This window comes from Cervus elaphus, chromosome 5 (assembly GCF_910594005.1).
Source record: "Cervus elaphus chromosome 5, mCerEla1.1, whole genome shotgun sequence".
NCBI lineage: Eukaryota > Metazoa > Chordata > Mammalia > Artiodactyla > Cervidae > Cervus > Cervus elaphus.
The window spans coordinates 31,075,587-31,209,767 of record NC_057819.1 but is presented as its reverse complement, the minus strand read 5'-3'; the positions used below and the strand labels follow the sequence as shown (position 1 = coordinate 31,209,767).

At 39.9% G+C, this 134,181-nt stretch overlaps 1 protein-coding gene and 1 non-coding gene across 3 annotated transcripts; both read left to right on the top strand.

The window, feature by feature from the left end:
- The first annotated feature begins 11,007 nt into the window (after positions 1 to 11,007).
- On the top strand, positions 11,008 to 11,114 carry LOC122695736. Its single transcript, XR_006341493.1, has one exon. It is a non-coding gene; the product is annotated as a U6 spliceosomal RNA (small nuclear RNA).
- A 30,264-nt stretch (positions 11,115 to 41,378) lies between these two features.
- On the top strand, positions 41,379 to 107,346 carry GASK1B (golgi associated kinase 1B). 2 transcript variants are annotated; one of them, XM_043902291.1, is made up of 5 exons: positions 41,379 to 41,421; positions 42,617 to 43,760; positions 65,538 to 65,752; positions 101,263 to 101,489; positions 104,669 to 107,346. In XM_043902291.1, exons 2-5 carry the CDS (start codon positions 42,851 to 42,853, stop codon positions 104,874 to 104,876), a joined length of 1,560 nt encoding a protein of 519 aa, XP_043758226.1. In that variant the 5' UTR covers positions 41,379 to 41,421; positions 42,617 to 42,850; the 3' UTR covers positions 104,877 to 107,346. The 2 variants fall into 2 exon arrangements, with proteins under 2 accessions (XP_043758226.1, XP_043758225.1); XM_043902290.1 differs by lacking the exon at positions 41,379 to 41,421 and adding an exon at positions 41,730 to 41,916.
- The last annotated feature ends 26,835 nt before the right edge of the window (positions 107,347 to 134,181 follow it).

Sequence of the window (134,181 nt, the reverse complement as noted above, 5' to 3'; positions counted from 1 at the left end):
CAAGAAGAACTCCTGGAACAAGTAAGCAATTATAGCAAGGTTGCCAGATACAAGATTAGTATATATGTCAATTGTTTTCTATATGCCAGCAACAGTCAGTATAATTTGAAGTTAAAAGTACTATACCATTTACATTATCACTAAAACAAATACTTAGTATAAATATAACAATATATATATACATAAGCCCTATATGAGGAGAAGTAAAAAATAATTTTGAACAAAATTGAAGAACTAAAGAAATGGAGAAATATTCCATGTTCATGGATAGAGAAAGTATTATTACGATGTCACTCTTCTCAAGTGGATCTGTAGGTTGAAAGCTATCCAAATAAACATCCTAAAAACTTATTCTGTGAATATTGATGAATTGATTCTAAAGTTTATACAGAAAGAGGAAAGACCCAGAATTGCCAACAAAGTACTGAAGATAGCAAAGAAAAATGATAATACCAAGTTTCAAGACTTACTGGAAAGTACAATAATCAAGATAATGTGGTATTAGTGAAAGAATAGACACATAGATCCATGGAACAGAATAACGAGCCCCAAACAGACCCATATGTAGAGAGTCAATTATTTTTTATAAAGAAACTGGTAGAGAAAGAATAGTCCTTTCAAGAAATGGTGCTGAAACAGCTAGACATCCATGTGCAAAACTAAGTTAGCTGCAGACCTTATAATTTTTACAAAATTTTAAGACAAATCATATACCTAAATGTAAAATATGAAACTTAAAAACTTGTAAAAGATAGCATAGGAGAAAATCTAACTGACACTAAGTCTAGTGATGAGCTTTTATGTGCAATGCTAAAACCACAATGAATAAAAGAAACAATTAATTGAACTTATTAAAATTAAAAATAGTGCTCTGTGAAAGATGTTAAGAGAATGAAAAGACAGTCCTAATATGGGAGAAAATATCTGTGAAATACATGTCAGACAAAAAACTTGTATCCAAAAATATACAAAAAAACTCTTAAAATTCAATAGTAAGAAAGTCAGCAACACGTTAAAAAGTGGACTCAAGATCTGAACAGATAGTTCATTAAAGATTTTAAAATAGCAAATAATTATATAAAATGATGCTTAATATCATATGTTACTAGGAAGTTGCAAGTTAAAATATTTGAAAGTTACATCACACTTTTAATCACTATACACCTACTAAGATGGTTCAAATCCAAAAATCTGACAGTAGCAAATTATGAAAATGTCTTAGAACAAGAAGAACTCTCATTCATTACAAGTAGGACTGCAGAATGGTGTGGTTACTCTGAAAGACAGGTAGGTGGTTTCTTACAAAGAAAAGCAGTCTTACCATAAAATTTGGTAAACATTCTTCTAGGTATTCATACAAAAGTATTGATACTTATACTTAATCTTTCTAGCAGCCTTATTCATAATTGCTAAAAATTGTTAAGCAACCAAGATGTCTATCAATAGGTGAGTGGGTAAGCAAACTGTGGTACATCCATACAGTAGAATGTTATTTACTAATATAAAGAAAGAAACTATCAAGCCACAACAAAAACATGGAGAAACTTTAAATGCATATTTTTAAGTCAAAGAAGCCAATCTGAAAGGGCTCCACACTATATGATTCTAACTATACGATGTTCTTGACAAAACAAAACTATGGAGATATTAATACTAAAAAGACCAGTAGTTGTGAGACGTTCAAGGGGAGGAGGGGAGTGATGGTGGGGGATTAAGGAGAGTGAAACTGTCTGAATGATAATGTAATGGTGGGTACTTGATATAATACATTTGTTGGAATCCATAAAACTGAACAGTGTAAAATGTAACCTCTAACCAAACAACAGACTTTATTTCATAAAAATGTTTCAATATTGGTTCATCAATTATATCAAAGGTACCAAACTAATGCAAGATGTTATTAACAGGGGAACTGTAATAGAGGAGGGGTGAGGTATATGGGAACTCTATCCTGTATGCTTAAATTTTTCTGTAAATCTAGAGCTGTTCTAAAAATAAATTTGGAGGGGGAAGGATAAATAGGAGTTTGGGACTAACATGCTCAGTTCAGTTCAGCCAGTTCAGTCACTCAGTCCTGTTCAACTCTTTGCGATCCCATGGACTGCAGCATTCCAGACCTCCCTGTCCATCACCAACTCCCAGAGTTTACTCAAACTCATGTCCATTGAGTTGGTGATGCCATCCAACCACCTCATTCTCTGTCATCCCTTTCTCCTCCTGCCCTCAATCTTTCCCAACATCAGAGTCTTTTCAAATGAGTCAGTTCTTCGCATCAGGTGGCCAGAGTATTAGAGCTTCAACCTTAACATCAGTCCTTCCAATGAGTATTCAGGACTGATTTCCTTTAGGATTGACTGGTTGGATCTCCTTTCTGTCCAAAGGACACTCAAGAGTCTTCTCCAACACCACAGTTCAAAAGCACCAATTCTTCAGTGCTAAGCTTTCTTTATAGTCCAACTCTCACACCCATACATGACTACTGGAAAAACCATAGCCTTGATTAGATGGACTTTTGTTGGCAAAGTAATGTCGCTGCTTTTTAATAAGCTGTCTAGGTTGGTCATAACTTTTCTTCCAAGGAGTAAGCATCTTTTAATTTCATGGCTGAAGTCACCATCTGCTGTGATTTTGGAGCCCAAAAAAAAAGTTTCTCAGTTTCCCCATCTATTTGCCATGAAGCAATGGGATCAGATGCCATGATCTTAGTTTTCTGAATGTTGAGCTTTAAGCCAACTTTTAAACTCTCTTCTTTCACCTTCATCAAGAGGCTCTTTGGTTCTTCTTCACTTTCTGCCATAAGGGTGGTGTCATTTGCATATCTGGGGTTATTGATATTTCTCCCAGCAATCTTGATTCCAGATTGTGCTTCATCCAGCCCAGTGTTTCTCATGATGTACTCTGCATATAAGTTAAATAAACAGGGTGACAATATACAGCCTTGACATACTCCTTTCCTGTTTGCAGCCAGTTTGTTATTCCATGTCCAGTTCTAACTGTTGCTTCCTGACCTGCATACAGATTTCTCAAGAGGCATACCAGGTGGTCTGATATTCCCTTCTCTTGAAGAATTTTCCACAGTTTGTTGTGATCCACACAGTCAAAGGATTTGGCATAGTCAATAAAGCAGAAGTAGATGCTTTTTTGAAACTCTCTTGCCATTTTGATGTTGGCAATTTGATCTCTGGTTCCTCTGCCTTTGCTAAATCCAGCTTGAACATCTGGAAGTTCACAGTTAACGTACTGTTGAAGCCTGGCTTGGAGAATTTTGAACATTACTTTACTAGTGTGTGAGATGAGTGCAATTGTGTGGTTGTTTGAGCATTCTTTGGCATTGCCTTTTTTGGGATTGAAGTTAAAACTGACCTTTTCCAGTCCTGTGTCCACTGCTGAGTTTTCCAAATTTGCTGGCATATTGAGTGCAGCACTTTTGAAGCATGATTTTTTAGGATTTGAAACAGCTCAACTGAAATTCCATCACCCCCACTAGCTTTGTTCATAGCGATGCTTCCTAAGGCCCACTTGCCTTCACATTCCAGGATGTCTGGCTCTAGGTGAGTGATCACACCATTGTGATTATCTGGGTCATGAAGATCTTTTTTGTACAGTTCTTCTGTGTATTCTTGCCACCTCTTCTTAATATCTTCTGCTTCTGTTAGGTCCATACCATTTTTGTCCTTTATCGAACCCATCTTTGCATGAAATGTTCCCCTGGTAGTTCTAATTTTCTTGAAGAGATCTCTAGTCTTTCCCATTCAACTGTTTCCCTCCACTTCTTTGCACTGATCACTGAGGAAGCCTTTCTTATCTCTCCTTGCTATTCTTTGGAACTCTGCATTCAAATGGGTGGATCTTTCCTTTTCTCCTTTGCTTTTTGCTTCTCTTCTTTTTATAGCTATTTGTAAGGCCTCCTCAGACAGCCATTTTGCTGTTTTGCAATTCTTTTTCTTGGGGATGGTCTTGATCCCTGTCTCCTATACAATGTCATGAACCTCTGTCCATAGTTCATCAGGCACTCTGTCTATCAGATCTAATCCCTCGAATCTATTTCTCATTTCCACTGTATAACCGTAAGGGATTTGATTTAGATCATACCTGAATGGCCTAGTGGTTTTCCCTACTTCCTTCAATTTAAGTCTGAATTTGACAATAAGGAGTTCATAATCTGAGCCACAGCCAGCTCCCAGTCTTGTTTTTGCTGACTGTATAGAGCTTTTTCAACATGTACACACTACTATATATAAGATAGATAAACAACAAGGACCTACTGTATAGCTCAGGAAACTATTTTAAGTACCTTGTAAAAATCTATAACAAAATAATCTATACATGTATGTATGTGTATGTGTGTGTATAACTGATTCATTTTGCTGTGTACTTGAAACACTGTAAATCAACTATTTACAATGATTGAAGGCAGAAAGAGAAGAGGGGGACAGAGGATGAGATGATTGCATGGCATCACCGATTCAACTGACATGAACTTGGGCAAACTCTGGAAGATGGTGAGGGACAGGGAAGCCTGGCATGCTGCAGTCCGTAGCATCACAAAGGGTTGGACATGGCTTGGCAACTGAACAACAAAATCAACTATATTTCAGTAACAAAGTAAATAAAAAGTAAAACCTACGGAAGTATTAAGTCTGTGATTATTTTGTGAAAGTTAACACTATTTCGTATGCTAGTTAAAGTATATCAACTACATACATATGAGAAGATATAGATAGATAGATATGCTTTTTAATTTGATTATCTTTTTAGACCATTCACTGAATATAAGAAACAAGTTTATAAAGTGAAACATATACTGAGAAGTACCACTTTATCCTTTCCCTTAGAATAAAAACCAATTACTTCCCATTTTGATCTCTGAACACCTGTTTATTATTTGATGGCTCTTCTGGATAAGTACGGATGTAAGACCTAGGCTTCCTTTCTCTTTCCCATAGTTGCTAAATGATCTTCTCGGATATAATATGTGCTATCCTTATCCCAAATTTAGATTCTAGACAGAATGAAGAACTGTGAATTGCAGAAAAATCCTGTTTATTCACTAGATAGTGAAATAATTCACTTCAGTGTTGAAAAGAACTCTTCCTGGGTTCTTTGCAAAGGAAGACATCAATTTAAAACAAATAATTTTCAAGAAGAGTTTTGTTATATCATGAAAGCAAACAAAAATTTCCAAGAATAATGTGACACTAGAAAAATATGCTGTGGGCATTGATGATGCAAAATGTTAAAAATAAATGTTCCTTCCCCAATCCAAAGCTTATTTATCATGTAAACAATTTCACAATAAAGTTTAGTTCAAAGAAAAATAATTACATTTTATTGAGTTTTTAAATTGGGTTCACAAAAGAGTTAGATCTTTATTCTTGAAAAAGTTCACTATAATAAACTGAACCAGTTAGTTTTAATCACCTATTTTGAGTTTAGGAGAGAACTAACACTATTTATTTGCTTTTATTTATTTATATTAATTTTATGAAGTCTTGGAGGCAGTGTAGAATGAGAACATAATAGGAATGAAATATAAAAAACAGAGAACTTGTAAATGAGAGAAGAAAATCAAGATGAAATGAAACAAAAGGTACAGATTCTAAGAACCCATATATTTGTTATGCAAACTAGTAGTAAATTTTAGAGGCATCTTTATAAAGTGGAAGCCAATCACAAAAGCCTATATTTGAGGCATTTTTAAAGTATTATTTTTTTAAATCTTTTGACCATGCTGAGAGGAACATGTCATCTTAGTTCCCTGACCAGGCATCAGGTTGACTCCATGACCCAGAGTCTTAACCACTGGACCACCAGAGACATCTCCTTAAGTTAATGTTGATTGGATATCCATGCATCCTTGACACTCATGTATTCATCTGAGAAATCTTTATGGAGGACCCACAATAAACTGGAGTGTGTATCCGAATTGGGAAGAGACAACAATCCATGCACCAACTCAGCTCTCAGCTACCCAGTGCAGAGGTATCATCTATAACAAAAGTGAAAGTGAAGTCGCTCAGTTGTGTCCGACTCTTTGTGACCCCATAGACTGTAGCCTACCAGGCTCCTGCATCCATCGAATTTTCCAGGCAAGAGTACTGGAGTGGGTTGCCATTTCCTTCTCCAGGGGATCTACCTGACCCAGGGATCGAACCCAGGTCTCCTGCATTGCAGGCAGACGCTTTACCATCTGAGCCACCAGGGAAGCCCGTCGTACATAATATATGAGGTCTATTAAACAGTAATGTGTGTGAAGGAAAAACTAAAGGAAAGAGAAAGAAGAATGTTTGTGGGTGTAGGTATATGTGGGGAGCTGGGTTTCTGGAAAGGTCGTCAGGGAAGGCCTCCCTGGGAGTGGAACACTGAGGGATGGCCTAGCAGGGGGAGAGGGGAGGGAACAGTGATGCCCTGATGCTCCTGAGGAAGGCAACGGGGTCCCTGTGGGTGGGCCTGGGGTGGTGAGAAGAGGGTGGGGCCAGGTAGGAAATAGGAGGCAAGCAGGATAGGAAGGGGGCTTCCCAGGTGGCACTAGTGGTAAAGAACCTGCCTGCCAGTGAAAGAGATGTAAGAGATGTGGGTTAAATCCCTGAGTAGAGAAGATCCCCTGGAAGAGGGCATGAACCCCTCTCCAGTATTCTTGCCTGGAGAATCCTATGGACAGAGAAGCCTGGCAGGCTATGGTCCATAAGGTTGAAAAGAGTTGGATTCAGTGAAGTGACTTGGCACACAGGCAGGAGAGGAGGGTCCTTGTGGGGTCTCCAGAGGACTCTGCTTTTCCTCTGGGGAAGGTGGGGAGAAGTTCAAGTCCTGTGATCACAGAAGATGTATTAGTTATTTATTGCTGCATAACAAATTGTCCCAAATACATTATCTTGGGGAATATTAGACAATTTGTCCTCTCTCACAGTTTCTGTGGGCCAGGAATTCAGGAACATCTTGGGTAGGGTTCTCACTCAGAGTCTCTCCTGAAGCTGCATGGAGACACTGGCTATGGTTCCTGGCATCTGAAGATGTGGATGGGCCCCGAGACTCCACCTCCGAGGAGGCTTGCTCATGGGATGGGCACACTGGCTGTCTCTCGGGGGAGACCTCAGTTTCTCTTCATGGGCCTCATCAGAGGACTGCTTGAGTGTCCTCATGGCAGTGTGGCATCCCCAGGGTGAGAACTCCAAGAGGGTGGAAGACCCACTGTCCTCTATGACCTCGCATCTGAGGTCACACAACGGGGCATCTGCAGAATTCTGTTGATCACATACTTCAGCCCTGACTCCGTGTGAGAAGGAACTGCTTCATAGTGTGGGTACCAAGGGCTGAGGTTCATCAGGGGCTGTCTTGGAGGTGGATGACCAGGGAAAAGAAAGGAGGGAATTCCTGGAACAATATCCTCCCAAGCAATGGAATCTAGTGCAAAGGAGAGAATAGGAACATCCCGACCAGCGACAGCATACAGGTGCAGCTGCAAGAGGTTGGGAAGACGTGCTATTTTTGTTGTTATTGTTGTTGTTCTACTTCTGATTTTTTCCTACTTTTCAGTGAAGTAGAAAACAAGGTCATACGTCAAGAATGAGGACTGGGAAGGAGGTTTTGGAAATTCATCAGTATTTCAAGTTTTCCAGTATCTCTCAAGCAATGCAGTGGTTGTTGTCACTAAGCATTGCCTGGTCATATTGCTAAGCAGGAAAGAAAAACACCTTTTTGGATCATTGTTGTATTATATGAGGCGCGGCCTGGGTTTGGGGAAAGTAAAAGAAAAACCAAGAAGTTTAGTCATTGGTTTTTGTTTTTCATTTTAAGTACAGTGATTTTCTTCCTTTGATCTCAAGAATTTTCTGTTATATAGCATGGAAACTTTTAAGTTATAAACATCCTTTGGTTTGCAATTAGATTATTTTGTTACTCCTGCTTACAGAATGGAATAAAACACAGATAATTAAAAGTAGATATTTGAAATATAAGACACATTCTTTTCCTTACCTGTTCAGCCTAAGACCACCAGAGATAAACCTGTGGACTACCAAAGTCAGGTACACTGACTCATTGCCATGTGGGGACATTTCACGAGAGAAAAAGAGAGAGTAATGATGGGATTTTGCAAGAATGGCATTTAGGTGTAATGTAAATGAAGCAGTATCTTTTTTTTTTTTCCTTTGACCGTGCTGTGTAGCATATGGGATCTTAGTTCCCCAAACAGGAATCAAATCTGAGACCCATTCAATGGAAGCATAGAGTGGCTTCCAGGGAATTCCTGAAGCACTGTTTTGATAGTCTCCAAGCAAAGTCGGACGGTGCGTAAAGGGGTCACCATCAGTTATGGCCTGTGAAATGGACCTGTGGTTCTGTTCCTTGGAAACGAAGTTAAGAGAGATGTCAAATGCTATGTCCAAGATTGCCGTGCAAAACTCTGCATATGGACCACAAGTCAAGGCTACTACCCCGTGATGCAATGACTAAACTCCTTCAGACCAGACTTGGATATTTCATCTTACTGAAATAATTTCAAAAAGAAATGTTCCTGATAGTCCATGATTTCAGAAAGTAAGATTTTTCAGTATTAAATTCATGGCCACTCCAAGAATTGCATTGCTATGACACTTTATGGCTGTAGTGTGTATTTGGAAGAATTACCATTTTCTGATAAATTTGCACCTGGCTTTACCTGAAGTTCAGAACCCAGATTGGTGAATTGTAAGGAAGATGCTTATTCTTAGTCAAAGTAAATTTTTACTTTTCTCCAGAGGATCTTTCTGTCCCAGGGATCGAACCCAGGTCTCCTGCATTGCAGGCAGATTCTTTACTGTCTGAGCAGCCAGGGGAGCCCTATATTCTGTATTATTATAATTTACTAAATCTAAAAATCTTTTTTTTGATGGTTAAATGTAGTTTAATGATGTAAAAAAATGGCAGTAACCTATATGTTCAGCAATAGAAAAAGGTTAAGTAATTTTATATCTATGTTATGAAATATTACACAGCCATTAAAACTTTATGTGCCTCACTTCTACTATATATAAAGAGGTTATCTCATTAGGTTGTTGCACAGATTAAATGAATTATTATGTGTAAAGTAAAGCTCAAAATCTTGGTGCAAATGTCATTCTCCCTTCCTGGGTACTCTTGGTCAAGACACTTAAAGAGTTTGTACCTCATATTTTTAATCTGAAATATAAGGAGGTTGAAGAAATTCCTTGCCAGTGGTTTATGAAATTAGACCCCTTTTATGTTTAATACTGATGTTACGATGCCTCCAGCAGTGTGTTTATAAGACCTCAGCATCTGAGTTCCCACACCATCGCTCAGCACCTGCCAGTCCCTCAAAGGAGGCCTCCCAGGTGATCACAGTGCCCATGTGACACTTTCATCTTCTTTTCTTGTTCAGTTTCCCCAGGCTAACAGCTACCAGCATCCAGTTGTCTGGGGAAGACCTGCAGTGTCTGTGACGGATGGGATGGGCACCACACCCCTGCTCCCATAGCTGCAGCTCCCCAGGCATGGGACACTGTTGGTTCAAGAAGCTCAGAGGAAGCCCCTCCTCTCAGGACGTCCCCTGGGCCTTGAAGCAGTTCTGCTCCACCTCATTCACCTGGCTGAGCCGCTTCTGCCTTCTGGGCCTCATCACCTGCCAACAATCCTCAATGCTTTGAACAAGTAAGCAAATGAAACAAAATCAAAGAAACAAATCAACCGATAATAACAATAATGATAAAGAAAGGATGTCTATATTCTCAGAGATCCAGCTCATTCTACCTTGCGTGGTGACTGATCAAACCTCAACATCTAACTTCAGCCTACAGATCACCTCATCTTTGTCAGAAGAAAAGGACTTGCCTTAAGTGTGTGTAGTCAAAGGGCTGGTCTGCTGATCTTTCTAAACACATGGTAATAGCATGGTCCAGGTAATTTAAACTCTCTGTGTTTGGAGATCAAAGTCTTCTCCTAGTATCACATTTAATTAAAAGTTTTATTTTATTTATTTATTTATTTAACTATTTTTTATTGAATATAATTGGCATACAACATTATGCTGGTTTTAGGTGTATAACATAATGATTTGACATTTGCATACCTTATAAAATGAGCATCATGATAAATCTAGTAACAGTCTGCCCACATAAAAAATATATTACAATATTGTTGACCATAATCCTTATGCTTTATATTGCATTCTTGTGACTTATTTCTTATATAAGTGGAGGTCACATTTAATTAAAAGTTTTAAATTGATTTTACTCATCAAAAATATAAAGTTTGCTGAGTCCAATCTTATCTGGGATAAAGTAATCTTTTACTGCCTGCCGGTGAACCCACATGGGCTCTTTTTGCTTGCTTGTCAGGGTGAATGTATTTTTTTTTATGTTTATTTATTTATTTGGCTGTATCAGGTCTTAGTTGCAGCACTCAGGATCTTCGCTGGGTCATGCAGGATCTTTTGTTGTGGAGTACGAGCTTTCTAGTTGTGACTTGCAGGCTTTAGTTGCCCCTCGGGATGTTGGTTCCCAGACCAAGGATCAAACCTGGTTCCCCTGCATTGCAAGGTAAATTCTTAACCACTGGACCACCAGCAAAGTCCTGTGTGACTGTAATTTTTCCTCAACACTGTTTCCAGTTGATGAATTCACAGGATGAGAGGGAGGTAACACAATACCTGTGGTGGAAAGACATGGGAGCAAGGTCATAGGGCAGCTGATGAGAACTGGTAGTGGGGTGGGGGAGGCAGAAATGGAGTCAGATACGGAGGCAGGAGAGAAGGTCACTAAAGGGGCCCTAAAAGGAAACCTTCTGGATGGTGGATAATTACATTAATGCTAACTAATAATTACTGAGCGTTTACTATAGGTGTTTACAATAGACCCTTCTCTTCATTATCGTGTTCAATTCTTAGACCAACTGGGTGATGCCATTACTACCTCCGTTTGATGGTGAGGACGCTGAGCAAAGTTTGAAAAGTGACCTCAGATTCACACAGAGCATCAGTAGCAGTGCTAGTTCTCAAGTCAAAATCTCTCTGATGTGCTTGCTTTGGCAGCACATATACTAAAATTGGAACGATACAGAGAAGATTAGCATGGCCCCTGCACAAGGATGACACACAAATTTGTGAAGCGTTCCATATTTTTAAAAATATACAAGCAACTCCTGAAGCTCAATTCCAGAAAAATAAATGACGCAATCAAAAAATGGGCCAACGAACTAAACAGACATTTCTCCAAAGAAGACATACAGATGGTTAACAAGCACATGAAAAGATGCTCAACATCACTCATTATTAGAGAAATGCAAATCAAAACCACAATGAGGTACCATTACACGCCAGTCAGGATGGCTGCTATCTAAAAGTCTACGAGCAATAAATGCTGGAGAGGGTGGGGAGAAAAGGGAACCCTCTTACACTCTTGGTGGGAATGCAAACCAGTACAGCCGCTATGGAAAACAGTGTGGAGATTTCTTAAAAAACTGGAAATAGAACTGCCATATGACCCAGCAATCCCACTTCTGGACATACACACAGAGGAAACCAGATCTGAAAGAGACATGTGCACCCCAATGTTCATCGCAGCACTGTTTATAATAGCCAGGACATGGAAGCAACCTAGATGCCCATCAGCAGACGAATGGATAAGGAAGCTGTGGTACATATACACCATGGAATATTACTCAGCTGTTAAAAAGAATTCATTTGAATCAGTTCTAATGAGATGGAGGAAACTGGAGCCCATTATACAGAGTGAAGTAAGCCAGAAAGATAAAGAACATTATAGCATACTAACACATATATATGGAATTTAGAAAGATGGTAATGATAACCCTATATGCAAAACAGAAAAAGAGACACAGAAATACAGAACAGGCTTTTGAACTCTGTGGGAGAATGTGAGGGTGGGATATTTCAAAAGAACAGCATGTATACTATCTATGGTGAAACAGATCACCAGCCCAGGTGGGATGCATGAGACAAGTGCTCCGGCCTGGTGCACTGGGAAGACCCAGAGGAATCGGGTGGAGAGGGAGGTGGGAGGGGGGATCGGAAGGGGGGATACATCTAACTCCATGGCTGATTAATGTCAATATATGACAAAACCCACCGAAATGTTGTGACGTAATTAGCCTCCAACTAATAAAAGAAAAAAAAAAATCTCTCTGATATCATTGCTTGGGTTATTCATTCTTAATATGCTTTCTAAAATATTATAACATGGATGCCTCATTCTGACCTCTAAAGAGACCTGAAACATGCATCTGAGTATCTGAGCAAGTAAAAAACTGTAATGCATCTATACAGCCTGACATGTATGTTCAAAAATTCTCTAAGCTGGCTTCATCCACCGCTGATCAACTACAGCTTTACTCACTTTGTTCCTGACCTCAGGGCTCTGCTAATCTGACTCTGTTCCCAATGTCTTTATACTTTTCAGGTGGATGTCCCATTTTCAAACTTATCAATTTCTCCCTGTAGGATCTCATCTGGGTTCTCATTTGGGAACCAAAACCAAGAGTAAGAGGCAGCTCTACAGCTCACATTATCACAAGAAAAAGACCAGATGTATTTGAAAAGAACTGTCGACAATAAGCTATGGGTCCGGTAACTCAGACGGTAAAGAATCCACCTGCTGTGCAGAAGACCTGGGTTTGATCCCTGGGTCAGGAAGATCTCCCGGAGAAGGGAATGGCAACCCACTCAAGTATTCTTGCCTGGAGATTTCCATGGACAGAGGATCCTGGCAGGCTACAGTCCATGGGGTCACAAAGAGTCTCACATGACTGAGCAACTAACACTTTCACTGATATGGGAAGCTTATGAAAAGAAATTTATAGTGGATATAGCAAACCCATTTCTGGATATGCATTAGAAGATTAAATCTATATCTCAAAGAGATATCTGCCCACTGTGTTCACTTCAATGTTGTTCACTTCAGACAACCTACATGCCCATCAACAGATAAATAGGGAAAGAAAATGTGATATAACAACATTACTATACATATATTATAATGGAATATTATCATTCATGAACAAGAAGGAAATCTTGCAATATGAGGCAACAGGGTGAATCTGGAGGACATTATGCATACTGAAATAAGCCAGTCACAGCAGGAAATAAAGGGCATAATCTCACTTTTATGTGAAATCTAAAAAAGTCAAAACAGAGAGTAACGTGGTAGTTGCCAGGGTCTGGAGGTTGGTGGGGGAAATGAGGAGATGCTGGTCAAAGGGTTGGAAGTGTCAGTTTGAAGATGAATAAGTTCTGAGATCTGATGTATGGCCGAGTGACTATCTTTCATATAATATTGTATATCTGAAAGATGCTGAAAGAGTAGATCTTAATCATTCTCACCACACAGAAATGTAACTGTGTGTGATGATGGGGTGGGAGGTGATGGAGTGTTAACTAGCTTGATTGTGGATCATTTCATAATGTATGTATATCAACTCACCACATTGTGAACTTTAAATATGTATGATTTTCTCTATAACACCATAAAGTTGAAAAAAGTTATCATGAAACTTTACTCCAACTAGAGTAAAAACTTATTATTAACACAGGTGGCAAATCCAATACAAGGACACCACGTAGATCCCTTAGTGTTGTCTGTCTCTGACTTGGTCTTTCTCCCCACCTGCTGGTAAGAAGGGAGAACATGAACTTTGATTTAGGGTTTAGTGGGATCTGCTCTTTTAAGTAAAAGCTTTATTTAGTGCTCAGGTTCTCTTAATAACATAAGAAAACAGTGCTCAGTTGATCAAAGAGCCTCCCAGCCCCTGTTCTTCCAATGCAGGTGTTGGGGGGAAGGTGTGGCTTATGAGACGTTAGGGGTCTGGAGGAATCATAGCCTTAAGGGGTTGTGTTTTAGGAGATTATTTAAAGTCTACAATGTGGTCCAGGTTAGGGACTTGGAGGAATCAGAGCCTTAAGGAGTTGTGTCTTAGGGTCCTCTGTTTCCAGGACAGTGTCCCACTTAATCTCTGTTTCCTGTGCTGGCATTCCCAGCTCAGATGTGACTTTTGCCTTGAGTGCCATCACTTCGTGGAAACTGTCAACATCACCGATGTCAGCCACATTGCTAAATCGGATGACTAATTCTTAGTCACTTTTCCTGTGACCCTTCAGCGGTACTGTCACAGTGATCTTCTCTTTGATGTTTTTCATTGACATGTCTTCAGAACATCACTCTTCCTGGTTTTCCTCCCATAATCTGAAGGCTTCCTCAATCTGCTTGGATGGTTCCTCATTTACTCCTGAACTCTTAATATCAGACCCACTGAATAACACAGGGAACTATACTGAACACTAAGTAATAACCTACAAGGGAAAAGAATCTGAAAAAGAACAGCCATAAATATATGCATAACTAAATCATTTTGCTGTACACCTTAAACAAACACAACCTTGTAAACAAAGACACTTCAATTAAAAAAAAAATGACCAAAAACAGAGAGTCATCAAAATGTAAATAGGATATGTAAGTTGAAATCATGAAATCCACCCACCCTGAAAGTCAATATTAAAAACAAAGAGGAAATCACAAAAAATAAAACCAGTAATTCAATCAAAAATTGCAGCAGTGACCAGACTGCTCTTCTGATATCCAGTCCCACATTTCTAACAGTTTCCTTTCTTTTTAAGATTTTTTTTTTAATGTGGACCCTTTTTTAAAAAGTCTTTATTAAATTTCTTACAATATTGCTCCTGTTTTATGTTTTGCTTTTGGGGCCAGGAGGCATGTGGGATTAAGATCCCTGGCCAGGGATAGAACCCACACCTCCTGCATCGGAAGGCAATGTCTTAACCAGTTAACCAGGGAAGACCCTCTAATAGCTCCCTTGACCTCTCCTTGTGAACATCTGAGAGAAAACTCAAACTTACCCTAGCCCTGCCCTGCTCATAAACTCCCCCTTCTCCATCAGCTAGCCCCATTGTTCACGTTGCTCAGATCAAAAATCTTGGGGTTCTGAGACTCTGTTAGCTCATGACCTTGTCTCCTGCCCCAGAAGGGAGAAACACATCAGGATGTTTTGCTCTTGAGCTCTTGCCTTTTTGTGACTTATGACCCATTCTTTGCTCTTATAACACCCACTCTACTATAGCCCATACCCATCTTAAAGTGAACAAAAATTCCTCTGAAAACTAAAGTTCTAGATAGTCTCATGGTAAAATTACACACACTTTATAGTTTGAAGTTTCGGCTGAGATGACCTGTTTCATTAGAATCAATAACATGCATAAATTGTCTCTTATAGATGTTGAGCAATAATGTTAACTGTTCACATTTCCATGGCCTCATTTGCATCATCCATGGGGCTTCAGATAGGCTACCCTCTCCGGTATTCTTGGGCTTCCCTTGTGACTCAGCTGGTAAATAATCCACCTGCAATGCAGGAGACCTGGGTTCGATGCCTGGGTTGGGAAGGTCCCCTAGAGAAGGGAAAGGATACCCACTCCAGTATTCTGGCCTAGAGAATTCCATGGACTATACCCATGGGGTCTCAAAGAGTCGTACACAATTGAGTGACTTTCATTTTCACTTTTTTTTGGGGGGGGTGCTTCAGATTCAGCATATTTGAAACATTATCCTTTCAGTAAGGGACACCTCTGCTGTTTGCCCTTCTTCCAGGAGTAGTACGCCTGTCCTTCTTGGAATTATTCCTCTCCCTTCTCTGACTTTGTGGTTTCCCTGAGCATGGCTGTTCTCTTACACAAGTCTGCCCCACTGACCTCATTTCGTTGGTTCAGGGGTATCATCCTGGCCCAACCTAAGCGAGGGGTAGGGCTGCAAAACCCGTGTGACGATCGCTTGATCTTTTGTATGGCACAGGGCAGTTGATCAGATTCCTCTCTTAGAATTTCTGAACTTAAAAGCACAGAGAATAAAAGGTAGAAAGTAAAACTGCCTGCCTTTTACTCTCTGCACTTTCAAGTTCAAAGATAGAGACAGAACCTGGTTCAGAAATAGAGACAGAACCAATGAAGAGTGAACCCAGGGAGCTGCATGGTGGCCACGTTGCCAACGATGGAACGTAGTCTGTAGTGAGAGGAAAGGAGGCCAGCATCCACAGAGACGCACAGAGGAAAGGCGGGCCAGGTTCTGCTGACAATCTGACAGGCCAGTCCCCGGACTGAGCTTTCCCTGAGGCCCAGCTGTAGCTCTGGCCTCTCAGCAGGTATTCATAGAGAATCCCATGCTTTGTATTTCAGAGTCCCATTGCTAGCTAAAGGGAGAAAAGGGCCTTTATTTCCTCATATGATTGGGAGGGATGTTGAAAAAGCTAATATGATCAAAGAAATACCTGCATTACCCAGGCCTCTGCTTACGCCTGGAACTCACACTGTCCATTTGTCACCTCTGCTTCTCTCAGCAATTGAGTTGGTCTCAACTGAACTTCATACAATTACACTTTTTTCTAGGTTGTTGCGGAAGAGGGTTGCTTGCTGCTGTAGTTGTTCATTCTTCCTAGACATTTCCCCAAAGACAACAACTCCAGGAGAAAGTCCCTGCTGGCTGTCCTGGAGAAGTCTCCAGAAGCCCTGATTGGCACGCTCAGGTCTTCAGACCACCTCTGAGCCGGTCGCTCTGGAAAAAGTGTGGGCACACATGACTGGCCAGCCCTGGCTCCTTCACCTCTCCTATGTCTGTGAGTAGGTCAGAGTTGCTGTACTTAAAAACTGGAGACTTATTAAAAGGGTTATGAAAATGCATTCTGAGAAGACAATTGTAGCTACCACTGTCCACTACTCCATTGCTGGGTCAAGGCTTTCTTTGATTTCATGCAACAGAAAAAGCTTTTTTTTTTGGTCTTAGTCAGTTTACTTGTTTTATCTCGTTTGCCATCAAGAGTCTGATCTCCTCTCTGTTTTTCATTTTATGTGCCTCTCTCCCAGCAGGATGCTATTTACCAAGCCACCCTAGAAGGAGATGTGGGAATCTGCTTCTATTTCTTCTTATCCCTCCCTCCCTCTATCCAAAAATGTGGGAATTAGCCTCCATTTCTGCTTATCCTTCCCTCTCCATAGTCAATCAAATATCCTACATTAGCTCTAGCTCTGAAATGTCTCTAAAAATTTCTAGTTCTGATACGTCTCTAAAACTAACTTCACAGTTCCATCCCTATGGTCTCAGCTACTGTTCATGCCTTCATCATCTTTCAGTAGATTTGCCCCTTCATTGGTTTCCTTACTGCTAGTCTTTTTAATAAAAAATATAGTGACTTTATTATTTATGTATTTGGCTGCACTGGGTCTTACTTGCATCACTGGGCTCTTTTAGTTGCGGCAGTGGAATCTAGCTCCCTGACCCAGGGTCTAACCCGGGCCCCCTGAACCGGGAGTGTGGAGTCTTAACCACTGGACCACCTGGGAAGTTCCTTACTTCTAATCTTGTTTCTTTGCCTTCCATCATCCATCTTACTGTGAAAGTAAAATGATCATGTCACTTCCTGAATAGAGTTTTCTCTTGGGCCCATTGCCAAGAAGATAAAAACTCCCTGGTGACGCATTCAGGACCCCTGTAAGCCTGTGCTGAGGATACCTCACAGGGGCCTGGTGTTCGAGTCTCAGCATCAGCTCCTAGCTATACATCCTGTACCTTGGCGGGTGTGTTATCCTGTTATCTTGGGTCCTATTCCTTTCAGGCATCGCTGCCTTGGCCCTGAACTCTAATGTCATAACTCAGTGTCTCTTTTTGGCTCTGGGGATTCCTCAATATCCTGACTCCTTCTGTCTTTGATATCTACCATGTTTCCAAGCATGATATTCTCTATAAATAGCTTAGAAAGATTTTAAAAGTCACATAATTCCTTGACTCAACCCAGATACTCTATATTGGAAATATTTTTTGAAATGAACTCCTGGAGAGTCTGAAGCAGATGGTTTGCAGAAGCAGGACTTTGGCAAATACCATGCTTTGGTGTCTGCTTTTGCCTACTATCCGGTTCTCTGATGCCTCTTCTTCCCATTGACTGGCTTTCCTCCTCTACTTACTCCTGAGACCTCTGACTGGTTGACTTGACTTTGGAATCTCTTCAGATTTACATTCTAGTCATCTCTGCTCTGGACTCTGGAGCCATCAGCCAAGGATCAGTTATTTCAACCACTGAGCTCTCCTTTGGCTATGTAGCCCATCATAATTCTACAACCTTGGATTTATTCTATTTTTCCTTTATCATCCATCCTTCAACCTATAGTTCAAGTCCAAATTACTTTTCCCATCTACTTTGGCCGTGTCTCCAGCTATAAATTCTCCTGACTTAGGGTCCCAAATGGGCTTCCCTCGTAGCTCAGCTAGTAAAGAATTCACTTGCAAGTCAGGAGATCCCGGTTTGACTACTGGGTCAGGAAGTTCCCCGAAAGAAGGGATAGGCTACCCACTCCAGTATTCTTGGGCTATCCTGGTGGGTCAGATAGTAAAGAATCCACCTGTAATGCGGGAGACCTGTTCGATCTCTGGGTCAGGAAGATACCCTGGAGGAGGGCGTGACAACCCACTCTAGTATTCTTCCCTGGAAAATCCCATGGACAGAGAAGCCTGGAGGGCTACAGTCCAAGGGGTCACAAAAAGTCAGACGTGACCAAGCGACTAAGCACAGCTCAGGGGCGCAAATACTAGATAGATAGGCAGATTGTCACTAACCCTTTAAAATTATCATAAAGGCTCAAGTTAGTGGTAAACTTCAGCTGACAGGAGACTGTACTTCTCTTCCAAACTCCATATTCAGTAAAATCATGTTGTTTGAGATTGAATTTGAATATTTACACCAACTGCAGAAATCAGCAAATACTCAGAAAATGCTACTCTCCCCAACCCCAAGGGACTGGGAAACATTTTCCAGCATACCCCTGTTTTCAGAGCAAGACCCAGCGGTGGGAGTCTGGGTGCCAACCTGGACTATCTGATGTAACCCTTGCAGGAAGAAGTGTGCACCATGAGTGCACAGGTGTACTGAGCCTAGACATGTGGGCAGTTAGTGGTCTCTGAGCCTTGGGAAGTAGAAAAGTAAACCCCTCATATTGCTTCAGATTTGTTCACCTCCTAGATGGGTCCCTCTCAGCTAATGGCAACTACGTTTACACATCATGTAAGCGATCTGTACAGCAAGTTCCTCATTCATAAAAAGGGAATGCTAATAACATTTATCTTGCAGATAAAAACAAAACAACCCCCAGAGTGATCCTTTTCCATCATTTTTAGATTAAGTCCACTTCTCAGCTGAAAACTCTCCAGTGGCTATTTCCCTAGAGTAAAAGCCAGCGTTCTTATAGTGGCCTTGGCCTTGCTCTGAGCTCTCCTGGGACATAAAACCCTCTCAGTCAATCCAGACTGGACATCCAAGCCATCCTAGAATGGAGTGACTGTGGGGAATACAGTGGAATTGTTAAAACAAGAATAGGTGGGAATGAAGATGGAGATACTGAACGCATGTGGGGCAGGTTTAAGTGGTAAGGAGCAGAGGAGGAGCAGGTCAGGAATTCTGTCCAAAGCAAATCAAGTAAAAGCATGATCTGTAATGGGTACCTTGGAAATGGGCCTGCTATGAAGAAGGCAAGAAAATATCCCCAACTAGTACCTGCAGAAAACCTGGCAACCTTCAATACTCCTTAGTCCTAGGTAGACGTGGGCGAACTGTGGTCTGGCTTTGTTGTGGAGTATTCAAAGTTAGGAAGTCTGTGCAGGTCTGGACGAAAAGTATTTCCAAATCGTGTGGTATGTAGAACATGCTCCACTAATAACATTGACCTGCTTCTCTCCTAGAAAAGCGAGTAGGAACTGAATGTTCCTTGGGAGCAGCTGGGATGGGTTTAGGGTTAGGGCGAGGGTTAACACAGCAAAGAACAAAACAAGGGCACTTGGGAGAATCAGTCTCAGTCCAGCTCGTGGATAATCTTCTTTTTCTTGACGCAGAAAAAACATAGGCCAAGAACAAATATCCTGGTGTTATCTTTAAAGTCTCATCTCGATAAGGTCGGGATTATAAACCAAACACGCAGATAATCAAAGAGAAAACAAACATAAAAACTGATATTTAGCTTGTTCAGTTTAAAAACATTGCACTTGGTACTTCCCTGGTGTTCTAGTGGTCAAGACTTTGCCTTCCAGTGCAGAGGGTACATGTTCAGTCCCTGGTAGGGGAGCTAAAATCCTGAATGCCTTGGGGCCAGAGAGTCAAAACATAAAGCAAAAGCAATGCTGTAACAAATTCAATAAAGACTTTAAAAAAAAAAAAAAACTTAAAAAAATCCCTCAAACCAAAAAAATCATTGTATTAAGTAAAAGATCCTACAACAAAATCTACCAGATTTGTCAGAAGAATCAGTGTGAGATCCTGTCTGTTGTCTTCAGCCTGGCTTCATCTATCTTTTCTCCTTTTCTGGTACTGGTCTATTGATTCTGTTCTGGTCTGGACACGCACCTTTTGGGCTGGTGTCTGATCCCTGAGCTGCTTGTTAGCCTGTATCTCAACACTCTTTTTTTTTTTTTCAACACTCTTATTATAACTTGGCTGTGGTTTGTCTGCTGGCTAGATCCTATGCTTTGGTACCCAGTGGTACAGGAGACTCTCACACTATCATCCTTCTGAAACCGTTTACCACAGATTGGGACTTGAAACCAGCCCAAACCCACAGTACCTGGTTTCAGGACCTAGTGAAGCTCAGGTTCTTGATGTCTGATCACAGAAAGAATTCAGTGAGAGACAAAGTGGTAGCTATAAAGTGGGTTTATTCAGACTCAGAGAGAAGCGCACTCCATAGACAGTGTGGGCCATCACAGAGGGGGAGTGCATAGCAGTCTCGGAAGGTGGCTTGGTTAGTCTTTAGAGGCTGGGTAATTTCATATGCTAATGAGTGGGAGGACTATTCCACCTATTGTGGGGAAGGGGTGGAGATTTCCAGGATTTGGGCCACCACCCACTCCTTGGTCTTTAAACAGTGCCTTGGAGCTGTCAGGGCGCCTCTGGGTGTGTCATTTCACTTGCTGACTGAGGATCAAGGTCCATCTTGGTCCCATTTGATTCTAATCTGTTTATGTTGTGCCCTTGGGCTATGTGATTCTTTCAGAAGCTGTGCCCTGCCTCGTTCCCTCCTGTTACATTTCCCCCGCTCCCCTTTGTCCCCTGCATCCACTCCATCCTGGTTTCTTCTAGATCACATCCTTGGGTTAATCCAGGTTCTCTCAGAGATAAATTCACAGAGATAGACTCTGTGCAAATGTCTCACTGCAGGATAGAAAATTCCATCACAGCACATCCAGCTAGCAAATAAAAGATTCTGGAGTGCTGACAAGGTCAAAGCTTTGTCTTGGAAAATTTGTTCCTGCTGAGAGTTGAGGACTTGGTGAAGAATCGTTTCTGCTTGTATGCAGTTGAGGCTGTTGGTTCCCACAGAGTTCCTGTAGCTGGTGTGTCCTCCCCCAGCTGCTTTGAGTAGAGGAGCTCAAGCTAGACTACAGTTTCCTCCCGAGAATGGCCCTCACCCTTCCTTGGCTAGTGGAACCTGGCCCTCCCAGAGAGGCTTAGGACTTACTCCTCCCTCCCCTAGCAGCCCACTTGGATCAGATTTCAAATCTCATTCCACTCGTAGGTGGAGTTGGGAAGAAAGATGCTTCTGCCGTATAATCACCACACGTAGTCCTCTGCAAAGGTTGTGGGTCTGTGACTTTGTGACTTTGTGCTGACTGCGTGCTGTCAATTAAAATGATCCTCCTCCCATCTTTATATAAAATCTACCTCATGACTTGGATTTTTTTTTTTTCCCGTCAAGTCAAGCATTCAAACCTTTCTCTAACTCTGATTAGGGAATTATTTCCAGATGAGAGCTCTGATACATCTTCTGGGACAAGCTGTCAAACCCACACTTCATCAAGGGTGCCTCACCCCAGTAATGATTTGCATCTTTGGGAGGTAATATATCTTCAGACTTATAAAAAAAAAAAAAAAAAAAAAAAGAGGTAGGAGGTGGTGTGTGAGTCTCTCTCATCAAATTGCATTGATGTGAAGCTCGAGACAGAGGTATTGGATTCTGTTTCCATAGCAACTGCTTCACTGCTCAAGGGGAAAAACAGGACAGCAATTGAAGTCTGTGTTAATAGCAGCTCTAAAAATAATCGGTAATGTGTTGAAATCAAGTGAAAGACCCAGAAAGCAATAGGTAAAAATTACAGCCATGCAGGATGGGGTTGAAAATGAGGTGTTGTGCAAATACTGTCACAACTACAATATGCTTTAAGAATTACAGGAATAGTTGGTAACAAATACATGTTTGAGGCAATCAACTATTATTTTATTTGCTCATTCATTCAGGCAACTATCCAATCTTGATTTTATGCCAGCCACTAGATAGCATCTGAAGGCACAGAGGTATGTCAGGACTGTCTCTCTTATAGGCTCTCACGGTTTTATGGGGGCAATAGATGGTGGTTAGAATGGATGTTTTGTTTGTCTCCCAATACCAGTCTGTTTCCCACCGTGTCGCAGCCAGAAGATTAAGGATTTGTATGGGATTGCTATCACATGCGGCTCCAGGGACAATTGAAAGTCATTTGCTTCAGTTATTGGTTCAGCAGTGAGGGTATAACCCTACATGGCACCATTTTAACTATGCTGATTGCCTTCTGCGTGAGGCTCAGGAATCTTATTTGGTGCCGTGCTTATAATTATTTTTTTCACCTAGGGGTAAAAGAGGGGTCATGGAGGGTCTATTGCTCCAGGAAGCCACCCACTTGGTGATCAGCCTGAGGATGTCAGCTGTTGACAGAGGCAAGGCCAGGATAAGAACACAGAAACATGGCCAGACGTGACCCAACAGACCAATGGCCGGCTCTACCCTAGCTGTTCTGGCGATGGCAGCCAAGACAATTTCTCTTTTGTAGATGGATTTTTTGTAGAATTTTGTAGCTTGAATTGAGTTTTTAGGTTTCTCGCTGCCTGCAAACAAAAACAGCACCGCACTAGTGACAAATGACAATATCATGGAATCAGTAAAATATTGGAAACAGGTGGAGGGAATGAGAGACATAAAGAGGAAGAATAAATCAGGAGGAGGTGACAACTAGCTCCATCTTGGAGAAAGGAGTACAGGAAAGATCCAAAAGTGTCCTCTGTAATGAGGTAGAGAGTTTCTGATGGTTGCTAGAGAGACAGGCCTCTCTTAACCCAGGCTGAGTGCCCAGGGGGGGTGCACTATGATCCCCAGGGAGCCCGAGCCCAGGCACCCTTCACCTTCACTGCCCGTTGTGGGGATGAACATCACAGCCCCCGTTCACAGCAGCAACTTGACCCCAGGATGGAGGTCCCCCTCCAAAACCCAGGGGTGTTTCTAGGCTGCGGGTGGGGAAGGGGGTGCCAGTAGCATTATTTTTCCACTTTTCCGGACTTCAAGTTCATAGCCCTGGTGGACTAGTGGCTAGGATTCCTGGCTTTCATCCATGCTGTGTGTGGTGCATGCGAAATCGTTTCAGTTGTGTCTGACTCTTTTCAGCCCTATGGACTATAGGCCACCAGGCTCCTCTCTCCATGGGATTCTCCACGAAGAATACTGGAGTGGGTAGCCGCCTTCCTCTAGGTGATCTTCCCCACCCAGGATCTAACCCGTGTCTCTTGTGACTCCTGAATTGGCAGACAGGTTCTTTACGACTAGCGCCACCTGGGAAGCCCCTTTCATCCAGGCTACACAGGTTCAGTTCTTGGGCAGAGAACTAAGATCTTACTTCGAGCCACCACTCACTGCTGTCTCCCTCAGATCAGATGGAGGTCACCCTCCAAAGCCCGGTGGTGTGTCCGGGCTGCTGCGGTGGTGGGGCCGGGGGCGGGGTTGGGGTGGGGGTGGGGGCGTTGTTGCCAGCAGCACTGTTTTTGTACTTTTTCTGACCTCCGGTTCACAGCCCCCTAGACTCCATTGAGCACCAGGCCTTTATCTTTGACCCGGACATCCTGCTTTCCTTCAGGTCTGCCCTGCACCTCCACAGTGGAAAGTTGACCAATAATCTGAGGGAAGTGTGAATGTAGATTTAAGAGCAACCTGTCTGAGGACCCCTATCCTCAAAGCCCAGCTCCTTTGGCATTGCTGACTCCATGTCTCTCTGAGCCTGGAAGACTTGTGCCTTCTTCTGGAGCCCTCGTCACCCCGGCCACAATCTGGAAGATGCCCACAGGAGATGTCTGAGGTCACTGGGGTACCCCATGTACTTCCCTTTCCAAGGATTCCCACTGCTCCAATTCACTTGTGCTAACTCTCCAAGGCCTTCAATTTACCACTAGCGCCACCTGCCGCATCCTCCAAGGATTGCTTATATGTTTCTCCAACTTTCAAAGTTATTTTTTGGTAGATGATTTTATTCAGTATAAACTACATTGTTGGGCCCAGGGTTCAAAATTGTATCCATTGAATTTTAATTTCTATGATTTCTTTAATCATCTCTAAATGTCACTTTAAAATTTCTTTTAAATATGTGCTCAATCATTTTTAATCTTTTCTTATTGCCTACTCACTTTGCTGTCTTTTAAACACTATTTGTATAGTGCATACTAAATATATGTTTGGATTCTAATTCTAAAATTTCTCTCTTTTTCTTTTTAATATTGGTGATTTCTTATATTCACCTCATATAAACTTATATCCATTTGTGGAAACTTTAAATTTGAGAGATGTTTCATTTTAGAGAAGTTGCAAACAGTGGATCCTCTGCTTTTCCTTATTTATTTTGGGTCTAGATTTAAAACACAAAGGCCTGTGAGAGTATCTAGCTTGACATAATGCTGAAGCAGAAATTATACAATTTAATCTTGAATTGTGTTCTCTGTGGAAAACTTATAAAAGTGATGGAAATGTTTAGTGATGAACTTAGATTCACTCAGCTTCTCAGGCAGTTAAAACCTTTAGCTGCTGAAATCCCATGCTCATCTTTTAAATGTTTTATTTATTTAAAAATTAATATTTTAGAGGGAAGGTTATTTACATGTTGGTTAAAATTAAACTCATTTTAAAAGATTTTTTTTTTTTTCCTTAAGGAAAAGGACAATGTCTTTTCCCCAAGGTCCAATAAGTGAATACATAAAAATAAGCCCCTGTTTGGTTTGAAATTTATGACAGATTGGCAGTTGAATTATTCATCAAACTAAAATGAATAATCTATAAAACTAATCAAAGCAGTCTAGCTCAGTCACTTGGCAGATGACAAATTTGGCCTGATTAGGATTGTCGTGTTTGAGGCTGTGTGTAGGCGGGATCAGTTTGACTGTGTTGGGACAAGACAGGATGGGAAGAATTTAGATCTGAAGCCAGATGTGTCTGTTAGGTTCGGGCAGGTCCTGAGGTGGTGGCTGGGGAAGAGGAGGAGAACCGATAGGGTGAAAGCTCCAAAATAGAGTCTGGCCTGGACAGTGGGATCCCATACTCCTCTTGATGGGGGCACCATTGACTCTCCTTCATGACTACGTCCAAAGAGACTTGACAGCGACTGCCGCAGAGTAGCTACTCCAAAAATATTTTAAATAAAAAAACAAAAGACTAAAACAGGAGCCTAAAAACATGGCAACAGGCACTTCAGGCTCTCATAACCCCTTACAGGTGTCTCTATAATAGGGAGATACCTGCCTGGAGAAGAGACATGTAAAACCGTCCAACAACTGGTGACCCCTCCCCTGAGTTCTGAGCAGATGGGTGTGATCAACTTGAACCTCTTTCTGGCCATGATAAGTAAACATTCCTAAGGTCTTCTTTTTTTCCCCTCACTATAGTGTCCTAGTAAAGACCAAGCTAACTCCTTTTTGGTATGCTAAGGGCTTTTATGTATTAATTCATCTAACCCTAAGGAAAGCAACCCTAAGGAAAGCTATTATTAAGAAGAGTAAAATGAACCTTAAACTATTATATGTCTACTGACATCATTCATTATTGTTCTGGTAATGTTGCCAGGGGTCTAAGCAGCCTGAAGATGTCAATTTACCTGAGGAGAAGTCTGTCCATGTGTGATCTACACACAAGACCGTCTATGACAAGTGCCCCCTGCCCATGGCCATCACATTGCTAAAGAACCTTGACTATAGCCTCATGTGGTTACCACAGACTAATTTTGAATAAAGGCAAAAATTACCAAAGATTTGAATCCAAAATAAACCAGCAGGATGTACCTGATTATCTTTAAGTCCTTTGCTAAGTGTAGAAGGAGATAGTGAATCAAATTCCGAATAATTTGCTGTGTTAATAACTCAGTAAGGCTAATGACTGTTGAATCTGAAACTAAGTGCTGATCAGCGTTTTACCCACCGCTGTTTTCTTGCAGCCTCCTTAGAGAATGCTCAGTCATCGGCATCATCCTTGCTAGAAAAAGGGAGCAGGTGACTAAGCCATGACTTCTTCTGGGTATTAAGCACTGTGCTAAGTGCTTTACATACATGTAATATGTAATTTGACTGTTGGCATAACCCTTGAACTAGATACAATAATCCCAGTTTTTCAAATGAGGAAATTGAGCAAAATGAACTTTCTTGGTGTCTTAGTCTAGGCTACTATCACAAATTATCATAGACTGGGCGATTAAAACAACACACATTTCTTTGTCACAGTGCTGCAGGCTGGGAAGTCTGGGATCAGGGTGCCCGCATGGTGGGACTCTGAGAGCACTGTTCCTGGTTGGCAGGGGGCCGTCTTCTTGCTGTGTCCTCACATAACACAGAGCAGAGGCAGGAAGCAAATTCTTCTGTCTCTTCTTTTTATTTTGTTTATTTGGCTGTGTCAGATCTTAGTTGTAGCATGTTCCCTGACCAGGGATTGAACCCCTGCATTGGGAGTGCGGAGTCTTAGCCACTGGACCACCAGGGAAGCCCTGTCTCTTCTTCCAAGGGCACTAATTCCACCAAGGCGGCTTCACTTTTACGATCTCATGACCTCCCGAAGGCCTGGACACCATCACAGTGGTCATCAGAGTTTCAACATGTGAATTTTGAGGGGACACAAACATCCACAGCACTTGCCAAAAGCACCTCACTGAGATAAGAGTATTTTGTTTACAGATTCCTCAGCTCAACTGAATTCAAGTGCAGATTTCCTGTCATCAGCTCTATTGTCTGGTTATTTCTATATCCTAAGCAATTAGTGCAAAGATAAAGCAAAGAACCTTGCCTTTGAGCTGGTGATGACCTCAATCAAGGTTGTTTTCATCCCCCAGAGAACTGCAAAATGATGTGCCTGCTTCACCAAAGATTTCCTGAGGGGAAATAATTGGGGTGTGTTATATTTAGAGAAAAAATATGTTCGTTCTTAGAAAAATATTTGATTTTCTTCTATGTGTTATAGCGCTTTGTATCTGTTCATCTTTTTAGTTTCAGAATCCATTCCAGGCTTCTCACCAAAGTTTTCTGGCTTATAATTTTTGGCTGCGATACACATTATGTGGCCATGGGAACCTGAGGACTGCTTTTTGGAAACCAGAGTGATTTTACCATAAAAGGTGTCTTTATGGGCACAGAACTGGTGCTGGCCTGAGGAAGTTTTGATTCTTCCTGCAATTTTCCTCAGTCCCTCCACACCCAGCCACGAGGGCTCCTGGTTTTCATTTCATGGACTGTGAATTGCAGTCTCTCTCAAATTTTTCCTTTCCCCAGTGTTTATACAGCATGACCTTACTTTGAGAAAGGGGCTTGGATCCAGAGGGCTGGGTGACTGGCTGGGCAGATATGTGTATTAACCTGTTCTGTCTGTTCTAACCCAACAGATTAAATGTCGAGAAGGAAAAAGAACACTCATAAAGGGAGAAAAGGTACAGAATGACTTTGCATAATGTGGTTTTGAGTCTTCACACAAGTTTTTTGTTTCCTTTCCTTCCTCTCTTGGCATTTTTCCTCTCTTCCGGGACTGCCTAGTTCTTTTGAGGGTTTGTCCATCAGGGCAATGGTTCTCAAACATAAGTATGCATCAGATTATCTGGAGGGAGGGCTGGGTTGAAGTGCAGTTGAAGAACTGTGCTTCTAATAAATTCCCAAGTGAAGCGGTAGCTGCTGGTCCAGGGCCAGAGTCTGAGAACCACTGGTCTAGGGACTGTGCTTTATTATCTGAATCTTTTCATTCATTCATTCATTCAGTGTTTAGTGAGACATTACTGAGTCTTGGACACACCATTCCCCTGACAGAACCCAGTTTTAGGGACTGGTATTGTAACTGAAAGTGGGGTCTGGCTCAAAAGCCAATAAAGAGGCCAGGTTGGTAGAAAGGAAAGTTTGCTTTACTTTGGAAGCCAGCAATGAGTGGGAAGGGTAGTGTGCGTGCTCAGTCACTCATTCATGTCCGATTCTTTGCGACCTCACGGATTGTACCCTGCCGGACTCCTCTGTCCATGGGACTCTCCAAGCAAGAATACTATAGTGGGCTGCCATGTCCTCCTCCAGGGGAATCTTCCCAACCCAGGGATTGAACCTGCATCTCCTGCACTGCAGGAGGATTCTTTGCTATCTGAGCCCTGGGAAGGGTGGACACCTGTTCAAAGGCTGACTACACCCCACATCCACCTACTGACAATCGGGGGCAAGAGCTTTATAGCTGGGGGTGGGGGAGTCTACATGCAGAAACAGCACAGTCATCTCTAACAGTCATCTTGAAATTGGTCATCGGTGGTCCGATCAGTGTCATCTTGGTTGTTTTAGGTACAGTTAACCTTCAGTTCCAGGGTCTGTTCCCACTTCCTTGAGGCCACTTCTTGGAACTGTGGCAGCTCATGTCATGGCCACAGTCTGGTCAAAATGTAGTTCACTTTTTCTACCTGGTGGGTGTTTCAGTACCTGCAAAAGAGCTCACAGGATATGACTCTGAATATTATCTATAGCCCCTGAGAAGAGCTGAAAGTCCTTGATTTTGCTTACTGACTACATTATTATTATTTGGTCTCCTTTGACTGTTCTTCTTTGCTTCTGACTGCTTTTCTCACTTCTCTGATTACGCTTATTCTTTGGCTAAAGATTTTTTCAAAGACAGAAGGTGGGCAGAGGACATGGGGGGCAAGGGCCATAAAGTCCTGCTCCATTTCGTTACTTAGTGAGTCTTTAACAAATGTTAATTTGTTGTGCAACCTACAATTTCCTCCAGTCTCGGCAGTCTCTGGGAACCAAGCATTCTTTGGTGGGACTGACTCCAACTGCACTGATGCTCCCCATCTCCTGCATGAAAGCAGACCTCCAGCAGCTCTCAAAAAGCACTATTTGTGCCACAGGGACTTGTCACTTGTGTGTTTATAAACCCAGTCAGTTCTGATCACCACACGCCAGTCTCTCTCCGGGATGTTTTCTCTGAGGAGCTGCTTACAAGGGACTCACTGCCCAGCCTCCTCCTGCCACTGCCGCCGCCTTCTATGGTGTCCACACCAGGAGCGCCAGCCCTCTGTGTCCCAAACTGCCAATGTCTGGAAGTGGGAGCGGGAGGAGAGCAGCTCCCTGCCCCTGCACTCTATCTCTTACCTGGAAACCAACCTGTACGGCCAGAGCCTCAATGTCTCAGAATAAAACATGTAAATCCCTCCATCAGAGTTTGCCTGTAGTTCTTTCCTGGGGCTTGAACTCATAGGGTCAATGGGTCGGATACATGACACTCACACCTTCTGTCTTTTCTCATCCAGCTTTTCTATCTGTTCATAACCACGTGTGTGTGGTGTGCCACATGTGTCTGAGCCATCATCGGGAGCACAACTGAGTCTCAAAACTACTAGATAGAAATGCAAAAAGGGACCTCAATTCCTCCTGGTCTTATTTTCCTGTACTTTTAATGTGTTCATTTATAGCTCCATTTCTAATGTGGCAAATTTAATCTAGGATTGCCAGGGCCTTCCTTCCTTTAAGTGTACTCTGCCTGCAGCTTATTTCTCTTACAGCAACTTGCCGTAGGGTAGGAGAGAAGTGATGCTTTGTCCACACTAGGCTCCTGCAAGGAGTCTAAGGATAGAGACACAGACCGAAAACCACTGCTGCCCAGGACGTTTGGTCCTAAGCCACGAAGGACCCAGGGCCAGTGTGTCTGTCTGTCCTGGCTTTCTTCTGTGTGGCCTGGGAGTGTGGGCGGGAAGCAGAGAATTAAGGCTTTCAGCATCCACAGCTGAAACAAAGAAGCTTAGTTGTCTAGACTGGGGCTTTTAAACGGAAGTTACCTCCAACTTACCTACTTTTTCTGTTCCTCCACGATGACTCTGGGTGTCGTTGGGTTTTAAAACTATAAAACAGATGCTGATTATTATAACATGCATGGTTATAATGGTGGCGGTTTAGTCTCTAAATCATGTCCGACTCTTGTGACCCTATGGGCTGTAGCCTGCCAGACTCCTCTGTCCATGGGATTTCCCAGGCAAGGATACTGGAGTGGGTTGCCATTTCCTTCTCCAGGGGATCTCCCCAACCCAGGGACTAAACTCCCATCTCCTTCATTGTAGACGGATTCTTTACCACTGAGCCACCAGGGAAGCCTATTTCATGCGTAAATCCTCTAATTATTCAGAAGTGAGATGACAACCCTATGAACATCTGTTATTGCAAACAGATGTCAAATTGGTCGAAGTACATTTCATCTGCTTCCTGGAAACACTGCTCAGTTTCTGATCATCCTAACACAGTTCAGTTCAGTTCAGTCGCTCAGTCATGTCCGACTCTTTGCAACCCCATGAATCGCAGCACGCCAGGCCTCCCTGTCCATCACAAACTCCCGGAGTTTACTCAAACAAATGCCCATCGAGTCGGTGATGCCATCCAGCCATCTCATCCTCTGTCGTCCCCTTCTCCTCCTGCCCCCAATCCCTCCCAGCATCAGGGTCTTTTCCAATGAGTCAACTTTTCGCATGAGGTGGCCAAAGTATTGGAGTTTCATCTTCAGCATCAGTCCTTCCGATGAACACCGAGGATTTATCTCAGAGACATTACTTTGCCAACAAAGGTCCCTCTAGTCAAGGCTATAGTTTTTCCAGTGGTCATGTATGGATGTGAGAGTTGGACTGTGAGGAAAGCCGAGTGCCGAAAAATTGATGCTTTTGAACTATGGTGTTGGAGAAGACTTTTGAGAGTCCCTTGGGCTGCAAGGAGATCCAACCAGTCCATCCTAACACAAACACACTCTAAATAAATGGAACCAACATTCGTAGGGAGATGAGGGCAAAGGGACTGTTGTGGGGGATTCCTACACTGGGAAATGGCAGGGTAACTCTTCACCAGGTGTAACAGCGGACCGAGGGGAGGAGGTCCAGTGGGTGAAAGACTGGGTAGTTTGTTCCCTGGAAATAGGCCTACTGGGGGCTCTCCTGGCCGCATACGAGAGATGAATCTAGGACACTCAGCACCACTTCATAGATCTGTAAGGCTAGCTCTGAGGCGACACTGGGTTTTCTTTCACAGGGCTCCCCAGGAGGCTCAGTGGTAAAGAATTTGCCTGCCCATGCAGGAGACTCAGGTTCGATCCCTGAGTTAGAAGGATCCCCTGGAGAAGAAAAGAGCAACCCACTCCTGTATTCTTGCCTGGGAAGTTCTACGGACAGCAGAGCCTGGCAGGCTACCATCCGTGGGGTCTCCAAGAGTTGCACATGACTTAGTGACTATACAACAACAACTCCTACTGAGACTAGATGCGATGACCTGAGTCAACAGGAAAGATGTCCTTAACCGTGAGTCATCAAGTGTCAGATAAAAGTGCACATATTTCTAGAACATACAACACGAACCCTGTAAATTCTTTATAAGGGTTTACAGACAGATCTAGGACTTCCCTGATGGCTCAGATGGTAAAGAATCTGCCTGCAATGCAGGAGACCTGAGTTCAATCTCTGAGTCAGGAAGTTCCCCTGGAGAAGGGAATGGCTATATACTTCACTATTCCTGCCTAGAAGATCTCATGGACAGAGGAGCCTGGTGGGCTACAGTCCATGGGGTTACAAAGAGTCGGACATGACTGAGTGACTAACACACAGAGACAGAACTAATATAGATCACTATTGAAGGAACCATCAATTTCTTGGTACCAATTAAACCCGTCTATAAAAAAAATTTCAAAGCTTATCAGGCTAAGGGTGTTTCAGTAACAGGCCAGGCCAGCTTGGTGCTGCCCAGGCCTGATGTTAAGATGGGTGACAAGAGTACTAGCAAATTCCCCATGACAAGCAGGACAGAGGTCGGACCCAAGAACTGAGACTCAAGTCAGGATTATAGTTCTAGAAGAGCTGTGGATCCTAGAGATCAGGAGGGCAGCAGGCAAAGTTCAGGACTCAGTGGACAGGTCTGCTCATCACAAATTGATTTCACAGAGGAAGCAGTGAGTGAGATCTTAGTTCCCTGCCCAGGAATTGAAACTGAATAGTCTGGTTCAACTGCGTAGAAGCGCGCCGGCTGCGACGGACCACGCAGAAGCGTGGTGGTGAGGAGCTACCCCTCGCCCAAGGTAAGGGATAGCGACCGAGAGCACCAGGCTGCGACAGCGCAGGAGCGGCAGCCGAGAGGAGCTTCCCCACATCCAGGTCAGGGGCGGCAGCCGAGAGGAGCTACCCCACCTCCAAAGAGCGGCTGCTGCGGGCGCAGGAGGGCTGAGAGGAGCTACTCCACGTTCAAGGTCAGGAGGGCAGCTGTGAGAAGGTACCCCTCGTCCAAAGTAAGGAGCAGCGGCTGCGCTTTGCTAGAGCAGCCGTAAAGAGATACCCCACATCTGAGGTAACAGAAACCCAAGTAAGACGGTAGGTGTTGTGAGAGGGCATCATAGGGCAGACACACTAAAACCATAATCACAGAAAACTAGCCAATCTGATCACAGGACCACAGTCGTGTCTAACTCAATGAAACTAAGCCATGGCGTGTGGGGCCACCCAAGACGGACAGGTCATGGTGGAGAGGTCTGACAGAATGTGGTCCACTGCAGAAGGGAATGGCAAACCACTTCAGTATTCTTGCCTTGAGAACCCCATGAACAGTATGAGAAGGCAAAATGATAGGATACTGAAAGAGGAACTACCCAGGTCGGTAGGTGCCCACTATGCTACTGGAGATCAGTGGAGAAATAACTCCAGAAAGAATGAAGGGATGGAGCCAAAGCAAAAACAATACCCAGTTGTGGATGTGACTGGTGATAGAAGCAAGGTCCGATGCTGTAAAGAGCAGTATTGCATAGGAACCTGGAATGTTAGGTCCATGAATCAAGGCAAATTGGAAGTGGTCAAACAGGAGATGGCAAGAGTGAATGTCAACATTCTAGGAATCAGCAAACTAAAATGGACTGGAATGGGTGAATTTAACTCAGATGACCATTATATCTACTACTGTGGGCAGGAATCCCTTAGAAGAAATGGAGTAGCCATCATGGTCAACAAAAGAGTCCAAAATGCAGTACTTGGATGCAATCTCAAAAATGACAGAATGATCTCTGTTTGTTTCCAAGGCAAACCATTCAATATCACGGTAATCCAAGCCTATGCCCCAAACAGTAATGCTGAAGTTGAACGGTTCTATGAAGACCTACAAGACCTATTAGAACTAACACCCAAAAAAGATGTCCTTTTCATTATAGGGGACTGGAATGCAAAAGTAGGAAGTCAAGAAATACCTGGAGTAACAGGCAAATTTGGCCTTGGAGTACAGAATGAAGCAGGGCAAAGGCTAATAGAGTTTTGCCAAGAGAACGCACTGGTCATAGCAAACACCTTCTTCCAACAACACAAGAGAAGACTCTATACATGGACATCACCAGATGGTCAACACCAAAATCAAATTGATTATAATCTTTTCAGCCAAAGATGGAGAAGCTCTATACAGTCAGCAAAAATAAGACCAGGATCTGACTGTGGCTCAGATCATGAACTCCTTATTGCCAAATTCAGACTTAAACTGAAGAAAGCAGGGAAAACCACTAGACCATTCAGGTATGACCTAAATCAAATCCCTTATGACTATACTATACAGTGGAAGTGAGAAATAGATTTAAGGGACTAGACCTGATAGACAGAGAGCCTGAAGAACTATGGACGGAGGTTCGTGACATTGTACAGGAGACAGGGATCAAGACCATCCCCATGGAAAAGACATGCAAAAAGGCAAAATGGTTGTCTGAGGAGGCCTTAAAAATAGCTGTGAAAAGAGAGAAGTGAAAAGCAAAGGAGAAAAGGAAAGATATTCCCATTTGAATGCACAGTTCCAAAGAATAGCAAGGAGAGATAAGAAAGCCTTCCTCAGCAATCAAGGCAAAGAAATAGAGGAAAACAACAGAATGGGAAAGACTAGAAATCTCTTCAAGAAAATTAGAGATATCAAGGGAACATTTCAGGCAAAGATGGGTTCGATAAAGGACAGAAATGGTATGGACCTAACAGAAGCAGAAGATATTAAGAAGAAGTGGCAAGAATACACAGAAGAACTGTACAAAAAAGATCTTCACCACCCAGATAATTACAATGGTGTGATCACTCACCTAGAGTCAGACATCCTGGAGTGTGAAGTCAAGTGGGCCTTAGAAAGCATCACTACGAACAAAGCTAGTGGAGGTGATGGAATTCCAGTTGAGCTATTTCAAATCCTGAAAGATGATGCTGTGAAAGTGCCAAACTCAGTATGCCAGCAAATTTGGAAAACTCAGCAGTGGCCACAGGACTGGAAAAGGTCCGTTTTCATTCCAATCCCTAAGAAAGGCAATCCCAAAGAATGCTCAAACTACTGCACAATTGCACTCATCTCACACGCTAGTAAAGTAATGCTCAAAATTCTCCAAGCCAGGCTTCAGCAGTACATGAACCGAGAACTTCCAGATGTTCAAGCTGGTTTTAGAAAAGGCAGAGGAACCAGAGATCAAATTGCCAATATCCGCTGGATCATCAAAAAAGCAAGAGAGTTCCAGAAAAACATCTATTTCTGCTTTATTGACTATGCCAAAGCCTTCCTGTGTGGATCACAATAAACTGTGGAAAATTCTGAAAGAGATGGGAATACCAGACCACCTGACCTGCCTCTTGAGAAACCTGTGTGCAGGTCAGGAAGCAACAGTTAGAACTGGACATGGGCCAACAGACTGGTTCCAAATAGGAAAAGGAGTACGTCAAGGCTGTATATTGTCACCCTGCTTACTTAACTTATACCCAGAGTACATCATGAGAAACGCTGGACTGGAAGAAGCACAAGCTGGAATCAAGATTGCCGGGAGAAATATCAATAACCTCAGATATGCAGATGACACCACCGTTATGACAGAGTGAAGAGGAACTAAAAAGCCTCTTGATGAAAGTGAAAGAGGAGAGTGAAAAAGTTGGCTTAAAGCTTAACATTCAGAAAACTAAGATCATGGCATCTGGTCCCATCACTTCATGGGAAATAGATGGGGAGACAGTGGAAACAGTGTCAGACTTTATTTTGGGGGGCTCCAAAATCACTGCAGATGGTGACTGTAGCCATGAAATTAAAAGGTGCTTACTCCTTGGAAGGAAAGTTATGACCAACCTAGATAGCTTATTAAAAAGCAGAGACATTACTTTGCCAACAAAGGTCCGTCTGGTTAAGGCTATGGATTTTCCAGTGGTCATGTATGTGAGAGTTGGACTGTGAAGAAAGCTGAGTGCAGAAAAATTGATGCTTTTGAACTGTGGTGTTAGAGAAGACTCTTGAGAGTCCCTTGGACTGACAGGAGATCCAACCAGTCCATCCTAAAGGAGATCAGTCCTGGGTGTTCATTGGAAGGACTGATGCTGAAGCTGAAACTCTAGTACTTTGGCCACCTCATGTGAAGAGCTGACTCACTGGAAAAGACCCTGATGCTGGAAGGGATTGGGGGCAGGAGGAGAAGGGGAAGACAGAGGATGAGATGGCTGGATGGCATCACCGACTTGATGGACGAGTTTGAGTAAACTCTGGGAGTGTGCTGGCGTGCTGCGATTCATGGGGTCTCAAAGAGTTGGACACGACTGAGCGACTGAACTGAACTGAACTGAACTGAGTCTGGATGAAAACCAGAAATCCTAGCCATCAGAACAGCAAGGGCTAGTGGCTAGAAGCTAGAAGTTATTTTTCCCTGGATCTTTGCTCCCATTGAAAAATGCATGTCTTGGAAAGGCAAAACTGTAAATGCAGGTACAAAGTTTATTATTACTGACACAGCACCACAAGTGAGGAAGCACACAGAAAAACAGTTTTAGTTAAGACAGAACTAAGGTAGAGATGCAGGAAGAGAAAGGGTGTGGGAATCCCCTCCTAGTGAGGAGGCAGTTAAGTCATTTTTATATAGGGCGGTTCTTCCGGGTCTTTGTTTACCTTTAGCCAATTATCTTTTTTTCCCCCCCACACCTGACGTGCCCTATGACCCTCCCCAGTGTTTTTTCCAAGATAGATTCCAGCCCAGAGGCCTATGGGATATTAGCATCACCTATTATGGGGTGGTGCCCCCTCCTTTTTGACCCCCAAGGAGCCTTTCTGCGCATGTACCGTGTCTCTGTTGCTCCAAGGATGGCAAATATGTGACCTCTTGATCCTTGACTCAAACAAGATCTAGCCCCTTTCCGTTCCTGCCATGATTATTACCTTAAGGTATCCACAGGAAGCAAAGCCTGGCTATTTATCCTGTTTCAGTCATCATTGCCATTTCGGAGAGCAAACAGGAGGCTGGTTGTAAGTATCTTAACCTGGAGCCCACTTATCCCCTGTTTCAGGAAATTCAAACAGGTTGTAAGTGTCTGGCCCGAAGTCCATCTTTTTCTTGCCCCAAGAAATGTAAACAGGAGGCCAGTTGTAAATATCTAGCCTGGGGCCCATCTATCTCCTGCCTCAGACCAGAAACAAGTATCCATCTGTGGGTCTGTACCTTATGTATCAAGTCTGGGTCAAGCACAGCAAGAAGTTTACCACTAAGCTTTTCAGTGACTGGGGCCCTTAGGCATCCGTCTGGTGGGTGAGCTTGTGCCCACGTCAGCAGCAAATAGCACATCTGACAGATGTGGGGAAAGGAGAGCCCTCCTCACCATCTGCTCTGGTCCTGGATTTCTCCCAGGTAAAGGACAAACAGTCTTTCCACATGTCTATCTTTTCCTGGGAAGCCTTGGAAGATTTAAAGATTATTTCATGGCCAGTAAAACCTAAGATGTTTCACTTGACTGTAGATAAGTGTTAATTTGCTTCTGAAACTAGTCATTTAACTTTTAGAAGCCTGAATTATAACCTTTCTCACTAGACTTTTTCAAACTGTGAATTTCTGGGCTCCTCACAGAAATTAAGGGGAATCTCTGGGGAGCTGGATGGAATATAGGCATCTATTTTTTTTTTTTTTCCCCAAATTTTCAGTGATTTCATTGTTCTTTAACTTTTTAATTTAATTTTGAAATAATGAATACATCAGGCTTCCCTGGTGGCTTAGCTGGCAAAGAATCTGCCTGCAATGCAGGAGACCTGAGTTTGATCCGGGAAGATCCCCTGGAGAAGGGAAGGGCTACCCACTCCAGTGTTCTGGCCTGGAGAATTCCAACGTCTGTATAGTCTGTGGGATCGCAAAGAGTCGGACACAACTGAGCAACTTTCATTTCATTTCACTTCACTTCAATGAATTCATCATTGTAAATCACAAATTCTTCACTGTAATTACAAAAAGATGTAAAAAAGTATGACTCTGAGCAACTTTCATTTCATTTCACTTCACTTCAATGAATTCATCATTGTAAATCACAAATTCTTCACTGTAATTACAAAAAGATGTAAAAAAGTATGACTCTCTTACTCCTTTTCTATATAAGGGTATAGTGTCTATGATCATGATATAAAGAATATAAATGAGTATTTGTTTACCCACCATCCTTTTCAGTTTTATTAAAGGATAAGATATGTATGGGAAATGCACAAATAATAAATGGATAGCCAAGAAGCTATCCCCAAATAAACACCACCTAGGTGAAGAAATAGAATATTAGGGAATTCCGTGGTGATCCAGTAGTTAAGACTCAGCTCTTTAACTGCAGGGATCCAGGTTCAATCCCTGGTCAGGGAACGAAGATCCTGCAAACTGTGTGGCACAGCCAAAAAAAAAAAAAAGTGTACAATATGATTAAAAAAAAAAAAAGAAGTGGAACATTAGCACACACCACAGTGCCTGCTCACATTACTTCTCCATGAAGGTATAAAAAATTAGCTGGTTATTTATTTATTTTTTTTAGTGGGTTATTTCAATGGGCCACACCATTGTCTCATTGTCTACTTTTCCACTTTGTTCTTCTGATAGATTTATTTTTCAACGGAGAGAGAATGCTTTAGGTGTGAGGACTATCCTATCAGTCTCTCTGAGCTAATAATATTCATAGCAATCACAAATATTTTGAGTGTTCTATGTGTCTTTATGTGGCATATGTGGATAGTAGAGTGTGGCAGCAAATTTTCAAGCCATGAATTCAAAGAATTCAGTCTTGTTTTTCTAAAAGTAAATGAAACTTCTCTTTGGAGCCCATGATACCTGATGGGGAAAAATACTTTTGTGTTCAGTTTCAATTGTGACCTTGAACAAAAGGTGGCAAAGGTTACACATTTCCGTGTGGGTTCACCAGGCCTGGGAATGCAACAGCTGCCCTGGGGAGCCTGAGGTCTCTGGGGCAGAGGATGTGACTATGTCTGTTGGACCACTTGTGGGCAATGCACACAGGCCCAAAAGAGAAAGTCAGCCTGCTGGTCATCTTGAGTACTGCCCAAGAGGACAGCCTGAAGAAATAAGGAGCTCTCCATGGAACAGTGGGCTGTCAGATTCCAAAGGGCTGAGCAGACATCAACAGCCAGCCAGAGAGGCCATAATCTTCAAAGTGAGGGCCCCATCCCCCTCCCCGGTCAAGGGTCAGCTTTAAGCACATGCCCAGTCCAGAGAGACAGCACGCAATTCACAGTATCAGAGGGGAGCAAGGCCATTTCTGCTCTTAGCTTTATATCCCCATCACCCTTCACCTCTGGGACAGCCAGAGCCACTCACGGCAGAGTGAGTGGGCGGGAGGATCAGGTACAGGAGGTCTAGACAGAGAAAACAACCCCGTGTGGATTTCCTTTCTCCTTTTTCTATAGATTTTGGCCACACTTTCTGAGGAATAGCAAGCTTCCAGAGAGGGCAAATGCTGTAAACATAAATGTGAACATCTTGACTATTACACAGAATCTAACTTTTGATTAGTTTATGTCTGTGTATATGTGTATATCTGTGACTAAAATACAGACATTGGAAATAAAATCTAAGTCTAACTGCAGAAGTTATGTCTGAATTTTTATCCAAAGGAGTTGACAAGCGCTATACTAGTCCAAAGAGCAGGTTTGAACAGGCAGTGAGAAGAATGATTCAAATTGCTTTCTGGGGCTTCTTGGCTCAGTGGTAAATAATCTGCCTGCCAATGCAGGGGACATAGGTTCGATCCCTGATCCAGGAAGATCCCACATACTGTGGGGCAACTTAGCCCACTTGCAGCAACTCCTGAAGCTTATGCACCCAAAGCCTGTGCTGCACAACGAGAAGCCACTGCAACGAGAAGCCCATGAACCGCAATGAAGAGTAGCCCCCGCTCTCCGCAACTACAGAAAAGCCTATGCAGAAACAAAGCCCCGACGCAGCCAAAAACTCAAACAAACAAAAAAAAAGTTTTCTGATTTTCACTGCTGAGCATTGCTTATCCAGTGTATTTTTCATATCAGCATGTTAGCTACTATGAGCTGGTTCCTAGCTCTACCAGAGATCTTTGCCTTGGGGCAATGATGACTCCCTGTCTAGAGGCCAAGGCTGGGAAGGGGCTCTGAGAGGATCTGTGAGGCGTCAGGGACAAAAATGTGGGGAGAAGAGGGACAGTCAACCAAACTCACTAGCTCAGACATTTCTTATCTACTTCCTATACATTTCTCCACTCAAAAAACAAGCTTTGGAAACAGTGGAGCTTTCTCCTTAGTATAACCTGGCCTCTGCCAAACACTAACTTTTACTTTTTAAAGAGTTCAGGTCAGTTATTCTAAATACAAGAAAATAACAAGATAGTTTTACAAACCAGCTTTGTTAGAGCTTTCTTTCAAGAAGTTAATATTTAGTATCTAGAAAGTAATTCTGTGCTCATGGAGGTGTGCTTTAAAGAGTATTGCTCCCATATAATCCAGCAATCTCACTCCTGGGCACATATCTGGAGAAAAATATGGTTTGAAAGACTACGTGCACCCTAGAGTTCACTGTAGAGGTGTTTACAATATCCAGGACATGGAAGCAACCTAAATGTCCATCAACAGAGGAACAGATAAAGATGATGTGGTACATATATGTGGTGGACTATTATCAGCTATTAAAAAGAATGAGATAATGCCATTTGCAGGAATATAAATGAACCTAGAGATTATCATACTGAGTGAAGTAAATCAGACAGAGAAAGATAGATATCATATGATATTGCTTATATGCAGAATCTAAAAATGATACAAATGAACTTATTTATGAAACAGAAACAGACTCATCGATTTAGAGAATAAATTTATGATAACCAGTAGGGGATGGGTAGGGAGGAGGGCTAGAATGGGAGACTGGGATTGGTATGTACACACTGCTATATATAAAGCAGATAACCAACAGGGACCTACTGCATAGTACAGGGAACTCTACTCAATACTCTGTAATAACCTAAATGGGAAAAGAATCTGAAATAGAATAGATGCATGTATATGTATAACTAAATCACCATGTTGTACACCTGAAACTAACATAACATTGTCAATCAACTATACCCCAATAAAAATTTAAGAAAGAGTATTGAAGTACAATGGAAATCAATTTGATGCTTAAGTTCTCATGAAGTTTAGACAGAAACTACAGGTATTTCTAGGCCACTGTCAGTATTGGAATTGTCCTGTCCCATTCCTCCACATGGCAGAACTTTTAAAGAGGAAGAAAGATCTGAATTTGAGTGCTTAAAGGAACAGTTCTATTACAATTTTTGGTATTTCATCACTTGAAAGTTAATTCTTTCCTTCTATATATATTCTAATGCCTTGATCTTTTTTGCATTGTCAAATGTAGTCTTTTTAGGATTACAGACAATACTCTAACTTCTCCCACCCCCATATCACAACCTTCTTTTCCGGGGGGGAGTCATTCCCTGTCTGCTTCCGCTGCGCCTGCCTGTTTGCCTTCTAGATTCTATTTGCTGTAGAAGCAAAAACGGTAAGTCTAAGTGAGACCCAGAGGTCATCAACCCTTGCCTCTGTGCCAGGACACACAAATCACCTAAACCAATCACTAACCTGTTTTTTAAATACTTCCAATCAGAGAGATTCCACAACTTTGTTTTTGTGAACGGTTGTACTGTACAATGGCACGCTGTAAATGTCTCTTCCTACCCATGTGTACTCCTATTTGCCTGTTCTATTTTAACCCTCATTTGCATTAACCCTTTCTTACCTTTTAATGGATTTCTAGGCCACTTCTCAGAAGAGGTGGGAGATCAGTGTGACTCTGGACACAGCCAGGATGAAAAGGTGAGTCTCTGGGAACTCTGATGCTCTAATCCCAGGCCTCGGGGGTGATGGCATTCACCTCAGGAGGCCTTTATTCTACTGCTGCTAAGCAAACCCTCTCAAATGCCTTTGAATTCCAAGAGTCTGTTTCTAAACAGGACACTAGAGGGCTCCCGGGGGTTAAAAATGAGCGGAGAAATATTTGAATGAAAACTGCTTCTGGACGGCATTTGTTTTTTTTCGGAATTTAAAATTAAAGTTTTTTTTTTTTTAATATTAAAAAAAAAACCCTCACATGTCTTAAAAGTGGGTTGTCAGCAGCCAGTTAACAAGTATCCGCTTTGCTTTGCAATCAGTAGTTTTCAAGGGAACTTCTAAAGCTGAGCTGAAATATTTGAAATGTGGAACACTCTTGACCATGAAATATGTTCTACTTACATGCCTCAGCCTTTAAAAGTTCTTTGCATTAGAGTCAGAGATTACATTCTTCCTGGAGCCAAGCATGGGGCCAGCTGTGTAAGTAACGTTGCTTACCAGTTCTTCTTCTTTTTAATAATGTGAAAAAAGACAGCTAGAGAGCTTTGGGTTTTCTTTCAGCTGAATTTGGTGGAAAGAAAAGGACTAAAAAGCAGTTTGATGCGTGTTTTGTGTTTATGTTTGTGTGTGTGTAACCGAATAAATGCAATTACTTCCCAGATACGTGAGCATGCATGGCTTTATAGTATAATGACCCTTAATGTAAGATAATGAAATGTATTATGAAGAAAAGATTGTACCATCAGATTAAGAGAATATATTTCTGAATTTGAATGTTAATACTTGGTGCTTCTGCCCAGTTAATTAATGCAAGGCTTATAAAAATAAATAGAAGATAGCTATAGATTTTAAAAACCCTTTGTTGCTTTTCTTAAAACATTTTTTAATTTCAAAGAGAAAAGCCTGGATTTGTCCAATTTTAATGCTTTTCCTTCAGGATCAAATTAAAAGACTAGCTACAAGTTATAAAACAGTCTTGGATTTTGGTAGTTTGTTTTCACTAATTGTAACTGAATATCAAATGTATACATCTATCTTGTTTATTTTTAAACTCCATTTAAAAATCATTTAGTGGGGACGGTAACGAAAGGAAAGCGTCCCGTTTTTTAAATTTCCTCTTGTGGAGGAACTGAACGGGAGTTTGAAACTGACTCAGTGCACTGTTTCCATTCATTCCCAGGAACTAGTCAGACTTCTCCTTGGGGAGACTGATGGGGGTGTAAAAGGTTTGTTGTGGCCAGTGTCAGAAGCCCTCCCGGCTCCATCACCAACGCCGAACTTCCACCTCGACCCCCTGGAGACCACTTAGACACCTGAGCGGAGGCGACAGCTGCGTTCAGAAAACCATGCTTCATGTCAGCAGGCACCAACGGCCGAGTTTAAACTCTGTTCAGCATGTGGACACGGCGGAGAAATGAGCTGTCGGGACAAGCCAGGGCAGCTCATAAACTGGTTCCTCTGCTCCTTGTGCGTCCCGAGGGTGCGGAAACTCTGGAGCAGCCGGCGCCCCAGGACGCGGAGGAACCTCCTGCTGGGCACTGCCTGCGCCATCTACCTGGGCTTCCTGGTCAGCCAGGTGGGGCGCGCCTCTGTCCAGCACGCAAGGCCGGCAGGAAAGGGGCCGCACCGGAGCCGGGCTGCCACCGAGGCCCCCTTCCCTGAGATACCCCTGGATGGCACGCTGGCCCCTCCCGAGTCCCAGGGCAATGGCACTACGCTGCAGCCCAACGTGGTGTACATTACCCTGCGCTCGAAGCGCAGCAAGCCAGCCAACATCCGTGGCACAGTGAAACCGAAGCGCAGGAAAAAGTATGCGGTGGCTTCTAGAGTCCCGGGGCCCGAGGCTTTGGTGGGACCATCCCTTCGGCCTCAGGTAGCTGCAAGGGCAGCGGATCCTGGAGTGCCCGGGCACGTCCCAGGAGCAAACCTGGCCAAGGCTGGGGAGCGACCCTGGAGGTGGATCCAGGGTCCGGGAGCGCGAGGTTGGGGCGCCGATGTGCATCCGCCCCTGGCCGGGGAGAGCAACATCCGGATCTACAGCGAGAGCGCCCCGTCGTGGCTGAGCAAAGAAGACATCGGCCAGATGCGCCTGCTGGCCAACGGCGCCGTGGCGGCTCTCCAGCCGGCCCAGTCCAGGAGCGGAGCGCGCCTGCTGGTGCTGGAGGGGACTACCCGGCCCTCGGTGCCTGCCTGCGGTCCCAGCCCCTGCGGGCTGCTCAAGCCGTCTCTGGACATGAGCGAGGTGTTTGCCTTCCACCTGGACAGGATCCTGGGACTCAACCGGACCCTGCCCTCTGTGAGCAGGAAGTCTGAGTTCATCCAAGGTAACCCTTTCCCAGGCTTCGTTCTTTGCAGCTGTTGGGGATTGGGCTTGATTTTCTCTTTTGCCTCCCTCTCTTTTTCTAAATGATTTTCTCCACCCACGGTTCCCATTTGGACAGCAGCAGCAGCGTGTCTATCCACGTGGTTGGCATCCTTGATTTTCCCAGCTTTGGGAGGATGCAAGAGTGCTGGGGAGAGGCTGTCCTCCACAGGCAGGAGAAAGCCCCCACCACGGTAATCTGAGCTCTCTGTTGCCCTGACCTTGCTTCCCAGAGGTTTATTAAACCTAATTAAAGCCAGTGGCAATTTCAGTGATGAGGAGTGGAAGCTGGGGTGGAAGAAAAGAACTTGCGGGCAGTCAGACATATTATTAAATAGGATACTACTATGGAAGTAAGTAGAATGTTATGCATGGGAAGTTTTTAGAAGTAAGGGGATCTGTTTCACACTTGATAATATACATGTTTCGATGCTGTTCTCTCAGATCATCCCACCCTCGCCTTCTCCCATAGAGTCCAAAAGTCTGTTCTATACATCTGTGTCCCAGCCTCCAACTAATAAAAATAATTGGGAAGAAAACAAAACAAAACAAAACAAAAATAAATAAAAGTAAGGGGAGAATGGGTTATCTTTTTTTATGCAGATGGAATCTTTTTAAGAGGCCCAGAACCAGATCATGTTAGATTCAACACCTTCTTTTTTCACAAAGGTGGATTTAACTGTTTTCATTTACAAAGCTAATGAGGTCAAAAGAGGTGATTTTTTCCATAGATACACTAATCAGCTGGTGGTTTCTCCAAGTCCATGACTATGGTTTATGGAACCTGAGTGTCCAGATGCCTTCAGGTGATAAACATTTTGTCAAGTTCCGGGGTGTACAGCCAGTTGCTTCGGTTGCAGGTGGCCAGGACTGGTGTGTGGCCATGCCCATGCCACAGAAAGAATTTTCTCTGATGCCTGAGGCAATTCCAGAGTGTTAGGACAAAGTAGGGTAGGTCCCTTGCTTGTATTTGAAAACACAGTGATCCCAGAAGTTGTCACTAGCTCAATCCAGGCTAGTCCAAGAGGCTAAAAAGAACCCCAAAGAGATTCTAAGCTCAAAGGCTGTTTCTTTACTTCCTGTCACCATGTGAGTACGAGCTCAGTCACTTCAGTTGTGTCCGACGCTTTGCAACCCCATGGACACCATGGAGCCCGCCAGGCTCCCCTGTCCATGGGATTTTCCAGGCAAGAATACTGGAGTGGGTTGTCATGCCCTCCTCCAGGTTATCTTCCCAACTCAGGGATTGAACCGGCATCACTTATGTCCCCTGCATTAGCAGGCGGGTTCTTTACCACTAGAGTCACGTGGGAAGCCCCTTCCTGTCACCATAAAAGCATTTCATCCCAGGCCCTGTGGAGTATGGACTGGAATGCATTAAAGCCTTGGGAGTGGTCAAAAGCCAAACTGCATTTTAATGACTTTAGGAGTATCTTAGCCTTAGAATGGGTACTTCTTGAACTAGCTGTGATTTGCTTAGAGAGACTGGTCATTCCCTACTCTTCTTGGTTCATGGCTAAGTGCTTCAGATTCACAGGTGTGTTTCCATGTCTCAAGTTCACAGAGTCTTCACCAGGATGAGGCCAATGTGAGAAAGCCTCTCTAACATTTCAATCAAACGTTGGTAAAAGCTCATTTCTAGCAGGTGCTTGCTATTTGCTAAACACTACACAAGTTGAGACATACAGTCCATATACACCTTGATTCCTGTGTTTATCACAACAGTGCTAGCAGGTAGGTACTATTATCATTTCCACTTTGTAGATGAGAATACCGAGGCTTATTTAGGCAAAGTAATTGGCCTCATATTCATAGCTAAGCTCGGTTTTGAGCACAGGTCCAGCAAACTTCATGACATCAGCTCTAAGCCTTTGGGCTTAGGTGGCTGTATCACTTCCTCCAGACAGAAGCATCCTGGAGAGAAGGGAGATCCGGGAGGGCGCAGAGACAGAGACAGCAGGCACACGCTGAGGCTCTCCTGGGCCAGCAGCACAGAGGGTCCCCCAGGAAGGCTCTCTTGCCATTCATTTCACGTTGTAAAAGCCCTTGAGAAGAGGTGATGCGTGCTCGAATGTATCCTGAGGAACCATAGTCTGATCCGTCCTTCCAGCTTCCCTGGGAAAATGCTGGATGGAGTTGGGAGAGTGAAGTAGAGTTAGAAGCCTGGGCTCTGCAGCCAGACCGCCTGAGTTTGAATTTACCAGTCATGTGACCCTCCATGAAACAATACCCACCTCAAGAGGCTGTTGTTTGTTAATCCATAGAAAACCTTCAGTGTGTGTGTGTGTGTGTGTGTGTGTGTGTGTGAGTCACTCGGTTGTGTCCGATTGTTTGCGATCCCATGGACTGTAGCCCACCAGGCTCCTCAGTCCACGGAATTCTCCAGGCGAGAATACTGGAGTGGGTTGCCATCTTCTTTGCCAAAACCCTCAGTCAATATTGGCTGTGTGTATTACTACACTAAGCATGTGAGGTACCAAGTTCATTGAGTATAGCCTCCAAGCCTCATCTGTCGTCTTATTTGTTTTAATTGAAGTGTAGTTGATTTACAGTGTTGTGATAGTGTTGGGTGTACAGCCCAGTGATTCAGTTATACGACACATATATATTCTTTTTATACACATATATGAGCACTCTGCACAATATAATTTTATTCATGGAGACACTGTACTGATATAAAGATTCTTTTCAGATTCATTTCCTATAGTTTATTAAAAGATTTTGAATATACAAAATAGACTCTGTGCTATACAGTAGGTCCTTGTCGGTTATCTGTTTTCTATATAGTATTGTGTATCTGTTAATCCCAAACTCTTAATTATGCCTTGCTCTTTGATAACCATACATTTGTTCTCTATGTCTGTGAATCTATTTCTCTTTTGTAAGTAAGTTCATTTGTATCATTTTTTTGGTGGTTCCACATCTAAGTGATATTGTATATTTGTCTTTCTCTATCTGACTTGTTGTACTTAGTACGATAATCTCTAGGTCCATCCATATTGCAGCAAATGGTATTATTTCAGTCTTTTTTATGGTTAAGAAATATTCCATTGTATATATGTGCCACATCTTCTTTATCCATTCCTCTGCTGATGAACATTTAGATTGCTTCCATGTCTTGACTATTATACTGCTGCTACGAACACTGGGGTGCATGTGTCTTTTTGAATTAGTTTTCTCTGGATACATAATTTCTTTTTTTTTTTTCATTTATTTTTATTAGTTGGAGGCTAATTACTTCACAACATTTCAGTGGGTTTTGTCATACATTGACATGAATCAGCCATTGGATACATAATTTCTTTATGTGACAGGACGAGGACTGAAACCCAGGTGTCCTGCTTGCTCAGTGAAACTTCTTGGTGCCAGGATACCTCTAAGGTATTTAATTATGTTCTCCAAATATCCAGCATCTTTGTGAATGAAGAAGGCGGTTGCATTCAATTTGAAGGAGGCATTTATAATCCCAATACAGACGGGTGTTCCCCTCTTCTTTCAGAAGTAAGTGGTTATGGAAAGAAACTGGCAAGGTTGCACTGACATGACTCTCTGTGATTAATTAAATAGCAAAGATCATATTTCAGGTAATACCAGAACTTTCTTTGTTCTTTCTTTGATTCTTTCTCCTAGAATGTAGTTATTGAGAGTCATAAAATCAGGCCAGTTTCCTCAGGAGGCTAGGACCTAATTTAGATATAGTTATGAGCACTCTGCACAATATAATTCTATTCATGGAGACATTGTACTGATGTAAAGAACATACATAGGTCAGTTCTGGTTGTGGTAAGCGATCCATAGTCTTAGTTTCCTGGTATCTACCTCTAGCCTTTTTCTGACTTGTGTCTTTCTCCCCTTGATTTCCACAGATATGTGTATCTTCCCTCTAGGGTCCTCCTAGTCCTCTCTTGGTCCAAGCTTAGCTTTATTTGCGCCTCCGCATCTACCTAAGTTGGTGGTAGATCTCATCTAGGTACCCAGCATCTGCTTCTGGCTCATTCTGTGTCACTGCTTTGTAACTACAATTGCTTGTTGGATCATCTCTTCCTTCCCACTAGGCTCTAGGTCACAGAGTAGGTGCTCAGTAAATATTTTTGAATAAATGTAAGAATGCATTTTTGGACTGTTCCACTGACTCTAAGCAGTAAATCTATATTTGCTTCAGGCTTTCAAAACTCAGGACAACTGCTGCCATTTTTTTGTCCTAAATCCAGGCTGGTCTTTCTCCTGCAGTATCTTATAAATAGCTCTTTGGAAAGGGTAATGAAAAATGTCCTTGGCAGCCTCTGAATTATGCAAATAATAAGGTTTATGGAGCTTATTCTTGTGAGACCCATCAGTGTAATATGGGCTGCAACCTCATGTGCTCAGTCACTTAGTTGTATCCAACTCTGCAGCCACATGGACTGTAAGCCGCCAGGCTCCTCTGTCCACGGGATTTCCCAGGCAAGAGTATTGGAGTGGGTTGCCATTTCTTCCTCCAGGGTATCTTCCCAACCCAAAGATGGAACCAGTGTCTCCTGCTGGCAGGCAGAGTCTTTACTACTGGGCCACCCGGGAAGCCCTTCATACCGTAATGTATGGTGGCATCATACAATGGTATGGTGGCTTCATACTGTGATGTATGTGACCTCATACCACTGAGCCACCTGGGAAGCAACCTCATACAATAATGTAATTTGATAATGAGTTTTCTGTAGGAGGAACAGTGGAACTCAGGTATGTATTTTTCTGATGATCTGGCTTGGTCTGGGAGTAAAGCTTTTAATATCTGGGAGAGTGGTTAGGGAGACAGTCCTGTAAGTAATCTGCTCTAAGTGTTGTTTTTCTTCTCTGACTTTTGATGAATGTTTGTGAAAATGAATTAATGCTTGGTGACAAGAACACGGCTAGTCTGTCTTGTGTGGTGAATACAGATATTTTGCTTATCTCAGTTAATCTTTCAAAGAAACCTATGCAGGAGACACTGTCTTCAATTTTGAGAAGAAAGAAAGATAAGAAGAAGGCAGCTCAAGGTCATACAATGAGTTTATTTTCCAGGAAGAATTCAAGCACTTGTCTTGTAACTTTCTGTTTATCATCTGCTTTCCTCACCAAATCATTTCAGGGGCTTTAATTAACTGTGTCTTCTTTCCCCATCACCACAACCTATTCATGTACTCATTAGTCAGTTATCTGACACAACTAGACGCTGATGACTTGCATGCTGATGAACAAATATGGGCTGTTTTATTTCTTAAGGAGACAACACTGTAACCATAGCAAGAATAATATTGAATGTCACCACGTGTCAGGCACTGTTGTAAGTACCATGCGCCTATTATCTCATTAAATCCTCCTAAACTTTTATGACAGGTACTCTATGAGAGACATTTTGTGGACGTGGAAGGAGAGGCCTAGTGTAATTAAATACCTTTGCTCATAGTCATATAAATTACCCTGATGTTAAAAGGGTCCATAAGATGCAAAGGGAGATGTAAAAGAGCATCAGAGGCTGTGATTGAATGATGTGCCTGTTGCAGCCCCTCAGATGAAGCTTTCTGCCCATTCAGTCCAAAGACAAAATGTCCCAGTGATAAAGCTCATCTCCAGGTGTTTCTTTATTTGTCTTTTTGTAAAACTGACAGAGGTGATCCTGTCATCCCAGAGCCACTGGCTAAGGTTCATCTGGGGCAGGTTCTTGGTTGTACAACTTGATGAATTCTAGATGTCTCTCCTTGAATCCCAAAATATATAAATGTGAAATTAGCAGGTATACTGGCCCTGAACGGTGTGCTGAACCATTTTCTGACAGATGTCACTCCAAATATATCCTAGAAAATAAGAAGGGTGTACTTGGGGAAGCGTAAGGTTGTAATTAGGTAGGGAGGGTCAGGAGGGGACCATCCTAAAAAGTCTAGCCATGACCACTGGGCCAGAATCCCATCCTATGATACCTGTGTGGGAAATACAAAACTGAAAGATAGCATCAGAGGCTTTGTAAAAAAAATGCATGTTTGCAATAATGAAATATTTTTTTAGTTGTGAGTCTATAAAGAATCTAGTGTTATGTATCACAGAACATCTTTACTGCATTTGATGTCATTTATCTGTTGAATTACTTAACAATTCCGCACAGCAGACAGTATTAATACTTTATATATGGGAATCCTGAGACTTGGTAAGGTGTATATTTGCACAAGGATACATAGCTAGTGAGCAGTGGAAGTGGAATTTGTTCCCAGATCAGTCTCATACTACAGTCTCCCATGTTGCTTCTCTTACCCACAATACCACTCAAACATAATTTGATATAATCATGAGATAGTGACAGCAATGTGCAAATTTTAACCTGGTGACTTCTGACTTACCATTATGCCAGCCTTTCTATTTAACCTATTTTTTCAACTCAGCCATTTAATATTGATACAATTTTCACTCAAGGGAAGTATGACCATACTACTCTAAACACGGCTACAAGGGTTCAGTTCAGTTCAGTTCAGTCACTCAGTTGTGTCCAACTCTTTGCGACCCCATGAATCACAGCATGCCAGGCCTCCCTGTCCGTCACCAACTCCCGGAGTTTACCCAAACTCATGTCCATCGAGTCAGTGATGTCATCCAGCCATCTCATCCTCTGTCGTCCCCTTCTCCTCCTGCCCCCAATCCCTCCCAGCATCAGGGTCTTTTCCAATGAGTCAGCTCTTCGCATCAGGAGGCCAAAGTATTGGAGTTTCATCTTCAGCATTAGTCCTTCCAATGAATACCCAGGATTGATCTCCTTTAGGATGGACTGGTTGGATCTCCTTGCAGTCCAAGGGACTTGCAAGAGTCTTCCCCAACACCACAGTTCAAAAGTATCACTTCTTCCACGCTCAGCTTTCTTCACAGTCCAACTCTCACATCCATACATGACCACTGGAAAAACCATAGCCTTGACCAGACGGACCTTTGTTGGCAAAGTAATGTCTCTGCTTTTTAATATGCTATCTAGGTTGGTCATAACTTTCCTTCCAGGGAGCAAGCGTCTTTTAATTTCAAGGCTGCAATCACCATCTGCAGTGATTTTGGAGCCCCCCAAAATAAAGTCTGACACTGTTTCCACTGTTTCCCCATTTATTTCTCATGAAGTGATGGGACCAGATGCCATGATCTTAGTTTTCTGAATGTTGAGCTTTAAGCCAACTTTTTCACTCTCCTCTTTCACTTTCATCAAGAGGCTCTTTAGTTCCTCTTCACTTTCTGCCATAAGGGTGGTATCATCTGCATATCTGAGGTTATTGATATTTCTCCTGGCAATCTTGATTCCAGCTGTGCTTCTTCCAGCCCGGCGTTTCTCATGATGTACTCTGCATAGAAGTTAAATAAGCAGGGTGACAATATACAGCCTTGACATACTCCTTTTCCTATTTGGAACCAGTCTGTGCTACAAGGGTTATTGTTGTTTAAGTACAAGCTAATGCTTCCCAGATCTTTTTGTTTTACCATAAACAATTACTTGTATGTAAATGTGACTGAACATATTAGTATGTTTTCTGCCAAACTGTCCTTGGGAAAGCCATCAATCAGGACAGAGGTCACCAGATACTGTGTAGTGTTTATACATTTAAATAAGTTTTTAACAAAATATTTCAAATATGTATCTAAGGCAATACAAAGCAGATTATGTCCATGTAAAGGGCAGAGGAACCCAGCGGCCCCTGTGATCCTCCACTTAGCATCTTGGCCAACCTTTGTGGCAGTCTGCTCAGCTCCGCAAATGAATCCCAAGGGCTACCATTTTGGTAGCATTTAAGCATCCTACTCTTTTTCATGCCTAGCGTGGAAGATGCATTATGTTTGCTTTATTTTTAGGATACTGCTTTACTGCCACAGAGATGTCAGACTGAATTAAGGTAGCCTCGTCCCAGGAACTCTGTGCAAGGCTGCTTGGATGACGAACTGCAAGCACCCCACCAACTTGCATTGAAATTCATTGTAAATCCCAAGTTGCTCACTGTTCTCTGCCTGTACTGCCTCGTCTTATCATAAAGCAGGAGAAATATGCTGTGTATTTTCCACTGTCCTCTTGAGTCCATGTGAGCTGTGCTGTGAGTTTCTGGCTGATAGTGAGACTGCCAGGGTAGGGAGATCACAGCTGCACAATTCATGTTGTCTCAAGCTCACAGGTAAGGACAGAGGTGTTTTGCAGGGAGTTATAAAAATCACCCAGATGCCCATACAACTTGGAAACACCCTGACTTCAAAATCTTAGAAATCTTGGACACGGGTGCAAACTTTCTTAAAATATTAACTCAAGAGTGTAGGAATCATGTCTTATTTTTGAGGAGCTGGGAGGAAAACACGCTGTGTTCTTTATCAGAAAAGCCTTGAGGGTTTATTTCTTTAGCAATCAAATTGAGTTGGTAAGCTTCACACACAGGTTTACTGAGCATGGGCTCCAAGCAGCGCTAGGCTCTGCTATTTTCTTGTTTGCTCATTACATACTTTCATTGGCCAGGTAGGGGAACCTGGGAGCCTTCTCTGCTGTTCTTCTGGAAGGTGCCCCTGGATCTCCCATGAAGCTGGGATAGAAGGGTCAGTGGCTAATAGTTGCCACAGTCCTCACAGCCTGAAAATGGCATGTTCCTCAGTTCCATGCAATCTGTTTCCTTCTTCAGCATCACATTATCTTTTTTTCTTTTAAGTAATATTTATTGAGCACCTGCTATGTGCCAGCCACTCTTCACTGGGGGCTATATCAGTGGACAGAACAGTCAAGAACCCCTGTCCCCATGGAGCTGACATTGTTGGACCAGGTGACAGCTCATAGCCTGGAGAGGTTCTTCATATGACTCATGATTTCAAGATTCAATTAGCATGAGCCTGAGCCCAAGGTCATGACCTTTCTGTTGGGACTGAATCTGTTGCCGTCTCTAGGTGGGTTAAGGACTACACAGGTGCCGATCTCAGTTAATGGGCAAATATTGACATTTCAGTTGAGTTTGGTTGTAATTTGTAGCATGTACTTTTTCTTTGTGACTCTAAACATGAGGAAGAAGCTGTAGAGTTTTTAATTCAAATAGCTTTGCAGTTCACAGCGTAGACTGGCATATCTGTTTGCTAGGGCTGATACCACAAAATACCACAGACTGGATGGCTGAAACCTTTATTTCTTACAGTTCTGGAGGCTGGAAGTTCCAGGTCAAGGTGTTGGCTGGTTTGGTTTCTTTGAGGCCTCTTCTCTGGCTTGTAGACAGCCACCTTCTCACTGTGTCCTCCTATGAGCTTAACTGTGTGATCCTGGGCCCCTTGCATTCCCTTACTGTGTCCAAATCTCCTCTTTTTTTTTATTTAAAAAAATTAAAATTTTTCAAAAAAATGTTTTTAGGATTTTTTTTTTATGTGCACAGTTTTTTTTTTTTAAAGTCTTTAAGTTTGTTATACTATTGCTTCTGTTTTATGTTTTGGTTTTTTGGCCAAGAGGCATGTGGGTCTTAGCTCCCTGAACAGGGATTGAACCTGCATCCCCTGCACTGGAAGGAGAAGCCTTAACCACTGGACCATCAGTCAAAGTGAAAGTCGCTCAGTAGTGTCCAACTCCTTGCGACCCCATGGACTATACAGTCCATGGAATTCTCCAGGCAGGCCAGAATACTGGAGTTGGTAGCCGTTCCCTTTTCCAGAGGATCTTCCCAACCTAGGAATCGAATATTTCTCCCGCATTTCAGGTGGAATGTTTACCAGCTGAGCCACTAGGGAAGTCCCCAAATCTCTTCTTCTAAGGATATGAGTCATATTGCATTTAGACCACTCTTAATTCCCTCTTTAAAGGCCTTTCTCCAAATGCAGTCACCTTCTGAGGTGCTGGGGTTGGGACTTCAGCATGTGAATTTTGGAGGAACACAGTTCAGCTCATAATGACTGGCAGTCTAGACTTCCTGCATTTGAAGCCAGGTTCTACCACCTGAGAGTTGTGTGGTCTGGGAGAAATGACTTAATCTTTTCCTACCTTATTTTTTTCAAGAGTATCATGATATTGGTAATGGTACTAACCTCATCGAGGTGTGAGCATTGAGTGAGCTGATGTGGATAAAATATATATAACAGCACCGCCCCTCCCAAAAGGACACTCAGTGATTGCTATCTGCTATTTTCATTTGGTTTCTAAGCTAATTCAGCTCTTCGTGATAATGTCTCCTTAGATTTTCTTAGTTTGTCTCTCTAAATTGATGTTTACATGAACTAAATAAACAGACCCGTCATGTCATTTAATGAAGGTACTTCGGGTGGATGGTGGATGATCCCAGTCTTTCCTGTTTGTGGAGTGCGAGGCACTTTACCTTCATCATCTCACCAAATTGTATGGCAGCTCCACACACCAGTTAGTCTTGAACAGGTTTCCTGTGGGGAAAACGAGGCTCAGAGAGTAAACATTTCCTCCAAAGGCTGGCAGGTCGTGTGCAGTGGGGCTGGGGCCCAGCCTTATCCTTATCACTGTATGAGCCTTCACCATTATCCTCTCACCTTAATGGATTCTCAGAGGGTGTGGGCTGGGCCTTCCCAGGTAATCACCATCCACACCAGAACCTGCTACCTCCATGGCTTTTTAGTATGATTCCCGAATGGAGCCAGGATGCCTTAACTGTCCCCTTCTCAAGACGCTGATTTAGGGTCACAAGGAGTGAGGCAGTGTGTCTGCACCACTCCTGTCTTTATCATTCCCAGTCTCAGAAAATTATGGAGATGTGGGGCTGGGTTGTAGAATGAGGGCCTGGAAACCCCTGGACATCCCCACTTCTACTCCTCAAGGGCCTCTGATTATTTTTGATCCATTTATACTGTTGTTGTTCAGTTGCTCAGTCATGTCCAATTCTCTGCAACCCCATGGACTGCAGCACACCAGGCTTCCCTGTCCTTCACCATCTCCCAGAGTTTGCTCAAACTCATGTCTATTGAGTCGGTGATGCCATCCAACCATCTCATCTTCTGTCATCCCCTTTACCTCCTGCCCTCAATCTTTCCCAGCATCAGGGTTTTTTCCAATGAGTCGGCTCTTCACATCAGGTGGCCAAGAGTATTGGAGCTTCAGCATCAGCATCAGTCCTTCCAGTGAATATTCAGGACTGATTTCCTTTAGGATTGACTGGTTTGATCTCCTGCTGTCCAAGGGACTCAAGAGTCTTCTCCAATACCACATTTCAAAAGCAAAATTTCTTCAGCACTCAGCTTTCTTTATGGTCTGACTTTCATATCCATACATGACTACTGGAAAAACCAAAGCTTTGACTATACAGACTTTGGCGGCAAAGTAATGTCTCTGCTTCTTAATATGCTATCTAGGTGTGTCATAGCTTTTCTTCCAAGGAGCAAGGGTCTTTTAATTTCATGACTGTAGTCACCATCTGCAGTGATTTTGGAGCCCTAAGATAAAATCTGTCACTGTTTCATTGTTTTCCCATCTATTTGCTGTGAAGTGATGGGATTGATACCATGATCTTCATTTTTTGAATGTTGAGTTTTAAGCCAGCTTTTTCACTCTCCTCTTCTGCCTCATCAAGAGGCTCTTTAGTTCCTCTTCACTTTCTGAGTACAGTGAAATCATCACTTACTAGGAGGTCACATCAACCAAGTGTTTATTCAGGGGCCATGGACCATTGATTAGAATCTACAGGCTGGAGATGGAAAGTGGGGGATTCTGAAAAATTCACTCATTTATTCATCAGCATATTTGAATGCGTGGTCTAGACATTATATCAGCAGCTGGAGAACCAAAGATGATTGGTGATGAGTCCCTGTTCTCAAGAGCTCCCAGCTTGGAAGACGGGAGGTGGCTAAGCAAACCCATCCTACAAAAGTGGTCAGGTAAAGACCCCAATGGAGATATTTTTGGGGAACCCTGCAGGCACAGGGAGGGATGTGTATTTAGGGGGATAGTTAGGAGTACTGCAAAAAGATGTAGAAGCAGTAATGTCAGACTGTGGATGAAGTGAGAAATGGGTGGGTGTAGAAGATGGAGAGAGCATGTGCCTGGAAAACAGTTCTGGGAAAAGGACATTAGCGGTTGGAGGGGGAGAGTGGAGAATGACTGGGTTTGTGTCATGGAAGGACATGGACTTCATCCCACAGACCATGGGGAATCATTGATGCGTCTGAAGAAGAGGGGTGATGTGATGAGCTTTGGACTGCAGGAAGCTTACTCCAGTCAAGAGTTCATGGCTTCTTCATCTATATTAGCAAACACTAAATGACCCAGGACTGCATCACCCAGATGTGACCAACACTTTATTGGCAAAATGTGATTGTCTGTGGGGCCTGGCAGTGATCCCATCCTCACGATCCTCTGAAGCTGAGGTCGGTTCCTGTTTTTCAAAGTGGAATATTGAGGCAGGAAGAGTCTGGAAGTTTCCATTTTCATAGCGGAAGTCCTGGGCAGACCTCGAAAGCAGAAGTTCCTGTCCATGAGTCAAAGCTTCAGAACAAAGAAGGACACGTTTTAAAGTGGAACTGATGGTTTGGATTGTTTGAGTTGTCTGTGGTGGAGGAAGTCACAAGTGCCTCACGCTTAGCTAATGCTTGAGGAAATGTGGAGATTATTTAAACTCAGTTCAACCTCAAGAAAACTAGTGAAACAGAAAAGTAACTAAATGCATTTGTTTTTTTTTTTTTTGTTGCAAGAACTAAATCATCCAGAAATCGGATTCCTAAAACAAGCTCTTATATTCAGGGCTCGACTGTCTGCATAGATTCTTAACATATAAAATATGTGGAATTCTGCCTGTCTGTTGTCTTCCCCTTTTAAAATCATAAAAACCTAATATAAATTGGTTCTTTCTAATATGTGACAGTGCTGTATTTCAGTGTCTGTCTGGATCTCTTACCACCCTGCCAGACAGGTTTGGAAGATGGTCGTTTTACCTCTTGGGACACTCAGTGCCTCAGTCAGGGTGGCTGGAGGACTGGGCTCCAGTCCTATGGAGACCAGAGATACTGTCAAGAGTGGAACCCTGGGACTGCCCTGGTGGTCCCGTGGCTAAGACTGCATCCCCAATGTAGGGGACCCGGGTTCTATCCCTGGTCAGGGAACAAGATCCCACATGCCACAACTAGTGATCCTGCATGCTACGATGAAGACCCAACATAGCCAAAAAAAAAAAGGGGTGCAAGCAATAGTTGTGACTTCTTTCTTGACCCCATCCACACTCTCAGGTCTTCTTTAGAGAAGCTTCTTCTCCTTATCAAAGGCTACAGCCCAATTCCGGAGCCCAGCAGTTTTTTGTTTTGCTTGTCTTTGCACTGAGAGCTCAGACTTTATTTTAGTCCTTCATTCACTCCCTTCAGAACATTCTTCAACTGGCAGACATGTAACCTGATCATCATTACACACGTGTTTGCCTGATTCTACTGAATTCCTAGCTACAGCCTGGGTCTTGCCTGGGCTGGGATCTGGTAGGGCCTCCATTTTTGGTATGCTTCACTCTGAAACTCTTTCTATCAAAAACAAAGGGACAAAATGGGTCCAGAAATTAACGGGCAGTGGTAAATACATACTTTTGGAATAAGAGGATGTTTAAAAGCCTGAGTGTCTAATTCTCTGTCCCTACCCTCTCCCCCAAGGCCATCAGAATCTTGCATTCTTATTTACCCTCTTTCACATTGACTAACTTGTCCATGTTCATCAACACTAAGCCAAGAGGTCCTGCCTGCTTTTTTCACTTCTGTCTAATACTTTTAATCACTAGAACCCTACTATGAAAGGCACTGTAGAAAAATAGAGCAGATCATTCATTAACAACCAGACACCTGCTACTGTCTCACGGGAGGTACACCCCTTCGACACTTGCTTTTAGCAGATTAGAGTTTTACAACGTTCAAATTTTCCTTCACTGCATCAGACAGTTGCAATGGTCCTGGGCAAAATTTGTTTCCCATAACAGAGATGAGCCTCAAGTTTTGGTGGGTCTTGGTTTTCTTTAATGGATTTTGGAGTTATTTTAATGAAAGGCTCTAAGCTGAACTGTCTCTTTCCTTTCTGTCTTGTTCACAAGAAGTCTTGGAACTTGGCCCATGTGATAAAAAAAGGCTTCTGACTTCAGAGCTCAGGGAATTTTACTTATTTTTGCCCACTGATAGATACAGATTGACAACTCCACCTGTAGTTCACAAAGACAGGTCACCAGTTCAAGGTGAAGGGCAGTTAGTAAATTAGGGTAGAGGAGGCTGTGTATAACATTCATTCTTAGTGGATTTTCACATTCATCTTCTCAAAAGAATGTCTTCTTTGTGCTTTTGAATAAAGAACAGACTTGGGAGAACATAAAAATTCAGGGGAACTATTCAGATTTTGGAAAAAATAAGTTTTCCTGGCAAGTCTCATTTTCTTAAAAGACAGCTGTATAACCTTTCGTTTACGTGAGCACCCACATATCTTCTAAAACCCCACTTCCTCCCCACTCTGACAGTTAGAATTTTATTTCTTCACTGTAAAATTTCTCTCGAGAGCAGAGTGCTGCATCATTTTGACAAACTCGAATGTGAAGAGATGAATGCAGCTCATCTCTGAGGCACTTCAGGTAAGTTGCTTTAACCCATTTCCTGCTTTCAGAGACTATTTCTCTGTCATGCCTTCAGATCTATCAAAGTTCATTTAATGCTGTTATCAGCCATGTTTTATACAAAGTGGAGTTATCCTCGCAGTAGCTGCTCACAGTTCTGAGCTCTGGAGCCATCCTGGCAGCTGTCACTACCTCAAGGGAGGGCAATGTGCACAAATACTCTGCAAGACCTGTTTGTTGGGAGGAAGAGCGGGTGGTCTACCCACTCTCAGAACTGGCCCTGGCCCTGCTTTCTGGAAGCCCCTTTCCCGTGGTGACTGATGTCAGGCAGGGCAGGACAGAACCTCTTTCTCTGACAGTCAGAATATTTGCTAATGGGAGATGGATGTGGAGGAAAACAGTCGATACTGACTGAAAACCAATTATTCCTATCTGCTGAAAGCTCCCTGTGGCCGTTTGAGAACAATTTTTAAAATGATTTAATAGCAAATGTATCATTCAAAAAAATTTAAGGTTTAAAAAGGAGAAATGGAAAATGAAATGCAACATACTCATAGACTGAAATGGTAATAATTGATTCACTACAGTCTGTGGGTGAGAGATAGCCCACAGCCCATTTTTGTGTTTCGTGAGCTACCAGTGGTTTCTACAATTTTTAAATTGTCGAAAAAATATCATCATCATAATAATATTACTATGACACTTAAGACATGTATAAACTATATACATCAGTGTCTAATAAAGTTTTATTGGAACTTAGTCACCACCCTTTGTGTATGTATTGTTTTCACTGCTTTGTGTCAAAATGGAGGTGAGTACCTGCTAGTGGACACTGTATGACCCTCAGTCACCATCTGACCATGGGGCTAGATATCACAGTTAAAGTGATAATACTTAAGAATATTTAATTGTAAGAGACATGTTTGCAATATAACATTTAGTGAAACAGTTCTGACAAACTATATATGTAAGACGATTCCAAATAGTTTATTATCCTTGTATGATTTTTGTGTCTTTCCCTTGGTGGAAATGTAAGTTCTATGAAAGCCAAACAGCCACAAAAAACAAAACAAAAACCAAACAACTGAAAACCTGACATGTATGCATGTGTGTATGTATGTGTGTATGCTTTAGGCCTAGAGCAGCACTTGAGATATAGTAGATGCTCAATAAACAAATAAGGGCTAAGGGAAGGTTGATGAATTATGTGATTGTATAATGCATACATGTAATAATAGTCAAAGCAAAACCTTTCTAGGATATGCATATATGTGAGGCACCATGCTGAGAACTTTAAATGCATGATCCCATTAACCCTAATGCAGTTAGTTTTGGAAGGTACAGTATTGCCCACATTTTACAGAGGATGAAAGCAAGGTTTGAAGAGATTATATAACTTGTCTAACATCACAAAGCTAAGAAGTAATGTGACCAGAATTCAGAAAGTCTCTTGGGTTCCAGAGTCTGAACCCTAACCACAAGCTCTATTCCTTAAATTTCTAAAAACAATTTATTTTTTCAGGTGCGAAAGAAAGACATGGGAAAGTATCTGATGTAAATATACAATTACTAGGATAGGAGATTTTAGATGATTGTTGTTTTCTGGCTGTATATATATATTTCTTGGTATTATAGTTGATTAGAATATTTTATTAGTTTCTTGTGTAGCATAGTGGTTCAATGTTTCTGTAGTTTTATACTCCATTTGAAGTTATTAAAAATCATGGTTATATTTTCTTGTGCTGTATATTGTGTCTTTGTGGTTTCTTTGTTTTTATGCATAGTAGTTTGTGACTCTTAATCCGCTACCCCTGTCTTGCCCCTCCCACTCGCCTTCCTCCACTGGTAACTACTAGTTTGTCCTCTGTGTCCGTGAATCCGTTCCTCTCTTGTTATATAATTTGATTTGTTTTATTTTTTAAATTCCACAAGTATGTGATAACATAGAGTATTTGTCTTTCTCTGTCTGACTTATTTCACTAAGCATCATACTCTTCAGGTCCATCCATGTTGTTGCAAATGGCAGAATTTCATTCTTATTACCGGGTAGTATTCACTGAATGTATACACACACACACACACACACACACACACACACACGCACACACACCACATCTTTGTTACCCATTCTTTTGTTGATGGACATGTAGGTTGTTTCTGTATCTTAGCAACTGTAAACAGTGCTGCTGCAAAGATTGGGATGCATGTATCTTTTATAATTAGTATTTTTGTTTCCTATAGATATATGCCCAGCATTGTAATTGCTGGATCATATGGTAGCTCTAAATTTCATTTTTTGAGAAGCCTCTGTATTGTTATCCACAGAGGCTGCACCAATTTGCCTTGTTAGTAACAGCGTAGGAGGGTTCCCTTTCCTCTACACTCTCTGCAGCTTTTGTTATTTGTGTTCTTTTTTGTTATTGAAGGATCATTGCTTTACAATATTGTGTTGGTTTCTGCCATATATCAACGTGATTCAGCCACACAGATACCTATGTCCCCTCCCTCCAGAACCCCCCGCCTCCCATCTCTCACTCCATCCTACCACTTTAGGTGGTCATGGAGCAGACCTCCCTGGACCACACAGCAAATTCTGACTTACTCTTTCACATATGGTGATATATGTGTCCATACTATTCTCTCAGTTGTCCTACCCTCTCTTCCCTCGCTGTGTCCACAAGTCTGTTCTCTATGTCTGCATCTCCATTGCTGCCCCACCAATAGGTTCATCAGTACCATCTTTTTAGATTTCATACACATGTGTTAATATACAAAATTTGTCTTTCTCTTTCTTATTTCACCCTGTAGAATAGACTCTAGGTTCGTCTACTTCATTAGGACTGACTCGAATGTGTTCTTTTTTATAGCTGATATTTTAGTAATATTTCATTGTGTGTGTATCTATATCTATCTATCTATATACCACAGTTCATCTGTTGATGGACGTCTAGGTTGCTTCCATGTCCTAGCTATTGTAAAAAGTGTTGCTACAAACACTGGGGTGCATGTGTCTTTTTCAATTATGGTTTTCTCAGGGTGTATGCCCAGTATTGGAATTGTTGGGTCATAAGGTAATTCTAACTCTCTTGCATTGTTGATGGGAATATAAATTAATATAGCTACTATGGAGAACAGTATGGAGATTCATTATTTGTATTCTTTATTATGTTAGCCATTCTGACAGATGTGAGGTGATATCTCATTGTGATTTGATTTGCATTTCTCTGATGATAGCAGGTTAAGTGTCCTTTCATAACCTATTGGCCATCTGTAAGTTTTCTTTGGAAAAATGTTTATTCATGTATTCTCATTTTATAAAGCTTTCTTTATTTTTCTGATATTGAATTGATGAGAAGTTTATGTATGTTGGATATTAGCCCCTTGTCAGTCATTTCATTTACAAATATTTTCTTCCATTCAATAGTTTTTCTTTCTGTTTTGTTTATGGTTTCCTTTGCTGTGTAAATGTTTTTAAGTTTAAGTAGGTCTCATTTGTTTATTTTTGCTTTTATTTCTTTTCTCTTAGGAGCTGGCTCCAAAAAATATTGCTATGATTTATGTCAAAGGATATTCTGTCTGTGTTTTCTCCTAGGAGTTTTATGGTTTCAGGTCTTATATTTAGGTCTTTAATTCATTTTGAGTTTATTGTACATGGTATGAGGAAACATCTGATCTAATTCTTTCAACATGTAGCTGTCCAGTTTTTCCAGCACCACTTAATGAAGGACTGTATTTTCTTCATTGAATATTCTTGCCTCCTTTGTTGTAGATTGACTATATGTGTGTGAGTTTACATCTCCATTCTCTATTCTGTTCCACTGATCTGTGTGTCTGATTTTGTGCCGTACTATACTATCTTGATCACTATAGCTTTGCAGTATTGTCTGAAGTCAAGAAAGCATGCTTCCTTTAGCTCTGTTCATTTTCCCTCAGGATTGCCTTGACAATTTGGGGTCTTTGGGGTTTCATAAATTTTAGGATTATTTGTTCTAGTTCTGTGAAAAGTATCATGGATATTTTGATAGAGATTATAGTAAATCTGTAGATGGCTTTGGGTAGTATGGCCATTTAAACAATATTAATTATTCCAAGAAGGCAATGGCAACCCACTCCAGTACTCTTGCTTGGAAAACCCCATGGATGGAGAAGCCTGGTAGGCTGCAGTCCATGGGGTCGCTAAGAGTTGGACACGACTGAGCGACTTCACTTTCACTTTTCACTTTCATGCATTGGAGAAGGAAATGGCAACCCACTCCAGTTTTCTTTCCTGGAGAATCCCAGGGACTATGGAGCCTGGTGGGCTGTTGTCTATGGGGTCGCACAGAGTCAGATACAACTGATGTGATTTACCAGCAGCAGCAGCAATCCAAGGGGGTGGGATATCTTTCCATTTTTTGTACTGATATAATTTTCAAATTCCTTCATTAGTATTTTATATTTTTCAGTAAATAGAATTTTTACCTCCTTGATTAAGTTTATTCTTAGGAATTTTATTCTTTTTGATATGATTGTAAATGTGATTGTTTCCTTAATTTCTCTGAGAGTTCATTTTCAGTATATAGAAGAGCAACAGATATCTATATATCAATCTTGTATCCTGTAACTTTACTAAATTCATTTATTAGTTCCAACAGTTTTTTTTTTTTTGGTGGAAACTTTAGTGTTTCCTATATACAGTAAGATGTCGTCTTTTAGCTATACATTTTAATGTTTTTCCACATTTCCTAAAATGAATAGATTTACTTTTTAAAAAAATGAAACAAATATTTCTAAAGCAAAGGAAAAAGCAATGCAGAAATTGTTAACTGTTTATGTGCATCATTTCCTCCTTTCTCTGAGGGCCTCGTGTGCTGAGGAGACTGCTGGTTTGTCCTTCTTGTACATTAATTTGTTTTGTTGGAGTTCAGTGTTGGGTTTTGACTCCCCTTGAGTACTTTCTAGTCCTGAGAATGCAAAACACTAGCTGTGTATCACTTTGTTCCAAAGATACCAACTGATAGAGCCTCTTGGTGTTAATATTTCGAAGTCCATATCTTTGTAAGCTTCCCTGGTGGCTCAGTGGTAAAGAATCTGCCTGCAATGCAGGAAACACATGCAGGAGACGCAAGTTTGATCCCTGGGTTGGGAAGGTCCTTTGGAGAAGGAAATGGCAACCCCCTCCAATATTCTTGCCTGGGAAATCCATGGACAGAGGATCCCAGTGAGCTACAGTCCATGGGGTCCCAAAGAGTTGGACATGACTTAGTGACTAAACAACAAAAAAAATCTTTGATAGCTATGCTGTGTCTCTTACATGTGTTTGGTTACACTGGTTTATTTGTGTCTCCCACTACATGATGGACTGTTCCTGTTGTTATTGTTGTTTGGTTACTAAGTCATGTCTGACTCTTTGCTATCCCATGGACTGAAGCATGCCAGGCTCATCTGTCCTCCACTGTCTCCCAGAGTTTGCTCAAATTCATGTCCATTTTGTCGGTGATGTTATTCTACTATCTCATCCTCTGCCACCCCCTTCTCCTTTTGCCTTCAATCTTTCCTAGCACCAGGGTCTTTTCCAACGAGTTGGCTCTTTGCATCAGGTGGCCAAAGTATTGAAGCTTCAATCCTTCCGGTGAATGCTCAGTGTTGATTTCCTTTAGGATTGACTGCTTCTACTTGAAATTTATTATTATTATTTTTTAAATTGACATAGTATTTGGAGCATATACATTTAACATTATATTTATCTAGCATCTAAGAAGATAATTAGGTCCCGGTAGCACCAAATCATTTAAGACAGTAAAAGAAATAAAAAGGGGTGAGATAACAATGAAGTTCTTTAGTCATGGTTCCTCTTTCTTTATTTTTCTTTTAATTGTACATCAGTGACTGTGACCTATTTTCCACAGTCTAAAGGACTTTCTACATGCCCTGTCCTAAATTGCAAGGCTAAAAGGAGAAAGATTTTTTTTTTTTTTGAACAAAAGTGGAATGTAGGTGCTTAGAATGATTAAGTGAATGTTATTAATATTATTGAGGTCCCTGGAACACCAAATTGAAGAGTGGTTAGAAGAGTGACTGTCCTTGCATTAAAGACCAGAGATAAGAACTCTACATGAAGGCAAACAAGCAGGGTGGGAAAATAAATCTTTAACAAAAACAGTTATAGATTGAGAACCTCTCAGGTTATTTGAAAAAGCTTTAAAAATTCCTGTGATGTGTCTTGACATTCCAGCCATAGTTTCAGAGGCTTCTATTGTTCAGGCTTGTTAAGAATGAGTTAAATGGGATTTTTTAGATCTTTGTGACTTACTTTATTTATTTTTTTCCCAAGAGATCATTCTGATTTTTAAGTTACAAGCAAAGCTGCTCATCATCCTCTTTGAGTGACTTTATTTGACAGACATGGAGGCTTGAGAGACATACTTTTGGTTTTAAGCCTGCAGTATCATTTAATGTACAGTTTAGCAGTGAAATTTCTAAACTATCAAAACTGAGACAAAAACATTCAAGTGACATTTTCTTTGAAATGTATTCTATGCACTGGAAATTGAAAAAAATGATATTTGCTTAAATATACTTTATGCAATTTTATGTGAATAAATGATCATTTACCAGCAGTGCCATTGTTCCATCAGAAAAGAAAAAAGAAAAATACCCCAAAACACCTCTAAACCTCTTACTTCCTTTTTCTTTCTTTGGAGATTATAGTGACTGGTGTGAAACATACAATTTCACTTTTAAATTTGCAACTTCTAAAAATTCTTTTTCTTCCTGACATCATACTGTGGCCTCAGAAAATCAGACAGTTGTTATTACAAATAGAGTGCAGCTCTACTCAGACACTGAATAGACAATTATAAATGTCTGGATTCTTTCCTTTTTCATGGTGGCTGCTTTTAGATGTGGAATAAAACCACATTAACCAGAGGGTGTTGTTATTGGTGGTTACAGGCCTATTCCTGCCACATCTATAAAGTATCTTTTTTTTTTTTTTTAATCCTTTTCTTTCCTTGTCTAACAGTAACTTTCCACCGTATAAGACTGTTATCAGGAAGCATCATAAAGGTATATGAATATTAAATTATTCAGAAGACAAAGGGACCATAAATGTCACCTAATCCAACTCTAGCACATGACAGATGAGAGTGTAAAGCTGTGGAAGAGTGAATGACATCCAAGGGCACACACAGAGTCAGTAACTTGCTAACTGTTTTTTTCTCTTCTTTTTTTTTTTTTTGCTTTTATAGATGGCCGCCCATGTCCTTTCATCCTCTGGGATCCATCTTTGTCTCCAACAGATAATGAGACCCACTCTTCTGTTAAACTCACTTGGGGAACTTACCAGCAGTTGCTGAAACAGAAATGCTGGCAGAATGGTCGAGTACCCAAGCCTGAATGGGGCTGTACTGAAATACATCACCACGAGTGGTCCAAGATGGCCCTCTTTGATTTTTTGTTACAGGTAAGTTTATTCAATCAAGTAAGTAGTTACCTGAGACTAGCACTGAGTTATGGCAGTCTACAGCTAGGAAGTTTCTGCACCTTTTGGGTTTTTATGAAAGTGTAATTTAAATTCTATAATGTTGTATTTGTCAAGCCTGGTACAACGTCATAAGACATTATATCCTTTAGGAAATGTTCAGAAATGTCCCTTAGCCCTTTTATTAATTTCTGAATTGGGAAATCTTCAGTACATTATTACTGGAATCATCATACCTATCATAGATATAATTTATTATGATAACCCATCAGTGGCTTTTCAAGGTAGGCAGTCTCACAGCACTTGGGAGGTAAGTAAACTGAAGTTTGGTGAGGTTAAGTAACTCACCCAAGTTGTCACAACTGCTCAAAACTGGGCTGGAATCCTGGGATCTGGTGGTAGTAGAAGTTTGTCTTCTTTCTATTTTTCCACACTGTTTTAGTAGTCCCTTGGTCACTTTTCTTACAGTCACCATTTCCTGTTTTCTTTCCAGTAATTCTTTGTAAATACATCATTAAGATTGACATTGGAGAATAATAAATGTTGTCCATCTACATAACTGCATGATTAGATGTTTTATAGGTTTCTTATAACTTTTATCTCCTTCTGATGAGGATCTCATGACTCTTCTTGTCCCCTCATTCCAATTACTGCCTTCCTCTTCTTCCACTTTAGAAAAGCTGCCTTTCTGTTGTTGTATTGTTAATTAGTATTTTGTGGCAATTTAGGACTACCTTAGGACATCTGCAAAACATTCTCCTTTTGTTAATTTTGTGTGTGCATATGTTTGTGTGTGCCTTTTCAGCAAGGAACTAGAGAGGGATGAAAATGTAGGAAGAGGGGCTTCCCTGGTGATCTGGTGGTTATGAATCTGCCCACCAATGCAAGGGACACGAGTTTGATCCCTGGTCCAGGAAGATCCCACATGCTCAGAGCAGCTGGGCCTACACACCACAACTACTGAAGCCATTCCCTTAGAGCCCGTGCTCCACAATAAGAGAAGCCACTGCAATGAGAATCCTGTGCACTGCAACTAGAGAGTAGCCCCTGCTCACTGCAATTAGAGAAAGCCCAAGCAGCAATCAAGATGCCATGTGGCCACAAAAAAAAAAAAAAAAAAAGTATAGAAAGAAACCCAGTTTGGTGAGAGCCACAGGAAAGGGATTAGGAACTTTCGAGGAGAGATGATCTCTGGTGTCCATGCCTCAGAGCCACCAGTGAGAACTGAGCTGGGAGCAGGCCACTTGGTTTGGGGAGGAGGCCATCAAGAAGCACCAGATACTGATAAACTGTGTAGCTGTGAGGCTCAGGCCAGGCTCCGGATAGGTATAATCTTATTATTCCATTTATTAGCATACTCTTTCTGTGAGGTAGACACCTTCTCTCCATTGTACAAGTAAAGTCACTGAGGCATAAAGAGGTTATTATTGAGAACTGTGAAGTGTCTGAGGTCTTACTCTGCTTGGAGGCTAACAGGTTAGCCAGCTGTAGATGTTAGCAGAAGACAAAGGACTCCAGATGAGAGACAAATGACTTCATTACCCATGCTCCTCTGCCCTCAAGGCCCACTGGGGAGTTACGGAGTGGCCTCACTGAATGCTGCACACAGTGGGTTTCTGTACCTTCTAAGAAAACCTCCAGTCTTATTTCATTTTTTTTAACTGAAAAATGAAATGATGTACAGCATTATGCTGGTTTCAGGCATACTCCACAGTGATTTGACACTTGCAGACATTGTGAAATGCGCACTATGATAAAGCTAACATTCATCCGTCCCCATACAAAGTCATTACAATATTATTAATTATATTCCTTATGCTGTATGTTACATCCTTGTGACTTGTTTATTTTATAACTGGAGGTTTGTATTTCTTAACCCCTGTCACTTATTTCACCTGTCAATCTCCCTCCTCTCTGGCAACCACCCGTTTTTCTCCTCAACATTTAGAAGTCAGTTTTCCTTTTGTTTTGATTTTTTGCTTATTTTTTAGATTGCACATATAAATATGGTGTTTGTCTTTATCTGACTTATTTCATTTAGCATAATGCCATCTAGATCATCCACGTTGTCACAAATGGCAAGTTTTCACTTTTTTATGGCTGATAAGTTTTATATATATATACATATATACAGATATCTCACATCTTTACCCATTCATCTATGGATGGACACAAGTTGCTTCCACATCTTGGTTATTGTAAATAATGCTGCAATGAACGATGGTGTGCATAGATCTTTCCAAATTTATGTTTTCTTCAGGTAAATACATAGAAGTGAAATTAGTAGATCATATAGCAGTTATATTTTTAAGTTTTTGAGGAACCTCCATCAGTTCAGTTCAGTTCAGTTGCTCAGTCGTGTCTGATTCTGTGACCCCATGGACTGCAACACACCGGGCTTCCCTGTCCATCACCAACTCCTGGAGCTTGCTCAAACTCATGTCCATTTGAGTTGGTGAGGCCATTCAACTATCTTATCCTCTGTTGTTCCCTTCTCCTCCTGCCTTCAATCTTTCCCAGCATCAGGGTCTTTTCAAATGAGTCAGTTCTTCTCATCAGGTGGCCAAAGGATTGGAGTTTCAGCTTTAGCATCAGTCCTTCCAATGAATATTCAAGACTGATTTCCTTTAAGATTAACTGGTTTGATCTCCTTGTAGTCCAAGGGATTCTCAAGAGTCTTCTTCAATACCACAGTTCAAAAGCATCAATTCTTCGGTGCTCAGCTTTCTTTATAGTCCAACTCTCACATCCATACATAACTACTGGAAAAACCATAGCTTTGAATAGATAGACCTTTGTTGGCAAAGTAATATCCCTGCTTTTTAATAAACTGTCTAGGTTTGTCATAACTTTTCTTCTAAGGAGCAAGTAGCTTTTAATTTCATGGCTGCAGTCACCATCTGCAGTGATTTTGGAGCTTAAGAAAATAAAGTCTGTCACTGGTTCCATTGTTTCCCCATCTATTTGCCATGAAGTGATGGGACCAGATGCACTGATTTATATGCCCACCAATATTGCACAAGGTTTCCCTTTTCTCCACATTCTTACCAAAAATTTCTTTTGATAATAGTTATTCTGATAGGCACAAGGTAGTATCTCCTTGTGGTTATTTGCTGATTTTTTGGGGAGCAGAGCGATTGGTATGCAGGATCTTAGTTCCCTGGCTAGGGATTGAACCCTCACCCACTACAGTGGAAGTGTGGAGTCTTAACCACTGGACTGCAGGTAAGTCTCTTTCTTTGCTAATTTTTTTTCCAGTGGTTTTATATTTCCCGGGTGATTAGTGATGTTCAGTATCTTCTCATGTGCCTGTTGGCCATCTGAATGTCTTCTTTGGGAAAAATGTCTATTCATATTCTATGCCCATTTTTTAGTTGTTTTTTTGATGTTGAATTGTATGAATTCTTTGTATATTTTGAATATTAACCCCTTAATAGATATATAGTTTGCAAATATATTCTCCCATTCAGAAGGTGGCCTTCCTTTTGTTGACAGTTTACCTTGCTGTGTAAAAGCTTTTAGGTTTGGTAGTCCCATTTGTTTATTTTTCCTTTTGTTTCCCTTGCCTGAGGAGATAGATCCCAGAAAAAAAATTGTTAAGACAGATGTCAAAGAGCATACTGTCAATATTCTATCCTAGATTTATGGTTTCAGGCCTTATATTTGAGTCTTTAATCCATTTTTTACTTTATTTTTTCATATGGTATGAGAAAGTAGTCCAGATTGATTCTATTGTACACAGCAGTACAGTTTTCCCATGACCACTTATTGAAGAGGCTGTCTTTCCCCACTGTATATTCTTGCCTCCTTTGTTGTAGATTCATTGACCATATAAACTTGGGGTTATTTTGGGGCTCTCTATTCTATTCCATTGATTTATATGTTTGTTTCTATGCCAGTACTATACTGTTTTGATTACTGTAGTTTTGTAGTATAGCTTGAAATCAGGGACTGTGACAACTCTAGCTTTTTTTTTCCTTCTTTCTCAAGATTGCTTTGGCTCTTTTGGGTCTTTTTTGTTTTCATACAAATTTTGGAGTTATTTGCTCTAGTCCTGTGATAAATGCCATTGGTGTTTTGACAGGGATTGCACTGAATGTGTAGATTGCTTGAGTAGTATAGTCATTTTAACAAATATTGATTCTTCCAATCTATGGGCACAAAATATCTTTCCATTTGTTTTGCCATCTTCAATCTCTCATGGTTTTCAGAGTATAGATCTTTTTCTTCTTTGATCAGGTTTATTTCTAGCTAATTTATTCTTTTTGATATAATTGTAAAAGTAATTGTTTTCTTAATTTCTCTTTCTGATGGTTCATAATTAATATTTATAAATGCAGCATATTTATTTTTTATTTTTAATTAGAGAATAATTGCTTTATAATGTTGTGTTGGTTTCTGCCATACAAAAATATGAATCAACTCTAAGTATACATATGTCCCCTCCCTCTTGAATCTTCCTCCCACCCTGCACCCCATCCCACCTGTCTAGATTTTCAGAGAATCAGGTTGAGCTCCTTGTGTTAAACAGCAATTTCCCGCTAGCTATTTATTTTGTATATGGTAATGTATATGTTTCAATAACTACTCTCTCACTATGTCCCACCTTCTCCTTCACCTGCTGTGTCCACAAGTCTGTTCTCTATGTCTGCATCTCTATTCCTGCCCTGCAGATAGGTTCAATAGTACCATTTTTCTAGATTCCATATATGTTAATATATGATATTTGTCTTTCTCTTTCTGACTTGCTTCACTCTGTGTAACAGGCTCTAGGTTCATCCACCTCACTAGAACTGACTAAAATTTGTTCCTCTCATGGCTGAGTAATATTCCATTATATGTACCATGGCTTCTTTATCCATTCATCTGTTGATGGAAATCTAGGTTGCTTCCATGTCATGGCTATTGAAAATAGTGCTAGAGTGGACCTCAAGGTACATGTGTCTTTTAGAATTGAGGTTTTCTTAAGGTATATGCCCAGTAGTGGGACTGCTCAGTCATATGATAGTTTTATTACTAGTTTTTAAAGAAATCTCCATATTTTTCTCCATAGTGGCTGTATCAATTTACATTCCCACCAATAGAAAGTTCTTGCACCATTTTCTCTACATCCTCTCCAGCATTTACTGTTTGTAGATGTTTTTGATGATGGCCATTCTGATGGCTCATCAGGTAAAGAATCCACATGCAATGCAGGCGACACCGGAGACACTTGTTCAATCCCTGGGTGGAGAAGATCCCCTGGAGAAGGAAATGGCAACACACTCTATTATTCTTGCCTGGGAGATCCCATGGACAGAGGAGCCTGACAGGCTACAGTCCAAAGTGTTGCAAAGAGTCAGACACTACTGAGCAACTAAGCACATTTGGACTGGTGTGAGGTGATACCTCATTGTAGTTTTGACTTGCATTTCTCTAATAATAAGCAATGCTCAGCATTTTGTTTATTGGCCATCTATGTATCTTCTTTGGAGAAATGTCTGTTTAGATCTTCTGCCCATTTTTTTTATTGTGTTGTTTTTCTGATATTGAGCTGCTTGTATATTTTGGAAATTAATTATTTGTAAGTTGTTTCATTTGCTATTAACTTCTCCTATTCTGAGTGTTGTCTTTTCATCTTGTTTATGCTTTCTTTTGCTGTACAAAAGATTTTAAGTTGAGTTAGGTCCCATTTGTTTATTTTTGTTTTTATTTCCATTATTCTAGGGAGTTGGTCATAGAGGATCTTGAGGTCAAAGAGTGTTCTGCCTATGTGTTCCTCCAAGAGTTTTATAGTTTCTGCTCTTACACTGAGGTCTTTAATCCATTTTGAGTTTATCTTTGTGTATAGTTTTAGGAAGTGTTCTAATTTCTTTCTTTTACATGTAGCTGTCCAGTTTTCCCAACACCACTTATTGAAGAGGCTGTCCTTTCTCCATTGTATATTCTTGTGTCTTTTGTGAAAGATAAGATGCCCCATAGGTGCATGGATTTATCTCTGGGCTTTCTATCTTGTTCCACTGGTTTATATTTCTGTTTTTATGCCAGTACCATTCTGTGTTGATGACTATAGCTTTGTAGTATAAAGTCAGGAAGGTTTATTTCTCCAGTTCCATTATTCTTTCTCAAGATTGCTTTGGCTATTCGGAGTCTTTTGTATTTTCATGTGAATTATGGAATTTTTTGTTCCAGTTCTATGAAAAATGCCATTGGTAATTTGATAGGGATTATATTGAATCTGTAGATTGCTTTGAGTAGTGCAGTCATTTTCACAATATTGATTCTTCCAAAACAGGAACATGGTATATCTCTTCATCTGTTTGTCTTTGATTACTTTCATCAGTGTCTTATACACTTTCTGTATACAACTTTTTTGTCCCCTTAGGTAGGTTTACTCCTAGGTGTTTTATTATTTTTGTTACAATGATGAATGTGACTAACTCCTTAATTTCTTTCTGATCTTTCATTGTTAGTGTATAGGAATGCAAGGGACTTCTGTATATTGATTTTGTATCCTGTGACTTGACTAAATTCACTGATTAGCTCTAGTAATTTTCTGATAGTATCTTTAGGGTTTTCTATATATCGTATCATGTTGTCTGCAAACAGTGAGAGTTTTACTTCTTTTCCAGCCTGGATCCATTTTATTTCTTTTTCTTCTCTGATCGTCATGGCTAGGACTTCCAAAACTATGTTGAATAATAGTCATGAGATTGAGCACCCTTGTCTTGTTCCTGAAATTAGAGGAAATGCTTTCACTTTTTCACCATTGAGAATAATGTTTGCTGTAGAAAACCAATCTAATGAGGTGTTGCTAGCAGACCTGCCCAACATTTGCCCCAGAAGGAGACATTATTTTTATTATTTGGTCAGGAAGAAAATCTATCTTCCATCCCAGAAGGAGACAGTCTTTGTAAGTTGCAATGCTTTCTGCTATAGTGACATCCTTGAACAAAGGTTGCAGAACAAAGCTTGATATAAGACATGCAGAAACACCATGAAGAATTGTTTCTCAATAGTTACCTCTTTCATTTGTTGTTACTTAGCAAGTTCCCAAATAGAGATTTCAGCAAGTTTGTCTAACTGCATTTCATATTTTACACTATTATTTTACAGCAACTACCAAGTTATTTTTAGTTTAATGAAAGAAGTTGGTGTGATAAAATGTTGTAGCAATAAAGTGGATAATGTATGAAGACTTCTAGGATGAAGTATGTAAAGGTACTCACTGTAGGGGTTGAGCGGCGTAGTTGTTGAAAGTCCTGAGGGTGATGATGCCTTGTGGGAGCAGAGGATGGAGTTGAAGTTCATGAAACTAGTGGTGAAATCTACAAGAAAAGAAAGACCTTGAGGTTTGCAGCCTATGATCAGAAGAGCTAGCCAATAATGATTACAGGGCACGTCTTGTTTCTGGTGATATTTTGTTGTTGTTGCCCTGATTCTTGGTTTTCTCTGTGTGTTCTTTCCCTAGTTGTGGTGAGTGGGGGCTACACCTCATCGTGGTGCATGGGTTTCTCATTGTGGTGGCGTCTCTTGTTGCAAAGCATGGGCTCTATTCAAGGACTTCAGTAGCTGTGGATCTTGGGCTTAGTTACTCCGAGGCATGTGGGATCTTCCTGGAGCAGGAATCAAACCCATGTCTCCTGCAGTGGCAGGCAAATTCTTATCCACTGTACCACCAAAGAAATCCGACATTTGTTTTAATTTTCGAACCTTCAACTAAATCTCAACAGCCTCTTTCTTTATCATTTTCCTTTCTGTTGAAGGAAGCTCTAACTGTTCTCATACAATGAAAATATATTTATGCAGCATCCACTATGCAGGGGCAGCAAAGTCATGTGAAATGGTTATCCCCCACTACCCTACCCCAAGTTTGGTTTGTAAAACATTATTTAGTTAGGAAAATAGAGTGTATAAAACAAAAAGATAGATCCATGTAAAATGGCTGACTGAGATAATATAAGTTCCTATTGTTATGAGGTCAAAAGAAGAAGAACCTTTGGCCATAAAATAGTAAGGAGGAAGTTTGAGTAGGGTCATAGGCTGTGAATGATAAAGAAGATAAGAAAAGTGTGTGAAAGAACATGGGATTGGCAATGTTCTTGTGATATTTAGGATATCCTAAAGACAGGCACATCACAGGAGATTTGGGGTTTGGTTCAGACCACTGGGCTTCTCTGGTGGCTCAGATGGTGAAAAATCTACCTACAGTGCAGGAGACCCAGGTTTGATCCTTGAGTTGGGAAGATCCCCCGGAGAAGGGAATGGCTATCCACTATAGTATTCTTGCCTAGAGAATTCCATGGACAGAGGAACCTGGTGAGCTACAGTCATGGGGGTCACAAAGAGTTGGACACAGCTGAGCAACCAACACTTTCTTTTACACTTTTTCAGACCACTACAACAAAGTGACTATGATGACAAAGTCAGTCACACAGAGTTTTACATTTCACAGTGCATATAAAGTTTAGTTTGATAGTCTATTATAATCTCTTAAGGGTATAATAGCATTATGTCTAAAGAAAGCAATGTACTTAGGTTAATTAAAAAAAATAACGCTGCTGAGAAATGAATCCAATGGACTTGCTCAATGCAGAGTTGCTACAGACTTAGCAAATGCAAGTTCTTGTGCCTGATACACAGTGAGACCGAACAGAAACTTGGAGTTTAGAACAGAGAAATGCTTATTGCAGGGCCCTGCAAGGAAACTCCAAAACCCGGATCACCCCCAAAGGCTTCAGCAAAGTATTTTTAAAGGCAAGGTCACCATGTTCCTGTGAACTTCCAACAAGACAAATGTTATTCTCTATCTGCAGCTTTTTTCCCCTATATGAATGGAAAAATGTTATACCCTTAAAAGTTAGAGACTTGAGAATGGGCTATCATGTATATATATGACTCTAGGCAACATTCTTAACTTGAAGCAAAAGCAATAGAATACAAAAGTTAAAGTAAAATATGGAGTCAGATTTGTTTTTTCCTACTACAAAGCCAACTTGTAAAAAACACATTTTCTGTGGAGCACAATAAAATGATATATGCCTGTATACCATTTATCTGAAGGAGTTATTTAGGGGAGTAGTTATACTCTCTGTCTATAAGAGATACAATAGAACATTGAGGAAGAGAGCTATTTTTAAAAAATATAGTTATGTTGTAACTCTCTGTTCATCACCCTGACTCAGCAAAAACCAATCCCAGCTGAGCCACAGTCTCATGAGTACATCAGCCTTTATCATCACTGTGTCTATTGCCTGTAGTTGTGAGGATGTATCTGGGTATCACTCTAACAAGTTTTCAACAAAGATAAGTATTTCAAATTCTTAAACTAATACTATTAATGATCTATCAGTCATATAACATGTGCTATATGCATGGCACTGTTCTAAGACTTGCTCCTAAGCACTAAAGTGTTCACTTATTTAATTCTCATGCCAACCTTATAAAGTAGATACTGTTATTCCCATTTTAGAGGTGAGGAATCAAGGCAAAGAGAAATTAAATAATGACCTGGATCATATACCTGGTATGCAATAGAACCTGGAGTCAAACTCAAAGAGTTCCAACTTGAGAGATAAATTTCCTACAATACCTCTTCCTCTTCATTTTATGGGGGGTGGAGTGGAGGGTGGGGGGTGGATGGTTGTCTTCCTGTTTTCCAAGTCAAAAATTTGGAGTTGTGCAGGTGTTTCAGGATACTTACCCTTTCATCCACACAGTGACCAAATCCTTGATATCTGCCCAATCCATCTTGTCTCAGGGATAGTTCACACTCTTACGTTAGTTCAGGCTTTGCCATTTATTAACTGGATGATTCCCTCCAATCCACTCAAATTGTATGAGCCAAGGTCACCTTTGGCTTGAGACACCAGGCCTCAGGCTACTACCTCAGCAGGAACTGATGCTCTTGGCAGATCAGCTCTATTTGTAGTCTACCCTCTGCTTCTGCTGCTTGGGTGGGGAAGGCAGTCTTTCTCACCCTTGATAATTCATGAGAATGAGATCTCAGCAAGCCTTTCCTGAAACTGTTCAAGTAAAGACACAAAGATTAGAGTTCCTAATTATGGCTCCAGTAAAAGCACTGAATCTAAAAGTCAGAATTTAATCTGGTTGGTAAGAAGTTAATCTGGTTGGTGTGTATATATATGTATACACACACACACACACACACATACAAAGATGGCATCTGTGAGAATGGGTTTACATTTTTTTTAAATTCATCCAACATTTATTTACTCCCAAAGTCTCAGACAAAAGGCTACTTTTTCACTAGATTTTGCAGTGTTTTATAATTCTACCAGTAATGTATGAGAGTGTCTGTTTTCTTCTCTTTCCTACTTTGGTAAATGGAAAACTAATGTTTTTGCTGATTTTTATGGAGGATTATAAGGTCTTGTATATATTCCAGTTCTTTTATTACAAGTGAGATTGAGGATATCATATTTTCATCTATTGATCATTTGCATTTTGTTTTCTGTGAATTGCTTGTTCATATCATTGATCTTTTTATTGCATTCCATAATTTTTTTCTTAACGATTTATAAAATCATTTTTATATCTGTAAAAATAGCCATTGTCCAATCCTAAATGTCTCAGGTAATTTTTCTTTATTGTTTTCTTTTGAGTTTTCCAATAGTAGATTTTATGCTAGAGAAATTTTACATTTTTTTGTAAGGTCATATCTTATCCTTTTACTTCTTATATTTAGCATGATACAATGTTTATTGAAAATGTTTACTGAGAAAATAAATGAACAAGCTTTGGCCATTTTTCATGAGTACCATAATGAATAGTTATCTTTTATACAATAATGCTTCCCATCAATTACTTTGAAATTTTTATTTTAAAGTTGAATATAGGCCTTATTCAAATGGTGTTTGGGAATATGTTGGATTGTGGTGGATAGATTTTGTAAGCAGTCTTAGAAAAGTTATGCCTGAAACAAATTGAAATCACTTGCTCTGTGATGTTGCAGCAAGGACAAGAGGATACAGAACACAGTTGTTAATTTTCTGTACACAACATTCTTTCTGTTTCACCCAGTTAACAAATCTACATTCCCAAAGGCGATGGCATTTTACTGGGTCTGTAAAATGTGATAGAGGCACAAGTAACCTTTTATTCTTGAAGCGTGGGGTTCTGAACTGAGTGGATAAAAATTCTTCTCCATTAGTATGACAAAGAGTAGTATTCTAGAGAGCATTTGAGTTTCCAAGATTTGGTCAGATTTCTTTCAAAAGATTAAATAAAATAACAGAAGATTTAGGAGGTAGAAAACTTGCTTTTTAACCTCAGATATAGTCTGTATAATAGGAACTGAGATTCTGGAACCAGCCTGCTAGGCTTGAAATCTAATTTCCAATGACTAATTTTTTTTCTAGGTCTTGGTTTCCTTAACTGTAAAATAGGAATAATCATATTGTTTATATAGATTATATATATCAATAACAATCATATTGTTATTTAGAAGATTCAATACTTTTTATACACATAATGGATATAGAATAATGCTTGTTAACACAGGAGGTGCTCAGTGGGTATTTCATATTAATTAAGAAATTGATTACCCAGAAATAATAGTAGAGGTAAATATTAACATGAGAATTAAAGTATTTTATCATTATTTTCATGTATTAAATTATAAATTATTCCCAAACCATTTCATTTTTTCTACTCTCATGTGCTTTCATACTTATATTTAGATTTTAGCCTATTAAGTTTTAATTATTTTTGATTACTCTGTCTTCTTTAATAAACTGTGAATTTCTCAAGGGCAAGTCCCTGTCTTACTCAGCTTTATAACCTTTCAATTAGCAGCAGCATGTCTGAAAATGTTACAGTTACTCAGGGCAATTTTTTTTTTTTTGATCAAAGAAAACTACCTGGTTACATCAAAATATTAAATTCAAAGTGTGAAATTAAAAGTGTTAAAAGTGAAAGAAATAAAAGCGTACTTGCCTTGCAGTAAAGAAATACAGTTTTGTTAAAGGCAGAGAATGAGATGTTTAGAAAATGAAAATCAAATGAATAGAAAATGTTTAATATTTTTACTATTTAATAAAGTCCTCCCTGTATTTATATTTTTTGTTTATTTGTTGGTAAGTTAAGGGATGTTTCTATAGACAAGGACCAACATAAAGGTGTCTTGGGAGATGTTTGCTTTCACCATAAACAGAATAAGTCATACATATTTCTTTCCAGTTGGATTTGACAGATGCTTTTTGAGCTCTTCTCTTTTATAAAAAATTTTTATTTTTACTTTTTTATTTTCCTTTATATTGGAAAATATTTGATTTACAATGCTGTGTCAGTTTCTGGTTATGGAGCTAAGTGATTCAGTTATATCTATCTATTTATATTTATATATCTAAATCTCCATTCTTTTTCAGATTCTTTCTCCCATTTAGGTTATTACAGAGCATTGCGTATAGTTTCCTGTGTTGTATAGTAGATCCTTTTTGGTTATCTCTTTCACATATAGTGGTTCATATATGTTACTCTGAAATGAGCTCTTTTCTGTTCCAGACACTCAGTAGGTTTAGCGCTGGGATAAAAGGCTGAGACTGTTTCCGTGCCCACAAGAGTCATGAAATCAGATAGAAGAGACAGATCATCACAGAAGAATATGTTATGTCTAATAATTGAGTTTAACAACCTGTAGAAACAAGTGAGATATTATGTGTTCTTATGGAATTTGAGGTAAAAATATATGGACAGAGAATGTGACATTTCATATAGAAATGTAAGAACTGGCAGAAATCAGGTAAGCCACAGGAGTTAGGAAGAGAGTTTCAGAGGGATGGATGCTAACAAAGGACTGGAAGAGGGGAAAAGTTCCCCGAGTGGAAGAAATGATGTTTTGGAAACTTCCTCTTCCCTTAAATTAAGGTAGTTTCTTCCAGATGTCTGTGAGTAGTAAACTTGTGATCACAGATTCGGTGAGTAGCAACAGTGTGAACTGGTAAGCCTGGCCCCTAGCACGCTCTCTCCTCTTTTACCTTGGCTCATGGTTTAATATGTCAATTTAATGAATCAATTAGCATGTGTTAAACTCTGACCTATTCTTCCCCGCTCTTTATTCTGTGAGTTGTTTTTTGCTCTTAACGGTGTGATAATAGTAAAAAGGGCTTCTCAGATGGCGCTAGTGTTGAAGAACCTGCCTGCCAGTGCAGGAGACATAAGAGATGAAGGTTTGATCCCTTCATCAGGAAGATCCCCTGGAGGAGGGCATGGCTAACACACTCCAGTATTCTTGCCTGGAGAATCTCAAGGACAGAGGAGCCTGGTGGGCTATGGTCTATAGGGGCACAAAGAGTCGGATACTACTGAAGTGATTTAGCTCACACAGCACAGTAAGTAAAGGTAAAAATTTCAACTGACTATTAAGAGTAAACATTACTCTTCATTAAAAAGAAACTGAGTCTGTAGGAATGTTCTATATGCCCAGCAAAGAAAGATTCCTGCTGTGTGTGGTCTCCATGGTAGTTGATGACAGGCTTCTAAGCATCCTTCCCCTTTATCCGTACAGCTCAGTGATCAAGGGCCTCGCTGCCAACTTTGGAGGTCAGTGCAGAAAAACACTAACAAGCAGGTAGGTGTTCTGACAGCAAAAGGCATAGCAATCCAGGGACCCAGACACTGGTATTTCAAATACATAATTTGGGTCAGTTTTATTGTTTTTGTGTAATTAGCACACTGCCAATCTAAATGGCCCCTGGCCATGTATTTATTAGTAGGTCCAAACAAGCAAATATAGGTTCTCATTCATTTGCTGGCAGATAATGAGGGATGATCCCGTTGGATTCTATCTTGGCTTCAAGTAGCAGAGAAAATCTGGGATTAGCTTTGGCAATATCTGTTGGCATGCTGCAGTAGCTGGGCTCTAGGGAGCAAAGACTGCCAAGGATGATGAGAGGATTTAGAGAACATTACATTCCTGCTTTTTTATTGTTTGTTAAAAACTCAACAGTGGTTCACTTGACTATAGAGTCACTTTACTAAGTCACTTTACTGACATGGAGAATATGTCAGTCCAGGCTTTAAAAATGGCAAGCTTCTAACTTTGCAGATACTCATGTGCTAAGCACTGAAATGTATTCTGGTTAACTAATAAATTTTCAAACTGTAAAACTAAATTTGCCCTTTTGATATTCAAAAGTCTGACTTTGACATAGTTTCTTCTGTATGTATCCTCACACTGTCACTAGAAGAAACTATTTTAGTATTAATGATGCTCTAATATAGGGACTATTTATTGAAGAGACCTCAGAAGACTTTATGGATTAACTTGTGACACTATAGTTTCAACCTTCTGAGTACTGCTTGCAATATGTGAGCAAATTGTGTAGAAAATGTGGTACCATTGGGCCGTACAGCAGCTTTATTATTTTTTATGTTTTATGTGTAGAGATAGGGAAGTGAGGTAACAGAAGCATATTTGCTCCTGATGATATCAAAGAATATAGGGATTTTTGTTTTATTAATTAAATTAATTTATTTAATTGGAGGCTTATTACTTTACAGTATTGTGGTGGTTTTTGCCACACATTGACCTGACTTAGCTATGGGTGTACATGTGTCCCCCATCCCAAACCCCTCTCCCACCTCCCTCCCTACCCCATCCCGAACCCCCCTCCCACCTCCCTCCCTACCCCATCCCGAACCCCCCTCCCACCTCCCTCCCCACGCCATCCCTCTGGGTTGTCCCAGTGCACTGGCTTTGAGTACCCTGTCTCATGCATCAAACTTGGACTGGTGATCTGTTTCACATATGATAATATACATGTTTCAATGCGTTTCTCTCAAATCATCCCACCCTCACCTTCTCCCACAGAGTCCAAAACTCTGTTCTTTATATCTGTGTCTCTTTTGCTATCTTGCATATAGGGTCATTGTTACTATCTCTAAATTCCATATGTATGTGTTAATATACTGTATAGGTGTTTTTCTTCCTGACTTACTTCACTCTGTATAATAGGCTCCAGTTTCATCCACCTCATTAGAACTGATTCAAATGTGTTCTTTTAATAGCTGAGTAATATTCCAATGTGTATATGTACCACAACTTTCTTATCCATTCATCTGCCAATGGACATCTGGGTTGCTTCCATGTCCTGGCTATTGTAAACAGTGCTGCAATGAACGTTGGGGTACACGTGTCTCTTTCAATTCTGGTTTCCTCGGTGTGTATGCCCAGCAGTGGGATTGCTGGGTCATATGGCAGTTCTATTTTCAGTTTTTTAAGGAATCTCCACACTGTTCTCCATAGTGGCTGTACTAGTTTGCATTCCCACCAACAGTGTAAGAGGGTTCCCTTTTCTCCGCACCCTCTCCAGCATTTATTGTTTGCAGACTTTTTGATAGCAGCCAGAGTATAGGGATTTTGGCAGGGAAAAGATATAAATAAAATGGCTAAGCCATGCTAAGAAAATGTTTTTATTAAGGAAGAATTTGGGCTATTTTAATATTAATTCCAAGAAGATTTAACATACATTTTTTACTTAATTATTTTGTTATAATACTTGAATGTATAGCACTTTATTTTTAAATGAGTCCTTCCAGTCAGAGAGAGAGCATGAAGGACATCATTTTTGCACCTGTATAGTTAAACTGTAATTTACTTTTAACAAATAGAAGTAAAACCTTTTATTTTGACAAAATTTTATTTTTAATAAAGGCAACTTGTCTCTTCAGCCTCTCAAACTTGAAGTCTGGAAGCAAATTTGTCACTTCCTTCCCTAACAGTGTGGTTTCTCTACTTACCTATTTCTTCTATTTATGACATTCCTATTTTTAAATCAGCTAGATTTGAAATTTTTGAGTCATCTTTGCATCTTCCTTTCCTTGGTGACTTGTATTTGAGTAGCACTAAACTTTGACAGTTCTGAATGATTCCACATGTTTCTTTTCATTCTTACTAATGCTGAGAACAACCCAGACCCGAATCAGACTCACCCCTATGGGTCAAGATGCTATGAGACTCTGAAGTGATTTCCTGGTATCTGGCCTTCCCCAGCACAATTTATTGTGCAAATCACTGCTGATTTCTTCTCTTCTACTTCACTTAATCGTATTACATCCTGTGGAAAAAAAAAATTCTCCCAAGACTTCTATTTGATTGGAAAGTGAATTTTAAATGCCCCAATGCATTGAAAAAATGTATTATAGACAAATTAAACATATAGAAAAGTAGAACATTATAATGAGCTTTCAGGTAGCTGTTATCCATATACATCAATCAGTCACCTCATGGCTGGTCTTGTTTCATCTCCATCTATCCATTTCCTGTGCCCACATTTATTTGAGACAAGTCCCAAACATCATATTTCATCTGTGAATATTTCAGTATGTATTGTTGGAAGATAAAACACAGAAGCACATTACCACTATCACATTCATAAAAAAAATTATCAACAATTTCAGTCAGATATCTTGTCAGTGGTCAAGTTTTTAATTGTCTACTAAATATCTCTCTATGTATCTCTCTATGTATTTATCTATGCATCTGCCTATGTATTAAAGTGTATATGTATCTGTCTCTCTATCCATTTATCTCACAGTTGTTTTCTATCAGGATTAAAATGAAGGCTACCCTTTGTGAACAGTTGGTATGTCTTAATGAATAAACTCCACTTCATCTCTTCTTTTCTTCCCTTCATTCTACTTATTGAAGAAACTAGGTTGCCTGTTTTTAGAATTCTGGACTCTGGAAATTGCTAGTTTAACTTCTTGGTGACTTTATTTTGTCCTCCCATCATCTCTTTCCATGTAAGTAGGTGTCAGGCTTAGAGACTTGATCAGACTTAGATATAACTGATTTTATCTAGACTTCTTCACAGATAGTGGTGTATTGTATTAGGGACTTGCTGGTGGGTGTCGAGCTGGTTCTTCTTTTCAAGATAGTATCACATGTATATTGATCACTCAATATTGATCCATGCATTCACTAGCCATTGAAAATGAGGGTGTTCTAATCCTGTCATTACTTCTTTGTTGATTAGTTGGAATACTTCTTTACTTTAGGGAGTAGTTTCCCTTCATCTCTTATCTGGTTCTAAGTGGTACAGGTCATGTAGCATCTGTTTATCTAGAGGTATGGTTTACATAGAAGAAAATTAGCGTTACTTTTTAGAAACATCATGACATGAGCTTCTAACTTCCTTTTTATTCTCATCTGTTATGATTCTCTTATATAATATTTGTGTACCATAGGCTGAGAACATTACAGTTAACAAGCACAATAAGGAGGTATGTTTATTAACTGCCTGTGTTAACTCTGTGTGTGAGTGTGTGAATTTTGCAGTTTGGTGTATTCCAAACTGTCAGTGATGGAACATGCCCCCAACTCTTCTTTACTCTCTGCTCACCACCAAGACTCTGCTCCTGCTCCTATCTGATGTACAGGCTGCTCACCCCTCCAAGTCCAGCTCAGATTCTGTCTCTGCAGAGTCTCTGGGACTAACTTAATCTGAGTAATCTCCCTTTCCCCCCCGAATGTCTAATACAATTTTTTAAAAAATCCTACACGTTTTTAATTCACTAAATTCACAGAGAAATAGCATAGATAGCGTTCATGTAAAACAGACTTGGGTTCAAATCCCAGCTTCTTCCAAGTCACCTCTGTAACCCTGGGCAAGTTTATAATCACTCAGAGCTTTACTTTCTTCTTTATATGAAGAAGAAAATGATTTTACTTCCATTGGAGATTTGCTGTGAGAATACCATGAAATAATTCACATGAGGTACTTACTATGGTACCTGCCTGTCAAGAGCTGAGTGTTTGTTCACCCCAAATTCATATGTGACTCCCGCCCCCCCCAAGGTGATGGTATTAGGAGGTGGGGCCTTTGATGAGATCCTGATGACAGAGCCCCTAGAATGGCATCAGCCCTCTTAGGGAAGAAGCCCAACAAAGTCTCCCCGACCCAGTCCCTTCTGTCACTCCAGACTCAGTGAGGAGTCAGGAGTGTAGCCCCAAAGAGAGCTGTCACCAGAACCCAACCACACTGGCCCCATGATGTCAGACTTTCAGCCTCCAGAGCTATGAGAAATATATGCTTCTCATTTATAAACTAACCAGACTAATGGACTAAGACCCTGATGCAGAGTAAGTACTCAATAGATTAACATAGTTATCATCTATAACCACCCCGTTTATAGGAACTGAATTTATATGGAAGCTATGATTTTCTGAATCTCCAAATACTGCAAACCTTTAGTGGTGGGAATCATGTAGGTCTATCTTTGAATTTTCTGCAGTGTAGAGTTGCTCCTGGTAGCCTTTGGTGATGCAGGAAACCATGAGCATATGGGAGACCATTTCCATGGAACTGCCATCTGGTCAGGTTGGGGTGAGGGGCATTTTTGCATACATAGGGGAGCTGCAGACAATACCTCCTTTGGTGCTTGTTAATTACAGGGTTCTCCACTGACAGAATTCAGGAAACTAGCTGGGATTTTATTCTCATATTCTATTCCTTGAGATCTCCTTGTCAAGACAAAAAAAAAAAAAAAAAATCAAAGAACAACAATGGTCTTAAAAAGTAATGTGTTTTTCAGCTTCTAGAAATATCCTGTCAACTTCTTGTGCATATTGGCTTTCAGAATTTTCTTTAGAGATAGAAATATGTAAAAGTTAGTGAAAGTCCTTTTGACCACCACCTCATGTCCGCTTCATGCACTTTGTCCCCAGAGGTGATCACTGTCATGACATTTGTATACATTTTTTCAGCCAATTAAAAAATTATTTTACATGCACAGTACATGGATATCTGTGTGTTTAAAAAATTTTACATATTGAAAATGCAGTTGAGTACATGCATTTGTCACTGCTGGTTTTTTTTACCAATTGCTTATACTTTTAACAATTCAAGAAGGGCAGGGTCTAGCCAGGCTGTGGTTTTAGGATGAGGGAGGTGGGAGGTGGATATTAGGGAGGATCTATTCCTGAGAATATAGGTCTACAAGGCAGCAGCCAAGAAGTTTTTCCAGGATTGGAACTGGAGACTTAGTGCGACAAATCCCACATTATTGCTTTTGAGCTGTAACATTATGCGAAAGGCTTTGCTTGGTTTCATCAGTATTCTGTTTAAATAATTTGCTTTATAACCATTTGTTCTATTTTTCCTGTAAGCATATCTTCTTGCTTTTAATTTTGCTTTATAAACAAAACTAGGAATTCTAAGTGTACAGATACTGCTTCCAGGGTTCAATTAAATTCAGCAAACTTGGACTGAAGGATTTCTGTGTTCCAGCTAGACATCCTCAGGCATCCTTTCAGGTTTTATGTCTTGGCTCTCAAATCTGACTCAGTGTCATTCCCAGGCCTGGGAACTATTGTTCTCTCCTTTCTCAGTGTGATTCCTCCCCAGAAGGCTCCTTGGTAGACTCACACACCCAATTCCATCTACAGAGTCAGTAACATCTGCAGAAATGAACCCGTTAGAGCACACTTCTCTTTAAGAAGTAGAGCCATACCAAAACCTCGGAGAGATTAGAAAACCAACAGTAGAATTATATTGGCCTGTATTTCAAAAGGCAAGCAATTTTACTTTTTATGACCCTCACATGGAATGTACTTCTGTTGCTAAAAATTCTCTACAAGAACATGGCAGGATGGAGAAAATCAGTACAGGGTCTTGACGTTTGTCAATCTGTGTTTGTGGCCTGGACATCATTTCTCTAGTGGAGACCTTTTAGAGACCACATTCTCTCACTCTAGAGAATTTAAGCTATTTATTTTATTTTTCACGGAGACAACTTGGAAGAGAACGAGTTGCCCGGTCACAGTAAGCCTAGCGCATGATAGAGGTGACCTGGCCTCTACAACAGGAAGGTATTTCTGTAGATCCTGTACTGTGCTCTGTTCAATCACACAGTTGTGTCTGACTCTTTGCAAACCCACGGACTGTAGCCCACCAGGCTTCTCTGTCTATGGAATTTTTCAGGAAGGAACACAGGATCAGGTTGCCATTTCCTATACCAGGGGAACTTCCTGACCTGGCCTACTTCCTATAATGATTCTATGTGTCTCAAAGCATCTGCCTTCTCTGAAGAGGCATAGAGGTGCTCAGACATCTTCTTCTGACTTCGAAACCTTTAAAATTTTATATATCCTTTCCACCTACTGTCTAGCATTTATTCTCAGAACTTTCTAGGATGGATTATGCTAAAGCCTTATTTGCATAAAATGTGGACTGGATGACATAGGTCTTTGTTATTGTATCTTTCTGAATCAAAGGGGAAGTGTCTGGTCAAATCCATTATATTCATAAACCTCATGTTACCAAATGACAACCAACTGAGCATTTCTGGGTCAATTCTAATTTAGCTATTAATCAAAAGCATGATCTATTTTCCTTAATAACAGGTCACTTTTTCGTATTTCAATCCTTGCCATGGCATTTTTAGGCTGTGCTGAAATTGATGAGTACATAGTCAGTATATATCAGCCTTAAATCTTGTTGTATCCGTAGATGGACTGGAGAGATCAGGGATTGGAGGAAGTCTGTGTGATTCTGTAAATAATATTTTGAGACTCAAAGATTGTTTAATGCATCATTTGAGCTAGCTTTTGGGATTAGTTTCCCCACTGATCCAATGCCATTGAAATGTAGACACTTTGAAACCATCCTTGACTGCTCTGTTCCAGTAAACTATGAGGTCTAAGTTTCGGAGCTCTAGATAAATATGCCACAAAGTAGATAAGAATCCATGGAAAAGGCAGCAACAGTATTGCCACAGGGACAATGAGAGGGCAAGCAGATACTTGTCTGGCTCAATATATATTATATTTTTCTATGTAATCATTTAAAAAGATTTATGGTTCATTTGGGCCAACTGAATAGACTCAGAGAGACTTAGGGGAGAGCTGGTCCATAAGGATTCTGTTAGCACAAGGCTCTTCCCAACCATATTCAAGTTGTTTATGGATGCAGATAACTAAGAGATAATGAGAGCTTTTAACATTTGTTACTGTTTGTGGTCACATTGAATGGGACTGTTTGGGACAGTGGCTTTTCTGTGGCCCTTTCAAGTTGTGACCGTGAGGTCACAACTATTTCTATAATAACACTGAAAGAGGTTTTGCTTTTTTTTAATGATGTTTACAAAATTTGCAATCATGGGGTGAATCTGTTGGTGCCTTAGGATGAATCAAAGCTGGCACCAGAACCTCCCAAGGGTCAAACTGCTCTCTATGGCCAATGGACTCATGTGAAAAGACACATGGAATACATGCCTGATTCAATCAAGAAAGTCCTTGATGAAGCAATGTTTATATGTTGATGATGTTTTTAAGTCTTAACCCTTAGGTGTACACCTTTTGAATATTCTGGGTAACAAAATGGAAAGTGTATATAAAGCACTTCTACTGCTTCTCACAGTGCAGTGGTTGTTTTGAGGAAAACTGCTTATTCAGTTGTTTGAATCAGGGGCTGAGCTCACTGCAGAGTTTTTCCTTTAAAACTATTTTAAAAAAAAAAAAATAAAAAAAAAAAAATAAAAAAAAAAAAATAAAAAAAAAAAAAACTATTTTAACTTGTGAGAACAATTCCATTTCTCTTATTATTTTTAGAAAGTGTAGCAATTTCTTGTAAAATTGTTAATGTGTAACAAGTATATCTGTTATTTTTCAATGAGTTAATGCATAGCTATTCAATTTTTTTCAGTTTTAATTTCTATATGGTAGATAACCACATCAAAGAGGCTTTTGAGGCTCCCATCCTTTTAAAAATGTCAAAATGTTCTAAAATAAAAAAGTTGGAGCACTGTGGCTCTAGGGTAATTTTTCTGAAATAAACTTAACTTTGCCTGTATGGACTTCCTCTGTGGCTCAGTGTAAATAATCTGCCTGCAATGAAGCAGACTCGGGTTTGATCCTGGGTTGGGAAGATCCCCTGGAGGAGGAAATGGCAACCCACTCCAGTATTCTTGCCTGGACAATTGCATAGACAGAGGAACCTGGTGGGCTATTGTCCATGGGGTGGCAAAGAGTTGGACATGACTGAGCACACACGCATGCAATTATTTGCTTGTATAGGCTCTAAAAACTTCAACGTCATTACATTTTTGTAATTCTAATATTCTTTGATTTTGATTTTAAGACTCTGAGCTTTTTACACAACACTGGATAGAGGAAGACATGGAGGTCCGGCCTGATAAGAGGTCTTTTAGTAGTTTAGTATCTCCATCAGACAGACTTCAATAGGAACCAGCATCCGTTCCTTCATTTTCCCCCACAGACTTTACTTAGAGTATGTACAATGCACAAAACCTGGTGTGGTCAATGTGGAGGATGTACAGTGAATCACACTTAGAGATGATGGATTGGAATCTCCCAGAAAACAGGAATCTTGTCTTCTCTACACTGGGGGCAGTGTGGAAGAGGTAGAATTTGGTAGAAACCCACATCATTCATAGCTGTGTCTCCTTGGGCAGGTTCCTTAGCTTCATTGAGATTTTTTCTTTATTTGCTAATATGAGAGAAAAAAAATGATACCTTTGGCTCAGTTGGTAAAGAATCTGCCTGCAATGCAGGAGACCCAGGTTCAATTCCTGGGTCAAGAAGATCCCTTGGAGAAGGAAATAGCACTCCACTATGCTTACCTGGGAAATCCCATGGACAGAGGAGCCTAGCGGGGTACAGTCCATTGGCCCATAAAGAGTCAAACGTGACTGAATGACTGAGAACACATATGTGTGTATAACTGAAATCCCATGGGCAGAGGAGCCTGGCGGGCTATGCTCCATGGGGTCGCAAGAGTCGGACATGGTTAAGCGACTATACCACCACCACCAAACTTTTGGGTTATTTTAATAATTAGAAACTGTATGATACAAATTGCCGTGGCGGTAGCCTTGGATTTTATTTCCAAGCTACATAAAGGGCTTTATTTTATAGCTTTTTGCCAACCCAGGGAGCATAAAAACAAATCCATTTTCAAACAGGAAATTCTATACATATGTGTAAAAATAATCTTTTTTAAAGTTTAATATATTAAAGCAGAATTCATTTTTCACTTTTCTGATTTTTCCCTTCTAGCTTTATTGAGGTATAATTGAGAAATACAATTGAATATACTTAAAGTGTACAATGTTGTGATTTGGAGATGTGATTTATATATACATTATGAAATATTTACCACAGTCAAGCTAATTAACAGATTCATCACCTCACAGAGTTAACCTTTGTGTATGTATATGTTGAGAATGTGTAAGATCTACTCTGTTAGCACATTTCAAGTGTACAATACACTGTTGTTAAATATAATCTGATCCTCAGGACTCATCCAGCTCCTCCCATCCAAAGACTAACCAGGCCCGACCCTGCTTAGTTTCCAAGATCAGACGCGATTGGGTGTGTTCACGATGGTATGGCTGTAGACAGAAATTATCCATCTTCTAACTGAAAGTGTGTTTCCTTTGACCCACTCAACAGCCCCTGGCAACCACCATCCTACCCTCAAGCAATATTTATTTTTAAATAGCCAAAGAATAATCAGTCTAGCAGAATTAACTTTTTATAAGAGAGCCAGTTTCCATGAATAATGAATTTCAATATCTTTAGGATATATTACATTAAGTTGTGTTAATCATTGTAAAAGAAAGAATATTTCATGGTGCTTGTTAAAGATGGTGAATGAGACTTTATCCAGGACCATCGAGACAGGTGTAGGGATCACTGCGATGGGATTTGACAGGGAGACAGGGAGAAAGATGGGGCTCCATGCAGCAGTGCAGGTGGGGATTTATAGCCAAGGAGCAGAGGAGGGGTCATGGGAAAGACAAGGGCTAAGAGCAAACAGGGGGAAGGGGAGTTCCAGGTAAAGTGGCCTGACCAGATTCTTGCTAAAGACAGGTGACAAGACCTCACCTTGAGGATGGTGGAAGCTGAGGACCCAGGTTAGCTATTAAGTGTGATCAGGTAACTCCGAGAGTAAGGACTTTTCAAGGTTCTTGCTAAAAGTTAATTTTATAAGGAAGTGTACCGATAGGCTTAGGAGAATTCAGGAGACTAACTAAAGTTTGGTCAAGCAAAGTAGTTGTGTCACCACAATCAGAATTATGTTTTAGTGCAGTCATTTAGTTTATTTTTACTTATTTTTGTGACTATCCTTGTGTTAAAATACTACATGATAGGGTACAATAAAACTGATAGAAATTTCATAAAAATGCTAAAAGTGAATGCATGTCAAGTTGAGCAAAGCAAAAGCTTTTAATGTCGCTGCCCTGAGATGTAAATGTACATCGTTTTAAAATTACCGGGCAACCCTATTTAATGTTAAATCATGAAAAATGCTGTCTCAGTTCATTGGAAAAACAGCATTTTTAAGAAACAGTACTTATAATTAAGGTTATTTTATTGCTGTTTTAAATTTATTTGCTTCATATAAATCCATTCTATAAATGAGAACTTGATAAAATGTAAAAATTATTGTTTCTCTTGGTCCAAGTGCTCTTTAGAAATCTTTACAGGAAGGTGGGTGTGCCTTTGATAGAGGCTATTTTCATGCAGCCCTGCTTTTGCAGATTACAGAATGTGAATTTTCTTTTCTTTAAAAATAGATTGTCACTTCCCTGGTGACTCTTTCCAGAGTCTTTCTGTGGCAGGATGATGTTTGATTTCTGGTATTTATTCAGAGTTACATGAATTCAAAATATTACATCTGTCGAGACTTCCCTAGAGGCCCAGTGACTAAGACTCAGTGCTTCCACTGCAGGGGGCATGGGTTCCCTCCCTGGTCTGGGAACTAAGATCCCATGTGCAATGTGGCATGGTCAAAACAAAAACAAACAAACAAAATTATTCTATCTATAGAAACAGATCCAAATATATTGTAGTGTTAAAAATAGCTTTACTTATATATAAAAAATTAAAAAAAGAATAGGCTTCCCTGGTGGCTCAGAGGTTAAAGCATCTGCCTACAATGCGGGAGACCTGGGTTCAATCCCTGGGTCAGGAAGATCCCCTGGAGAAGGAAATGGCAATCCACTCCAGTATTCTTGCCTGGAGAATCCCATGGACGGAGAAGCCTGGTGGGCTACAGTCCATGGGGTCACAAAGGGTCCAACCCGACTGAACGTTCTATATATAAAAAATACTATTATGTCTTTACTTATGGTTCAGCAATGGGACGTAAACTGGAGAGTCTGTCTTGAACTGGTACTCAATGATTGTTATTGTTCAATGTGGAGCTCTGGATTATAGGTGGTGTAAAGCCTGTTTACAGAGGCCAAGGCACAGGGGAACTCATGTCCATAGTTAGATATATGTACTGTAAATGATTTTTACTTTCCTCATTGTTCATAAGCTGCTCTGCTGGGCATTTGCATGCATACTCATTTAACAGGCTACCTGTTGCCATGGTAACACAGAACAAAAATGAAACCTATTCTTTTCTGAGGTGAGAGTTCCTCAGCAAGACAGATGCAGGCTGGTGAGAACCTCTGCTTTTGTTTTTGCTTTGTCGAGTTCCTAAGGTATCAGGCCAGGTCTGTGATCACAGGTACTGTGGGGGCCGTGGGGTTTGTTTGAAGTTGCCCTTCTCTATGATCTGGTAGAAGTCCACACATCCATTAGACCACAGGGATCCAAATATGGCTCCACTGATGACATGGCAACCATGTATTGATCGACATCAAGACAAACCCAAGTACAGGGATTTCCCAATGTGAGTTATTAGCTGATGAATAAATAAGCCCATCTGTTTGTGTTTCTCTCTTTCTTGGGTGGGGATGATAATGTTAGTGATTCTCATGCATTTTCTAAAGACAAATGAGATGTCAAATGAGATCACTGAAATTCAAAGGAATTTTCCAGAAAACTGCAAATTACAGTCCTGTTGTTACCTCTGTCACATCTTCTTGTCAAGTGTTTATCAAATGTCTCTTACAAGCAGGATGTCATGCGGACTCCCTGCGGAATGTGAGACTTCTGGTCCAATAGTGACATTGAACCCACATAGAGACGCCAACCAGGAGTGGATGATGAGCACAAGCAGCTCTGTTCTTTGCTCCCTGCCCATCTTTCCCCACTCGTTAATACTGGATGCTGTTTTTAAAAGACCCATGTCTTACTCTGCCAGCATGATTTTATTTACTTGACTCTTTCTAAAGAAGGGTGTTTGGAAGAGCTTTGTAAATAGCCAGATTCAAAGGGGATACCAACCATCAGGAAAATTCTCTTAACAATAAAATTTTATCAAGTGCCTGCTCTGTGCCAAGCGTTGGATGAGTTACTGTGCTAACACTTTACATATTTTATTGCACAATTTAAACTTTCTCTCTAAAAATGCAGTTTTCTTTGTAAAATTGCAGTTTTTAATTTTTATTCTATTTATTTATAATTTTTAACATTAAATTTTAAGTATACTTGATTTATAATGATTCAGGTGTATGACCAAGTGATTCAGCTTTATATATATGTCATATATATATATATATATATATATATATACACACATATATATATATGTTCTTTTTCGGGGCTTCCCTGGTTGCTCAGCAGTAAAAAAATCTGCCTGCAATGCAGGAGACACAGGAAATGCGAGTTTGATCCCTGGGTCCGGAAAATCCCCTGGAGGAGGGCATGACAACCCACTCCTGTATTTTTGCCTGGAGAATTCGGTGGACAGAGGAGCCTGAGGTGTTACAGTCCATGGGTCACAGAGAGTCAGACATGACTGAAGCGACTGAGCATTTACACGTATGTTCTTTTTCATATTACCATTATAGGCTATTAAAAAATTTTGACTATAGTTCCCTGTGTTCTCTTGTTGTTTATCTATTTTATATCTTGTAATGTTATATTTTAATCCCCAATTTCCAATTTATCTCTCTCCCCCGAAAAGGTGGCATTTTTAAAAGAAATAATTTGAAAAGAGATGATGAGAAGCTTGAGGTATTGACTTAACAGACCAGAGGCAGACACCACACATGTGCTCACTCAAACCTTCAAATAAGTGAGGAAAGACAGGTAGAAAAATAGGGTGATAACATTACCTAAAATAATTGACTGAAAGAAGTTTTTGGATCGGAGAGTTTCTCATCTCTGTTCGAGAGTATCTCTTCATTTTAGTCTCTCCAGCTTCTGAGCACATCTGGCCTTGGTTCCCTTCGGTTCCTGTTCTTCTGATGTCTCCTGATGGCCTGCTCCCTGCCTTCTCCTCTTCCAGCCTTGTGGGAGAAGGTGGTGGTGGAGCCTGCAGATACATCCATTTCTCAGCTTTCGCTGTAGGCACCAGGCCCTTTGTCCGCTCCAGCTCCGAGTCCTTGGCTTCATGCCCCCTTTACCTGCAGGAAATGGGCTCAGACTGTGCTACTCCAGGTGTGGTCAGGCACCTGGTCAGTCCAGACCCATTCGCGGAGAGAGAAGGGCAAACACTGCAGATGACCATCTAGAAACTTTGATATCCCTTTGGTAGAGTGGTTTTGTCTGTTGAATCTAACAAGATATTTGGTTGGTATTTTGTATCTTTTAAAATTTCATTTCTCTTGTAATAAATTATTTTGTTTTATTTTATTGTATTCTTTTTTTTAAAAAAAGTTTCATTAGAAGGACAGTGAATACATTTGTAAGAATATTTATCATAATAGGGTCTTTATGAAGCTCTTGTTCCCTGAGTTCTTGAGATGATTAGATGAATCTAATGGAAGCACTTCTAACTATGAGTGATGATGTTCATTTATTTATTTATTGAAGTATAGTTAATTGACAATGTTGTGTTAATTTCAGGTGTAGAGCAAAGTGATTCAGTTATACATATATAGATATGTATGTGTTTTAGATATAGATATGTATGTATTTTAGATTCTTTTCCTATTATAGGTCCTTACAAGATATTGAATATAATTCTCTATACTGAACAGTAGGCCCTTGTTGGTTATGTTTTATGTATAGTAGTGATTATATGTAAATCTCAAGCTCTTAATTTATCCCTCCACCTTTACCTTTCAGTAACCATAAGCTTTTTTTTCTATGTCTGTGAGTCTGTTTCTCTTTTGTAAATAAGTTCATTTATATAATTTTTTTCATTCCATGTATCAGTGGCATCAGATGGTATTTGTCTTTCTCTGTCTTATTTCAGTTAATATGATAATATCTATTTTATTGTCTTTTAACAAAGCAACAGTCAACATGGAATGTGAAGCCTGGGGAGGGAAAAGACAAAAATACCAGGTTTTTCACTGTAGATCATTTGAGAAGTGACCATCTAACATACCCTCAGGTTCTCTAAAATGTCTTTTGATTTCCTACCTTCATGCCTTTGCCTGTTTTTTAGCTAATACTACCTATCTCTTAAATCCCAACTGTAATATCCTCTTCTACATGAATTTTGCCTGAACTTTTCATTGAAGTTCATTGTGTTTCTGCAGAAACCTTGTGACCAGTGATTATTGCAAGTAGGATCATTTAACCTTCTATACAAACACACTTGTCTTTCTATAGCACCACCTTTGAAGGCTGTCCCTGGGAGATACACTCAGGGTAGATAAGAGATGCACTTTGAAGGGGTGGACATCTGCTTTAGAATCCTGAATTTCATCATGTATGAGCTGAGGGACCCTGAGTCATCAGCTAGCTTGTCTGCACAGCAATGTCCTCATTTATAAAATGGGACTCTTGGTAGCACCTAGGTCTTAAGGTTGCTATGAAGATTGAATAATCTATGTAAAGATTTAAGTGTATAATGCCTGGCACATACAAAACACTCAATCAATTAATGCTATTATGTTTTTCATTATTAATATTAACATGTTTGGACTATTTTAATTGTCTTTGTTCACACAATTAAATCAGTCATTTAACTGTTTTACTTTGAGGAAATAGAGATAAGAAACTCCCACAATTGTACTGACAGACCCACATTTTGAAGACACAGCTAGGATGGGTGGGATGCAGAAGCCTGGGAAGTGACTGGATTTCTGCAGATTTCTTCTGGGTCTTAGAGAGCTAGTCAGGGCAGCTAAGACTTCCTTGTTTGGACTCTGCACACATAGCTTGAGTCACTCATAGATACTTTTTCTTACAGACAAAACTTACACCACCAAAAGGAAAATGGGATTAGAAGAAACTTCAGAAAGGCCAAATATCTAAAAATACCCCCACCAACAAAGTATTTGGCTGGAACACTTGAATTTTCTGAGTATAATTTTAATTAGGTAAATACTGAAAATATATATTTTTCTAAAAGAGGAAAGAGTAATTTTATGGAAAATAATGATTGTCATGAATCTTCAGATTCCTTCAGAAGATCAATTTTGCAAAAGACTTTCCTTGTTTTAAGGAGTAAGAAGATATGAATTTGAACAAGCTGCTGCAATGGTGATCAACATGTAACTGCTTAAACAACAAGATTTCCTCCCAAACTGGCTTTTTTGTAGGATTATTATCTAAAAACATAGACAGGAAGTTGGTAACCGTGGTGCTTGATCATGTGATTGTTGTTCAGTTGCTCCGTCATGTCCGACTCTTTGTGATCCCATGGACTGCAGTAGGCCAGACTTCCCTGTCTTTCACCATCTCCTGGAGCTTGCTCACACTCATGTCCATCACATCAGTAATGCCATCCAACCATCTCGTCCTCTGTCATCCCCTTCTCCTCTAGTCCACAATCCCTCCCAGCATCAGGGTCTTTTCAAATGAGTCAGTTCTTCGCGTCAGATGGCCAAAGTATTGGAGCTTCAGCTTCAGCATCAGTCCTTCCAATGAATATTCAGGACTGATTCCCTTTATGATAGACTGTTTTGATCTCCTTGCAGTGCAAAGGACTCTCAAGAGTCTTCTCCAACACCACAGTTCAAAAGCATCAGTTCATCGGTGCTCAACCGTCTTTATGGTCCAACTCTCACATCCATACATGACTACTGGAAAAACCATAGGTTTGACAATACAGACCTTTGTTGGCAAAGTAATGTCTCTGCTTTTTAGTGTGCTATCTAGGTTTGTTATAGGTTTGTTATACTCCTTTTCTTCCAAGGAGTAAGTGACTTTTAATTTCATGGCTGAATTCACTGTCCACAGTGATTTTGAAGTCCAAGAAAATAAAGTCTCTCACTGTTTCCATTGTTTCTCCATCTATTTGCCATGAAGTGATGGGACCAGATGCCATGATCTTAGTTTTTGAATGTTGAGTTTTCAGCCAGTTTTTTCCTCTTTCACCCTCATCAAGAGGTACTTTAGTTCCTCTTTGCTTTCTCCCTTAAGGGTAGTATCATCTGCATACCTGAGGTTATTGATCTTTCTTCCCGCAATTTTGATCATGTGATAGTTAAATGAAATGATTGTTTTGCTGTGTGCTCTAGACAAGTGAATATATTAAAACCATATTATGGATACATAGATGTCTAGAATATGTTTTGTTAGGTCTTAAAAAGGAGGTGAACTCTACTCAAAGTAAGCAGAAATATATTCAAGATATAACTGAATTAAATGCCAAGCAAAATGACACTTAATTTAAAGGAGTGGATAATGATTTTGTGGTCAGATTATTTTGGATATATTGAATGTCAATTTGAAAGAGAGCCCATAAACACAATTCTGGGAAGACCTAGGGAGTGGTATTTAAGAGCTGTTTAGGCCCTTAGGAGACAAGGCCAGTAAACAAAGACATAGTTTACTATAGGGGAGGCTAAGAAAAACAAAGTAAAGCAATTATTTGAAGCCTTACAGTGTCATTCTCTGTATGTGTACACACACACACACACACATACACACACACACACACACACCATTTGAAAAGTGGTGATATACTCACCAAGTACATGCATTATCTGAATAAAAGGAGTGATAAACATTTTTGGAAGAGAAGTTAGGCTGAAATAACACACCTACTTTCAATAACAGGGCCTGTGAGACTTGAAGGGCACAGCAGTCTGACAGGGAAGTGGTGAAATCATCATAGACTGTTGAATGATTCAAATTGGATCAGACAAAATGCTTTTAAAATACACTGTTGGGGGGAAAAAACATACACCATTGGAAACAATCTCACGTTGGGAAGGCAGTAAAAAGATGGACCTAGAGCCCATCACACAGAGTGAAGTAACTCAGAAAGATAAAAATAAATATATGTTAAGGCATATATATGGAATCTAGAAAAATGGTACTGGTGAACCTATTTGCAAGGCAAGAATAGAGATGCAGATGTAGAGAATGGGCTTGTGGACACAGCAAGGGAAGAAGAGAGTGGGATGACTTGAGAGACTAGCTTTGAAACATGTATTAGGTTGGTACCAAAGTAACAGCAATTTTGGACCGCGAATTTTAAATCATTATCACTAGGCTCAAACACATCTTTATTTATCAAATAGGAACCATTACACTCAATACATTTTTGCCAACTGGAAATAAGTTTGCTTATTCCTGTAGTGTAAAAATTCATGCTTCCAGATTCCACGGAGTCTTGGAAAGCATTTTCTGTTTCCTGCTAGTTGTGGGAGCATTTTCTTTGCAAAAAGTTGTTGAGATGCTTGAAGAATTGGTAGTAAGTTGGCGAGAGGTCAGGTGACTATGGCAGATGAGGCAAAACTTCGTAACCCAATTCATTGAACTTTTAAAACATTGGTTGTGCAACATCCAGGTTGGTGGTGTTGTGAAGAAACGGGCACTTTCTGTTGACCAATGCTGGCTGCAGGCATTGCAGCTTCCAGTGCATCTCATCAAGTTGCTGGGCATACTTCTCAGATTTAATTATTTTACCAAGATGCAGAAAGCTGTATTGGGTCAGACCGGCAGCAGACCACCAAAGAGTGACCATGACTTTTTTTAGTACAAGTTTGGCTTTGGGAAGTGCTTTGGAGCTTCTTGTCAGTCCAACCACTAAGCTGGTCATCCACTAGTTGTTTTATGGAATCCGCTTTTCGTCTCATGTCACACTCCAATCAAGAAATCATTCATTGTTGTTGCATAGAATAAAAGAAGAGACACTTCATTTTTTTTTTATCATAACAAAAGTAGTACATTTATTTATTTATTTTTTTATTAGTTGGAGGCTAATTACTTCACAACATCTCAGTGGGTTTTGTCATACATTGATATGAATAAGCCATAGAGTTACACGTATTCCCCATCCCGATCCCCCCTCCCACCTCCCTCTCCACCCGATTCCTCTGGGTCTTCCCAGTGCACCAGGCCCGAGCACTTGAAGAAGAGATACTTCAAAACAACAATTGTTTTGATTTGCGATCAACTCATGAAGCACCCGCTTATGAAGCTTTTTCACCTTTCCAATTTGCTTCAAATGCCCAATGACTATAGAATGGTCTCTGTTGAGTTCTTCGGTAACTTCTTCTGTAGTTGTAAGAGGATCAGCTTCAATGATTGCTTTCAACTGGTCCTTGTCAACTTCCGATAACCGGTCATTTCACTCTCATCTTAAAGGCTCTTGTCTCCTTTGCAAAACTTCTTGACCTACTTCTTGACTCACTGCACTGTAGAGTCGTTAGCAGTTCCTGGGCCAAATGCACTGTTGATGTTACAAGTTGTCTCTGCTGCTTTATGACCCATTTTGAACTTGAATAAAAAAGTCACTCGAATTTGCTTTGTGTCTAACACCATTTCTGTAGTTTAAAATAAGAATAAAATAAACAGCAAGTAATAAGTCATTAACAAAATAAATAAAGCAAGAAATGTGCATTAAAATGATGTATAACATAACCACATTTGTTTAAGAATGTATTCCAACATCGAATGGCAAAGTTCGACAATGTAAAACTGCAATTACTTCTGCATCAAACTAATACATCACGATGTGTAAAATAGATAGCCAATAGTAATTTTAAAAGGATGCTCTAAGTTGCTCTGTCTCACCTCTAACCCTTAATGCTTTCTTGTAGTCTAAAAACAGAAAGATATAATATTTATAGAGTACTGGAGGTTAGGGCCTAGATGCTAAATTGCTTGTTATCAAACAATATTATATGTGATATCCCTGGCTTTGTTGTAGTGACAACAGAAATGCTGCTATTTGTTTTGGCCCTTTCCCGCTACTAGAAATCAACAATGAAGAAAGAGCTTAGGGTTCAGAGCACCGTTTAAGAACTGGTTGGTAGATGTGTCTTTACAAGTAAAGCTCTAAACACGCTCATCCAACACAACACACCTTAATGTTGTAGCCAAAGTGAAATAAGATTAAGATTTCTCCCATATATAATGTCATTATAATTGGATAAAAGCATACAATGATGATGGGAATAGGGTATAGAGACTCTTTGAGAATTATTAGCTACTGTATATATAAAAAAGGGACGTTGAATGAGAATCAGCTCCCTGAAGAGGTATTTTTTACATTCTCCCTGACCCCTTAATGGTGACTTGAATAACTGGCAAGCACATACCACCTCTTCATATCATTTGATTTCCCTTATATTCAAATCTGTCAAGATAATACATAAAAGGAATCAACTGAGGAGAAAGGAGTAAATTCATTTTTCATTTTTCTAGTAGTTTCCAACTTACCCTTTTTTCATTTAACCACAGTGGTGTGGTTGGGACTCTCTTGCTCATTTTTGGGAAACATTCAACCAGGCCTGGGAGCTTATGTGCCCTGGAGACAGCAGTGTGACATTTTTGGATAAACCCCTGGTTAGGCCCATGACCCCACAGATCAGCTTGCCTGAAGCTAGTTCTGCCAAGGTCCCCTGATCTGTACACTGTTTCTTGACCAGCACCATACCCTCTGAACTGTCCAAGAGGCTGGTGGCTCATGGAGCACCTCATCCCATGTGACTGCTTTTATATAAATTTCATAGAAAATTGGCTTACACTAACTTCTCATATAACCACTGCTTCCCAAAGTATGCTTTTTGATGCAAAGTCCGCTTACCTGCAGAAAGCAGAGAGGAGGGTCATTTGTCTGGTCGTGGGTTTGCTGTGTTAGCGAGGCAAAACTAAACTGATTAATTTCCCTCTGGAAGTAGTGCTGGTTTGGGTGGGGTGCTGGCCCTGGGTGACATTTGCCTCAGTGCCTGGCCCACTGCTGGGTGGTAGAAGATATTACATAAACATTTGTTGGATGAATCAATGCAGGATTTTTGCAACGGAGGCTCAATTTTGGTACTACTGTTTCTGCTTTTCTGTCTTAGCAACTGACGACCTAGAGTGACCAGCCCTATAGGGTCTGCAAAAAAACAGGAGGAAGAGAAGAGATGGGAGTTTAGTAAATAAAAGAATAAAAGACTTAAAATGACAAAAGAATAGAAATGACAGCTTGGGGACTTCCCTAGTGGTCCAGTAGTTACGGCTCTGTGCTTCAATGCAGGAGACAGAGGTTTAATCCCTGGTCGGGGAATTAAGATCCCACGTGCTGAGTGGTACTACCAAATAATTAAAAAATAAAGACAATCTGTGTCAAGCCATCTTTTGAATCTTGAGCATACATACAATCTTCGACTAGACAAACTATTCAATGTGGTGTATTAGGGGGAAATGTGGCATTTCGAAGACAAACACAACTGCGTCTGAATCTTAACTTTGCTACTTACTAAAATTCTATGCAGAGTACAATATTTAACCTCTCTGAAGCTCAGTTTTCCTTCACTGAAATGGAGAAACTACCTTTTGTTTCAGAAGCTTGTTTTTTTCTCAATCATTTCATACAATGTGTACATGTGTGTCTCAACAATAGTAATGGCAGTTTTCATTTTTTGAGTATCTTCTAGATGCCTGGGTCAGGCTGGATTGTATCCAGACACTTTTGTGTCCTTAACCCACCAAAAGTACAAGGCTAATAGTATGATTCCTGATATACAGATAATTAAATTTGAGACTCAGTATTGTAAAGGGAGCTATACAAGTTTGCGGAACTGCAAAGAAGAAACTTGAGTTTAAGTTTATCTAACTACTTAGCCTAGGCTTTAATTTACCATGATTAATAAACATTATTTTTTCCCTTGCCAAAAAGATATGGAAGTAACCCAATTCTCCCTTTCCTAGTTAATGTCTGCCCTCTGTAGGGTGGTCGCCCTACTCCCACAATAAACCCCAATAAACCAAAGTGTTCTGCTCATTCATTTAGAATCTAACTTTGCGCTCCATTATCACTGGGCTATCATTGTCGGATATCACATCTTTCCCATAGGTTTGTTCTCAGTAACTTGGAGTTTTATACTGTAATACTGAAATCCAGAGAGAGTTAGGGAATGCAGTAAACTTTTGGAGCCACTGAGATAGCCCAGATTTTCTGGATGTATCCAAGTACAGTGATTCGTATCTTCTGTTCCAAGTATCATCAGAGATTCTTCTGGCCACACATCGACATATGATGTCAGTGGGAACTCTGAATGTGAAGGGTGGAGATGCTTAGTTTGGATGATCTGCCTATGGAGCTGTTAATGGAGCTGGGTCAGAAGGATATGAAATTTGGACTTATTCTGACAGTTAATTAAACAAACCTGGCCCCAATTAAATTCTGGCAAGTCAGCCACTTGGAAAGTACTTGTTGTTTGGAAATCTAACTTTCCCAAGTTTTGTTTTTACTCAGTATCTTGGATTTTGTTTTTGTCTTCCCTTTCAGATTTATAACCGCCTGGATACCAATTGCTGTGGGTTCCGACCTCGGAAGGAAGATGCCTGTGTACAGAGTGGACAGAGTTCAAAATGCGACAACCAGGATGCCGTGGTTCTAGCCCACATTGTTCAGCGAAAGCAGGACCCAAGACGCTTGGTTTTTATAGATAACAAGGGTTTCTTTGACAGAAGTGAAGATAACTTGAACTTCAAACTCTTAGAAGGCATCAGAGAGTAAGTTTCCTGATATAGTAACATCTGCAGGATTTTGCCTTTCTATTAATACGTAGTAAGGTTTGAGAAGACTCATATCCTATGTCTGATCAATTTAACCCTTAAAGAGAATCTGGGAATGAAGGCCCAGAGAAGGGAATCAAACCCAAGGGAAGTAGAAAAAGGGTGCAGCCAGGTTTCCCTGTAACTAACCTGTGCAACCTACAGAGGTCCCGCTGCCTTTCACAGGCATCATATTGCTTGGCCCTCAGTGTGAAAATCCAGGTGGGATGAGGTTGGAAGCATGCAGGCATCTCTGGAATAGGAACTAGCCTGGTGGAGGTGAGCAGGTCACAGGGGCTCCGTTACAGGGTGCAGGATGGGGGAACCAACAGACATTCAAATACTGACAAGGCAGGATGTCCCAGGGCAGAATAAACTCAGTGACTTTGATAAACACGTGGGAAGTTAGAGGCAACCTGCTGAGTAGAACACAGTAGCCAAGAATAATGGCTGTTCAATTCAGGTAAGAGAGTTTCTGAGTATTTGGAAATCCTTCTGTAGACATAGATTATGGGGACAAGTATCTTGAGCTTACACTCAAGAAGTATTTGGAAATAAAGGAAACTAAGATGCTCCATAGTGGCAGGGACCTCACTGTAGAGTCTGAGATATGCATCCCCAAACATGGGAACTGAAGCTACATTTCAGACTCCCCTTCATAAGCACCCATTCATTGTCTTTCTTTCTTTTTTCTTAATTGATTAATTAATTTTTGGCTGCACTGGGTCTCCATTGCTGCACGTGGACTTTCTCTAGTTACAGTGAATGAGGGTTATTTGTTGTGGAGCACAGGCTCAGTAGTTGTGGCTTGCAGGGTATAGAGTGTGGAATCAGTAGTTGTGGTCCGTGGACTTAGTTGCCCATGGCATGTGGGATTTTCCGGGATCAGTGATCAAACCTGCATCCCCTGAATTGGCAGGTGGATTCCTATCCACTGCACCACCAGGGAAATTCCCTTCATTGTCTTTCAGCCTTGGTCAGAGATCAGGGTCACTAAGAAACTGGGGTGTGTGTCTGAGACTTGAAAATAGGAGGGTGCTCTAGTGAGACAGTCCACCAGCCTTGTGAAGTTGAGTGATTGCTGGGGACACATAAGCAAGTCTAAAATTGAGAGTAGAACCCAGGTCCTCCAATCCCAAGTCCAGCCATTTTTCTGCAGTAACTCATGGCATTTCTGCTGTTACTATTTTTCTTGTTAACAAAACTCTGAAGCATATTTCAATAATTCTTCCTAGCATCATGAATTAGGTAATGGGGAATTTTATGTATTTCCAATGCTAGAGTTAATGAGCTTCAGGGCATCCATTTTCATGAGTTCTTGCCATGACTTTCTCTGTTAATACCCATTTCTTACATCTCTGTGGATGGAAGGTAAAATATAAGTGTCTGCTAAGTGTCTGAGCTGAGAAAATTTTGTGTGTAGGAAAATTTACATACCAGTGGCATCACTTACTAAGTCGATATTATGGAGTCTTCTTAAATCCCTGAATTTCCTCTTAGAATTAATAGTGCCTGGAGAATCTATCTCTCTCATACATTCATAAAAATATGAATAACATTTTACTTATGCTTTCAAAGGAGATTTAACCCTAAATGCATTATAAGGAGTAATGGGTTTAAAGTTAAATCTTCTTTGAATATGCAATTTCCACATTCAGAAGCAAAAATGAAGATTTCACTAACCCAGATTTATGCATAGAATATTTCCATTAAGCAGCATAGCACAGAGTCAGGTAATTTTTTTGATTTTCCTTTATGCAAAGGATTAGACACTAAAGAGATCCATGAATGCAGCGCTTCATCTTGTACATTTTGCCAGAGCTAAGTTAGTTCAAGGGCCAGAGAATTAATAAATCATGGATTATTAATACTTCCTATAGCAAAAATGCTTAATTAATACTATGGTTACTAAACTCTGAAGGACATGTCTTTGGGGTGCTCAGAGCATCTGATTAACATTATTTAATTCCACACTTACTCAGACTCGTTAAGCACGTCCAGCTTTTTGACCTTTGGTCTCTTGGCAGCATCAGAAATGCTGGAACATATGGACTGCTGTATTCATGCCCCTTCAGTGCCATCCCCAGCTTGATCCATTGACATTTGGAAAAGATGCTTAGAGGACTGAAGCTCTTGGCAAACTGTACTCTTGGAACAAATATATATTCTGTTTTAGTTTTTAAGGAACTACTAAATTTACCCTTAAACCCCAGTATTTGTACTGTACTTTTATCAGCATTTTAATGAAAGCTGGGAGAGAGGCCAAATTGGAGATTCAGCAAAATGTTGCTTTTAATTTTGAACCAGAAATTTTACTAAATCCTTTAGATAATGTATGTGCTGTATCCCTTCCTTTATTCTTTCTAAATGAGGAGCAGAAATCATAATGCCCTTCTTTAGGTAATTCAGCAAGGATCCCTCTAAATTGACCTCAGGTTTTCCAGAGAGGTGCTTCCTTGTGGAGTACCCTGGCCCTCAAACTTGAGTTTTGCTAAATTTATTTGAAAACAAATTAATATTCTGGTTTAATATAATGTTTCCAGATTCTTAGAATTTTTGAAGTATTATCTGAACAAAAGGCATTTCAGTCTTTAATTGGGCATTTTGGTGTGACTTCTTTCTTTACACTACATGTATTTTGTATAATTTCTCATTAAGTTCATTCATGCAACTCTGCTTCAGGAAGAGTAATTTACTGAAATTGTCAGCATTTTTTTTACTTCTCATATTTTCTTGCATATAATCTCACGTTGACACTTAAAAGGATAGGATTCTACTCAACAGATTAAAGTGGTTTCTTATGGGTGCAATGGAGTTTAAATTTGAGGAAAGTACTTTTCCAGATTATCAGAATTCTTGCTAATTCTGTCCCTGTCTCTGCCTACATATAATGATCTTAAGTAAGACATTGGTATGTCAAATTCTCAGTGGTATAGAAAACTCAGTTCCTTTGAAATCTGTTCTTCTATTACATAATTATTGAGAAGTATAAGCTAGACACTGACAGAAATGTTTTGATCCTCAAAGTATTATCTGATAGTATGATTTATACCAGATTAATGACTGGCCAAACCACTGGGCAGGGCATAGTATTTCCAAGCAATTACGAAGAATGAAATATCATTTTCTCTTTTCAGGTTTCCCGAATCTGCAGTTTCTGTTTTGAAGAGCCAGCACTTACGGCAGAAACTCCTTCAGTCTCTGTTTCTTGATAAAGTCTACTGGGAGAGTCAGGGGGGTAGACAGGGCATCGAAAAGCTGATCGACGTGGTAGAACAGAGAGCCAAGATCCTGCTCACCTACATCAATGCACATGGGGCCAAAGTGTTACCTATGAACGAATAACAAAAGGTCTTCTGGCTGGTGGTCCAGTCCTTTCAGAGATGAGGCAGTGGAGATGAATACACAAAGTAAATGAATTTAATCTAGTAAATATGATGAGCCTGAGCACAATAGCAGTCTTTAAAAGCTTTTGCAAATATACTGCTAAAATGTATCTGTTTACATTTTCCTTTAACATCATGACCTGGAGTCTCAACATCTGAGCACAGAATGGTTGCAATTTTTATCCCAGTTAGTTGTGTTAAAGCATCTGTCACATTGGTTAATAGGATAGTATGAACGAGAAGTGGTGATTCCTTTAATAAATCCGATTTGATGCCATTTGCTGGTTTGACCAAATACTAATGGGAACAGTTCTGGACATCTTTCTGTTGTTGACTGTTAGAACAGACAGCAGTTTCAACGCTACCCAGAGGCAACTCTACACTGGAAAATGGAGGTGTATAATCTTCAGAAACTTCAGACTCTATAGTAATTTTAAGGAGAAATGTTGGTTTATTTGTAAAACCCCCAGTGTATATTCTATTATATCTAAAAATGATCAGCCAGCTCTGTGATCCTCAACACAAGAATCTCATTTCCCATTCCCTTTTGGAAATGTATTAACATTTTGTCATCAGTATAGAAACCTACATCTGACTGTTTATACATTAGGTAGCTTTACTCTCTGTTTTGGTCCAACTTATATCTGGTGGCTTAAAAATTCAATTTTTAGGTATAAAGTTGCATATGTGAAACTACGCTTATTGAGTGTCTTTTGGTTGGGTAGATGCTCTTTTTACACTTTTTGTCATTTTTACTAAGGATAAGCTAAAATTTCTGCTTATTTCATAAATAATAGTGGATTTCTTCAAGCTTGTTCTTTGTAATTATATTTAAACAGAATTAATTGATATTGTCCAGATTTGACAATAGGGCCAGATATTGAGTGTTTGAATATATTGTTTGACTTATTCTAATATGAAAAATAGGAGCAAAATAAGTTAAAACCCAACTCTGATCAGTTCTCCTCAAGTGAAATCACATGACTAGAAACAGGAAATTGGAGGATATTTAGCCTCAAACAATTCTCTCTGAACTCTGTTGTTTAGTCAATAAATCGTGTTCGACTCTGCGACCCCATAGACTGTAGCCCTCCAGGTTCCTCTGTGCATGGAATTTTCCAGGCAATAATAGTGGAGTTGCCATTTCCTTCTCCAAAGGATCTTCCTGACCCAGGGATCGAGCCCATGTCTCCTGCTTGGCAAGTGGATTCTTTACCACTGCACCACATGTCCTTGGAGGCATCTACATCATGTTGTTTGACAGATGTTCCCATAGAACATCTATGATTTCTCAGTTCTGCATGTTATTCCTAAAGTGCATCCCATTTTCTGTGTTCTAATAAGGGTTGCTCAGAATCACTGAAGATTAGAACTACTAGAGACAGTATGATAAAGGCTAACCTATCTATAGATTTTAATTTATACAAACATTTGGGCAAAATGACATAACATGTAGATTATAAGAAAACGTAGACAGAGGGAAAGGGGATCATTTGGTCCTCTAATTATAACTTTTCTAGGCTTACATTCAAGTCCTACCTTTTAGCACCCTCACTTCACAGCTGACCCTTAGAGAGCTGGCCTTCAGACCATACCGTCTTCAGCGTTCCCTCTGTAGCCCTGAGTGCGTCTCCCCACCCTCTGCCCCATACTTTCTAAGTACACATGGACTCTGCTGAGTCTCCACCACTACCTGCTGTATTTGGTCTTTTTAAGATCACTTTGTGTCTCAATAATCAGCATATTAATGAGACATTGGCCTAACAGAAGTCTGGAGATGCAAACTCTACATTAAAATAACTCTTTGTCAAGTTGCCTTATACCTTGTCTTATCTAGGTGGCATATTTGCATTTTAATATGCCTTTCATGGAATATACCATCTTGTCCAACTTTGTGATACTGGTGCTGGAAATCCCAGGTTCCTCAGAAGTGGCTTTGATTTTGCATCTTAACCTATACCTCTTCTGGGCAACTTGGTCCTCCAGCTGGTGGGTCTCATTATTTCCAGTTTTTCTGAAATGCAAAGTATCAAATGACAGGTCCAGGAACACATGTTTAATTTAGTCACCTTTGCTTTTTAACAATATATGTTGTTTTAGAATCAGTGAATAATTCATGTTATATTATTTTTGAATAATGGATGACTTCAGGCCAGGCTTTTCATTCTAATAAGTAATACTCTTCTTTTACTGAAACAATGAGAATACTCTGTGCCTTTCAAATGTACTCATTATGCTGCAGTTTGGTTCACATTGCACATTATGGGGTTTATTTATAATCTGATAAATTTAAAATAGAGCAGTTTACATAGGCAGACATACAAAAGCTTATTCTTGTGTGATTATTTTTAAACTGGTATTATGAAAATAAATACATATCTTAAAAATGTGTCATAAAAATGTTAAAAATTAAAGATGTGTACTTTAAATTTTGTCAGTGTTTTTGTTGTTTTGTTTTTATCTTGTTTTATAGGTGAACTGCTTTTCAGAAGTGAACTCTGGGGGAATGTTTGCTACCTTTATCCATGATAAAAGAAATAATTGAATAGTCAAGAATTATACTAGACTGTATTTGTGTATGCATATATTTGATATCATTAATAATGATATTATGCCTTCCCTTGGTGTACATTTAGCACTCTTTTAGGTGGTATGCAAATTACTTAACAGATATCATAAATTATAAGAAGATACTAATTTGGGGTTTTCTTTGCTTGATGTGAGTCTTACCATTATATTTAAGGCTTCCTTGGTAGCATTCATATTTATTAAATTTATTAGGCACATGGGGAACTTATTAAAACATAAAATGTCTTAGACTTGTGCTCAAAATATTTATAATCTCTAAACTTCTGTAATAGCCTGTTTATACCATTATGCTTTTAGATATATGGTAAATTATATCCAGTGACTGAAACAAAATAACCTAAATGTAGATTCATCTATACATTGTCTTATGAAATTCTAATATTTATCTCAGTACAGATTAAATAAGGCACATTTAGAGCACTAGCCTGAAAATATGATATGAAATGGTATTGATACATAAGTCAAATAAAGATGATGAAGGCATTTCTCTAAAGAATAAATAATGTTATCAAGAATCAGGAACTTTCATGAATGAAAGATGATTTGACTTGTCAGAAAAGGTATTGAACACTTGGAAATAGCCCCAAGTGTTCTTTCAGTGCAATGCTGGACTTGATTTTGTATTGAATGGGCTATTTAACAATGCTTTAAAGCAGAGGTTAACTTGTAGATTTTTACCCCAGGAAGATACAAATAATTTCTGTCTGGTGGATAAAGCAATCCTACCTTAATGGCTTTACAAATTATTACCCTGTTGGACATTAGCCAGTTTTTTTAAAATTTGTCCAACAATCTTATCCTAACACTTGCCTGTAAATATTTAGCTTTTGAAACACTCTTGAAATCGTAGTATCATCTTACTAGTTTCCTTGTTATTAATTATTTAAATAAAATCTTTGAGTATGTTCATTTTATATTTGCATAAGAGTTGCGGTTTTACCTTTTTGAAGATTTTGGTTTAATAAACTTTTGACTGTAGAGTCTTACAATTGTATTTACTTGAGTGTCATGATTTTAAATTTTGAAATTTTAACAACTTTCAAAACAGAGTCACATAATTTAAAAAACTGAATGCTACCATTTGATCAACAGCTTAAGTTTATTTTCATTTCATCCTTTAATTGATTAAGAATTGTTAGTTGATTATCTACTTGAAAGGTCCGACTCAGATGGGTTACAGGCAAACTTTGTTTTGCAGTCTAAAAATGCACATTGTACATGAAAGAAGTCACATAAATCGTTTCTTATACTAGCATTGCATGTAGTTAAAATTGTTCAACATTTTGTTTTTTCTTCTTAGAAAGGTATCTTTTTACCCTCATGTCTCCAAAGTGCATTTTATTTGTTGATAAAAACATACACAATTTTGCATGCATTAAGAAATCTCTATGCATCTTCTTAAAAAGTAATGTGTGTTTCTTAGCAGTGCTTGTCAAGATTTTTAAAGCTTTTGAGACAAAGAGATTATAAAAACCCTTCCTTGTCAGGGGCCTTTTTGTCATGCTGCAGAATAGCTAGCTGAGCTATATTTCAAAAGGCAAACTGGGCTGCAGGGAGTGTGGCCAGTCACTAAATGAGACTGAAACAGCTGTGATTTTGCAAGATGTGCCAACATTTTCTTTAGCTCCAGGACACCAGACATTATCTGGCTCATAAAGTACTCTATGTTATTGGCTCAACTTCTGTTTAGGAGAACAAGATATCTTGTTCTATATCCTCATTTCAGGCCCTCAGGAGTACTAAAATTTGAAGTCAATGTTATTTTTTGACCGTATAATACTTTAAAAAATAAACTGCAGTTCACAAATCCTCTCTAACTTGGTGAGAATACTTACAGTTAAACTTGCAAACTTTAGGTCTTTCATGAGAGAATTTTGAAAAATATATTGCATCTCCTAGGAAGGAGTGTCTTCTTCTCTCTCAATCAGGTAACAAGTGACAGTTAAAATATAAGACTTTCCTGAGAGTTTCACTGACAATTATGGCAGTACTATTTGTGTCATTTCCATCTTACTGTATTGTTAGTTGCAAGCAGAGAGAATATGTTTAAAAACGAGTGACATGGTGGCATCCAAAGTAGAAAGTTCCTAATTAAGGACTTAGATTCCTAATTAAATCTTGATGTTGGCCCCAGATTATTTTCCAGATGCTAGGAGTAACAGGTCTCCAAGTTGTGACAACCAGGAATATCTCCAGATGTTGCAAACTGTCCCCTGAGAGGCAAAGCTATCACCTTAAGGTTTAGAACTACTGCTTTAGTCCATTGATAAAAAGCACCCCCCTGCCCCACCATAGAAGGTAAACCTTTAATTTTCTTTTGTCTTCTCACATTCATAAAGATTGTCCAATTCCTCATATTAGAATGGGTTGCCCTGCTTTATGGCATCAATCAGAGTCCCAAGAGGTTTGATGGTTTGGGGGAAGGGGTCTAGAAATAAGCCACTTGAAAATCATGAGGATGAGACATCTTGGGCTCATCAAGACAAATTTCAGGTGAAAAATGTGTATCTAGGAGCATATCATTAGAGTGAAGAACTGACTCCATGCTGCATCTGTTTCTCTTACTTTAGCCTTTGCTTCCCATTTCTTTTGTTCATTACAAGGATACTGTTTATACATCATGGCCTGCCTCAGGGAACCCTGACCCCTCTGCCTGAATGTTAAACCAAAATGCTTCGTTCAGAACCCTGTCCACCTGTGGATGGCTACAGGAAGGAAGAAATTAACACCCCTTCCCCCAGGCTGGCCGTTCCAGGAGATACTTGCAAGATTAATGACTTTTTATTTTTCCTCCTCACCTACCCCCATCTTTGTTTTATAAAAGAACCTGGAATCCAGACCCCAATAAGATGGTTGTTTTGAGACATTAGTCTGCCATCTTCTCAGTCTACTGACTTTGTATTCCTTGCCCGAACACCTCGTCTTTTGGATTTATTGGCCTGTCGTGCAGTGAGCAGAGTGACCTTGGACTTGGTAGCAATATGATAAATTAAACATCAGGGAAAACATTTTGGATTGAGTGGTGGTAAAAGTGTTTACCTTCTTCTGTCTCTGGGGCCAGTATCTGTGTCCTTTGACATGAAGACTGGTCTGTAAAGAAGACATCCTCTCCTCAGGACCCTAACAGTCCTAGGAACCTCCTCCCCTACCTTGACAGAAGATCAGACATTGTGGAAGGTGTTTCCTTGTTAGCAGGTGAGGAGAAAGAGAAATGAAGTGCATTAGAAAGAAACTGTTGGGCCAGGGTACAGTTGCAGCCAAAGGGCAGAGCATAATCACATGGGAGATCTAAGAAAAGGTTAGAATATCAATATAATAGACCAAGTAGTGTCACGGGAGCGAAGTACCTTCAAATCTCCATGGCTGGAAACTGCTAAGTTTGATTTCTACTGGCAAATGTCCATCCCAGCTTGGCAGGAAGGCTTTGCTTTTCATAAAACTGGAGATTCGAGCAGGTGAGCAGCCTGGATGTTTTCATCTCTGTGCCTGAGTGAAGGGAATTTCTGAAGGGCTGGTACTTTCAGGTACAAGTCATCAGACAAAGCAGTTTGAGAATCGGTTAATGAACTATCTGGTAAATAACACTGGTAACTACAGTGGATGGTAAGAGCTATTAAACAAATGATGACTCTGATTATATTTGAAGCAAATACAAGCTACATCTTTTGTCCATCCACCAATCCTCTTCTTCTGGGGCCCTCCAACCCACTGTGTCACTGCCCCTCTGTCAGGGCCCCCAGTCCCTATTTGAGAGGTTCAGGGATGTACATGTGACTTCCACTGGGCAAACAACATCTCTTTATTTAGCTTTGTTTGCTGTCATCATTGATTGGTTCAGAATTGAACTCCTAACTGACTAGGAGAATGTGCCTCAGAATTTTAGAGCTGGAAAAGAGAAAAAAAAAAAAAAAACAGGAATAAAGTACTAATGGGCAATATTCTGGAGATCTTAGTCAGACTTTCTTCTTCATAAGCTGAAGAATGCTGATGGAAGAAGAGCTGGCAACGGGTAGCTGCGCCCATGGTCCTGTGGCTTCTGCTGCCTTTGTTGCCCTGGAGATGACTTCCAATTCTTGCCTTGAAATGTCTCAGTATCTTTCATTGCTTTTTTGCTTCAACTTTTGCCTTTTTGCTTCAACTTAATCTAGGTTGATTGTTTTTCTGATGCTTGCAACCAACAGAAAAATCTCTGATTTAGCTCTTTTTCTAAGCCAAGTTTAGAAAGCATGTCATGATTTTTTCCCATGACAGATGAAGATGTCCATGTTCTTAGATGCTCTTCCCCTACTTCTTTCCTTCATGAACCAACTTCTGAAATATGTATCATCGTGCTCACATTGTTAATCTTCTTACTGTTTACTTTCTAGCTTCCTCCTCTCACAGGTGCCTTATTGCTTTGTGTGCATGGATTTCCTGCCCACCATCAATTATAACTTCTGCACTCCTGAGGTCTTTGTTTTTCCTCCTTCATCTCTTTGCTGACACGTTTCTTCATCAGATGATTATTAAAGACTTACTCATGAGTTCTATATTCATAGAGACATCCTCATTTGTGAATAACAGTGTTTTATTGATGTATTTCAACAATAGCCTGGTGATAGGAAATTTGGATTTCATATTTTATTTTCAAAACAAAATGCCCCTGGAGGTTTGTAGACATTGCACATCTATTATTTGGCTTTGAACATTACTAATAAGATTACAGAGGTCACCCTGGATTCTTCTAACTTGTAGGTGATTTGCTTTTCAAATTTTGTTGCACATTGTGTTTTTTCTTCATTCCTTAGTTTTAATAAATTCTCAAGACATGTCTTAAAGCTGGTCATTCTACATCAGATTTTCCTAGAACACAACAAGGAATCAACATATTTATATTTTCCTTCATTTCAGGAATACTTTTACAATAAATATTTGAATATTATTTGCTTCTATTTTTTAGGTTTTCAGATAAAGAGATATGTATGATGTGTGTATGGAATCTGCTTCTGAATTGTGTTTTCCTTATTTGCTTAATTTTCTCTATATTTTTCCTTCACAAAATTTACTATTTTCTCAAAGATTTTCTTTATATCTCTGACTTTATCTCAGCAGTATTTACCCTATTTCTAACTGGTTCTAATTAGTCTTAATTCTTCTAAATGAATTTATCTTCAAATTTCCTTTTTAGAAAGCTTGGTTTTCATTTTCTGCTTCTATATTAATTTTGTGTTGATTGAAAAAATTTTTTTAATCTTTTTAGGTGAAATAGATTTTCAAAGAGTTTTAGAATTTTCTCAGAGACTGTAGGAAATAGTTTCTGAAATTTTTCAAGTAAAATTCAAATGAAATAAAGTTAAAATTGTATTTCCTCAGTCACACTAGCAACAATTTAAATGTTCAGTAGCCATGGGTGCTTTAATGGATACTCTGCTGTCATCAGCACAGGTGGAGGATGTTTCCATCATTATAGAATGTCTACTGGCTAGCATTGCTGCATAGCACAGGTGTCTCTGTATATTTTCATGTGCTACCCTCAGCAACAGCTGCTGTTCCCCAATCTCTATCTCAACCTCATCTGCCAGGTAACACATCTAGGTTAGGGTTGTGGTCTCTGTCTTAGGCAGCTCGGGGTGCCATAACAAAATGCCACAGACCAAGAATTTACTTTTCACAGTACTGGTGAGGGGGAAGGCCAAGATCACGGTGTCAATGGGGCCAGAATCTGGGGAGGGCTCTCTCCTTGGGTTGTAGATGGCCACCTCCTTGCTGTGTATTCACATGGCCTTTTGGGGGTGTGCAGGGGTAGAGAGAGGAAGCACGCTCCTGGGTGTCTCTTCTCACAAGGGAACGAATCCCATCATGAGGGCTCCATCCTCACGACCTCTTCTAAACCTCCCAAAGATTCCCAGCTCCAAGTATTATCACATGAGATTGGGGCTTCAACACATGAATTTTAAGTGTGACACAATTTGATCTATAGCACTAGCCTTTCAAACTTCACATCCTTTTTGCATAAAAGATGCATTAATTCCACGCAAATAACCCTCAAGTTTTAAATTGTTTCTGCATCATCTCTAAAGTCAAAAGTTCAAAGTTTGATTTAAAAATCATCGAAGTCACATGTGTAGGAGACTTGAGTTATGATTCATCCTGAAGCAAAATTACCCTCCAGCTGTGAACCTGGGAAACCAGGCAAGTTAACTGCTTCCAAAATACTGTGATGGGGCAAGCATAGGATACCATTCAGAAAGGGAAAAATAGGGATGATGGGAGGAGGGAAAAGGACCAAGCAAGTCCCAAACCTAGAAAGGTGATTTTCACTGGCTCTTAAGTCTTGAGAATAACCCTCTCTGACTCTATGTCCCACCTCCTGGGACCACTGAAGTGCCAGCATCACCCCCACAGCTCTGTCCCTGTTGCTTTCTGAAAGGGTCCTGCTCATGTGACGTCTGGGAGGGCAGTGAGTGGAGGCATCCTGGCCCAGTGAAAGCAGAAGGAACTAGTTCTGGCCCAGAGCCTGTGGGGAGAGTATCAGCTCTGATGATCTCTGAATCACCTTCAGCATTATCGTTCCATTTTCTTGAGGAAGAGTGCACCTTTATAACTAAAGAGCTTCACAGTCCTGTGATGTAGAATCATGCAGGCTGAATAGTCCTGTGATTTGCAGTTAGCAAGTTTGACAGCCTTCCTTCATTCTATTCTGCTTTCTCTGTCCCTTTGACTTCAAAATGGCAGTGTCTTTGGTGGTATAACCCCATTTTCTCTTTGTTAGGTTTCTTAGACCCTTTTGTTTATTTTCAAAGAAATCTGCACTCTGCGTTCTGCTTTTGGTGATGGTCATCTTATAGCTTTATACTAGACACATCATTCTTTCCCTTTTGCATCTTCTTCATTCATTTCAGTGGTTTCTGAAGAAGAATCATGTCTTTTATCCCTTGCCATGTTTTTTTTTTTTTTTTTATGAGTTTTTCTGTTCTTAAGAGAATCATGTGAGAAAAGAGTCTGTTGGGGTGGACTGGAATGTGTGTTGGGTGAGAGGATGTGGAGACCTGATCTAAAAGCTCTAGAAGTTACTTAGTTACAAAGAAATCGAAGAGTGAGGCAGGATGGGTCTAATTTTGAAGTAGTTTTCATACATAATTGTGGGCCATTACATAAAGGTTCGGAGGAAATTAACTAACCATTCTGAGAAAACTGTCATGGCTATGGGAGATAACATGAAAAGATATTCCAGAAACACCATGCAATAGAAATAGTCTGCTCTGGCTTAGATCCATTTTGTGCACCTGTAGTCATCACACCAGTAGTTATCTCTAAAGGGAACTATGTTTACCAGGGAAGGTCACCTGAGTTTGTATCATTGAGAAAGATTCAGAAGGACTGAGACACACACACTCATGCACACACACACACACGACATACAGGACAATAAATCTAGATACAGAGGTAGATTGCTTTTATTTCTTTCTTTTTTTTAGGGGGTTGGTTCTTGATGAAAAGGCTGATTTCACAGTTGATTCAAAACCAAGTGATTTACTATTTTCAGAATTGAGGCTTTTAATTTAAGTGAGGGTGCCCCAAACCACGAGATTAAACCACACCTCAGGATTTTCTGGTATAATTAGCTCTGAACTGGTGATGACTAGATAATTTTTTAACTTTATTTCTTTAAGGCTTTATTGACTTGTTCATGTGATAACTATTTCTTGAGTGCCAACTATGTGTCAAGCACTGCCTTAGATCTTGGGATATAGTGGAGGAAAATAAGGGATCACTCTTTTTTCCAGCAGCTTTCTTCTTCAAGTCTTTGATCATGAAATTGTAAAGGTTAATATCTGTCTATATGTGGTAGAATAGAAATCAGAAGCATTAGCTAATTTTTTCACACATAAGAAAAACTAATTTTGTATAGAGTTCCTTTAGCCTTTTCTTTCTGTTCTTCAACTGTTCCTACTAAAAAGGCATGTTATTTTTCAGATATGTTTATGAATCAAAATCTCTTGTGTAATATCTCAAATATCCTTCATGATAGCTCCAGCCAATGCACTTTATTGTCAGGAATTGTGTGTTTTGCGCCCTTGATGCTCTGTTCTTCTTCGATTTTATCTTTGGTAAAAAAAAAAAAACAACTCCTCGAATAAATCCTGACAAGGACTCTGAAAAGAAAGAACTTGGATTTAGGCCAATCTGGGTAGCATGCTTTCAGAGCAAGGAAATGTTCTAAAATCAATATTTAAATAGCATATTTGGCAAAATGTTCTGCCCTGAAAGGAATGGGTGACATTTTTTTTGAAGGGAAAGAGTAATGGGAACCAGACAGCAAAGTTCAAGAAGCCAGTTCCTGTAAGCCTGCTTCCCTCTGTTGCAACATCATCCCCTTCAACAGCTTTCAGAGTCTTAGATCTATTCCTCCATTATCAATTGTATTCTCTTTCTGTTTTGTTTTTAGAGCATTGCAGAATTGCTACCTTCTATTTTGTTTTATGTGAAAAGCCTCTTCAATGCAATGTCTGACTATTGGAATCTTTTTCTGACATATGCAGCTGTTTCATCTATGTAAAACCTCCAGTGGTTCTTTCCCTTTTCCACTAACTCAGATTTATTCTCTTTCTCCGAGATACAGAGATATGGTTCTTGATATTCTGTCCTGTTCTCCTACTTCCCTCAAAGACTCTACCCCATTGCCCCCCCCCCGCCCATCTTGTTTCTCTTAAGAAATGCATAGCTTTGTTTCTACTGCCTGGGACAATGACAGCTAAATCAGCTTTGTCTAATGAATAGTTTCACAAACCTCTTGTTTGTCTTATTTTTCAGCTTTTTGAAAGTTTCTTGAATGAGTACTGGAAACCATTTGAATCAATGGAGAAGAGCAGGACATAAAGAAAGAGGCAAATGATGAGTAGAATGAGACACTTGGATAACTGGTCATTATGTAGGCTCATTTGGTATCAATTTTTCATTTATATTTTGAAAATGATAATCAGTGAGTTATAGAAGGTTGTAACAACATAGATCTCTTAATTTAATAATGATAGCTACCCACCAGTCAGAATGGCCATCATCACATTTCTACAATAATAAATGCTGGGAAAAAATGCTGGAGAGGGTGTGGAAAGAAGGGAACACTCCTACACTGTTGGTGGGAATATAATTTGAGGCAACCACTATAGAGGCACCATAAAAAACTAAAAACAGAGCTACCATATGATTACAGTAATCCCACTCCTAGGCATATGTCTGGAGAAAAGCATAACTCAAAAAATACATGCAACATAATGTTCATAGCAGTTCTATTTACAATAGCCAAGACATGAAAGCAACCTAAATGTCCATCAACAGAAAACTGGATAAAGAAGATGCAGTAATATGTACAGTGGACTATTACTCAGCCATAACAAGAACGAAATAATACCATTTGCAGGAACATAGATGGACCTAGAGATGGTCGCACTGAGTGAAGTAAGTCAAAGACGAATGTATCACTCATATGTGGCTTCTAAAAAAAAATTGCATAAATAAATTTATTTACAAAACAGAAACAGACTCACAGACACAGAAAACAAATTTATGGTTACCAAAAGGGAAAGATTGAGCAGGGGAAGAATAAACTAGGAGATTGGATTATCATATAAACATTACCAAATATAAAATTGATAATCAACAAAGACCTACTATATAGCATAGGGCACTATTCTGTAATAACCTGTATGTGAAAAGAATCTGAAAGACAATGGACAACTGAATCGCTTTGTTGTACACATGAAACTAACACAATATTGTAAATTAAATATACTCCAATATAAAATGAAAATTTAAAAAAGATAGTTACCATATCAGGTTCACACTTTGAGGCTGCTATATATACTGTGATATACTTCAAAACATAGTATCTGCTTTAGTCCTCTCCACTCTATCTGACACAAGAGAAAATTAAAGAATGAAGAACAAGAACAGCCAGGAAATGACAATCTGAGAGTCATATCCAAATCCACCCAACTTTACAAGCCCTGCTTGTGACAATCAGGTCACGTGGCCTACACAAGTCCACCCAGGACTCTCCACTCTTGTCAAGTGACTCACTTCCCCGAGAGAATTTGTATCACTTATACACACCGAGATAAACTGCAGAAACCATGGCCAGATGCTGAAGTGGAAACATTGTCTGATAGCCATCGGATTGAGAAAAGGGTCAGCCACTCAAGTTTTTCAGTGTCCGTCTCATATTTGGTTCTACTCAAGCATATTGAAATGACAGTGACCATTTTCCAAGATGGGTACCTACTCTTTAAAATCATTATCTTCTTGGTCCATATGTTTGGACTTCCTGATTCACAGGAGACAGAGAATGCCAGCTCAGAATTGCAATCTCAATCCATTTGCCATGATGCTGAGTTACACAGAACTCAGGCACATGTAAAATAAATACCTCTTTCTGTTCCAAGCCTTGATGAGCATTTTTCTTGATGCATTTGGATTCCTCGGGTAAGAAAAATCACAATGTAAAGCCATTCTTTACATTCGATGTTGTGAGTTTGAACAAAGGGCTGTGAGACCGCTGTGGTGTGAAAGCTGGCGAAGTTCACAGAACAAAGGAGGGCAAAGCCCCCTTAAAATCACAGCATTCCACTTCATTTTACTTTGTGTTGTTATGTCGAAAATTGAATTTGCTAGTTTGCAAGTAGATATAATAGCCAGTTAGAGCTTTGTTCAACTGATTAGTTAGTGTGTTTTAAAGCAAGAGATTGAAAAAACAATTAGCAGATTTAAACTCATATAAAATCAACTCTGTGGTGAGAACAAATTTTTACTTTCACTGAGAGGCATACAAAAAAGTTTATTTTCACGATCAAAATGGATACTTTAAAATTTTTTTAACATGACTTTGATTGAAGCATTTTTTGGCATTCCTGTTGCCAGTTGTATGAGTGATAACACTCTTAAAAATGATATTAAGTACCCAGCATATATTTAACAATCCAGTATCTAACTGGTTGGTTTATATGGAATTTTGGAACTTTTATATTGAGGATTGTGGAGGACTGAGAGCTAAAAATAGACATCTCTCCCTTTATTGTTGTGAGCAGGTTTTTAAGCACACTGGACTCTCCAAGCAGACATCTATCTCATCACAGGCATGAAACCATGTCAAAGCTCATAGCCGGGGGCTATCTGAGCCTGTAATGCACAAAGCAGTATGAAATCCATGGCTTCAGTCCAGTGTTTTGTGTGGGAGATAAGGTGTTGTTTTAGAATATTATGTTCTTTCTTATGAAGATAATAGGCTATCAAAATCTGTTCCAATGCCATATGTAATTATGAGAAGCAATACCTGAACAACTGGTCAGTCCAAGACCCATTTTAGAAGAGGCTACTGTTGGAAAACAAAGCTCCATCAATCCATCTATCAAGATGTGCATTCATACAGCATTGATTTATTTTTATTCATGTCTTTCTCTATGTCATTTGCAAAAAGACTTGAAGCACCTGGTTTCACTTGCCCCCAGTTGAAGCTAGAAGTAGCAAAACACTTATGCTATAAAAATGCAAATGATGAACTTTTGGAAGCTGAATTTTGATCCATAGCAAATAGAGATTGAAAAATAGAGTGATTCATCTGAAAGGCTTTGTGTATAGGACCTCACAAAATAGAAGAAAATCAGTGAGTTATTTAGGACCAGGACAATCGATGTATTAGGAAATGGATGAATATGTGAGAGAAATGTCATCAATGTCACAGCTGCATTAAGCTTCACCAATGTTAATATTAGCTTTGAGATTAAAGCCAAAGGCTTTATCATATAGCTTATATAAATAGAGATTTAATGCACTATATGTTTATACATACATATAACATACATATTATGTTTACATATATTATATACATAAATATGTATATATAAAGACCCTGATGCTGGGAAATATTGATGGCAGGAGGAGAAGGGGGCAACAGAGGATGAAGTGGTTGGATAGTATCACCCACTCAATGGACATGAGTTTGAGCAAACTCTGGGAGATAATGAAGGACGGGGAAGCATCGTGTGTTGCAGTTCATAGGGCTGCAAAGAGTTGGACATGACTTAGAGACTGAACAACAAACAACAATATATTTAATACACACAGATGCATAAAATATATACATATTAAACACGCTCATGTATATTTATATAATGTATGCTGTGCTGTGCTAAGTCACTCAGTCATGTCTGACTCTTTGCAACCCCATGCTCTGCAGCCTGCCAGGCTCCTCTGTCCATGGGGATTCTCCAGGAAAGAATACTGCAAGGGCGTAGCCTATCCCTTCACCAGGGGATCTTCCCAACCCAGGAATTGAACCCAGGTCTCCTGCATTACAGGTGGATTCTTTATCAACTGAGCTACCAGGGAAGCCCTATATAATGTATATACACATGCATTTATGAGTGTATAGTGTACATATATGTATCTATATAATGCATTAACTATTTAGTAACTATGTATAACATTTCATAGCATATGTTCAGGCATATACACCAAAAACTTGAAGTCGTTCTAAGGTCAAGATCCTCAGAAACTCTTCAGCTGGTGTTAACAAGTGACCACTCCTGGTTAATTTCTGGTATTTATTAATTAATCCCTTCAATAAATATTTCCTGAACACCAGGCATATCCTCAAGTCCAAAAAGAAGTAGCGAACTAAGCAGATATGGTTCTTGACTTTTTGAAGCATATATTTAGGGAAGAATATGTATAATAACATTGAAGATTGCAGTGAAAGTTGTGAGCAGAGAGCTGTATTACTGATCAGGGCAGAAATGAAGGCCCCCAGAGGAAGGGATGTGGAGGCTGAGATCAGAGGGCTGAGAAGCAGTTACCCCAAGAATGGGAAGAAGAACATTTCAGGCAGAAGCATCAGCACATGCAGAACCATGAAAGTGGGAAAATATTCCATGTCCTCCAGAAAATGAGATAAAGCTCTTATGAAATACGGCAAATGAGGGAGAGACACTGCAGGTGGATGATGAAAGCTGAGGCCAAGATCATGCACCTCTGACCCAAAGGCCTTGCTAAGGAGTTTGGATTTCATCCCAGGCTTGGTGAGATCACTCTGGGGTCCGTGTGGAGAATGAGTGGGAGACAGGCGATGTTTTCCTGAAAGTTTTACTTTTGGTTTAGGTTTGGAGGATTCATTAACAAAAGACACCACTCATTACACACACAAATAGTTTTACTTTTTTATAGACAATCATTTGAATTAATTTAAATATGCAGTCATTAAAAGAAAAGAAATAGAAACAATAGAGAGAAGTAACAGCACATACATCACCAAATTGGGCCAACCAACATTCGTTAAACAGCTCTGGGAAGTCACTCAATAGCAATCTGGAGTCCTAGTTGGGAAAAGTTCCTGAGTGGCGGGTCTACCCAGTGGGTGAGACTTCAAATTGCAGTTTGTGGGTCTCCTGCTTATAATCCCAGGCCACAAACAGATACCATCATCAAAATTGCATGCAAAAATGCAGCTCTAGTTTTACTTTAACCTTTTTGTAATGCTATATGTTTTACCTTGTGAGTCCCAGAATTTTGTTAGACCTTGGGAGTTGACCAGACCGCCAGGTGCTCAAGAATTCTAAGACCCACTCCATTTCTTATCTAGAGTGCCATCTGATTTGCTCTTCTTGCAGGCATGGAATCCAGGCAGTGTCCAGGCAGGTCAGAGTCCTACTCTCCTGTTTCTGAACTTGAACATGACTTTTTCCATTTTACTTTTTCTAACGAATGTGGAGGGTGGGGAGACGGGACAAAAGGCCACCCAGTAGCTCCAATGAGAGATGGTGAACCATTATAGGGACAGTGGAGATGGAAAATCAGTGAATTTAAAGTGTTTAAAGTGTATCTTCCATCTACTAGATGGAAAATGATGTTTTCAAGAATGAGCACAAGGTTTCTCACTTGAGTAATCAGGTTCATTATGTTGCCCTGACTCAAATGGGTATGATCCAGTGAGAACCAACTTTGGTGCATTAAGAAAAAAAAATTTTTTTTTTGTTTGACAGAAGTCATTGTGCGTTCGAATGGAGATGTTAAACATAGATGTGAGGTGTGAGCTGGTCAGGGCCTTTCAACACTGGTGTCATTTGAGATTTTGGGCCCAGGTAACATCCTGGAGACTGTAGAATGTTCAGCGCCATCTCCAGCCTGTACATGCCACATGCCAATGACAACCCGTCTTGCTCTGACAATCAACCTTTCTGCAGACATTGCCAAATGTCCTTGGGGGTAAAACCACCACTGACTGAGAACGAATGGCTTAGAAATATAATTGGGAATTGTCAAAATAAAGATGAAATTTAAAATCCATGAAAGCAGAAGAAATTACCCAGGTGCTTTCAGTTCCTGCAAGATTGAAAAAAATATAAAAAAAAAAAAATCAAAAAATGCAGAATTCCTCCATTAGGATTGAAATGTCTGATAAAATCTTTCTATCAAAATGTAACATTGAGAACATAAAAAAAAGAAAATGCCTAGAAAATGGTATTGAAATATAATATAAAGTAACAGTACTATTATATGATGATAAAAGTAAGAAGGAATGGAATTTAATAAACATGGAGCTGTTGTTTATTATAAACATATCAGCTGTCGCCTGATTTTGGAGGTGCAGAGGTTACTCACCACATGAAGAGAAAATGGAACTTGAATTTTAATAACCATGCAGGGGCTGTACAAGGAAAAGATTCAGGGCTCCTCAAGAAAAACATTCTTTCATAAAGGCTGGGCTGTAGAAACCTGAAGCTTAAGTGAAAGGTGGAAATGAAATATCTAGCTCTCACCCAATGTTTAGCAAGCAAGTTCCTATGTCTGGTGTACGGAAAAAGGTTCCCCTCACCAATCCAAAGATTTGAAGGCTGACCTTTATCTGAGATGGCCAGACTGCCCAGCTGAGAAACTAATACAAGGTGGTCCTTGGGATAACTCTGGGAGTTACAGAAGAAATAACTCAACACTTCCTTGGGGCATCATCCTCAGAACCAGTCAGTACCTGAGACTCCAGTGAAAAACAAGCTCCTCTCAAAGAAGTAAAAAATTTTAAATTAAAATATAAAGAACACATTTACTGAAAGTTTACAGGAAAATCATTGCTTTAATCATTTGAAACAATAAATAATGTGAAACTTACTATAAATTAATAATGTGGTAAATGAAAATCATTTTCATGATTAAATATGTATATGTATATATTTATATGTGTACTTATATAAGTGGCACAGTTGGTAAAGAATCTGCCTGCTGCAGGAGACTCAGAAGATGAGGGTTTGATCCCCGGTTTAGGAAAATCCCCTGAAGTAGAAATGGCAACCCACTCCAATATGCTTGCCTGGAAAATCCCATGGACAGAGGAGCCTGGTGAACTACAGTCCATGGGGCTGCAAAGAGTCAGACATGACTGGGCACACACCTTTACACAAGAAGAAGAGGCCAGGAATAAAATAAGACAAGATGGAAACCAGACAGTAGGCTCTTACTCTACAGAAACTGGAGAAATTGGAAGATAAAGCTGAGGAAATATCACAAATTAAAAGTAAATCAGTAAGAATAGTCAAAGAGAGCAGAAAGATGACTTCGTTGTGAAAGAGCACAGAAAAGACCCACACGTATCTGTGAGGAGTTCCAAAAAGACAGCACAGAGGGAAGAGAGATGTGGTAAGAACACGAGACAAAGCCCACAAATTTCCAAAACTGAACAAAGACAAATTCTCAAAGTGAAAATACTTTTAAAAAGCAGAGCATCCAGTAAACGGAATAGGGCAGATGACAAGAAGCAGTAAGACCTGTCCTGGATGAACAACAGTTACAGAAGGTGGATCGGGGGTATCAGAGCAGCCAGACACAGGAAGAACCCAGGTGCCCAGCAATAGACACCAGGCTTCAGAAGACATGAGACGGATATGTATAATGGAATATTACCCAGCCATTAAAAGGAATGACATAATCCCTTTTGCAGAGACCTAGATGGATTTAGAGACTGTCATAAAGTGTGAAGAAAGTCAGATAGAGAAAAATAAATATCATATATTAACACATGTATGTGGAATTTAGAAAAACAGTACAGATCAACTTACTGACAAAGCAGAAATAGAGTCACAGATATAGAGAGCAAACTTGTGGTTACCAAGGGGCAGAGGGACAAATTAGGCCTTTGGGATTAACAGATACAAACTGCTGTCCATAAAATAAGTAATGTTCATAAAATAAGTAATCAACAAAGGTTGACTGTATAGCACAGGGAATTATACCCAGTATATTGTCATAAACTATAATAGAATATCATCTACAAAAAACCTGAATCACTAGCCTGTACATGTGAAGGTACCACAACATTGTAAATCAACTATTCTTCAGTGAAAAAAAAAGAATATTTTGGAGATTCATATCTGAAAAAATTTGTTCATGTGTGATTTCACTATATGCAAGTGAAAAGTGAAAAAAAAAAATCTACCTAAATATAACATTTTTCCTCCAGGGCACAAGGACCATCTAACACCAGAACTAAAGCTCTTCTGCTTCATTATAAAAAATTTGATCTTGAGGACTTCTGTCTACTTCAAATCAAATTAAAGATTCTTGGCCTCTGCCCAAAATCTTTCACTTGGTTTTAAGAAATGTAACTTGTCTGACATTTAAAGTTTCCTTTAGTTTTATTAAAGTAACAAGAAATAAACTCTACTGTATGAAAATATTTTTCAGATTTTATAAAATAATGATAATAAAACATGGTTTTTACATTTATTTTTTTATTTGAAATGTTCTTTGTATCCTAAAATAATTTGTAAATACTGTATGAGTAGTTGAAAAGGATATATTCTCTTAGAAATATGGAAATTCTATTCTCTTAGAATCTTAGAAAATTTCATACATGTTAGTTAATATCAAGTGAAAAAACAACTTGCAAAAATTTTCCGAATTTTGTTTTGCTTCCCACCATAAGCCTGTAGAGTTTTGTTAGAAATTTCCTCTCTGTATTATTAATGATTTTTCCTATAGTCTCTATAGAGACTTTAATTGTGTACTTTTTCCTATGCCCTTGCATTTTAATGTAAATATTTTGTTATATTTTGCTGTATTCTTATTTTTGACATATCTGTACTATTTGACTTCAGATCAATTTCTCTAAATAGCAGATAGCTATGGTTTTATTGTTCAGTTTAAGAGCCTTTGCTTTTAAGTAAGTCAATTTTAGTCATTTAATTCTATTGCCAATATTATTGCTCTTGGTATAACTTTAATTTTGTACTTTCTGGATGTTTTTAGGTTATATGTTTCTAGTTTGTCTTCTGTCACACAAGCTATGCTGTTTTTATTCATATTAATAATAGCTAGTATTTGTAGTTGCCAGATGTTTTATGTAATGAAAGTGATATTAATAACTCGTGTATCTAGCTCTTTCTACGTGGCAAACACTTTGCAAAGATTTTCAGTTTTAAGTCTCATAACCACATGTGAAGCAGGAGCAATGATGACCCCTGATGTGTTCTGGTGAGAAGATGTTGCCTGAGAAAAACAAACATAAGACAGTGAGGAGGAGAGGTGAATTTAATCCCAGAGGCCCAGTGTCCTCCAGTGCATCAGTTCAGCCGATTTCCATAAAGACTCTGTATGTGAGATGTTATCATCACATGCTGCAGGTGGGAAAAATGGTACTCAGGGCAGCTAAACACATTGCTCAATTTCACCAAATGGTGAGCAGTGGGCCTGGGATTTCAAACCCCAGTGAGAACTGGGAAGATGAGAGAGTCTATGTTTCCCTAGGAAACATAGGGACATTGGATGCTCTCTTTGTTTAGCAATTTGCCAAGAGACAGCACAGTGTAGTAGGTAATAATCTAATCTCAGGGCTGGAAAAAGCCCAAGATTAAATCCCAGCTGGACCACTTTCCTTCCCTGGGCCCTGGACAAGTGTCCCATCTCTCCTAAACCCCAGGTCTTAAATGTAAATTGAGGATGAAAAATAGCTGCACCTCCCCGAATGTGTTGCTGTGAGGAGTAAGTGAGGTGACTCATTTGAGGTCCCCACTGATACAAGTTCCATCATAGAGGATGTGCTACAAGGTGCCCTAGAATAAATTTTACATTTTAAAATTCTAAAGCAGGTAACTAACAGAAGGAATGGATGGTACTTTGAAAAAGAAGTGAAGACTTTGGAAGCAATAAGGACATATTTTCTATATTCAAATGCCTGAGGAGATTTCATGTAGGAGATGGAAAAATAATCATTCAAGGCTTGCCTCACAAACAAAGACAGGACTTGTGGTTGGAAGTTGTAAGGAGCTTAATTTCATTCCAATTAGGAAATGCTCTTGCAGTCAGAACTATTCATAAATTCTCTGCTTCTGAGGATGTTTGAGTGGAGCTGGTTTCTGTGGGTCTGACCCTAGATTTTTAGGTCAGTATTTCCGACACCTTCTAGATGCATTCTCTGTTGGATACTCACTGGGAAGGAAAAATAGATGACAGAAAAATGGAGGAAATGAAAGAAAAAAAAATTATATATAGAGAGAGACAGATCAGGGCTGTGAATGGGGTACCATACCAGTTTTTCATGAGAAAACTGTGTTATTTTTGAATTTATAGTAGCTTCAATTTTGTCAGAATCTGTGACCTCCAAACTGTAGTGCACCACACTCCTCTCTCCGAGGGAATCTCCAGGCAAGGATAATAGAGTGGGTAGCCTTTTCCTTCTCCAGGGGATCTTCCTGACCCAGGAATTGAACCTGGGTTTCCTGTATTACAGGCAGATTCTTTACCATCTAAGCCACCAGGGAGGCCTTATTTTTGCATGCTAATCATTTAATTAAAATTTTTTTTCTGAGTGCCTAATTTATAAGTAATAGTTTATAAATCCCTACTTTCCTGGAGCTTCCATTCTCATGGGAGGCAGCAGATGATAAAAAAGCCAATGATTGCATAGAAGGTTGAAATATCTCAGAGGACTGGAAAAAAAACTAAAGGAAGCTCAGGAGATAGGAGTGCAGGGTGGTCATTTTAAACTGAGTGATTTGGGAAGACCTCAACAGGAAGGTGATATTTAGAAAATACCTGAAAGCAACAAGAGACTGAGTCACACGTGATTAGGGAAAAGATCATTCCGAGCTGAGGAACATTCCTTGAAAAGGTCCAGAGGTAATAGCTGCCTTCTGCGATCTGGAAAGAACAAGAAGGCTAGGGTGACCAGAGCAAAGGGCCCCATGCAGGGAGTCAGAAGGAACAGAGTCAGAAAATTAAAGGGCTGTGCCATGTAGAGACTTGTGTGCCATTGTGAGTACTTTAACTTATACTCAGAGTGAAGGATTTAAGGATGACACCATCTAACTTCTTTCTTAATAGGCTCCCTCTGGCTGGAGTGTGGAGAGCACATTTCAGGGGCAAGAGCAGAAGGAAGGGGGCCAGAGAGGGTACTCTAATGATGTATATGAAGCACCGTGATGCTTTGGACCGCAGTGGTGAGATGCTGGATACACTTTGAAGGTGGGGCTGCCAGATTGCCTGTGGGTTTCAGAGAAGTAGAATGAATAATGGTCAAGATGGGGGAGACTGCAGGCTAGATGGTTATTGGGGTCAGGGGAGAGGTCCATTTTGGCACATTTAAGTTTGAGGTGTTTACTAGGCATGGTGGCTCCTGAAAAAGAGTGAGTAGCACTATAGGTGGAAAACTATGCCATCTTAGTGCCATGCCTGAAATCTAAGAAAAAGAAAAAACAAAACATGGCAAAGAGAAAGATTAGAAACTGTGTCTGAGAACTGACCACTTATTAGTGACCTTCAAACCAAGTGTCTCTGGGGTACTGGGGGTGGAAGTCCAATTGGAGTGACTTTTTTTTTAAATGTGTGGAGAGAAATTAGAGATGGCAGCAATATACCAAACATAGTCTAAAATAATAAACTCATCTTGAAATTTATATTACCTGAAAAATCTAATTTTCTTACATTATTTTTTTTTATTTTTAAATACTCCATGACTTTCCCCCTCTATTTATCCCTATCTGAGTCTTGGGGTGAGATCTATACTTGACAGGGAAGAAGAATAATTAATATTTCAAAAGCTTGTTTGCACATTATATGACCAGACCATTAGGAAAGTCAATAGTACCTTGAATTATTCTCCTATCATAGTTAATGCAATGATTCATTAGGTAAGTTATACCTTTTTGGATATGCTATCATCATGATACAGACTTTTAATATTATGAAGTTATATTTAACAATGCAAATTAAGCAACTCTGGTTATAATTTCCTTAATGAGCCTTCCTAACTGGCACTGGATTGAAGATTTCATGACTCTCAGAGCCTAACATACCAATCTTCCAGTGTATTCTATGAAAGAATATCCTTATTTGGCAATGGGAAGAATCAAACTTGAAACATAATTTTCTTTTTTATTTCTCAGAAACAGAAACTCCTGGGGCTTTAATGAGTAAGCTTCTTTAATGTTGGTGGAGTTATTTCAGGGAAGATCCCATAGAAAGCCCAGGATGTGCTCTGCTCACTAACTAGTGTCTGTAAATATCTCACATGATGGTAGGTTTCTGGATCTCAAAACAATAAAGGCCAAACTACAGAGTAAGTTTTAGACTATTGTGTTTTACATCATGGGTTCTGGTTCTATGTTCATTTGGGTGATCAAACATCCCCTAGGCACCGCTTTGGCTTGTGTTCTGCATGCCATACCTTCCTTGACTTTTCTTGTTCTGTCTCCTCTGATGACTTTCAACCAATCCACTGTCATTTATTTACTGCTGCACTTCATATTTGCATCTTCTCTGGTACTTGACTAATCACTCAATGGCAGTAGGAGGGACAAAAGCCACAAAAAACATAACCGGAGAAGAACTGGGCTGGAAAAAATGGGCAAAAGTGAGGACTAAAGGTAAATAAGTAAATCCTGGGCAAGGATCCTTGGAATAGACTATGTCCACTTGATGGATATGGGATCTGCTTTCCAGGTTACAAGAGGCTAGGAAATGTCAGTGAAGTATGGAGGTGAGAGCTGAGGACAGGAGTAAGCCTTGTTTATGGCCCTGGCTGGATGCATGCTGCAGAGATTACAGCAATGGATGAAATAAAGTCTCTACTGCTGAGAAGTCTAGGGTTGAGAGCTCGGTGATCTCTCTGAAAACTAGAGATAAAATATCAAGTGACTCCATAATAAAAATAATTATAGACTAGGTATTATAAGAATTAAACAATCCATATAAGCCAAAATATTAGCACATTTGAGACAAAATTTTACTTTATGAAATGTGCCCTTGTTAAAGATTTTATTTTCTCTAAGTTTTAAGGAATATCTCCAGTCATTTCTCAGGGAGACTGGAGAAAATGAGCTTTCCTTTCAGTCTGGGGTGAAGGAGGGGTATGAAGAATAAAATCAATAGCCCTCCGGCCTCAGCTAATAGGCTCAGAGGGTTTCAGCCCCCACATTTTGCAGCAGATGTGAAGAAACAAGATCATCTCCCTGAACTTCTCCTTGCCACGGGGGCCAATGGTGATGGCACCTCCTGGAACTCTGAAATCTGGGTCAGGATATTTGCCTGCCTGGACTCACTAGCAGGAAATACAAATTGTGCTTCTGTCCTGGCTAATCCATGTGTTCACTTTTCTCCAAGTACACTCTTCTCTCTCTCATCTCCAAAGAGGCTGGGTCTGGACTGCCCATTCATAGCCAAGTTGACGTGAGCAATATCAGATCACCAATAAGTGCTGAAATCACTGTTAAATCCCATGCAACAGTTGGTCAGGAAGCATTTATTTATGATTTTTAACAGAGCATTGGATTTCCAAGTGCTTCTCCAGAATTATTTTTCATTAGAGCAGATTAATCACTTGGTAGATTTTAACTTTGATCTTCCATAACTTTGACATTTGTTCACTTTTTCTTTTGCTAAGGATTAACCCGCTGACTAAATCCAGGTCCTTAAGAGACATATCTAAACAAACCTGCAAAAGAGCAGCATTTCTGTAGAATTTCCTTTGATGTGTGCTGCTAGAGGAAACACACTTCACTGTTCCTTTCAGGGTATCTTTTGTAAAGCAAAGGTCTCTCATTTAACTCCAGCAATTTGATATTTGATGAATTTCTATTGTTGCTTTTTCCTCAAGGTAAATAGTCTGTTTTGCAGATTGGGGTTTGGATTTATTCATATTTTAAAAAATATTATCTCAACAAATAGTGGGGAAATCTTCTGCAACATTTCACGAAGATGGAATTAGACTTTGCCCTAATTACAAAGCAGTTGGTTTGATCCCTGGGTTGGGAAGATCCCCTGGAGGAGAAAATGGAACCCACTCCAGTATTCTTGCCTGGAGAACCCCATGGACAGGAGCTCCTAGTGGGCTACAGTCCAAAGGGTTGCAAAGAGTCAGACATGATCGAGTGTGAGCTTGAATGATTGCTGGAATTTTACAGTTCCAGGCGAGGAGCTCCTCATAAAACTAACCATAATGAATGTTGCCAGCCTGCCATGCCTCCTCTACTGAGGTCAGTGTAATCCAGGGACAGAATCATTGGTTCCTGCCTTTCTTGTACATCCCTCATGTTCTATAACTTTCTTCATCTGCCATTTACTGGATTCGGGTTGGAGTTTGGATTTCAGATAGCTCTGACCTTGGTGTGTTCTTTTATTCTTTTTGGATAGCAGTGTGGATACACATCTGCTTCTGCCATTACTAATGCCAAAGTTATTTGCCAAGAATAGAAGATGGGTTTCTCAATATTTTGCAAATAAACCCTATTTTTAAAAAAGGATATCATGGGAATGAGAATATTTTGCAGTTAAATATCATATGATATCACTTCTTTGTGGAACCTAAAATAGGATACAAATGAACTTATTTACACAACAGACCCAGACTCATAGATGTAGAAAACAATCTTATGATTACCGTAGAAGAAAGATGGGGGGAGGGATCAATTAGGGGCTTGGGATTAACAGATACACACTACTACTATATATAAAATAGATATAACCAAGAAGAACCTGCTGTATAGCACAGGAAACTAGATTCAGTATCTTGTAATAACTATAATGGGAAAGAATCTGAAAAAGAACACACATATATATATGTGTGTGCATGTAAATATATACATGATGTGTTTTATATATATATAAAGTATATATATAATATATATATGTACAACTGAATCACTTTGCTGTACACCTAAAACTAACATAACTTCATAAACTAACTATATTTTAATAAAAAAGAATGTGTCCCCAAATAATAATGGAAAACTTGCTCACTATATTTGGAAGTGAAAAATATTCATAAATCATAATTTGCTTCTTAGATGGGCATAAAATCTCTGGCTCATCTTCCTACTCAGGGCATCTACACTTGATCTAAAAATTTCAAAATAATAGCCAAAGCAATAATGGTTCACGAATGCTTTTTCGTTTAGTTTTGCTACCACTAATCTCTGCAGGAGGTGAAGAGCACTTTATTTTTTCATACTTCATTTTAATGTACCTGTTAAGTACACATGCCTTCAGGGTTTCTCATACTTGGTGCTCATGTGGTTCTGTTGGAAGTTCCAGGAAGATGCATAAGGAGGTGGCCCCTGTCTGTAGGTGAAAATAAAAAGACATGGGGTGCAGCCAATGCTTAAGACTCCACTTACATTTTCAAAAGTTGTCTATGGCCACCCCTTCTTCTCACAGACTGAAAGACCGAAGAGGCTTGGGGCAAAGTCCCAGCAGGTTGCTCGGTTTGTTTTATGACTTATTTGTCAATTCATGACATCGTGGATGTTTATTTTTATCTTGTTTCATGTCTAGAGAATCTTGCCAGGGGACACACTGTTGCTAACATCCTCAGTGTCTTCTCTGTTCACCCATCTCCAGAGTAGCTTATGCAAACAACGTACTGATATTTTCCAATTTTAAATTCCAAGGGAAAAAATATGCTACTTTCTTAGAATGCTACCAGGAAGCAAAAGGAAATTAATCCAGATTAAATTTCACCAGTCATGGCCGAATTCTTATCAGTCATAAAATCTTTTAAAACTTTTTAGGAAATTTTATAAAAAGTCTCTTGGCCACTTTTTTGTATAACGTTTCCCCCTTTTAAACAAAATATTGTTTCAAAACTCATATAGGATAATGAATCAAACAACTAGCTTTGACAGGTTACTGATGTGTGGCTTTGATGTACTTTTAAAATGAACTATTTATAAATCCATTAATTGTAAGTCAGGTATGAGTTCCATCCCTGGGTCAGGAAGATCCCCTGGAGAAGGAATTGGCAACCCACTCCAGAATTCTTGCCTGGATGATCCCATGGACCGAGGAGCCTGGCAGATTACAGTCCAGAGGGTTGCAAAGAGTTGGACATGACTGAGTGACTAACACTGTCAATGGTAAGTTATAAGTTGGCTTTCTAAGTGAGTGCCTTATATGGACATAGTTGTTGTATAAATCTTATTTATTATATTTATGTATATAAGCTGCCATAAATTTTTTCAGAATTTATTGTTAAAAAAAAAAAAACCAGCAGATTTTTCTTCTCTCTTTCCACCTAGAACCATGCATTCTATACTTAGACTTCAAAATATTGAACTTAAATGAATAATCTTGATGTTGAAAAAGCCATCCCCCAGAAGTTCCTTGACAGTCTGGTGGTTGAGAATCCACTTGCCAATGTAGGAGACTCAGGTTCAATTCTTGGTATGGGAAGATCTCACATACCCCTGGGCAACAAAGGCCCTGCACCACTGAGGCACAAGCCACTAGGGCCCAGGAACCACAGTTACTGAGTCTGCTTGCTGCGACTTCTGAAGCCTGAGTGCTGCAGAGCCGGTGCTCCCCTCAACAAGAGAGCACGCCCTGCCTGCAGCAGCTAGAGAAACCCCAAGCACAGCAATGAAAACTCGGCACAGCCAAAAATAAATAAATTAATTAAAAAAGACATCCCCCAAATTATTTATTTTTCCCAATTCTTTAATGTGATTGTCAATCAATAGTGGTCAATTCAATCAATTTCAGTAAAATCATGTTTGGATGATACATTACAAGGAAATGTCTAATGTAAATCCAGAATTTTGATATGATTGCATCAGTACATACACAAATGAATCAGCTCTATTTTTTTTTTTTTTTTGTTCTGCAGAACATTAGTTTCTAATTCTAGAGATATTTAAAGCATGACTCTTAACCGCAAAGGGTTGACTGAATCGGTGCTGTGCTATGAGGACTCTGTACTAGCTCTGGGGGGTGTAGGTTTTGGGAAAACCTCATCTTGTGGTGAGAAGTGTGTGTGTTGGGTGGATGTGGGGGTAGGAAGGATTCTGCTTTCTAGAGACTGAAAGTTTCCATTAAAAAAAATGTTAAGAATAACTTAAAGTTTTCCATTGCAATGTATTTGCTCTAGTGAAATTTATAAAATTGTATTCTGCTTTAAATATAATGTAATTACATTTAAAGTTTGGGGGAAGTGGAAAAAGAAAAAAAAATCACTCACAGCTACACTACTCTTATATTAACCACTGTTAACCTCTTGTTGCATTTTGTCCATTATTTTTAATTTTCCGTATATTAAGCTCCAAACACCTTATTTGACATTGCTTTTTCAGGCAGATAATAGTGAATTATCTATGGAGCCCTGACTATAAGTACTTTACAAACATTATTCCATTACATCTATACAACATTCCTGTGAGGCAGGGACTATTTATTAGCTCTGTTTCACAGACAAAAAGAATTGAGGAAGGCTATAAAGGTTAATTAATTTGTCCAAGGTCATATTCATATGGCCAGTAAATTGCAATGTCTGGCCTTAAATCCAGGAAGCTTAACTTTAGAGTTCTTGATTTAAATGTTATGCTATAATGTGCAGCTGCAAAGCTACTTTTGGTGGAATTTATATAGCTTGAAAATAAAATTATCTGGCTATTGCCAAAAAGAAAAACCACTTTAACATATTTCTCCATTAAAGATACACGTTATGGGCTCCAAGTTAATTTTGTAGATTGATTATATTATTTAAATTTATTGGTCTAATTCTTCTGATCAAAATTATGGTTAGCAATATCTTTAAGGGATGTTTGGCTTAGTAACTAAGTAACTAGTTGAGTGGCTTTACCTTTAATTTTGTCTGAATTTTCCCTCCTCCCATGTAGGTTCTTAATCCTTCCCCCTGTTTTGTTTTGTTTTTTGACTATGGTTACCTAACTTAATCAGGGAATATGTTTGGTGCTGCAAAGACATTTGCACACTTTGAAATTCATATTTCCTCTTTGGTTTTAAAAAAGGAATTGAGGCAAATTTAATCCTGCTTCTTTTTAAAATTTATTTCCGCTGTAAAGCCACAATAGTGCCTGAGATTTCAGATTGTATAGAAAATGAAAATTGGAGAAAGGATTAGTGAATTGAAGGGAGGAAGTCATAACTTACCAAAAATCAATCTGAATTTTTATTGCCCAGTTTCAGGGACATCAATTAAGAATGTGATTGTTCTTTGTGTAACTGTCTTTTTCATATTCAGAGCAAGACAATAGCAGCTGCCCAAGCAAACCCTTCAGTGCTCTTTTGAACAAAGTGAAATGCTGAGAGTTAGGATAATTTCAGGAAGGAAGCCAATTTTGAGACAGTTTAAGCAGCTGAATAGAACATGAGTGAAGTTTTGGTTTTTTCTAAAAGCTTGTTTATTAAAGAGTGATCATAGCAAA

Coding starts and splice junctions, on each gene's coding strand:
- GASK1B (XM_043902291.1), top strand. CDS start 42,851: ATGAGCTGTCGGGACAAGCCAGGGCAGCTCATAAACTGGTTCCTCTGC. Junction 65,753..101,262: donor TCTTTGATTTTTTGTTACAG/GTAAGTTTATTC, acceptor CTTCCCTTTCAG/ATTTATAACCGCCTGGATAC. Junction 101,490..104,668: donor CTCTTAGAAGGCATCAGAGA/GTAAGTTTCCTG, acceptor TTCTCTTTTCAG/GTTTCCCGAATCTGCAGTTT.